The sequence below is a fragment of the Ambystoma mexicanum genome, chromosome 6p (genome assembly GCF_040938575.1).
Source record: "Ambystoma mexicanum isolate Mex_15411 chromosome 6p, UKY_AmexF1_1, whole genome shotgun sequence".
In the NCBI taxonomy this organism is placed as follows: Eukaryota; Metazoa; Chordata; class Amphibia; order Caudata; family Ambystomatidae; genus Ambystoma; species Ambystoma mexicanum.
In genome coordinates this window covers 1,085,854,997-1,085,999,175 of record NC_090935.1, presented here as the reverse complement: position 1 = coordinate 1,085,999,175, position 144,179 = coordinate 1,085,854,997, and the positions used below count along the sequence as shown (strand labels likewise).

The following is a 144,179-nucleotide window of genomic DNA, read 5'->3' as shown; positions in this document are numbered from 1 at the left end:
TAATCGAGGAGAAAGCCACTTGCAGCAAATGGCAGAACCGCTGCAGAAGGAAAACCACGAGGCTCGTGCTGTGGCTATTACCTGAAATATGCACATAAATAGTCACATTTAATTTAAAGGAACATACTTGGGGACTCCGACAAAGGCATTTGTCCAAGTCTAACAATTTCAGCAGAATTTATTTTATTAAAGAAGAGGAACGGATATTTTCACTGCAACAACATGTTGCCGTGAACGAGTGTTTCTGTTATTTCCGCATATAGGCCCACCAATATTATCCTCCAATGGGACAGCCGATGACTAGGACCAAGACGGCAGATGCTTTGCTGGGGACAGAGAGCACGCTGTATGACTAGGACCAAGACGGCAGATGCTTTGCTGGGGACAGAGAGCACGCTGTATGACTAGGACCAAGACGGCAGATGCTTTGCTGGGGACAGAGAGCACGCTGTATGACTAGGACCAAGACGGCAGATGCTTTGCTGGGGACAGAGAGCACGCTGTATGACTAGGACCAAGACGGCAGATGCTTTGCTGGGGACAGAGAGCACGCTGTATGACTGGGACCAAGACGGCAGATGCTTTGCTGGGGACAGAGAGCACGCTGTATGACTAGGACCAAGACGGCAGATGCTTTGCTGGGGACAGAGAGCACGCTGTATGACTGGGACCAAGACGGCAGATGCTTTGCTGGGGACAGAGAGCACGCTGTATGACTAGGACCAAGACGGCAGATGCTTTGCTGGGGTCAGAGAGCACACTGTGTACCATGTCCCCTAAATATGTTTACTAAAGGGATAGGAGTTTAATTACCGCGTTTCAATTTTAGAATCCTTCATTCCATCCAATAGGGCTGCCTGTAGTCTGGCCAATGCTTGTGAATCAAGTAAGTGGGGAAAGTGGTACTGTTAGCACTCTTCTGTCATAGGTTAGTCTTGATGGGCGTGGCTGTGTAAGAAAAGCAGGGTGGGGGGATGTCAGTGGGCTAGAAGGAGAGGCAGGGGTGAAAACCTGTGGTGTTGACGATGTGTGTCGGTCGGACGTACCCGGGTGACCTGTGCCAGTGTGTTTCGGAGTGTTTGGTGGACACTATGGGGACATGTTATCCAGAAGGCATAACCCAAGATTTAAGAGGCTATGCCCTGAGCAGTGTTACTGGTTGATGTGGGGCGAGTGTTTTAGTTGCAGCAATTGGCATTACCTTGGGTTGGAGACAGGTAATCTTTTTGTGGAGGTAAGGATTGTCCCCAGGCGCAGCCACAGCCATCTCTCACAACAGAGCGAGCCTGGGCTCCGCAAGGGGTCCAAACTCACAAGGGAAAACCTCTGAGGAGGGAAACCTGATGAGCAGTGTGAAAGACAGCAAATCCCTGGGGAACGGGTGCTGAGTCGTCCTGGAGAGAGGATCTGGCTGGAAGCATGCGATGGACTGGATATAGGATCTGGCTGGAAGGAAGCAGTAGACCGGGGCGAGGACAAGGCAGGTTTAGGCAGAAGACTGGGTAAAGGAAAAAGCAGGGTTTCGGGGGAAGACAGGAAAAAGTAACAGGAGTAGGCATAGAGGGCCTAGCAGGAGGAACTAGTGTTGTGGCAATGAGGGGAAGCGCGGCTCTTCCTTTTCTTCTTTCCCTGTTCCTGGTCGAGGCTCATTGCGCAACTGACGCATAGCTGATGTGTTACACGTCAGTGAGTATTACCGGCAGCCCGCTTGTGAAGGTCGTTTCAAGCATCTCCATGTCCAGTGTCGCCATAGCGACCAGTGTGGAGCACTGACGAGTAACTTCCTAACAGTTAGAACTAAAGTGATGAATGTAGCGCAAGATTAATAATGTTTGAGATAAGCTGGGCCTGTGGCGGCCATATGCAGGCAAGGGGTGAGTTTATTGTCTAGGGTGGTCAGAGTCGGTTAGCCAAAGGGAATAGACAGGCAGGGGGCACAAATAGTGGGGGGAAGAGAAGTAACATATTGAGAACCCTTCAAAAATTAGATAGTATAGCCCTTGCTTGTACTAAGTAAGGCAGGCTAATCTGTGGTCAGGCGTGGTGATCATATGATTTTGTTTTAAATGTTGTAGTGTCTGACCTAAGTGAATCTGTTTCCCAAACAGTTAATCAGTGGGATGCATACAAGTTCCTGGTAATTTCTCTAGTTAGGAGTGCACCCTCCGTTAGTGTATATAGTAGGGTGAAATTATGGTGCTGGTTCTGTGAAGTTAAAAGGCCAGGTTTCTTGCTGTTTTCTGAAGGTGTTAGTGGGCAAATGTTGTGTGCATGTGTAATGTATAATGGCCCTCATTACGACCCTGGCGGAAAGTGACTGACCGGACCGCCACAGCGTAAATAGCGTTTCCGCCATTGCACGATGGAGCAAAGTGCGGCCCATTCCGACCCATCGGGCACGAGCACCACGGCATGGCGGAAGTGCAAAGTCCGCGATGGCGGAAATGACCCCAAAACGGCCCACACCGCCGCCGTACGGCGCCCTAGGTGCAATACCGCCACCCATCTTAGCGGACACCGCAGTGAGCGCCAACCGGAAAGTACGGTGACCGGAAATATACGGAAACGGAAGTAAAAACATGGGCCCGGAACGGGAAACATCCCGCCGTACACCTATAAAACCACAAAATCCACACAACCACTAAAAACACTACCCTGAGACACACCCCAACCCGTCATCCACCCTAGCGAAACCAAGAAAAATGGGAAAAGTAGCGAAGAAAGCGTGCGACCGCAAGCGGCAGGTCCACTTCTCCCGTGAGGAACTCACCGTGCTAACAGAGACCCTCCAGGAGAATGCCGCCGCCGTCTTCTCCACGCAAATGACCAGGACGGCACTTGCGAACAAGAAGGCCATATGGGCTCTGGTGGCACAGCGGGTAAGTGCGGTGGGGACCGCACCCCGCAACCCACAGCAATGCAGAAAGCGATGGGACGACCTGCGGATACGCGTCCGTAGCATACTTTCTGCCAACCGCAACATTGCCACAGCCACCGGGGGAGGATCGGAATCACCCATCAAGTTGACCCCCTGGGAAGAAATCTGTGCCTCCACCATTGGAATGGAGAGTATAGAGGGAGTCGGAGGGATGGAGAAAGGAGTGCAGACATCCGAAGAATCAGGTAGGTGGCCCAAATAAAACAATGCCAAATCCACAATGTCCAATCATGTGAAGTACCATGTGTCCACATAGTGCAACAGAAACACATGGCCAGGAGAACGTCCACACACATTTGCCTGATAGCGCACTTTAAAACACACAATAAATACATAAATAATTAAAAACCCCAAAAACACCCACTACACGTGCAGCAGGCACACCCTAACTGCAGGCTGCCAAACAACTGCACCCTCACTCCACACACAAATAAAAGCACCTCCAAGGCCCCGACCCAAATCACCCTCAGGTACCACCCCAATGCATGTGATACAATGCCATTCCAATTCCCACAGACCCATTAATAACCCTCGCCCTCCTTTACTCCACCACAGGGTCCGATCCAAACGACGAGCTTCAGGACACCCCTACCAGCACACCTGCAAAGAGGGCCAAGACCAACGGCCAAAGACCCTCCACCTCAGCTGCACGCATCAAGACACGGCAGCAGCACAAATCAGGTGGCAGCACAGAGGAGGGAACATCAACAGGCACCCCAGCAGCCAGCATGCCCACAACAGCAGCACCACAGGTCCCCCCAATGGATGCCACAGAAGGCACTGCCTCTGGTGGCAGCAGCACCATAGGTGACACCCCATTAATGGCAGCATGCTCCGACACAGAAGACGGGGATGTCGAAGTCAGATCCATCCATGACCTGTCCCAATCCCCCTGTCTGTCCCATCCCGTACACCATGAGGATACCACGCAGGGGCACCCACAAGACGACGACTGGCCATCCCCCACAAGCCCTGTGGCAGGGCAACATGAGGCGAACAGCCACTCTGTGACACCACCGCAAATGGCCATGGCCCAGCAGAGGCAACAGTCCCTCGACCAGTTAATCGTGCAACAGCAGCAACTGGCCACGCTCCTCAAGGACCATGCCGATGAATGTGGGGGCACTAAGGCAGACATAGAAACATCAACTGAGACACTTAGGGCAGAAATGGAGAGAAGTACAGAGACACTAAGGGCACAAATGGAGAGTAGCACCGAGAGCCTGAGAGTCCAAATGGAGAGAAGCACCGAGAGCCTGAGAGTCCAAATGGAGAGAAGCACCGAGAGCCTGAGGGGGGAACTGCATGCGACGTCCAAAGACGTATGTGCCGAACTTGCCGCAGTGCGCCGTGTGCTCACTGAGCTCTCACAAACCCTTAGGGACATGCATGGACGTGAGCAGGCAGAGACATCATCTGTTGCAAGTTCCGTCCAGGGCAGCCCCCAACGTAGATCTGGGAGGAACCTGCGCTCCACAGGCAGGGGTGCCCCTGATACCCGCAGAGGGGGCTTGCAATAGCGACTGCCCACTGACAATGAGCATCTTTGGACACTGGTGTTCGGGGGGGAGGTAGGAGGGTGGAGGGGGTGTGTTGGGCTCACTTGGGTGGCGGGTCGATAGGGTGTTTAACATGATATCACATATGCCATAAACAATGCACGATCAACCAATGAGATGTGTGGACAATGATCTTTGTGTACTAGGCCATCATAGGCGTACAGTCCATATTGTGCATGTACCAGACACACACAGTGCCACGAGTCCCGTGTCCATGTATCAGCCACCAGGCGTGAGTGCTAGAAGCATGCATCAATGAGATGCTGACGAATGTCACGGCCCTCCTGTGCCTCGCAGACTCCTTGAGGTGCTGCCACATCCCCACCCTCATCATGACCATCTTCCGGTGCTTGCAGTTCTGCGTCAGGGGGCATGGGCACATTTCTACGTACGCACATGTTGTGTAGCATGACACATGCCATCACCATCTTTGCAACCTTCTCATGGCGGTACAGGAGTGCCCCGCCAGACCTGCTGAGGCACCGGAAACGAGTCTTCAGTAGGCCGAATGCCTGTTCAATGACTACACGGGTACGTGAGTGGGCATGGTTGTAGTCCTCCTCATGCTGGTCCCGTGGGTTCCGGACTGGTGTGAGGAGCCATCTCTTCAGTGGATATCCGGCATCACCTGTATGTGGACGATAAACGAATTATGTGGAATGCCATTGCTACGTACGCACCCCCCCCCTTCCTGCCAGGTCATTGCCGCATCACATACCCCACATCATCATGCATGAAATGAGACTCACCGAGTAGCCAGGATCTGTTCCCTGCGTGTCGCTCCATGTAGCGTGGTATTGTAGAGTTCCTCAAGACCACAGAATCATGGGTTGATCCAGGGAATCGGGCACAACAATGTGTAATGATCCTGTTGGAGTCACACACCATTTGTACATTCAGAGAATGAAATTGTTTTCGGTTGCGGTACTGGGCCTCCATGGCATGTGGGACGACCAATTCCACATGGGTGCAGTCGATGGCACCAAGGCAACCCGGTATGCCGGCAAGTGCATGGAATCCCACTTTTGTGTTGGTAATTTCCTGCTCCGAGCGTGGTAGAGAGATGTAGTCGTCTGCGTGCTGCAGGAGGGCATCGAGCACTTGCAATAGTGTCCGTGAGAACAGTGGCTGAGAAATGCCATGCAACTGTCCGACTGTGTGCTGGTAGGTGCCTGTGGCCAGGAAGTGGAGTACAGACACCACCTTCAGTAGGGGTGGGATGGCGGTTGGGCTATCTATCATGCTGACAAGGTCAGCCTGTGTCATGTCCACAATGGCGGCTATGGTGTCCCGGTCCAAACGGTAGAGGGCGTGGATCTGCTCATCAGTGAGGTTGAACGGATGTGCTCGGAGGCGTGGGATTGCGGGCTGCCTGCGTGGTGGTAGTGGCTGTGCTGGCGGCCCTTGCTGGCCCTGCCTTGCCCTCCTCCTCCTCCTGCGTCTCCTCCGTGCGGCCGGTTGTAGTTGGTGTTCGTCTTCTTCTTGGAGTTGGAGTACTTGCAGTGCTATCAGGTCCCCCAGGGCCAACATCGCGAGTCCTGCCGGTAGCATTTCGGAGTGGGTGTGGTTGTGGGAGGAGACTGGGTGTGCAATTTATGTGTTTTCAGGCTGTATGGCCTCCACCTGTGGTGATTCATTCCACCTGTGCAAGCTGCTCTCCCCTTTGGCCGAGCACGTCCCGCACACAACGCTGCAATTCGAGGAATGGCATCTTGCTATTGCAATCATGTATTTGTACCCGATGGCCGTGTGACATTGGTTGATATGTTCATTCGGCTATGGTCCCATTGTTTCACATACAATCTTTGCAGTCGCGAACAGACTTGTGAAGGGTCAGTGGAACGTAGTACTCGAGTAACGGTGGGCCCTCATGCATCACTGTACCGAGTTGCAACGACGGGCGGGGCGTTCCATTTGTGAGTGAAGGCAGTTGCCATTTTCACACACAGCCGCACTAGATGGATTAATTTGTGATTTCAAGCGGCCACAGATGCCTTTTCGACGTTATGTTGCAAATGAGGAATTCGAAGGGCGGCGCTTTCGGTTATCAGCTAGCGGCGAGGAGATGCCCACAGGTCTGACTGCAAATATAACGTTCTATTGTTCAATGTCCTTGAGACAGGGGCCATGGCGAGGATGCAATGATTGATATGAATAGTTTGGGATGCGCAATAGCGAAGTGGACGATGAGGCCGGACGTTCCCAAATACATGTTACTTCACAACACTGGAATTACGGGCTGGGGCACTGTGGATTTTGCAGGCTGCATAACGCACAGACTCAATGGATATTTCTAATGTTATGTGAGTAAATATTCAGGCGTTTTTATACCGGGATGAGGGAATGATGAATGGATGCATGGGCAGATGATTTGATACAGAGTTTGCCATGTACAGGGCTTCTTGGAATCTGTCCGCCTCCCCTGCGCTATGTGATGCAGGGCTGCCATAGTGGGACCATCGTCTATCTGGCCTTGTTGAGCCCTCCCTGTCTCGACGCGCCTTCAGACACTTGTGTCCATGCACGTTACCAATCCCATCTGATGGATTCTGTTTTCACAGACGCATGCACAGGTACACTCGTTTGTGATGGTGTTTACACCTCGATATAGATAGTTATGAGTCGCAAGTGGTTTTGGGGTGGTGATGATCCTTTGGAGTGGGCTAGCATGCATATGGCTGTGGATTTAGTGTGATCATTGAAGTGAGTTGTTCGAATGTAGTTCTGATGGCCATTCTGTTCTTTTTCTTTTCTTTTGGTTGACAGGTATCTCCTCCCCTTTTGCCACTGCCATCTGTATGCCACTCCTGCAGATGGCTTTTACTCCCGACACCTGCTGCTTCGTGTTAATCCGTGGAGCAGCATTACGATCTTATGGGACGATCGCCAATGGGCCACATGCCCTTACGCAGTACTAGTGGCTCGGAGCAACATTTCGGCCTTTCAGCTGGACTAGTGCCTCCCCATTGGGACAGCCCTGCGGTTCTGTGCGCTTCCATGTTGCCTTTTCGTACGTGAATGTGGCTCTGTGTACCATGATGGAACAGGGCGTCACACAAGAAGTAGCTGGTCATTTCTTGCGGATGCAGCCCACAATGGTGAAATGTGTTTTGGAGTTCATGGCCTAATGGCTGTATGGGCTTGGTGATTTTGTTGTGCATTACATTTCTATTCTGATATGGGCCGTGTAGCGTTCTTCTTTGCAAGTGATGTGGCATATTCCTATTTGGGGAGCGATGTATTGTGAGGAGATCTGCATTGGGTTCCAGCTTCGGAGTATAGTTGCGTGGTACTGTGCTGGGCGCGTTTGCCTACGCAGCCCAGTGAGGTCAGGGATGAGGGCTGCCAATATGACTGTTTGAATGATGTCATGCTCAGGGGCGGGGGATTAGGTTTTGTGTAACAGATGCCGGTCAGCCAGGTGGACTGGTGGAATGATGTGATTTTCGGAATATTGCTGGTCACAGGTGCCTGTGTTTGCGTGCGTTTCTTGGTGGGGGACTGTGGTCATGTCCATTGGAATGGCTTCTGTATTCGTGCCATCTGTGCCCTGCAGCTCCCATTGGCCCCTCTTGTGATTCTTTTGTTCGTTGGCATGCATGGGTGACTTGTACATTTCACTGGTTGCATTGTGACTTCATTGCACCTACGGGGAGTTGTACTATGTGGCCAGGGAGTGGTGTACAGGCACTCAGTAGGGCCGTTTACGGTTGATTCGCGATGCCGTACTTCTCACCATGGCGGAATGGTACTTTCCGCCGTGCTTGATGGCGTTAGGTACATGTCCGCTAGGGTCGGAATTCGCGTACCCTTGCGCCATGGTGGTATTTACGGTTTGGCATGGCGCGCGCGCGCGTACTTGGTGCAGTTAGCGTTGGCGTTCACTACGGTGTCGCTAATGGCATCGTACTTTGCGGTGACGGGTCATAGTCGCACCGAGCGCTATTCGATGGCGGTATTGCATTTCCGCCATCGTTTTTCGATTTCCGCCAGGGTCGTAATGAGGCCCAATGCAATTTAGTGATTTTGCATGTGTGTTGAGGTTGCATTGGGAGCATGCAACTGGAGGTATGTTTTGACATACATGTGTATGTTGGGAGCGTGTGAGAAGTAGCACGTTTGAAGTGAATGTGATTGCAATGGGTGTGTGCAATCGTACGTTAGGATGAGTAGGCGTGTGAGAGGAAGCACGCATGTAGTACAGGGTGAGGATTGCATGCTGGCCAGGTGTGATGCCTTATATAGACCCTAGGGAGACCGGTATTTGGAGGTAGAAGTATTTGGAGGTAGAATGGAACATAAGTGTTTTTATAAAAAATTTTGGAGATAGGAAAGAAGTTCCTATAGTAGGACACTATAGTAGGAGACTATGGGGCGTAAGAGGTACGCGTGAGGTTATGGGAGTAGGCTACACTAAACATATTTTTTTAGTGTTTTGGTTTTTGTCTCCTGTAGAATGTTATAGTGTCGGGGTTAGGAGTGAATTATTGGACTCCTAATGTCTGTGGTGTCAGGAAGTGCAGTTCATGAGAGATGTTTATTCTTTTTAATGCCTAGTTAGGTTGAAGTTACTGCGAGTTTAGCACACAGACAGTTGAGATAAGTTTTAATTGTCAATGGGAAAGTACATGAAAGTATGCCAGGGCCGGAATACGATGTGCACAGGCCTCAGGATCTGCTTTGGGCAACCTGGTGATGCGAACATTTGCTTTACAGTGGCAATATATTATTGGGCACGGGTGGCATGTAGCTGTTTATTACGGGGCAATGCTAGCGCATATTAATGGGCGCTGGCAGCATTGAAATATATTTAATAAGGTGGTGGTAGCATATATTATTGAAACTTGCTTCTTTGTTTTTTTTTGGGGACAACTAGCATGAGAATGTGTTGCAAAATGCTCCTGTGCACGGCTGGTGACCGGGCATATTAAAATACACATTTTCATGTGTTCCCCTACAGAGCCAATTGTAAGTTGTATGTTTTTTTGTATTTGCTTATTTTTTTGTTTTATTAAGTTTTCAAGAAAAACGCAGTTTACTTCACATACAAAGGGGCCGCTAAACACAGATACGCAACATTTCCCCAAAAGTTACACTAAATGCATCATTCTACCTACTCTCCTCCCCCAAACCTGCCACCCTAAAGGCTACACCCCCAGCTCTTGTAACAACATCTGTATGGCACTCACATCTTCATTCTCACTTGTCTACCTTTTTGTGGGTTCCTTATTCTCTAGAACAAGTTCCATCTTCAGCTTGATTATCATCTAATTTCATATAAAGTACGGAGTGCGTCATGGCTGCCCCCTCTATCAGAAGTCACATCGGGTTCTCTTCATCCCTGGTGAATATATTTACAGCAAAAGTCAGACCATTCCATTTCAACAGATCCGGGATCTCCGTGCATTGCTGCTGTTAAGCTTTCCATTATGTATATGTTTAGGGTTGTGTTAATCCATTCTTTCTTTCCGGGCGGCAGCTCTCTCTTCCAGCATGCCACCAGGCATGCCCTTCCCGCAAGGAGTAAGCCATGGACCATTTTTGGTAATGTAATGCATTCTCCCTGAAGTTCTTGTAAACCAAACAAAACCAACATCAAGGTTTTCCCTCTTGTGATCCCGTCCAGGTCTCTAATCAACTTAAGACCTCATCCCAGTAGGACTGAACCACAACACATCCCCACCACATGTGCAAATAGTCAGACCTTGATCCACACTCATGCCAGCACATCAGACTCACACTTTGATACATTCTGGAAAGCCTAACCGAACCGGGTCATATTGCCATCTCTGCAATAATGTAATGGCATGCATTTGTACCTACATGAAATTGACGTCTGGAAAGCACCCCTACATATTCTTTGCCACGTTTGAGGATCAAGCTCCATCCGCAGGTCTCCCTCCCAAAGCTGCCTCAGCCTGTCAGAGGAACCCCTTCTTGTCTCCACTAGAGCCCTGCATGATGCACCAATCAATCCCTTGGAATCAGATGCCTTATCTAAGATCCTCTCGAACGGTGTGAGTTCCTTTTCTCTCCAAGCCTCGCATATTAGTATTCCCAACAACTGTAAGTACAAAAACATGGAGAGTGTACCTATTCTCAATGCCTCTACTAGCTCTGTTATTATGATGAATCTACCATCCCTCCACATTTGTCCAACCCTTCCCACTCCTGCTTCAAACCAAGTTTGGAACCTATCTGGATTTGGAATAGCGTCCCTAACTCCCGGGACCCAGAGATGTCCCAATGTTGAAGGCCATGTTGTAATGCCATCCAGCCATGCTCCTTGTCGCCAGATACTCCAGATGGTTCTCAAGATGGGGTGTTCCCATATCCTACATGGTAACTTCTCTCTAGGAACCTACAACCACTCTCCTACCATAGCCGGTCGTAGATGATAGTTGTCCAATCCCACCCATTGTAGGTCTCCTTGCACTCTAAGGTGTGGAATCAAGATCCTAAGCTGAGAGGCCTTATAGTACAAGTGTACGTCAGGCAATCCAACTCCCCCACTTTCCTTGGGAAGATTCAGGACCTCACTAGAAACCCTGGGTTTCTTCTCCTGCCACAGAAATCGTAAGAGGGTTCCCTTTGTTACTTTGAAGTAGGGATCAGGAATCTGAATGGGCAGCATCTGGAACCGGTATAAAAATGTAAGGAGAACCACCATTTTAAGTGCATTCAAACGTCCCAGCCAAGAGATCGTCAGCTTGTTCCAGTTTTCTAGTTCTTTATCTAATTTGGACATCAAGGGGGGGGGATTTGCTTCATACAGTCCCCTACGTTCTCTTGTGACGTTAATACCCAAGTAACGTGTTGTTCCCAATAAAACTTTCATGCCTAGAGATGAAAAACGCCCCATATCATCGTCCCTATTTCTGTCCAAGGGAAAAAGTACTGATTTGCCCATTTTAATTTTAAACCCTGCCATGTGACCATATTGTTCAATCAAACGAATCGCAACCAGTACAGAAGTCAGCGGGTTTACGACATGCAGGAGCATGTTGTCCACATATAGTTACATTTTGTAAACCATCCCTCCCACCCCAAATCCATCCACTCGCAGATCCTCTCTCAACCTCTGGGCCAGGGGTTCCAGGGAGAGCACAAAGAGAGCCAGGGAAAGAGGGCAACCTTGCCTCGTCCCTCTGCCCAGTTCAAACCAATGTGAGTGTCTTCTGTTCACCACCATGCATGCCCTCAGGGAGGAATTGATCACCATTATACCACGTATAAGTCTCTTACCCATCACAAATTTAGTAAGCACTCACTGCCGCTAGAAGGTCCCACTCTACCCTATCAAAGGCCTTCTTGCCATAAACAGAGAGGAGTGTGGCATAGCCTGGGCAACCTTGAGCCTCATTTATCAAATGCAATGTCTTCCTCATAGTGTGTGCCCCCTGACGCCCTCTGACAAATCCCACCTGGTCAGAATGGACCAGTCTCAGTAAGTGTCCTTCCAACCTGGTCGCCAAGACCCTAGCATATATCTTAGCATCTATATTTAGGAGAGAAATTGGGTGGTAAGAACCGCATGATCGAGGGTCCCTGTACTCCTTTGGTATTACCGTAATGAGGGCCTGGAAAAATTAGTTTGGGACTCTTACTGTCTCCATAATATCGTTGAACAATATTGTCAGGAAAATCCTGAGGTGAAACTGTCTTCCGCTGTTGCTTTCCCCAGCTGGAGGCGGCCTATAGCATTCCTAATTTCATCTCCGGTGATTGGAGCATCCAAGATACCGGACTCCTCTTCAGTTAGCAATGGGAGGAACAACTACTCTATATAATTCTTAATCTCTTCCATATCAGCAATCTCTTCACTCTTATATAAAACCTCATAAAACTAGGCAAATGCCTCCTGGATCCCTTTGACTGAAACCTCCATAGTCTCCTCCCTTCCCTCTACCTCTCTCTGCACTTTGTCCCCTTAACCTTGTGGTAAGAAGAGCATCCGCCTTATCTCCCTTTTCATAAAATCTCTGTTTCAGAAACGGTAAGTGGTGAACTAGCTTCCCTTCTTCCAACAGTCTCAGTTCCTCTGTCGCGGTCCTAGCCTCCATAATGTGGTCCTCCCTGTTACTAGTGGACAACTATGCAAGCCTTTCTAAAGCTCCTATTTTATTTCCGAATTTCATTCTTGATAAGGGTATGTTCCCTCTTTTTACGGGCCTCCTCTCTGATCAACATGGCTCTCCATGTGGCCTTAGCATCATCCCATTCATTTCCTTTTCGTACCTCCACTGTGTCATTAATAACAAAAAACGATTTGATTGCATTCTCCATTTCTTCTTTAAACACAGGGTATTTCCACAGCGATTCATTGTACCTCCATTTAGAGTTCCTAGGGCGCAGACCAGTCCATCAAATGTCGACTGACACCATGTCTTGGTCCGACCATCTAACTGGGTAAATCCCCAATCCCAGTGCCAAGTCCCATAGGTCCATTGAAATATAAAGATAGTCTATTCTCATTGAGGTCCCATGTGGGGTGGAATAGAAGGTAGACCCCTTTTTATGTGGGTGGAAGTAACGCCATACGTCCTGCAACCCGTATAGTTCCATAGTTGTACAAAACACCATAAAACCCTGGTTCTGGGATTCCTGTCCCTAGTCTGCCTATCCAAACTAACATCCATCCACACATGAAGATCACCAGGCCCTCGTTCATTACTTTCTCTAGCATTCTCTGTAAGAATCTCCTTTGACCCTGATTCGGGGTGTAAATTGTGGCAAATGTGAACCTTATTTTCTTGCTCAAACTTGAGATCAACATGGCCCTTCCCTCCGATTCTGATAACACCGTAGTAACTTCCATTCTGAGTCCTCTACGGACCAAATTCCTGACTCCCGCTTTTCATGTTATCCCTGATCCCCAGTATTCACATCCAATCAGGCCACAGGGAATCTTACGTTCTTCACCCCTCAGATATTTGGTCTCCTGAAGGAATAGGACATTGATCTCGGACCTTCTAAATTCCCCTGCGACCAAAGACCTCTTAGTGGGGGAGTTGACACCCTTTACATTCAATGCACATACACACAACCTGTCTCCCTTGGTCTTCTCTCCCGAGTCAGCCATAACAAGATCTTTTATCCAAACCGTGTCTATGAATCAAAGTTAATCCCCACACAATATGTCGAGTAATTCCATGAGTGAACTTTGCAAGAGCCATACCATACGTTCTAATTCCCTGTTCCCCCCCATTCCTCCCTGCTCCTCCCATCCCCTCCTACCCAAGGTGCCCGGCCCATCCAGTTACCATCACTAGACGATTGCCGAACCACCAAACAACCCCCACATCCAGGCCTCAACCCTATCACCTCAATCGCCAAAGCCCCCAGCTCCCACAAATTCAACCAATACAATAACCACAGACCACTTTTGTACATCTCAAATCCCCCGAGAACCAACCCTACCAATCAATGCCACCCCCTCAACCACAGTGACATTCCGCCCCTTCCCTATGCATCCTGGTATAATTACCTGAACCATGAAGAAAACTTGCAGTGTCACCTTTAAGTCCTCTTCCGAGAGTGTGTTCAGGATGTGTTGGCCGGGGACATATTCAGCTTCCTAAATTTCCTTGAGCCTGGAATTCTTCTCCTATTCGGGCTCTTAATATCCCATTTTCTATCTCCTTCACTGTCCTCTTGTGGTCCCGATGTCGATTCTTCACCCCAAATATCTCTCATGCGACTCTGTTTATTTCTTCTTCTTTAACCAGCCTACACTTATGCACTTCAACCTCAAAGGAGATCGAGAAAGGGAATCCCCATCTATATTGAACTCCTTTCCCATTTAGCCATTTCATCAAAGGCAGACACAAACGCCTCTTTTTGAAGGTGAGGGAGGACAGGTCCTGGAAGACTGTAATTCTCACAGTACCCAGCTGCACAGGGCCCTTAGCCTTCGCCTTCTCCAAAATCTTGAGCATGTACGGGTAGTTGTGGAAATGAGCAATAACTGATCTCGGGCCCCTGGCTGAGCTTCCGGCCCTGTGAACACTATCATTTTTTGTTTCATCAAGCAAATCATTATCAAAGAGGAGTTTTGTGACTTCATGTATGTTTCTCCTGAGATCCCTTTCAGTCTCCCCATCCTTCTCTGGTATTCCAAAGAATCTGAGGTTGTTTGTCCTTTTTCGCGAGTTCCAATGTCGTCCATTTTCAGCACAATCTCTGTTTCCCTCCTCTCCATTTCACCCATCCTCACATTTATTTGAGTCTCCAAAGTGTCCAGGGAGGATTTATTATCTTCCACCTCCTGTAGTCTCTCCTCCATTTTGTCAAGTCTAGAATTGATCTTATCAACTTTACCACTAATATCAGCCCTCATGCTCTGGATTTCTTCAAGTATTCGATCGAGTCCTCCCCACCAGCCGCCAGTATCTTGCCTGCATTTTTGTCCATCGCTTCAGGCCTGCCCGGGTATGCAAATTCGGCCAGCCTAAATCTAGACTCGATATAAAACATGGCCAAAGTGGAACATCCCAGTGGGATAGTTAACATCAATCACCCCCTCCTCTCTGGGGAGAAGCCAGGTAATGACTCTCCTAGCTCGGCTTGGGTCACAGGTCCCCAGAGTTCTCCACAAGGTAGGTTCTTCTCCTCTAACACTCGTCTGGCAAAGACAACCTTCACGGTGTGTGCAGGGGGAGGGGATCAGCCCCAGCTTCACTCGATCCTGGACTCTCGGGGGCCCCTTCTGGTTTTCGGGGGTGAGCGATTCTCTCTCAGCTGTGTCTTCCTTTAGACACTCTTCAATTCTCCGTCCAAGCTGATTACTGCAGCGTTCAGGATACCCTTCTCACGAACATCACATCAATTTGTTTGGGTTATAGGTTAGGCGGGCACAGTCCCTGAGATCGGGAGCCCACACCTCCCCTACAGCCCCTTCTTAAGGTGGGCCTAGTTAGGAGTCAGCTGTCCTCCAAGTACTTACTAGTCTTCACTTTAATACTCCAGGGCCCTCTGTTTTTTTAAAAGTCTGCCAGTGTGGTATTTCAAAGGCCCAATTCTTCAGCTCCCTCTCCAACATGGATGCTTCAAGCCTCTCACAGCCACCTACGTCTCTTGAGCTCAGACAAAGCGGGGCGGGCACATGCCCCAGTTTTGGGGGCCCACACCTCCTGGGTAGTTCCTCCTTGTTGAATTCAAATCAGCCTTGCCACATGGCATGAGCCGTCGCCACCCTTCTCGACATGGGCTCCCAATTCAAGGAAATCGCTGTGCTTTGCAGCTCAAACCCCCACCGGCACCTTATCGCTTTTAGAGAGTCTGGCGTGCCTGTTTTTGAATTTCCTCAAGCAGGAACCGTGCCCAGACTGCATGATTCTTATGGGCGCCTCTTTACTGTAACCACTCCAGCAGGGGACAGGACTCACCAGTGCCGAATACGCCACGGGGGACAGGTCTCTGCTCCAATGTCCATATGTATGTGTAGAAAAGGGGCCTACCAGGCAGCCACTCCAAGCCTCATTCGGGAGGGGGGTCCGATCCATCGTGCGGCACAGTGTCACTCCAATACTTCCTTCATAGCCCTTTTGGCGAAGACTGCAGTCACCGCGCGGGCCTGTGCAACCAGGAAATTACTTTCATTTTCTCACAACATGTTAAGAGGGCTGGCTCTCATTTTATATGCTGCCAATTCTTTTCAGATATTTTAGCCGGATGCAGCCCATTGGGACCTCACTTGACCTGTCTCAACATTTCCAGTCCTGGGGGGCCACACTTACTTAAACGGGGTCTGGATTGAAGGAGATTGCTCAGAAGACTTCCATCTATGTGCCCCCTGGTGGACTCCCTTGTGTGTTATTTATACCTACCTTTTTATGTCTGCTGTATAATGCACCCTTTTAACCATGAAAGGTCATCTTTGGGGATGATCCACACAAAACCTCTTCAATGGTTTAGGCTTGTTCAGTGCGCTCATGCATGCATATGTGAAGACAATATTTATGCCACTTTAAACCTTTACCAGCTGCCTCTAACCAGTGATCTAAGAGAGCGGGACCGGCCGGGAGTGGAGTGCCAACACTTTTATATTTTTCACTGTTAACATTTCCATTACTTTGTACTACTCTATGCACCATTCCGGAACTGTACCTTTTGAAGGTAAAGCATACCTCTTCACTTTACCATATTATAGCAGTGGAGCTAAAAATTAAATCCGACTATACATTTAGAAGCCTAAGTGAAATAGCGTAGATGGATTTTAGTTGGCTTCATTTTAGCTATGTGAAGGTGGGAGAGATCCTGGTAACACTAACAAGTAATCTCTCCTTACACTCTATCTTGTCACATGTCACTATGCTCCTGCTGACAGCGCCCCCGATCAAGCCGACAGTTCCACTACTTTTTAGGTACACTTCTACCACTGCCTCTAACATTACCCATTGCAATCACTTGCACTGGGTAGGCTCCTTTCTTTGAGGGTGAATAGTAATCCTCAATAGAGAATCAGAATGCTTGTCAGTTAACGGCCAGTAATTGCAGTATGAGCACATTATAAGGTTCCTGTTTTTGTAGTGATTGCAATCTCAGGTTCAGGCCGCAGGCAGGCAGGGGTGGACTGGGAAACAAAAATGTCCCTGGATATTCTTTTCAAAAGGCCCCCAGATAACACAATGCAAGTGAATGTAGTGATTATGCCAAACCCCTTTAAAAGGGTAGTTCGGTCAAAATGTTATTGTCTGAATTGATCGGGCATGTATTTTAATAAAATGGCAAATGCAACTTACCCAAGTTTTTCTCACTTTTACACAAATGCGAAAACGACGGGTTGGGTACTGCCATCTTGTGCTAATCTTATCCGGCACTAATTCAGATCACCCACTCTTAACGCTGACATCCTAGTCGCTCACGCCCCATTTCACAACACCAATGTACGTCTCATGTCAACGTCCTCTGTGTGCAATCTATTGATGTGTCACCATGTAAATGCCAAGATGCCTCGTTCTTCGACAACTGTAGACAAACCCTTTCTGATCACACAGCATTGGAGTTTTTTTTGCTTCGTGTTAGTGTATTTCATTTCGAGCTTCCCTGACTTGTTCCTGCTCTGTTCAGCTATCTGCCAAGTACGACACACTGAGAACCGGTACTTATAGTGCCTAAAATGAATTAACTCTGTAGTTGTTTTTCATTTCTTACATTATGGACAAATGTCTTTACCAAACCATATTTAAATGTGTGTCTTTGGAAAGGGTTAAAGTTTTTGCCTGTTGATCTTGTCTTTTTCACTATGTGTTTTTGCAACATGGCTCTTTCTTCGCTTGTCTTTCCTTGACATCCAATGTTAATGGGAAACCTCTTTTCTTTACTGTATACAAACAAACACGTTTTTATTTACCTCGCTGTTGATTCTGTGCTTCTTCACTATTCAGGAACTATGGCAACAATTTAGCCCTCTCTATCTGTACAAGCACGAATATTCAGAAGAGGAAATCCTCGAGAAGATGTGGAATCAGATGAAAGTCATGAGGATCAATCACTGGAGCCTGAACCCAGTCGCATGGAACACATTTCCACCTGGTGTACCTGCCATCAGTGTGGGTTTATGCCTAATCTGGTGGAGAACTGCTGTTGCAGAGAAAACTCTGGCTGATTGGCCTACATTACCAAAGAAGACAAACCACTGCTATGCGTTACCGAGCTGCATGACTTCAGGGGCGCCTGCCTTGCAAGATGCGTGCTGCGAATGATGATGGTCCTTATGCACAAACTTTGAGCTGCCCTTGTAATCCAAGTAACAAGTAAAATTCACTCTATATATGTTGTGTGCATGACGACCGAGACGGCTAACATAATATATTGTTCCCCTACATCAATATAACTTTGATGCATCACTGACAAAATAATTGTTCTGTAAATTGAATAAATTACTAATTTTAATCAGAAATCAAAGTGTTCACCTTTAGATTTATCATCCGAACAATTACATTTCTTTCACTTGGAAGTATCTCGCAAACTGTTTTTGCTGGAATGTGAGTTCACATTTCTAATTAATCCCTACTTGAATTTACAAGTGGTGTCAGTTCTTCGCGCAGCATAACAATGCCTTATATTTTACAAGGTAGTGAAACAGAAAAAATTCAATTATTGGGTTCATTCAAATAAGCTATTTCTGTTTCTCTTACACAGGTGGTAGAGACTGGTGGCATATCATGCCTTTACATGATGGATTCATGGAAGATTGGGATTTCATGTTCGATGAGTAATACCTGCCTGTGTGTTTTGAGCCATTCATGATGAATTCCCCAGTGACCACGGACCATACTATAGATTTATACAGACAGTACCTCAACTGCAGTAGTATAATTTGTAGTGTCATTGCCATCCACTTTATCAAACTAAATAAAAAAATGAATAAATGAGTTAATCTGAACATTTAGTAGACATTTTTTGTACGTCCACAACACGTCCAAACATCTAAGAGTATCGTAAAACATTATTATGTTTTAACAAGTTTACTGGCCTATCGTGCTCCCTTCATCCGCATTCATCCCCCTCCGCTATCAATGGCTGTTCGCACGTCTAGGCAGAATGGGGTCGGGACTTTCAGTAGAGGCACTTGGCTCCTCCTCTACAGGTTCCATCGTCACTAATCCACATGGCAACCCCAGATACAGTGTCTCCAGACCCCTCTTTGAATACCCCGTCCCTGCAATCAATATGCATCTGTGCCCTTTGACTGTGGTCCGGCCCTATTGTGCTTGCCTCATCCACATCCATCCCCCTCCGCTATCAATGACAGTTCACACCTGTGGGCATGGGCTCACAAGGGTACTGCACTGGCGGGATTGAGGAGGTCAAACATTGTCAGAGGCCTGGTCGGTGGGAACAAACACGTCAGACATTCACATACACACCCAATTCTGTGTTCCTTTATAAACACTGTGGGAGTTAACAAGAAAATATCTGTGAGATCGACAACAGATATCGCAGCTCTCCACTTTTTACCTTGCTTGCAGAGTCGGCTCATCTGTTCTTCTAAGTAATGGTTGGTCAAATTTTACTATTGTTTTTCCGTAGTGTCAACATTCTCTGCTAGGTCAATTTTTACTGCTTTATACTCAATGTACACCATATTCTCATTTTATTTTATTCAAAAAGTCTACACCAGTATCAAACGCCTTATGTGTTCTTATCTCTGTAATTAGCACATAATATTACAGAGTATTGTTGCCAAATGTAATCTTTCGTAGTACATTAATTTTATTATCAAAGGAATATGATGTTTGATTTACTTAATGGGAGCATTTCCAAACACACACTCACATTACGTCCTTTAAAAATAGGTCATTTTTAAAAAATGACCATGTCTGTCTTTATGTAGACTGCACTGATGGAATTAGAGATCTTTACCATGGAGGCAACCACAGACACGTTCAACATCCTAATGGTGAAGCCAAGCGACTTGCACAAAAACTTTTTTATCGTTTTTGATACGGTCTAAATTATAATACTAATGTCCATTTTCTATTGAACAATAGTATGAATATATACATCAATTGAAGGACTGTGATGCTACATCAACCACTATTCCGGAGTCAACATCAACCTCACTCACCTTTCAAGTAATTTTTTTAGAATATTCCTTCAGATGTGACTATACAAAATATGTATTTGTTCGACTTAAAACATATTGATTATTGTATGTATAATATTAGTTTTTGATACAAACTGGCTTGTAGGCTTCTTTGTCAATATCGACCATCTTTCACATGGCATTATTTTTTTGATGCTACATCCTTATTATTACAATTACTGTTATATAGGCGTAGCCTGGAACTTCAACAACATACTATTCTTCTACTGCAACTTGTCTGGAGGATAAGGTATGAGAAGTGATGATGTATTTATTTATACTAATAGTTATTGATTAAAAATATATGTTTTACATTTAAGATAACTTATTTTTTTCCAGCAACAACCTTGAGGTATTTATCGCAGAAACACATGCAACAATGAAAGTAATCATTCAAAAAATGTACTTTGTCACTTAATAACATAGAACCTTTCAGTATATGAATGGTGTATGGTTTTGTTTATAAACTTTAGCTGCTATGTGAAAAATTGAATAGTTGAAACAAAATAACATTACAACTCATTAAAGGGCCACAATGTAATCACTATATTTTGCAGGATGATCTCACACCAACTCCCTGCAACATCTCTGAAGGTTATCAGGTACAGTTTTCAAATATGTCTTTTTAAAATGTTACATGTACACAGTGTTCGACATTATGCCAATAATAATTTTAAAACTTTAATCAGACCATTAACTGTGTCTTTTTACATAGTTTAACTTCTATTGTAAGGCTGGCAATCATTAAATCAATTTTCTCAATTTGTGAGATCAAAGATTTTAACATTAAATTGTTTAACAATTTAATCAATTAATTTGTTATGTACAAGGAATGTACTACTGAAGCAGTCAAAATTGAAGAGACACATGGACAAAAGGTATACATAAGATATTGTAAAATATCAGTTATCATCCATTTTCACTGTGATGTAATATGTAATAAGTTCTAATGGTCTCCATAGTGACATTTTATTATTTATGTATATATGCATTTTTTAGAGGCCTAGGAAAAAGAGGAGCATAAAGACAACTACACAAACTAATGATGTCGCTTGGCAAACCGTTGTCATTTGAGAGCAGCTACATTTTGAGGCTCAGCATGGTCCTCCCAAGATTCAGTGTTGTGATGCAGATGTCCAGTGGCCGGAATTTGAATTGAATGTCAGTTGTGACACATGGAAAGTAACCCTGGATCATTGTTACAGCACACAACGTCACCCAGAAGATACAAACAAAACAGAAGATGATTCAGAATTGCTTGCAGAACCACTCACACAATCCACACCCTCTTAAAAAATGTTATCTAAGAAACATAAAAGGTTTCCTGTTTCCTCAATACATGTGGACAGATCAGAAATATCACACACAGAAATAACCAAAGCATCTCCGCTACTGATTGACGATTGTGCTTGTGATGTAGAGTTCACGCTTCCTAGTGCTGAGGACTTATCCACCACCACAGAATCGCAAACCAGTATAATTCTGGATGATTGGCTATTAAAGGAACCAAAATACATTGTATTCGACTTCTGCCTGATCGAGATTATAAAAATGATTAAATGTGATCATACATTGCGTAGGAGGATTTGTGGGGAGCCATTGGTGAAGTTTACTTGTGTGGTCAAAGGTAGCACCCCCCCTTAAGATCAAGGGTAGCTGGGTACACCACCATAACTCATTCTCATGGTCTCCTCAACCTATACTTTGAAAAGTGCCTGCTGGAAATGTACTTTGGTCATCTGCTTTGGTATTTAGCAGATCAATGTACAGTACAATTTCAAGTTGTTCTAACTTTGTGGAACTCAATTTCCTTTCAAAAACCCACTACTACAAATATCAGAAGGATTTCTTGTTCCTCGCTATTAGCCAGACATGGACACTCAAACAGATGTCAATGTGCAATGCTCTCACTGGCAAAAGGCTCTGGCTTACTAATGATGGACAGTGTGACAGTCCAGTTTTTCTGCTAAATACTGCACTTACCACTTCCAAGACATGGAACCCAAAACATTGTGAGTTTAGTCATCGTGCAAGTATCTGAATCTACATGTTCTGTTGGCATGGAAAAATATTGTTTCATTAAATCCATTCAACTTCTGCAATCCAGAGGAATGAAAATAGACCTGATAGCCACTGACAGGCACGTTTCAATAGCCAAGGCGCCGCGTGAGCCGTTCCCAGACATAGAGCATCAATATGATGTATGGCACAACGCAAAATCAATTTTTTAAAAGAAATTTCGGCTGCTGGAAAAAAAGGCTAGAGAATGTTTTTTAAATTGTTTACAGTTTATCAGCAAACATTTTTGGTGCAGCTCAAAAACGTGTGATTGATCTGTAAATATTCTGCTTGAAAACTGTTGTTCATTGATACATCACTGTTCTAACATACACTCCTGGAAAGAAAACAAAACATTTCCACAAATTTACACATGGACCATTGAACAAGGAGCAAGAGCATAAGAAAGGGTGGTTGGTTCCAGGCTCCCCTCCTCACACAGCAATTGAGAAGATTGTGTATGACAAAATGCGTACAAGAGACAAGAGGGGACTCTCTGAGTTGTGCCATACAGGAGATTTGGAGGTGTTCCATAATATGTGCCTAAAGTACAGGCCTAAAAGATTACATTTTGCCACAGGCAGTATGGAGGCCAGAACAAGACTGGATGTACTTGCACATGAGAACGTTGGGAGGAAACAAGCAAAACTGTAGGAATTTTTGGGATACCTCATTCCAACAAGGAGGTTTCCAAAAGAAGCAAACAGTGGCTGGAAAAGCCAATCTTCAAGCAGATGGATTTTGAATTTGTGAAAGATCTGACATTGAATGTGTTGGCCATGCAAACACATGGAATTGATCCAGATTTTGTTCCCAGGGCCAAGTCTATGCCACGGAACATTGCAAAAGATGTTTGCCCTCCAAAACTTTAACTTGTTGAAAGGTTGACTTCAAGATTCAATTTATGTGTGTCTCTCTTCACAATGTTTAACAAAGCCAGTTTCAAGCTTTTGCACAGTGTTTGGAAACTGTTTTCATTGTACAATAAATGAATTGACAATATGTCACTTGAGATGTAATTGTTAAATCATGTATTTTTAATTAATGTGTTCAGTAATGTCACAAGATAGGCCTTAACATTTCTCTTTTTCTTTGATTTGTGTATGGATTACCATCAATATAATTGATTTGCAATAGAACAATACATGCCAGTCTGTAACTCAAATCAAATGTAGAAGAGACTGGTGAGCTTAAAACTAACAGTCACGAGGATGTACTTTTGGCTGTGTGGGATGTTTTCACCCACTCATCCAAGCCCTGCAACAGTCCTGTGCATTGGAAACATCAGAATGGCCATTGGAAAGCATGCTGCTCGCTCAAAACCATCCAATAATGCGCCGAAAGAAAATCTGAAAGATAGGCTGCCATCCACTTTTGCCAATCTTAGTGAGCACAGGAGGTCACTGCCTAAAACCACCATTGGGCTACACACAGTAGCCTGAAACCACTTGGAAATAGCGATACTGATTGCCAAAAGCAACCCAGAGCTGTTTGGGAATTTATTTTCTTGATTGACAAAATTGCTAAAATCATGGCTCACAAAACCACCAAAAGGATAAAACGTCTTGTTGGGTGTTCTACATTACTCTACTGCAAGAATCCACATCAGTACCACGTCAGCAAGAATCATATGTTATTAGGACAAAATCCCATGTTAAAGACATTTGATTTAAAGACAGCTGTCAAAAATGGGTGCAATACCGGTGCTTGCCACTGACAGGTGCTGGCGATTCCTAATCCTGACAGGAGACCTGTATTGCAGAAGCTAAACCTGCCAAAGCAGAGGATCCTATCAAAATGCCATATAGAGTGCCACACAGTGATTTCATGTTGAAAGAGACTTGATTTAAAGACATGTTGCTTATTTTAAAGTGATAAATGTATTTTTTTCCATAAGGAACTCTATTGCAATTGATTAGAACAGTAACCTGATGTAGCTAAGACTTAAAAAGGCTTGCTGTCCCTGGGAAGCCTTCGCACCTAGTCTTCTCAGCAACAGCACAGGAGATTGCATGGTCATGTTAATTAGATGGAGAGTGGCACCCTGGTATGCTGGCAGAACACAAGACAATAGACTCTTTCAATTGAATAGAATATGCTGATTTGGGGTGTGACAACAACTGCTCTGGGAGAAATAAGACATGTGACCTCTGAGTCAAGCCAAGCTTCTAGGGGTGGGGACAAACCAATGGGTGGACTGAAGTGAAGGCAAATATATGTTTTATAAGAATACTGATAACTAATTGTAACCTGCTGATAGAAATGTACAATTTTGAGATTCTTAAAATGAAAAATGCACTCACAGTTCAAGACTAAGTTGGACGCCGTGGGATGATCTGAGGCCAAGCGCTGTAATTAAATAATATTGTGGAGGCAGTGTTTATGCTAGAAACCTAAGAACTTCCAGTAATATGCTGAGAGAGGGTGTGTACCTCTGTGTAAGATTTGGTGCAAAACCAATATTGCGAAACCCACTATGTATTCTCAACAACTTGAGTATCTGGGAAACATGTTTGGTTATGAAAAATTGTTTCTCTAAGTAAAAGCAAAGGGGAGGGACTTCAGCCAAGCCATAAACATAGCATCACTCTGACTCATTCTGACTAACTACTCCTTTCCCCAGTCAGAGGACAGTAAATCCTTTCACCTATCAGGATCCTCAGAGGGTTGGGCACAGAATGTCAGCCTCCACACCCCCTTTGGAAACACATAAAAAGAACCACTGAGACTCAGATAGACACTCATTTTTCCACTACTCATTGATTCCTGCGCAGCACTTTGCCCGACCATATCCAGACAAAGACTCCAGACTCCTGAGACTCCAGACTCCTGAGGCTCCAGATTCCAGAGAGACTCCAGAACCAAAACTCTAGAACTAAAACTCTAGAACCTTGGAGAAGCAGAGGCCTAATCCACAAGCTGAACTCTTTTCAGCAGGCCTCAGAATCCAGCAACCTAACTAAACTATTCAACAGCCGGGCGAGCTGTTTGCGACCGGCTAGAACCCTGTGCCAGAACCAGGTCCAGACCCAGAGAGAGCAGTGCTGTATCCAGACCCGCCAGACCCAGACCAGAGGCCGTGCGGTGAGCAGAACCAGTGCCTGACTGTCCGGTGGTGAGTGAAGTCCAAACCTGACCAGATCGGTGACGAGGCCCATTTCCCTTCCAGTCTAAAACTAGGAGTGAGTATCCAGCCTAGAACTGTACAGAACCAATCTCTTAGTCTAAAGTGATCTTATCCCATCCATTTCAACCTATTTAGAACTGCATTTAGAATTTTGTGTCCATCCTGTGATTTCAAATCTGTAAAAGCGTCATCAGTCATTCTGAAAATCTACCTCCACGAAAACGTCCGTAACTTTTGAACCGCACGTCCTAGAAGCGAGATTTAACTGTCATTTTAAAGCTAAAAACCTTTGCTTTCCAACAAACCCAAAACGACAACTCCTTATAGTTTTTCCGTAATCGCGATATACGCACGCGGAAAAAGTGCAGCGAATTGAAAAATTAGCTCCATTTCACCACCTGTCAAAACTGCTGTCTTGTGCTTGCAACTGCTGAATTTCGTTTTCAAGTTGATAATCATTCATGAATCATTGCTAGTGTTGAACTGAAATAATCTGAAGTAACTATCACCTACCCTGAATCTCCTTTAGTGAATTAAAAAGCATTTAGCATATTTTCTCATCCATTGCAACCACATTTCAAAGCATTTAGCCTGTGTTTTAAAATCATCCCTGTTTCTCTAAGCTTGCTGGGGGGAACTGGAACTGAACTGCATTTGATTGTATTCTGGAAACCTGTGTGCTCTCCTTTCCATCTCTTCATATTGTATAAGGGGGAGTGAGTAGTCACAGGGGAAAAAGTGATCATATTATCTCTTGTTGAAACCATATCGAGTTTATTTCTGTGTTGCATTCTTTCGCATCTTGCATTTCCTTGAAACCATACAAAGTATTCTCTGCTACCTTATTCTTTCTATACCAACTCCATTGATTAAAAAGAGTGTGCTATTGTAATATTATCGATTTTTGATCACTATTATATTCATAAGTGTGCTATCAAATATTAATTTATTCATAAAAGTGTGATATATATATTGTTTTATTCCTCAAATAAATCTTTTAATTTGCAAATCAAACTTACTTCTTGGCTCAGTGAGGTCAGGGGGATTCAAAGAGAGGGGCGTTATATAAGGGGTTATCATCCAGATTCAAAGAATTTGACATAAAAATATATTAATAAGGGCTTCCATTGGGCATCCCAGACTAGGCATTGACTTAGTTGGATTGCTGGATTGAAGTCACTTACAGCTGCCCCAGGCCAACTACTGTAATGCTATAAACTAGCTCCTTGCTCTATAGTGGTAGCTCCCGGTGACCGGTTACTGCTGGATACCAAGGCACTGCTTGTAATTCCTGCCTATCTAATCCTAATTTAGAGCCCTGTTTGTAATGAACTGACAATTATTGAAGAATCGAAGAAGAAAATTGGTGCAGAAGACATACAGAAACTCAATGTCTCCAGAGCTCTGGTCCTCTCGAGGCTAGACTAGTGCAACAGCTCTTCCTCAGTTTGCCTAAATCCTCCATTCGCCCCCTTCACCTAATCCAGAATAGGACTGCAAGACTTATCCTTGGCCTGAAACCCAGGGACTGCCTCTTTAAAACCCCAAAATATCTCCACTGGCTCCCAGTGGCTGTGAGGATCAAGTTCCAGACCCTCTGCATCATCCACCAGGCATTCTAGGGGAATGGACCCCACTACATCTGACTCTTTCCATAATACCTCCCTCTTGGAGACATTCGGTCATCTAGCTGCAATTCTCTGCAGATCAGATGCTATTCCAACCAGAGAGTGTGGGGTAGACCTCTTTCCTCGGCAGGAGTATCCCTCTGTAATGGTCTCCCAGCCCCTCTCAGGCTTCAGCCTGATCTCCTTAGGTTCTAGAAGATTCTCAAGACTCAAGTTTTCTCTCTCTTCTTCATTCCCCCCACCCTCTGCTAATGCTTCCCTCTGTTGCATTGACTGGCTGCTTGGTCCCTCCAGAGCTCCACAGGGCACCAGGCCCTCCTCGCCCAGTGAAGCCAAGCACCCAGTCTTCCGCCTCCCGCCCAATCTGCACTTGCCCTTCCGGGCCCCTTTTCCCTGACAAGCCTGGTGGGGTGTGCATCCATACTGAGCCTAGTCCACTCCCGTCCTCGTGCTTCGCATGCGGTCCTCACTCCTTGCTTCCCCTGGCACTTGCCCACCTGGCCTCTCCTTAGCACCTGCCTAGCTGATTTGGCCCTCTTCTTCCCCTCCTCCTCATCCTCCACCCCTGCACTTGTATATTTCCGCTTGACCCGCACCTCCCTCTCACCCTAGCATTTCCCCTTCTGCCCAGACCTACACCTCTTCCACTCCCCACTCCCTCCCCCATGCACTTCGGATCATGCAAGAGCAGTAACATCAATGGCACAAGGCCTAGTAGGACCGTTATTGTTTTTTTCTTCCCTGCCCCCCCCCCTTTTTGTCTTGTGGCACCTTGAAAGACAAACCTTTTGTATAGGTGCTTTACAAATAACCATTAAATGAAATAAATGAAGTCTAACCTCGCTGAAAAGTAGGAATCATGATAAGTGGCTGCAGATAGCAATAGACCAAAGGTTTATGTGCAGCAGCGTTAGCCAACATTGAAATAATGAGTGAAGGAATATGTCTTGCCAATGTGCACTATGAATATGCTCCTGTGGCCTTTACACATTTACATCTTAAAAAGGAGGCCCACATGTGGAGGACAAACAGGCGTGCATGCAACAATGCAGAAATCAATATGTTTGCTGGAATAGATATACACAGAAGCCAGTAAGCCTTTCAAAACTGCACTCATTCAAGGAATGCTGGAATTTTAATGATGTAAACTTTGTTTTCTTTTTATTGTTGCTCACCGCAAGTGTTGCCCTGGCTGCAACAGTCCACACTGCCCGGTGGGAAATCACCCCCCCACCCCCACTGCTAGTCCGTTTGTGCTGTTGCTATATATTAACCCACTGCTTTTGTATTCAAATTCTGTTTATTTCAGAAAAGAAATGGCCCACTTTGGCCCAAAAAAACTACGCCACACTATTCATTTTTTTGGGGCATTTCACTATTGAAGAATAGGGAAATCCGAGCCTGGCTGCACCTTGCCTAGGGCCATTTTTGAAAAAATATGTGCATATTGTGGGACCAAGTGCATTCATACAATTCAAATGGAAGTAATTATTTTTATATGTGGGATACTTGAAATATTTTGTAGTTTTTCACTGCGGAGCTTGCATCAATATTGTTCAATTTTGTGGCATATGTTCCCAAAACGAAAATCCCCCTCACACACTGTGAATGCTGGATGAAGGGTTGCATTGTTATGTTTCCTTGAATCCACCGCACTAACAATTTGAAGGCCAAAATGCATTGAATATCCACAAAGAAGTGATAGGATTCACTATATTGAAAGCTTACGTAGGAATGTTATGTTTCTATTACTGAGATCTGTCTTTCGAGGCAGTTGCTTATCAGTCACATAGGGAGAATGGAAACACAAGAAACAATGTAAGCAAAGTTTTAAATAATATTTATGCAAGTGAGGTTGGCAAGTGTTTTGCATGCTACATGATTTACGTTGTGATGGATGAATGTTCAATTTGACACAAATAATAGACATTGTACATGTTAATTGTAATTTAAATTGATAGTTAACATAAATATGTACTGTGTGTATATACAATTATAAATTAGGTACTGAAATATATTTTTGCATTATCAATTGTACATAGTTATATTAGACTAATGTGTGCCTGTCATGGGTACAGTTTAACTGTTGATGGCTTATTTCACCACAATTGGACAATAATCATCAACAACGTATCTGTGATAACCATTATATGGGACGATTGCCAGATGCCAATTTGTCCTTTTGCAGTTGCAGTAATAAAGAGCAACAGGGCAGCCTATAGGTTCTGAAAACCTGCGGATGTAAAAGTGTTGCATTTGAGATTTATACCACTCATTTGTTCTCTGTAATGGAACGCCATGTGCCGCGATCAGAAATCAGTGATGGAAGATAAAAACTTTCTGTGAAGAATGCAAAGACTGGGATTAATCAACGGATGAACGGAATCAGTATTATAAGATCACCGTTCACAGATAAACAAAAAATGAGAACCATGCGAAGTTCGTTTGCTATAACCTCTATTGGAAAAAGTGACCCATGTTTTTGTGGACTTAAATACCTCTTTTCAGCGTTATGTCAAATATATAAATTCTCGTTATACTCCAGACTATTGCAGTTTTCTTCAAAACAAACAGTTTTTATCATTTTGCGTTTGTTGTGGATGTGTGTGTTTATGTTCATGGTTCTGCATTAGATAACGTATGACGTTGGTGATGACAGGGTATGTTTGGCTACGCTGCCCTCTAATTTCATTAAAGTAGGTGGAGCTCATCGTGAACGTCTAGTGATGACAGCTTTAGGGGCGGGTGATCTGAATTAGTGCCACTAGGGCATATTTTGATTATTACATTGTGGAGAAAGAGCATTAGCAGGCGTTGCCTGAAATTGTGAGTGGAAAGCAGATTAAGAGTGCTTCCTAGTCCTGACCTTCAAAGTAACCTCAGTGACGCCCTCTCTGTGGTCAACTCTGCCCAAAGTTGCAGTAGCGGACAATAGAGAACAAAGATAGCGGGCATGAAAAATCAGGACATCATTGTGAAATAGTCAGCCCCTGAGAGAAAGTGAACAGTGGCATTTAAGCAGTGTGTGTTTCAGGGCAAGCAGTAAATATCTGGCCTGCTGGCTTTTTGAACTTGAAGCTACGCCGTACCTTTCGAAGAGACAATTCTCCTTCGGTGTGAGAGTCAGGCGTATTCCCGCTGTAAACTACAGCCAATGCAGGAGCAGGATAACAGGTTTCAGGTCCTAAAACTATGAGCAGGGTATGTAGGGACTCCACTTTTGTTATTGCCGTTTTAGGGATTACTAGACCATTCGTGTGTATGGGCACATTGGTTGTTTAGGGCAAGTAGAACGATTTCCTCTGCATACAGGGGTTTCCCAACCTGGGCTTCTTTGTAAGAATACAGTTGCCCATGACCAGGGATCAGACAGTTTAGGCCAAGCCTTGCTTTTAGCATGTCACATTGAGCCCAAGGTAATCTACTGACCATTCATCCAGGCCTAGGAGTATTCCATCCCATCAGGAAGCCTCCGGCACTATGCAGTAGCATGACGTTCTCACTTCTGCGTCTGCGTATCTAAGCTCATGCATGCAGTGTTTGATGGCCTAGTGGGATCACAGTGGATTTTAGTGTTTCATTGTATGTTTATTTGCATTTGCCACTGCTACTGCCACACAGGCCCTCTAGTACAGGCACTTCGCACTCTCAGCAGCTCCCTGAAAGTCCCCCAAAACAAGGATTGACCCCTGTCACACTAACATTCTTTGTCCCCAGGCGCTGAGACTGAGCTAATGCTACCCTGCACTGCACTGTTCCAGCAAACAGGAACCGAAAGTCTCCCTAAACCAAGGAATCAAAAACCTCGGCATGCCACAAATTAGATAGTGATATTCTTGCTTTCTGAAATAAGCAAAGTTGAATTGAAGGGGGAGGGGAGGCACAGGGGTATCATACGCTAATACATTTGAACTGATAAACAAGTGTATTTTATGTATCTTTTATTTGCTGACAGGTATTATTGTGTCAAGACATTGCCCTATTCTCATGCAAAATTGATTCAATTTGCAAGGATGAACTACCTAAGCCATGGGTCTGCCAACTTTGGCTCTCTGGATGTTTGGACTACAATTCCAATGATACATTGCCATTGACGATGATGGGAGTCATAGTCGAAAACATCTGGAGAAGCAACTGTTTCAGACCCCTGCCCTAAGCAATGCCGCCATCATGGATTCCTGATTAGGGGATGGGTGTTGCATGTATACTTCCACAAAATAAACTAGCACTGTTCAAGTAACTCAAATAATCTAATACTTATGACTGCATTAGACCGTATGAATATTTTCCGTGGCTGGTTTTGCAATTCCCATTTCCTCTGAAAGATCTAGATAATATCTATCATTACACCTTGCTCTCCCACCTCACAGAAAAATGCTTCTGGGCACTTCACTGCCGTTCCTCAGCTGAAGTACAGATTGCCTACCTTGGCAAGGTCCGACACAGGAGACCTGCCTTCCTTGCATGGCTGCACGTATAGAGTTCCCACAGCCTCTGGTCCCACCTTCCGCCCACCTTACTCCAGCACCAGCACTACCACATTGGGGTGAAGCGTCAGCACTGCACAGCTCCAATTTTCCAGAAACCAACGGAGCACTGCTTATGCAAGCCGCTGCAGGTCACACAGAGTTCTGTTTCATCAGTGAGTGTGCAGAATTCAGTAGTGTCAAGAAATGAAGACTACGGCATAGGAGAGATGCCCACAATGCAGAGGCCCACCTGTCAATCTCCAGACATCCCGGTGAACCACCCTACCGCTGCGGGCAGGTCCATCAACACAAGCCAGCCATCAGCAAGGGTGTCCCGAGAATCCTGGTTGTCCTGCTGATTAGGTGTTTGGAACGCAGGCATCACTAGATTCACATAGAATAGGATTGTTGGATGTATAAATATTCGGACCGTGCAAACTTTATTTGAAGGCATTTTATTGCACTGGCTTTAAGAAAAACGTTATTTATTTTCTCATAACGACACATAGTGGGTGATTTCTAGTAGTTTAGTTTATTTATTTGTAAAGCGCAACCAACCCCTTGGGAAACTGGCTGCATTAAGCTTGGAGCAAAACATAGGTTACAAAGTAGAAGTGAGACATAGTAGTTTCATGGTCTTGGCAAACACGCAGTCTGAAAACATACTTTTTTCCGTACTCGTCTGCACCTGCCCATACCCCTATAATGCTTACATATTCTGTATATTTAAACTTTAACCATTTCAGCGCACTCACCCCATCCACTCTGTGCCCAGGGGTACATCCATCAATTAAAAGGAAACTTAACGGGGCTCTGACAACGATCAGCCCATATTCCACTTGCTGATCGGTTCACTTCGTCATCACGTACGATATATGTCACACAACATTGTCACGACATAAACCCGCTGATACCAAGTCCCAATGCGCTGCGCAGGTGCGCCTGCTGGATTCTTTCGTGGCTGACTTGCTGCTGAGGATCGAAGGTGCGGGGGGGGCTGACATGTGACCAAAAATGTGCAGTTGGAGCAGAACACTTCCGCCTTCTCCTCCTAATGGAGGGCCTCGAGCATCCGGATCCTGCTCTCCAGCCTCTGGCTCCATTCCTGCCTGAGCCTGCAAGGGAGGGACAAAGGTGCTGTCAGCAAAGGCAAGCTGCAAAGCAAGCTCGGCAGTGGGCTGTGCCATTCATTCGCACGCATGCCAGGGATGTCCACTGTCTGTCATCGCCCTGATGATTTGCCAGGCCACCTACCCGGCCCACAATAGCAGCACGCGGCTAAGTGCCCTGAAATAGCCGAACAAGAAGAGCGCAGAGACTGAGGTGCCATTGGAATAGGTTCAACACACCAGCTGTTCAAACAGTTAAGGCTTAAAACGTCACGGGTTCGAATCCTGTCTGGACTTTGGTCAGTCTGACGGCAATAGGACTGGGACCAATTCTGACTGGATATAATGGCCAGGCCTATTGGGAACTCGGAAAGTCTGAGGTGCCTCTGGCGAGCAGAAAGAACACAGCAGGGGTAAGGGAGGTGTTTTGTAATGTCTTTCTACTAATGGAGCTGTGTGTTTAGGGACATGACTGGAAACAGCTGGGTCACAGAGCCAGGTTTTGCTAACATAAAGTGATTTGCCCAGGGTCACTCAATTTGTTCAAGTGGGAAATACACTCTACTCTTCCATCCACTCATGCTTTCCAAAATCATAGGCTCTCCTGTACCCAATCCAAAATATGTTGTTCTCCTCTTCCTTTCCACCTCCTCCCTTTTTTCTCCTTCAATAATCCCCCACTGCTTTTACCTTCCATTTGTAATTTTAATCTTTTATCAGTTCCCTCGTCCCTTTCACCTTCCATCATTATTCTGTTCACCTTCCATCCAGGAAAAACAGCCTTTGCCACATCAGGCAAAAGGAAAACTATACATCTCAGATCTCTGAATAAGAGCCTGAGAGGTGAATCCCAATTAATTGTTCCGTAATAACACAAGTTATGTACCTTTTATTGAACATGAATGCATTAATTGCGCTTTAAAAACAGTGTAAACTCAGAGCAAAAAAGAAGCAAGATAAAGTGTGGAAACATCAATCTACCACGCTTGCCTTCCCATCTACTCTTCACTTTCTATTCCATCCACCCCCTTCAGCTTTCATCCCCCAATCACCTGACGTACACTCCCACTTACCAACATTCCCACTTACCACCACTCCCATCATGCCTCCCCACCATGTCTTCTTTGCCTTGCTGGGGCGCATCGAGGAGGATGCCTCCTCTCCTCTGTGAGGCCTGGGCAACGAGGCCATTAGTCCCTTTTCCATCTCAGCCTCAGTGCCCTAACAAAGCCCCCTGAACACTGTGGCTACTCCCAGCAGGCTGCAGAGGAGAGGCTTGAGCCCCAGGCATCTTGTGAAAGACAGATACACCCCAGGAATACTGATGGATGCAACAATACATTTTGGGTCTTGAGAAATCATATTTTGATGCCGAAAGGTGTATTTTTCACTGCATTTTTGCAGAGTATGCCTAAATGCGTTGAGGGTGCATGGGAGTTCTAGTATGCAGAACAGAGATCTGGGCTTTAACAGCAAATGGAAATGGAAATAATATTCTTAGGCTGTTTTTTCTTTGAATTCCAAAGGATTTTATTAAGTAACTTAACAGTAACATCCCTTTAACAATGTTTTTTCTTTGACTATACATATATCCAGCGAGATAACCACGGTTATGATAGAAAACCAGATCGGGAATGAAAGTGTGTCAGGCGTGAGCATGAGTGTTGGGGGGAATGGAAGAGGGCTAGGGAGGGAAAGAGGTCCTCAGGGGGGTAAGGGGAGCATACCAAGAGGAGGGGGCACTTGGTGAGGGCCTGAGAGGACAGGGAAGACATTTGGATTTTGCATGCTTTTTACAGATAACCACGGTTATTTGCGGGCGCCTACAGATAGCTGGGGTTATTTGTAGAACATTGCCACTATAACTATGGTCATGGGAAAAACGAGTTAAAAAAAATTGAATAATACAAAAAGAATTGAATTTTACAGCTACAGTGCGGTGGGGGGCCATACCTAGTGGCCCGGTAGTGTTTCAGCTCAGGCAAGTCGGCCACCCACTGGGTCCAGAAGAAACATGGACAGGGGGGAAGGTCGTGGCCACTGGCCATGGCTAAAGGCCATGGCTAGTGGCCTAGTACTGTTTTAAAATATACAGTGGGCATAGCCGTCAGCTTTGCTCACGGCCCTGGCTGGTGGGCTTGAAGGACATGTATAGTGGCCGAAGGCCGTGGCCACCTAGTGGGTCCAGAAGAAACATTGGGTAACATGTACAGTGGACATGCCGAGTAAAAATGTTCACTTCCCACATCCACAGAATTTCAAGGGTTTTGTGGCATTAAATCTGATAACCTTAACTGTCCCATAGCAAAACAATTCAATTCATTTCAAGGGTTTTGTTATACAATAGTTCATTCAAGGGAGGCTAGCCAGGGCCTTTGGCCGTGGCCACTGTACATGTTCCACCAATAGGTTTCCTTGGGGGCCACTAGCCATGGCTTTTGGCCCTGGCCAGTGAGCACAATACTCTAGGTTTATACACAATATATAGGTTTCTTTCAAGCCCACTCGTCATGGCCTTTGGCCATGGCCAGTGGCCACTGTCTTTGGCCATGGCTGCTGCACATGTTGCACCATTGGGTTTCATTAGGGCCCACTGACCAGGGCCACTGACACAAAGACCCATTTCCCCCTGCCTTGAAGATGTGATCACAACATATGTCCGCCCCATTTTTTTCTTTTCAGTTTCCATTCCCTCGATAACCCCAGATAATAACTGCTGTAATCTTGCGCTAATTATAGCAATAACGCTCGAAAATTAAAAAGTCCTCACAAGTGCTCCCCATATGCCTCCTTCCTTTTCCCGAGGTCCCCCCACCCACCTGAGTTGATTTTCAACTCCTTGGCCCCCTCACATTACTCCCTTTCTCTCTTTTCTCCATGTGATGCATTTTCGTTTCCCATCACGTCTTACTGTGGTAATTTTGTGAGATTCACTGCAATTCCTCCGATAATGTGAAAATGTCCAAACTGTAATTGGCTCACCCAGACAACCCCAACTTCCCATGATGTCCTCTTTCTCCATCCCCACCTCTATCTAGCATGATGCGATTTCAACCATTTTCCTCCTCCAAATAGCTTTTCTTGCACTTTTCGTTTTCGCATTCCCCCGATATTAAGAACAATTCAGGGATTTTCATTTCTGAAAAGCATCTCTGCTGAAAAGCACTATGGGTGATATACTGTAATTTTGGGAGAAAAGAGTCAAATATTTTTTAAACTACTGGATGGAATAACCTCAAATCTGTCCCGGAAAATTAGGGAACGCTTTGTTCCCAAGTTGTTCCTTATTTGATCTAATTCCCTCCAGTAGATTTTCCCCTTCGGCATAACATTTGGACTTATTCTCTATTGGAAAGCGAATGGGAATAGACCAAAAACAGTGGGTTTTTTTTTACTTTCTTAATAACTTTTTATTTCTTAACGAATATTTTTCAACATTTGTAGTCTGGATGGGCCCTTTACAAACATGTTGTTTGGAAAATATTAGTCAAATCTGTCATGCAAGTCAAAGGTTATTAGCAATAGACTTTTCAGATTTACTATATTAAATATTGTGTGGCGACCAGCCAACTATAACATACATTACAGTGTTGCCTATAAGAATGCTGTAATTATCGTTAAGTTGCACTCCCCATTGGAGGAACACTTTGTAGGCAGCTTATAACTGTGTCTCTGTTTCAATGAATCTTCGCGTAGCTTTACAAAAATATATAGACCAGCTCTGAATTTATTTGGAAAGTTTTGTGTGCTTTTGTCAAGGGAAGGCAAAGTTGTAGGAGGGATCCCAAAATGCTTGAAAAGCGATTCACTTATAGTACAGGAAATGTCTGTCATGCTTACAGTCTAAAACGCTGGACATATTTGTGCCATGGTTGGATACAAAGCAGTGCAGATGAGTCTTTTGGCACTGTCGTATAAATCCGTAGAGTATCCTTTTAAAAATGTGGCAGAGAACAGCGTGTCCCACAAATCCGTTATATAGCTCTGCTGGTGCATTGCAGTCAGTCAGACTTTTAGAAATGGAAGGCCACCATTTTTTTTTGCCAGTTGTGAGGCGTGTTCATGGTAATCCCACGAGAATGGAAAAAAAATGCGCTCAAAATGATATTTGGAGGGGGGAAGAGATGTCTGTCATCAGGCTGGATGTTGCAAGGGAAAAGAGGAGCAAGTGGTGAGATCGAGAGCTTGGGAGGGCTAGAGTGGGCTATTCAGTCTGATTGTTTTCCAAAAAAAGCTTTGCTAATGTGGACATTTGCAAAATTATTGAGGGAATTGAACTGTGCCACAGGATTAAACGTTGGAAAAAGATACTAGGAGAGGGGCCGGAAGGAGTTTGCCATAAGGGTAAATGTGGGGAGAACAAAAAAGATGGTGGTGTGGATTTGACGGTAGTGGGGACTGGGAAGATTTTTTGACTTTCGGGCATTTTAGTCTTATCACAAGAATCAAAACATGTTGCGTTCCCGGGGAATTATTCGAGAATTGAATCTCGCACTGGGTTCTTGTGAAAATATCTCACGGGAAAATCTCCCAAGAATGCAAGAGGGGAAAGGAAAAACAACTGAACGCTGGCCATGGCCGCAGTCTATTAAACAAGCTATAATGCAAATTAGTCACTGGGCATTGCTGCAGGCCATGTCCAGTGGCTCAGTGAGTGGCCATGGAGCGTGGGCCATGTCCTTTGTGGCCAATGGTACATGGCCATATACACTAATTGTGGCAAAGTGGCCACTGCACAGGGCTGCAGGCTATGGCCAGTAGCTTAACTGCCATGGTCCAATATAGGGGGGGCACCTTTTTTTTATTAACAGCATATGATTAATAGCATGCCAAAACCCTACAATTGCAGCGAAAAAATGATTGAGACCGTTAGATTGAAATAATTCAACTGAAAGAAATCTTTGAAATTCTGTGAACAATCTTCTGTTAAATTGAGGTTAAGGTGATAATTTAACAAAACAAAACATTTGCAATTTGGCAAGTGTCGAAAGCCATGCCACCTTAAGTCTTAAACCCCCTGTTCAGCAAACCATGACTACACTGATAACATAACATATGACATCACACATGACATTACGTATCTCATCACTTATGACATCATCAATGGCATCACGGCAAACTAGAGCACACTGATGAGATCACAGATGATATCATAACACATATCACACAAAAATACCCTTCAGAGGGAAACAATTATCATGGTGTATTTCAACACATATTTTATGATACTTTGTATTTCTACAGAGCCCACTGACATAGTTATGGCCTCAAAGCGCTGTGACTTCAATGACCCTTCAACAGACCGCATTCTAAACAAACATGAAACTAAAAGAGCATTACATTGTATGCGAATAGTAGTTCGAATGTAGGCGACTGTTCAATTACTAGCAGAGAGAATTAGTTTAAAGAAATTATACTAGCCATGCAATGCAGCGGGTTCAGTCACAGAGATGACTGCTAGGTCAGTGACTATTTGACAGCTGGACTAAATCTTTTGTGGGAATCAGCCATGTTTTGTGGCTTGCTGTCATCAGGGAACAATGGGCGGTAAGTAAGTAGTCTACAAGGCCCAAGGGCAACTGTCTACCGATGAGGACTATGCAACACTTTACATGCAGAACACATGCACACTGAATAACATACAGTCACACGCACACGACATGCACATTTGTCACTTATATCAAAGATACATTCAATGCATATCCACATGTCTTTAACATCAAGTTAATACAATAGAAATGTTTATGACAAACATTGTATAGGCATATGTTTAGTGCATGCTAAATGAAATGTTGTCTACCCACTAACCCATTATGGCAATGCATTTGCCATAGGGCATGGCCAGGCCCAGTGGCTTTTGGTGGCCGAAGGGCATTGGCAGTGTGGGTACTGGTCGTGGACTGGCAATGTGGGTAAAGTTGCCAATGGTTCTAGTTGGAGACTAGGAACCGTTGCAAATTTGGTTGGCTTGGGGCACCAAGCAGCCTTTCACAATGGATTCCCAGCTGACCTTAGAAGGAGGTCTTCTACTGCTAAAATGGTGGCTAGTGACAGGAACAAAGGGACAATCCCACATTTTACAGATCAGGGTGGATTCAACTAGACCAGACAGATGACAACCTTTCTATCCCGCCTTAACAGGTGGGAAGTGCCTTGGACTTGCAAAGGCTCCATTAATTGTGCACACGAGCATGACACAGGCTGCACCGATAAGCTGCAACACTGCCCATGAATAACAATAGTCACAGTCAAACTGAGGAACGACCTGCTTCATGCTGGACCAACTTCACTGCACCCTAGTCTTCCCTTGTCCTCGGGCATCCAACAAATATTCGGAGAGCACAAATATGATATGAACAGCATAGAGCGCGACTGCCATGGAATCCCACAAATCAGATGTCCCTTGACACTAAGTACAACTAATTCCTCACGTTCAAAATATCCATAAAATCACGCTTGTTTATAGCACTTAACGCAGACTTTCTCATGCTTCTAAGCGCTCTATTAACAGACGTCATTACCTAAATGATGAACCTCGGAAGGGTGAGGAGCCCAGTTACCCTTCTGGAATTTAAAGCTATGACTGAAAGCTGCACGTAAAAGTCTGAGGTAAGTACTGAACTACCTCACCAATGCTGAAGGATTCCAGGAACGCACTCCGCCAGGACCGAGGAGTACATCAACAAAGCACACAGATTACTGCACAAACAAAGCACCTAATATTACCCACGCTACCACATACTTGCACTGGCAGTTCACAGGAGCCAAGGGGCTTATAAGTGCTGTAGTTTATTCTCTTAACTACTTACTAGTGACAGGCTCAGAAATAAAGAGAATAACCCTGTTCACATGCAGAAAGAACATGAACCAAACAAAAAACACACACACAAAGTGACTTACTTGTCAAGGGCGCTTTTGGTTTTCCTTGAATCTTCTACTTGAAGTACTTTTGAATGTTTTTCAATCTTTTTTTCCCAGAAGCTTTTTAGTCCACATGAGTCATGGAACATGGCTTCGCGTCGCGAGCAGCCGTTGCTTTTGCTCATTTTTCTGAAAGGAAGATTTTAACAAATGATTCCCGACTGCAGTACAACAAAAACAGCACTTTCAGAGCGAGAACACCTGTGATGTCTTTAATAAAAACAAAAAAAACACCAAAAGTGACCAATGGCCTTTGATTGCTAGCCCTTTGAAAATTAGAGCTACTTCGTGTGACTTTCCTACTCTGTCCAATATAATTAAATGTTACAACATATTTTGTTTTCATTTGACTGCAAAATAGTAAGGCTATATGATGTCTAATGATATTGCAGAGGGTGGGGGGCTCGTGGTATACCGTTGTCATGGCGCAAGATCCCATGGCCTCTGCCCCAAGCACCAGCCAATAGCTGCTTTTCATCGTTTCCTCCTCTTTTGCCTGTATTGTTTGACTGTCCCTCCCTCCTAACTTGCCTTGTTGCCTTTTTAGTTTTGGTTATTAGGTGGCACTGTCACTTGTCAGCCGAAACTATTTGGATTACAGCCATTGGTCGAATTGTGCGCAAAGAAGTAGCGGACCTATGTTCCCTGCTGGCCTGATCCCGCTCATCACAAACCACATCGCCACGCCCCTCCAACGTGCATCTAAACCCAAAACAACACACCTGCTGTGTAAGGGAATGTTCAGTGCAGTGTACTAAAGTGCACGTTTCAACTTCTTCCTACACTTTTATTTTAAAAACCAACGCATTCCGCAATAGTTTAAACAAAACAAAAAAAAGTATAGGAACAGCAAAGCTTTAAAAACAAAAAAAGTAGAGGAGCAACGCTCCCAACCACTCGCACCCACTTCGACCACTGATTACAACTAGGTGGGAGATGGCATAAGCAGCATTTGCGTTCTCGCACTGAAGTTCTCTTAAAAAGAAGTATTGGCAAAGCCAACAGTTATGGCTTCCGTTTCGGTATTAGATAAGCATTTGCTAGGCACCGCTACCATATGCCCAGGTGTTCACACCATTTTGCAGCAGCTATTGCCGTCTTATGGCCAGCTGTACCATTATGTGCATACCCCATGCGCATGTAAAAGCCCAAACTCTTTTGTTGTTGCAGTTGTACAAACGGTACAGGTTGAACAAGGTGACTTTTGCCCTGCCAGCCCCCTAATCACTGCTTGTCTATATGTCTCCCTCCTTTATCGATTTATTTTGCCTGCACCACCACCTCACTTTTCTTAACTGTGAGCACCCAGGTCATCTTTCATCCCGGTTGAAAGCTAAATATTCACGAAGGTAAGGGTGATTACTGTTTGGTACTTTTAAAACTTAGAAAGGGCCAGGACCCTTGACCTCACACCTCCGGTCGGGTGTATACCATCTGTTTCACAACACTGACTAAACAGCCCTTTACCAAAGCCAACCAGAAAATGCAAACACTGCACACCACTGATGGGGACATGGACATCATACTTTAGCAATCTAATCCAATTCACCCTTGAATAGATCCATACCTCATCCCTTACAAGAACCCACACCTGTGCAGAAATCTCACAAACAGCTGGTATTAAACACATCATCAGCAGCCTTGGCTTGAACACAGTCTTCACCACTGAAACCTGACTTACAATCACGTATGCCGACATCCTGGACATCCTCACCCCTACAGCTAAAGCACCCATCTCAGAGGCAGGGCTCACAGGGCCGGCCGAGGGCTTGCACAAATCATCTTTGAGATGAAGCAGATTGCAAGTAGCCACCTCCAGCTCCTTCGAAGCATTTTCATCCCACCTTTCTCTCCCTCCCAAAGACACCAACCCCTTCAACCTCAGCTACAGATCATCGAAGCTCAACACAGCCTCCATCGAGGATTACACCAACGTGGCTAATACTCGGTCCCTCATGCAGGCCAACAACATCTTCCTCCGTGGCATCAACCTCACAGAAAAACTGCCACCAAGACTATGCAAAGGGCACTCATCGACCTACTCGGCACTCTGAACCTCATTCATCACATAAACTACTTATTTAACAACAAAGGCAACATCCTGAACCTGATCCAAACTTCAGAAAAACGTTGTTATGGACAAACCTTGGAATGCCCTTCCAGAAGACCTTCGCTGTACAAACAATCTATTGGCATTTAGGAAAATAACTCAAAGCAATCATTTTTCTTGCCTAACCCTGTCATATGCTTATTTTTTACTTGATCTTAGTATGAGCACTTAGTTACCAGTTTGGCTGTAGTGCCTCCTCCTCAAAAAACGTAACATCACAGCTTTACCAATGTAACACACCTTTACCTCTCGACAATTCCCTTCATCAACTACCACGTCATCCCCACCAATCGCACACAACCCAAGACTATCAAGTCGGCACTGAAGCCCTGATCAATCTCGCCACTACCATGTGAGGACCCCACGACAAGGACCACTACTAGAAGCACTCAACAACACCCCAAAGTCAAACATTAACATAGATGCTTGGAAAAACAACAAACAATCATACTTAAACAATCTAAGTTCTGATGCAGGCAAGAACTCAACATCAGCAAAAGAGTCACAAGGAAGCAAGAGAAACCCCTACTTAAAGAACTACAGACAAGTGATCACCACAGCAAAAGTATTGTCCAACCTAAACAACCTATCCAAAGCCAACAACGAAAGCAAGGTTGTCTTCCAAGCAAGCTATGAAGCAACTCCCCACACCCACCATCACTAACAATGTCTTCGTTGACAGGATAGGAAAGATCCAGCAAAACATTGTAGTAATGCCAAAGCAAACACAGCCCTACTCATGCCACCATGCAAAACGACAACACAGACTAATTTTAAAATATATTTCATGGAAGACCTGAAAAACACAATTTTTACCCTCAAAGCATCATCATACTCAGAAGACATTTTACCGGTCTTCATCTTCAAAACAATCTCTCAGGAAGCCCTCTACCTTATTCCGGCAACTTCAAGCACACATCGAGGACAATGGCCTCCTACAGACACACCTGTCAATCAGTCTTCTGACCTTATGCAACATGAAGATATCACAAGGAAGTGGTAGACAGTGCACTCAGCATCCTCAATAGGTGACACACCTGCCTCCAGATACCCCTCAAACTCTCTGCTGCCTTCAGTGCAGTAGACCACCTGTGTTTCCAGATGGATACCTCCAAATCAGCATCTTTAGCTCTCACCTGGGCAGGGAGTCCCATGTAGGGCCTGACCACCCATAATCACAAAGAGGAGCTGGGATCCCTTTTTACCAGCCACAACAATCACACCCAGCAACATAAGAAAAGATACACAATTCTACCTGAAAAAATAATCCATCAAAGGCATTTTCCAACTGAAGGTTTACCTCATGCTAATTGAGACTTAGATGCCAACTGCTTACTTCATACTGAACCACATCAAGATGGGCATCCTGCTCCTCACCAACAGCTAAATCAAACATGCCCACTCTCAGACCTGCTTCATAAACTTTTAAATTTTCCCTCCGGAAATGACACCATGCAACAAGTCTCTGGGATTCAATTAGACAACCACATATCCTTCAAAACACGCATAAGAAAGTAAACCCAGATATCATGGAACCAATTAACCCACCTTGAAAACTTAAGGCCTTCCTACCGCACACCAACTTCAGATCCACCGCAGCCCAACGGCCTACCCACCACCTCCCCAGCACCTACAAGATATGCTAATGCCTCACAAAAGTCCTCCACAAATACTATCAGATAATTCCAAGATGAATCAAACTGCATTGACCATTAGTACAAGTGTGCCTCATCCTCAGTGCCAGAAGTATCATTCACAAAGTGGTCACAATGGGTTGCTGTTGGTACTCTTGTTCAGAGAGGAATTGCCATAGCATTTCGGTGCTGGACTGCCCATGTGGGCGGGACAAAGATTGATATGCAAATGGATATTTCCCATCTGTGAAGGGTAAAGTGAGCTAAAGTGTGGCTGCGGACTCTCGAGTGGGTACCTTCCCAAAAAACAGGTCAATGGGCCATGTTCGTTCTCGCAAAGGGACGCCTATGGACTATTCTTTTATTTTTGGTCACAATGCAAGCTCCCTTAAAAGTCTCTGGGAGCCAGCACATCACCAAGTGGACCTGGGTGAATAAACCAACCAGGAAACAAGCATTCTCACTCCATGCCCTTAGTCTTTGGAACCTTCTACCGTCAACATAAGACTTGCTGCAATGCTCATGTAATTCAGAACATAAATCAAGCCCCTTCTCTTCAAACATCGCCCACTTCACAACCCATATGATCCTCCTAAATAGCCCAGTGTCTCTCTGGATGACCACCCTCTGGAGACCAGCCCTTGCAGGCCCTCTGTTAGCATTGTTACACGTCCCGCGCTAACTGTAAATATTAACTATTATATTAACAGGTTTTAGAGCTGGACATTGGTGCAAAATTGAACGGAGCGTTTTATCTTACCTGAATATTCATTTTTACTGGCAGCTAGCTTCCCCCTCCAGCAGCACTGCGAGTGTGTAGCTCTTGCTGCACTGAGGGAGGCGGAGCTGCAGAGGAGCACGTGACTCACATGACACGTCGGCAACTTGAAAAGCACCATACTATCACCCTTGCTGCGTAAACCCTGGTGGCAGAAGGGCTGGTGCTGTTTGGCTGTTTGCTGTGCAAGGAGCAGGGCTTTTTGCTCTGCAAGAAAGTTGAATTGGTAATATTAAACCGCATCAACAAGCAAAGGTGATCTGCTCACTTCACCATAGTTGGTTTAGGTGAAGATCCTAAAATTACTACAAGAGTTCTGCAGTGGGAGACTGTTGAGGCAAGTCCTCTTTGATCCCATTGTAATCTTTTATTCGTGACTTTGGTGTTTTAAACAACAGACATACTAGGAAAATAACAATAGTGTTTTCCTTAGTAGTTATAACGTTGACTGAGGTTGATTTTGTTCTCTTTATTCGGACATACCTTTAGAATTGGGGATTGTGGGGTGAGGCTGCTGTCTTTACCCTTTGACCCGATTTTTGTTTAGTAATTTCCTTGTTTATTTATTCTAACGATATCAGGACTACAAAGTGGTGTTGGCTTAAATACACCTTTACAAGAGGCCATGGTGGTACCCTGTGGAGACAGTGGAACCCAGCTGGGGGATGGTATATTATCTGTAAAGAATAGGCAAAACTTACATACTACGGCAAATATCCTATTACCACCAGAAACAGGGGTAACATTTACTACTGAGGATGAGGTACAGGCATGTGAAGTCCAGAAAACAACTGTAAAAACTTTCCATATGCCTAGTAATCCACTTCTGGTACTTGAACCAATAGTGTCTATTTGTAAAGGGATCGACAATAGAACAAAGGTTGTAGAGGCAACGTTGGAAAGTCTTCCTATTTCGACAACCACAACCTAAGGGCATCAGACGGGGTGTAAGGCAGTAATTTCAAATGTATCAGCCCCTCGGGCATCTAACTCAATGCAGTTTTTAAAGCCCATCTCAGGTCAAAGAGTTATGGACCACTATTTTGCTAAATCTGTTACCACAAGTACTGAGATTAAATCGCTACCAGTTCTAAAGGGAACAGCTATGCTGGACCATGGCTACGCAGCCCAATTTTGGGGGTCTAAGAGACCTGACAGACATTAGTATCATTGAATTGGCTGATCAAGCGGAAGGTGAATTGGAGGCCCTAAATATGGAGCAGTTTAATCTACAGTCTCAGAAGCCTTCTAATTCCGCCACTTTTGACTCACCAACCCCCCCTGGTTGATGTTATTAATGAGGATTTATCTGGCCACAACCAAGAAGACTGTCAAGTCCCTTTCCAAATGAGGGATGGCTTAGGAGCTCATGATGGCTCCTCAGAGTTACACCATACATTGAAGGAGGTGGACGAACACATTTGCCTGTCCCACCCCACTGTATCGGCTCTGAATATGGTGTTATGCTCTTTTGTTGCCCTATATTACAACATTTGGCCAGAAATGAAATCCACCAACACTATATTGACAAATGTTACTTCAAAACTTGAGGAATTAGAGTTTGAGATTCGGTTTGCTAATGTGCCCATGAGAGATTTGGATGAAATTAGAAATGTACCACAGCCTAAGGCAAACTTCGATAATGCCTTGGGGTCTGTTATTGAAATCTCTGATGATCTGGGTTCAAATGATCTGCCGACCCTCTTGGTAGTGAGGTCATCATCTAGTGGAATGGACCCTTTAATTAATTTGCCTACATAGGGAACTACTGGGATTAGGGCGGACATAATTGATATCACTAATGATATATCTCGGGTGGAGGATGTGGCTGATGTGCCCATGGAGGGTGAGGTTTCCCTAGCTAAAGGGCAAGAGAATCCCCTAGTCTCTAAAAAAAATACTACTGTGTTGAAAGGCAAAGCTTTGAAGAGGAGGGCTGGGGCCAAAAAAACCCAGAATACTATCCTTAAGAAAGGCCCACCGGACACTGTTTCAGGATAGATTATCCCCTGTCCCGGAACAGGTAATTTCAGTACATGAACCGGTGTTAGAAGCTCAGATCATACCTGAGAATAGTTCAACTATACCGGATAGGGTAGTCAGTGTTTCAGCACCCCTGAATCCCATCACAGAGTCTCTGGTAAAGAATTTGGACACTGCTAAGGTAGTGGGAGCTCCCGATATGAAACTTGGTGTGAGACTGAAAGACTCTCCCATAACTCCATTTCCATATCTAACTGGGTTTTGGGGTGAGTAGGGAGGAGGTCCTTGTAGATGTAATCCATTCTCTAGCCAATTGCCGTCTCCCTGGAGCCCATCAGAGGGGGCAACTACCTCTATGATGCTGGGGAACAGAGTGGGTGGAAAAACGATGCATGTAAGCTCGACAGTAAGTTCCCTTGTAGTCCCGAAAGAAGTGCTGGTGGTGAGTCGAGGTGTTACAAATGACATTACTAGACCTATGTTGGTTACAGAGAATATTCCTATTACACAACTGCCCCTCCCATGTCCTAATCCTACTTTACCTATAGACAGGGTGGTGGCAGGATCTGGTATGAGAAAATCAATATTCCTCAAAGAGGTGGCTGACCTCCCCCCGAAATCTAACTACCCTAGAGTTTCAGCCAGTATGAAGAATCTGCTGCGGCGCCTTCATTACCCTTCAGGTGCCACCGTTCGAGGGCTTACTGGTGCTCCTGTAGGGAATGTAGATTCGTGCTATGGTACATCAGGCACCTCTTAAATAAAACATTCTTATTCTGATGTACTCAAAGGGAAAATAGCTACACAACAGAGGGCGAAGGATGGAGGACACGAAATACATCAAGTTAAGATCCACTGTACCCTGGGTTCAGATTATCAGATTTGTTTGAATCGGCCAAATATTTTAGCTATTTTTGCATCCATCCCAAGTCTGGCTTTGGTGTCATCGGCTGATATCGGGAGAGTTTCCTTCCTAGCCAGAGAGGATATGAGTACTAGTATTATGGCTCTGTCCTCTCCGCTAGTAAGAGAACTAATTTTTACTCAAAAAGAAGAATTAGCAGATTTGGGTTTTGAAATCTCTCTGATGCAGGAATTAAAGAAGGGAATTGTTAAGAACGGCACGAGCCAATCTACTGCCAGCTTCCCCAAGGTTTCTGCTAGTACCAATAAATTGGCCCAGGGTGGAGTGTTGAATGATATGGATTGGGCTTCAGTTATCCCCTCTCAATGGCAAAAATTGGTCCCATGAAAAGAATCCATCTTTGGGTGATCATTGGAAGAGCATAACGCTGTGTTTGAATCTTGGAATGCTCGAGGCATTATCCATCTCTTTACAAATTCTGTATGTATGAAAACCCTGAGAAAGGCTAACTGTATTTGTCTACAAGAGGCATGGCTAACCTCAGCACCCATTCTGGATGGATATAATGTTTTTATCCAACCGGCTACAGATGGGACCAGGGGGAGACCCACCCTCGGGGGCCTTTTGATTGCAGTAGATATCTCCCTTGGCCTCAGTGGGGTGGCAATTGCGAACTTGCCCTTTGGTGTATTGGGGGCTGATTGTAGGTCTGTAGATGGTTCGCTTAATCTACTATTACTGAATATTTATTGGCATAAGGGTATTGGACTAGTTGGTCCATTTATAGATGACCTTTGCCGGGTGCTGGATGAGTGGTTGGAAAACCACCCAGATGGCAGGGTCATAGTTATGGGAGATCTAAATGCAAATTGTGTATATTCTCATAGATTGGGGGAACTGGAAGAGAGTGGTGGGGGTAATTCAGCGAAGTAAGTGGCTGGTCGGAAATGGATAAAAAACTTGGGAGGTAGGGGTCTCTTTCCACTTGTGGGGAAAATTACTGAATCAGCAAATTCTAGTAAATGGCATATTTGGTACAGAGGGGATAGTTCATCTCTGATTGATTACATTTGTGTAGACACTTCCCTTATGAACTCGTGCCTGTCATTTGAATTACTTAAAAATGATTGGAGCGGCCACTGCATTCTTACAGCACAATTTAATTGGGTTATAAATATTAGAAAACGTGGGCAAAAACTACACTTAGGCCCCGGGGTAGGGTGTAATGCTGTTAAGTGGACTGACCCAAAAATCCATGCCTTGAACTCCGAAATACACTATGAATTGAGCCTCTCAATTTATGATTGGAAGCTACAAAATTTTAATGCAGTGAAGTTCCAGTCGTTTGTGGGTCAAATGACTGATAAAATGGCTTTGGGAATGAGAACAAATGGTTTTGGTCATGTTAGGCATGCTCACTGTTATAATACCGATGCAGCATCTGCAAAAAAGATGTTAAGAAGAACAGTGAAGCAGATTCAGAATACTAATCAGGACGAAGCAGTGCGCAGAAAGCTTATTGGGAAGGTTAAACAATCATATAAGAATTACTGTAAGTTTATTAAAACTGTAATACTTCAGAATGATTCAGAAAAGATGCTTGGAGCCCTAATCTCTGCAGATGCAAGAGCGTTTTGGTACTTGGTCAATGGGCAGGACCCAAACTATACAACCTGCCAGTCAAACTCAATCTCTGAAAAAGATTGGGTCCAATTTTTGGAGAGTAGATTTGGTTAATACTCGATGGACCCACCATTGATTTTGGACCTAACTAGAGAGGACAGGTGGGACCCAAATGTTGAGGAAGAAATCATTTCAAAACTAATCACCAGATGTAAACGATCCAGGGCTCCAGGCCCAAATGGTCTAACAAATAATACTTTTAAGGATAATCCTAATTTGTGGGCCCAGTTGTTGTGCCTGGAGTTCAGGGACATTTTGTTTTCAGGGATGACCCCTATATCTTGGAACACAGCACACATTGTCCCACTCTTCAAGTGTGGCAGCAGGGCTGATCCTACAAATTATTGTCCGATTTCTTTAATCGATGCGGATTGTAAGATCTTCTCCTCTTTCCTGTTCTCACACTTGGAGTGGGCCCTTAGGAGCCACCCGCTGGATCAATTCCAGACTAGCTTCAGAAGGGGTCACCCGACAAATGTCAACGGGCTTGCCCTGAAGTGTGTGCAAGAGGCGGCATGGTCAATAGCTGGTGGTTGCACGTATATGGCTTCAATCAACCTGATGGCCGCGTTTGACCGGGGCAGGTTGTGGTTTAAACTGGCTGGTTGGGGCCTGCCTGTAGGGCTTTTGAGATTTATTAGTGGGGTCTATGAGAATTGTGGAGTCCGGGTATGTTTGAATCAAGAAGGAGATCTTTCAAGGAGAATTAGATCCTATCAAGGGGTCAGACAGGGTTGCACTTTGACACCCTGGCTGTTCAACCACTATTTTTCAGATGTAGCAATTTCACTTGCCAAAGAAGGACTCTTGGCTCCAAAGATCGGCAAGGATAAAATTATTTGGTTAGCATATGCTGATGATCTGTTGATCTTTGATAATACCAAAGTGGGGCTGCAACGGTCTTTAAGAAAGTTTGAAGCATATGCTAAAACCAATAATTTATCAATTAATCCCTCCAAAACTCGAATTCTGTCATTTAGAAAAGCGAGGGGCAAGACATCAGGTTATATCGGGAAGTTGGGGAAGACTCCTTTGAAATTGGTTGAGTCTGTGCGTTATTTGGGTTTTAACATCCCTGCCTATCCTGGCTCTAAGGCTTTAATCAAATCTATCTTAGATAAGGCAAAATTGTTAGAAACACAGGTGGTCAGGATCAATCGAAAGTTTGCTAAATTTTCTCTGAAGCCTGCCCTGATATTTATTGAGAGGAAAATTATACCTAAACTAATATATGGCCTGGAACTGGCCCCAGAGAGAGTGAGCAACTCACTGAATCGTATTAAGGGCCGTATTTGGACTGCTGGGTATGCCAAATGCAGTCCCAATCTCTGCAATTAGATTCAAATTGGGTGTTGTATCAATGTGGGCTCGGGTACAGTGGGCCTGTTTATCTCTGTACTCAAAAACTAAAACTGGAGTGCCAAACATACTGTATCACCTACTAGATAGAAACCTAGATCACGCGAGTACATTGATTTCCTTAAGGGACCGAATAGAGGCCATTTTACAAAAGATTGGAATGACAACTGAGATTTTGATCGGCAATCCTATGTCTGTAAAGCGTGCATTATTCAATTTTGATTGGTGTGAAACTGTAGATACATTTCATTCTTATCCTTCATTGGTGCATTTGAATCATGAACATAGAGCCCGTGGATCTCCGACGAAGGTTATTCTACAATTTCCAGATCGATTATATCGAGGTATTGTTCTTAAAGCTAGATGGAATGTCCTTCCCACTAGAGACATCTTGGTGAAAAGAGGGGTGATCCCTGCGGATCTTGCTAGATGCAGGTTTTGCCTGTTCAATGAGGATTCCTTAAAACACTTGGTTATGGAATGGGTGATCCTTCACCCTCTTAGGGTAAAATATCTGGAACCTCTAAAAATTAACTACATTATGTTCGAGGATGAGTGGGCATGGAAAAGATGTCTTAATATTCAAACGACTCACGAGGGCTTGGCCCTATCGGGATTCATTAAAAGCCTAAATTTATAATAATACAGAGTTAAGGTTGTTACCCTGTTAGGAATATGAAATTGTTTATGAAATTGTTTATGCAATGTTTGAGCACGCTGAATATTATATCTTATATCTTACTTTCTTTTTATATGATATTGGTTAACTCTATTCTGTTCATTTTGAGGGGTAGAAGCTGTCTGTGTATAATGTGAAAACATGTTTTTCTTTCTGTTTTTTGTTTTTTTTATGATTCTTTTGATGTTTGAATAAACCATGAACAAATAAATAAAAAATAAAATAAAACAAATATGAACTATTCCTGCCTACACGCGATACTGTGCTGCTGATAAATGCCATTTTACAGTGACTCTTCACCCCTGTAACCTTCAAATGTATACCTGCAACCCCTACTGATGTGCAGCGCTTGGCCTCCAAAGCACTTCAACAACCTGAGTTCTTCTGTGAAGTCCTCCACCAGGGTCCAGCCCCAGAAAAGTCAGAGTGCCTCACAGCACTCTCTTGGCCAGTCCTCTTCCATGCTGTGGTAGCTCCTGCTTCTGTCTCACCTCTTCCTGTTGTTGACAGCATATCCCTCTCTCCTGTATCTGTCTCAGGCTCATTCCACCATATTCTAAGTCAGTGTCCATGTTCACATGGCCTGAGAGGGGGAGGTTATGAAACCTTAGGCCTCCATCCTCATATTCATGTCCGCTTCTCTCTACTACTATGTGGTCAGAGGTCTGTCTGGTTGTGTTTTTGCTACTGCCAGGGTCATCATACTAAAGATAAGCAGCTTTTTTTTTATTTGTTGTTGATAACTATTTCCATTAACACTCCCGGAGGAGCTCTACTGACAAACACGCCAGCCTACCTACTCACTTCTTTTATTTCCGTTTAATGGAGACCCCATTTGTGAATGAGAGATGTGATGAGGACTGTCTCCATGGGCCAACCCCCATATATTCTTGCTTCATGACAATTAAACACCACACCTTGCATGAATAAGATCGTGCCTCCTAAACCAGAGCCACAGATATTGATTTGCTCACTTCAGACTGGCTTTATGATATGAAGGCCACTTGCTGGGTGCCACATGGCATAGCTCTGTCCCGCCTCCAGATGATATTCGGATCCATCACAACTGAAGGGTGGAGCTGGAGGTAAGTCTGAGATCACTAAGTGCATGGGGAATATATTTGTATTGATGAAAGAAAGTTTTGCTTGCAAGAAGCTGAGGCAATGTTCCTTAGGGCCAGTTCCATCAACACCCTGCCGAATGGATGGTCACACTGAGTGTGAGAAGCTACATCAACCTAAAGTCAATAGCCAAAGATCTGAGTATTTCATTTGAGTCAGTTATGTCATTTGGTCCCAGGAAAAGGCACCGAGAAAGGACCCAGCATTCAATTGTTCATGCAAAGGTTCTCCCACTGCTGCAGGCAACCTGCTGGATCAAGCTATCAACATTATTGATCCTATGCTGCCTTCCCTACTGCAAATTCTTCTGCATTGGTGTATCCAAGGTCCAAACCTAGAAGGTGCAAAGGATACAGAATCAAGCTGCCCAGTTGTGTATAAACATACAACGAAATTACCATACGAGTTGGGCACTGAAAGGCTTCCATTGACAGTGAAGCAAAGGATTCACGTTCATGACTTCCTCACTGGTGTGTGCTTAAGCAATGGAAGAGGGAGCATGGAGGCCGAGCTATAAGAGCACGGGGCACCCCACTGCAATATAAATCAGATCTTCAAAGAACACACCACCCTTCACAACCGTTCCAGAAGAACCTAACGCCTGACCAATTAAGATGTGCTGTTGGAAGATGCACACAATACAGGAGCATCTCCGTCTATCACAGGGATTGGGACCCACCTCCCAATGTCTCCCTGCCATTCAACCAAGATAATCCACCAGTTATTCTCAAGGAAATACAGCTGTTTTGTGAGGTCCATAAAGGTTCACAACAGCCTTTTTGAAGCTGTGAGAGGGCTTATCTGATACTGCCCACACCCCACTCAAGTTGACACAGGGCATACGTGGCTTCCCTACTGGTTCACCAGAATTTACCCACTTCAAGAACATTTAACCCCCCCGTCCTTGCCCTCAAAGATAGATCTTCCCAGCAATCCAACAACTGAAAAGAGCCATGCGCCTCCACCTGCATTGCTGGTGCAAAGAAGGCTCTAACTCTTTTCTTACTGCCTATAAAGACTCTATAATTGCCCTTGCTAATGCTCCAGCCATCCGCCCACTGCACTGCTCCTGTACCCTTTGTTTCCTCTATCTCTGCATTATCTCTCCCCCAACAATCACTGGCCACCCTCTCTCCACATTGATGATTTTGCTGCCTACTCTTCCTCCCAAATCACAAAAATATGGCACACCATGCCCCTGTATTACCTCTCCCTAACCCTCTGCTTTCCCCCCACACCCACCCTTTCCTGACTTACCCATTTCTCTCCCACCTTCCCAGCTGATCTTCCACACATCCTCCTCTCTGCCAACTCTTCCTGTGACCCCATTGACCAATTTGCACAACATTTTATTAAGCCGCTCACACCAGTCTCCTTCTCCTATCTGTCATCCCTCTTCAAACTCTACCTCTACAACGGCTACTTCCCCACCTGCTTCAAAATATCCACTATCACCAATATTCAAGCAAACCAAGGTCAACCCTAACAACCGATCTTTCTACAGACTGGTCTCTCTCCTCACCACACTAAACAATCCTACGGAGGACCATCTTCAACCGAATAGTTAATTACCCTGAGACTCACTCTCCGATCCCCTCCAATCAGGTTCCCTAAGTAAACTAAGTCAAACTCTCTGCTGCTTTGGACACTGTGGACAATCTATCCTTGCTATAAGATTGTTCCTTCCTTGTTTTAATGGATATTACACTACCCTGGGTTGCCTCCCATCACTCCTTCCCATCCCCAAGCACTCTACAACCTCTTCCCACATGACCCTACTAGTGGTAGACCCCCAAGACTCGGTCCTCAGCCCACTCCTCTTCACCCTATGCATCGACTCTCTGGGCAACTGCGTCTCAAACTTTGGCTTTCACTACTACCCATTTGTTGATGATAAACAAATAATTTCCCCCTTTTCATCCTTCACATCACCGGCTGCCTCACAGCCTAATGCTTAACTGTTCCATGAGGGATGTTTTTATCTGCCAGCCTCCAATATCAACTCCAACTCCCTAGCAAAATCTCCTTCCCCCCTCACTGCATCAGTCAAGGCTTGGAAGCTTTGGTTCCTCATTGACAATGAGTTAACTCTCCAACAATTCATTATGACTACTGTCACGGCGGCCAGGATTAACTTACTTATCAAGAAATTCTGATCCCACCTCACCCGCCACTAGCCAAATCCCCCATCTTTACCCTCATCCTCAGAAAACTGAACTATTGCCCAAGCCTGCTTCTTGGTCTTTCCTTTACTCCTACTCTTCTCTATACAAAGTTCTCAACTTTGCTGCCCATTCTCTCCATAAGCTACTGAGAACCTCCACCAGCTTGACATACAGTCAACCTGCAGGATGGTAAAACTTTTCTTCTAATTCCTACTTCTCGTTTACAAATCTCACTTTCACCAACTTGTTAAATACATTTCTCTACACTCTCTCTCGGTTTATATCAGCCTCCTCTCTATCCCAAGCTTTTTGTTCTGCAGGCTACTGAGCCTCCCCCCACTTTCATACATTCTCAATACCTGCCCCTCTCCACTGGAAAGCCCTCCCAACAAGTATACAGCTTGCTCAACAGTGGAAGTATGTAAGACCAGACTTAACCCATACCTGTCAGCTAGCAAAGTGTCACCCCAGACCTCTTGTACCGCAGATCACTAACGGATCTGCGCCCGTCCCTACAGACCAAGCCACACTTCCATGCTACTGTTGTGCATAAGTGTAGGAACTGCATACCCAAGCGTTGACCACATTGTATGCCGTATTAATGTGTATTCTTGTCCTTGTCCCTGGTATCCATCCCATTTACCCCACCACAACACCACCGGTTTTCTTAAATAATAACTCACCCGCCCCTAATGGAAAGGCCCCCTGTGCATGCACTGTCTCTGATTGCTTTCTGCATTCCTTCTAATGTGCGTCATTTGTGAGAGAAATCCTGATTGCTGAATAAATATACAAATACAGGCACATACAAATATGGAACAGTTCTTTGATTCAATTTATGTCTCAAATGACACGTATTGCCCGCAGCAAAACAAGTCCTTCATAAAGGAGTTAGCGTCACTTCTGTCTAGAATGCAAATATGTGTCCTGTATGTTCATAATCACTGCGATTGACTATTTCAAAGTGATATTACTGGGAACATGCAATAGATATAATGCCAGCAATGCAACGATTTTACAGTGGAAATTCCCTCTCAAATTCTCTGCTAAGGAGCAGTGGTTGCTAATGTGAAAAGTCATAGGGCCTCATTACACGGATGGCGGAGAACCATGGCGCTATTAGCGCCATGGTTAATGCCGGTAAAATTCCGCCTTGGCGGAAAGGGGAATTACCGCCCCATTCCAAGGTTGCCGGGGCGGTAATTCCCCCTTCCACCATTGCCCTTCCCCATTCCCATTTTTGGCCCATAGGGCTCAATGGGAATGGGGAAGGCGCTAATTACAGTACCGCAATTTGCAGTACCGTAATTAGCTCCCTGGGTCCCTTTGCCGGTTGGTTTTTAACGGCTGCAAAAAGCAGGCGTTAAATCCCCCAACCCGCAAAGGGACCTCGTAGTAAGGCGGTAAGGATTTACCGGTACCGGTATTTTACCGGTACCGGTAAATCCTTACCGCCATCCGTGTAATTAGGCCCATAGTATGTCTAGCCAGCTGAAACTGTTACTAGTAAGCTATCTTTTTTTGAAAGCATAAGAAAACATGAATATATGATTATATAAGTGATGCTGATCAGTTTGTGTGGTGTGTGTGCTACAACTATGGTCACACTGGACTATCCATTAGCTGTTTTTATTGTTCTCATAATCCAAAATACCTTCGAATCATTTTTCATTAAGCAAAGTATCAAAAAAGGTAACATAGAAATGACCAATGTTCATTGTCCTTGATCTATGTATGCATACTTATTGTCATGTCTTGAACTGAAGGCGCGCATGCGCGAGCCTTGCTGTGGCCCGCGCATGCGCGGTGTGAATAAAGACGGTCTGTGCGGCAGTTGCCGCAGGGACCCTATACGGCACAGACATGTTCCTCATTGCTTCAGTGAGTGTGTGCGTGTGGATGCGAGTACGGGGCGGCCCGAGGCACGGGGTTCGCCCATCACATTGGCGATGAGGACAGGTGTGGCAAGGGAGACATTCTGACACGCGCGGGCGTGTCAACGGCAGATTTCTTCCCCTAACAAACCACGGACTTGACACGAATGATGGCGGCCATTTGCAATTTAACGCGTGAAGTAGTAGCGGCTCGCAAGGGTACTCGTGCGCTGCCTACATGCTGAAGGAGATACAAATCTTCAATTTTTGGAACCCCTGTGGTTCTCCAACCCGGAGGACCGCGGAAAAGACTTGTGAGGAGAGGCTCTTCACGGTGGAGCGTTGGAGAGGCCTTTGAAGCCAGAGTTTTGGTGCCAGTGGCAGATGACAAGGCTGATGCACACCAGTGCAGTGCAGTACACACTACAAGGTACGTGCATGTCCGCCTGAAGTCAGGTTTGCGGCCTCCAGGATAGTGGGAGGTGCCTGTGCGACCTGTGAAAGAATGACGGACAGCGACAGAGAAGCAACCGCGCCGCCTAGAGTGATGCGTCGGCAACATGGCACATTGCTGCCAATGCAAGAATTTGACATGTCTTGCCCACCCTCAAAATTGGGCCTAAAATGGCTTCTGTGGATCAAGAAATTGGACATGTTTTTCACAGCCACCGGGGAGACCGATGATGATGCAAAAAGGGCCTCTCTGCTCTTCAGCGGGCACGGACGTTTTCCGCATATATGAGTCCCTAAACTTGCAGGTGGTGACGTATGCAGCGGTCAAAACGGCGCTCCAGAACTATTTAATTCCGTTATCCAATGTTGACTTCGAGAGGTTTCTGTTTTGTGGTGAGAAGCAGCATGAGGATGAATCTCTCGACAAGTTTTGCGCACGTCTGCGGCAAATGGCAAGCACCTGCAGGTGTGACAACAACGAAAACATGATCCGCAATCAAGTAATCCAAGGTTGCAGTTCTGGCAAACTGCGCAGACAGATTGTGCGGGAGCCAGGTAGACTCTAACCCAAATATTAGACAGTCGCAGGGTGTATGAGCTTGCCGAGACGAGGGGTGCACAGATGGACGCGGCAGTGCGCCCAGGCAAATGTGAGGAGCTGTTTGCGGTGGGGAGGCAGGCCCCGTCGAAAACTCGCTGGAGTCAGAAGCGGCAGGAGGCGGCTCCTGCGCAATGGAATACTGCCATATGCCAATACTGTGGGTATGATCTGCCCCACTCTGAGGACTGTCCGGCCAAAACGAGAGTCTGCGGAAGGTGCAACACTCCCGGTCACTATGCCAGGATGTGTCATGCAGCTGCCCCGGTAACCACGCATCGAGGGCCGGCCAGGGCGAGTTGAGGTGGCTTCAGGAGACAACGTATGCAATTCTTCTACCACCATTTTGAATGCTATTGTGCCAAATGCTATGCCACATGTGTCCACTACCTCTGAAAATGAGCCCCCCAGTGTCAAATCTGTGTTGTGTATCTCCCCTAACACCCAGAGCGCAACCCCCCCTCCACCTCACCCTCTTTCATCATGAACCCCCCCCCCCCAGCCACTACTGAACCCCACCTGAAATGCGCCTTGATTAACACTAGGTCCATCAATGCCCACGCTCTAGACATCCACGACCTCCTAACCTCCCAGGACTTAGATCTACTCATGATCTCAGAAACATGGCTACATGAGGCCTCCGGCCCCGCGCTCTCCCTCGCCCTACCCCCTGGCTATTCCATTACTAGACAAGATCGCCTCCCCAAAGGTGGAGGTGTAGCAATTATTGCCAATGACTGCCTCTCTATCAGAAAGGTAGAGAAATCCCTGACCAACAACAACAGAGACTACCTCCAAGTCAAAATAACCCTCTCTCCCCACTGCACCATTACTGTACACACTGTCTACCGCCCTCCAGGCCCAACAGGAGACTTTCAAGCCTCTCTCATCCACCTCCTCTCTGACAACCTCAAAAAACAGTCTAAAGCCATTCTCCTTGGGGATGTCAACCTAGGGCTCCAGGATAGCAAGGACGTAGCAGCCAAATCCCTTGACTCTGCCCTCAATGCTCTAGGCTTCAAGAACACCATCCTGAGCCCAACTCACACCCAGGGCAGAACACTCGACTGGATAGCACAGCACAACTGCCCACTCATCATCACAGGAAACAATCCCACCCCATGGTCTGACCACCACATCATCACCTTTAGCATCCTCACCACTAGCTCCCCTGCTGCCCCCTCACCTCAACCGCTCCCACCCTGCCTTGCCAGAAGCTCCCGAAGCTCACGAAGGAAAGGCTACTGCCCTTCCTACAAGGCCCAGCCTTCAGACCACCTTTTTCATCAGACCCAGAAACACTCGCAACAACCTATGATGTTGCCATTAAAGCAGAAATCAACTCCATTGCCCCTCTCAAACCTCGCAAATCCAAACCCACTACCCACTCCAACTCTTGGTTCACCCCTGACCTCCTCACACTCCGAAATGAGAAAAAAAGCCGCACTCACACAGTGGCAAACGTCCCACTCTGAAAAAGACAAGATGATCTTTAAAGCCCTATCCACCAAATACAAAAAGGCAATCACCCAAGCAAAGGCCAAATCCTTTGAATACAGAATCTCGGAAGCCCAATCTAGCACAAAAGAAATCTTCGCCATTTTCAGGGAGCTCGAGACACCCACTCCCGCCGCCCAGAATTTCACCAAAGACAAAGACTGGTGTGATGAAATACAAACGGCCATGCTAACCAAATTAAGCCTCCTCAAAAACAAAATACTAGCCACTAAAAAAGCCTTACCCAATAAGCATATCCCCATCCCACCACCTGCCCCGGATCCCCCCTACCCTTCTCCTTCAAACCCATTCAGGAAAAAGACATCATCAACATAATGAGGAACATCAAACCCTCTAACTGCAAAGGTGATGCATGCCCAGCCTCCATTATCAAAGACTGCACGGAAGCGCTAGCTCCCTTCCTAACAGCCTTTGTGAATGCCTCCTTTACCACAGGGAAAGTCCCCGCCTCCCTCAAGGAAGCTTGGGTACGCCCTCTTTTGAAAAAGCCAACTCTCGATCCCACCTCCCCCAACAACTACAGACCCATCACCACTGTCCCATTCCTCCTCAAAATATTGGACAAAGTAGCCTACCTGCAGGTCCAGCACTTCATTGAAGAGAACAAACTCCTTGGACTCCGCCAATCTGGCTTCCGCCCCAGACACGGGACCGAAACCGCCCTACTTGACCTGAAAAACCAGATGGACGATGCTAGAGACTTGGGTAAACTAGCACTTCTCCTACTCCTTGACCTATCCGCGGCCTTCGACCTCGTGGATCATAGTGTCTTATGCCACCACCTTTCCTCCACTGCCAAATTCTCCCCAGAGGCCACAGCCTGGATCACCTCTTTCTTACAAGACAGAACCATGCAAGTATTCTCTGACCTAGCCGCCGCATCACCAACCATTATACTTTGTGGTGTACCCCAAGGCTCCTGTCTCTCCCCCACCCTATACAACATCTTCACACGACCCCTCTTCCGCATCCTCGATGCTATGGGCATATCCTACACCAACTACGCCGATGACACGCAGATCCTCCTCACTCTCACAGGGAACTATGATACTGACTCCCTGACCCTCAACAACCTCTACAACACCATCCAAGCCTGGATGGCAGACAACGGTCTATGCCTCAACTCTGACAAGACGGAACCCCTCCTGGTAGGTTCCCCCGACACACTAAAAAATCTAGATGCCCAATTCAGCCACTTCACCATTGGCTCCATTAAAATTCCGGTCTCCTACTCTTTCACAACTCTGGGAGTTTACCTGGACTCCAGCCTATCCATGGATAGACAAGTCAGCGCAATAGCCTCAGCAGCTGCATATCATGCCAAACTTATCAACGCAGTCAGACCCTTTCTCTCCAAAGAGAACTGCACCAACATGGCCAGAGCCATCACCGGCTCTAGGCTAGACTACTGCAACGTACTCTTTCTAGGAACCTCCAACAAAAACTTAGAGAGACTACAAGTAATACAGAACAATGCTCTCCGGGCAGCCCAAGGCATTGCTAAAAGAGAACACATCTCTGAAGCCAGAAAACTAGCCCACTGGCTCCCAATAAAGGAAAGGATCGTATTCAAAGCCCTGACACTGACCCACAAGTGCATTCACCTCACTGCTCCAGTATACCTCTCTCAAAGGATCCACCCCGTCTCCACTACCAGGCCAACCAGATCACCGTACACCAACATGCTCTCGGTGCCACTAGTAAAAAGAGTAAAAGCGGGCGGATCCAGCTTCCCCTATCTCGCGCCCACTCACTGGAATGCCCTACCTCCCACTATCCGAGGGGAGGCCTCCCTCACCACCTTCCGCAAAACTCTGAAAACTACCCTCTTCACATAAGAGCCGACACACCAGCACGAATACTTATCATATATGTTGTAATATACGTCCCAATGCAATATCTGTAACAACAGTATGATATCTTGTAGTATTCATAATGTATTAACAATCGCTTTCATGCCTGTACCATGTAACTAAGTTATTGCAAGTAACAGCGCCTCAATGCCCCTGGGCTTCTTGCGCGCTATATAAATATAAATAAATAAATAAATAAATGAATAAACGTAGCATCGCTACACTGGAGCAGGACACTCTGAGGCTCAACACCGCTGAGGAGGAGGAAGATGAAGAGGACATTTTCTTTGTTTCAAACCTTGCGACAGGAGTGAAGAAGAGGCGACAGCCCACATGCGTCGTGGACATTCAAGGTGCCCCCACCCAGGTTCTGATTGACACTGGGGCCTCTGTCTGTGTACTGGCCACTGGTCACTACAAGGCCATCCCAGGCCCACCCCCGCTGGACGTGTCAAAGGCCAAGATATTCACCTTTGGTGGTGACACACCGCTGCCCATTTAGGGTGTGTTTGTGGCACCTGTGACTCGAGGGGACAGATCCATCAAAGCAAGATTTTTCGTCACTGACGTCAGCCTGCACTCACTCCTAAGCTGTGCTGCGTGGGAGGCGCTGGACATTGTGCATTTTGCCCTCGAAGTTTACCAGGTGGACACGGATCAGCTCCTAGAAAGGTTCTCCAGCATTTTTCAAGGGCTGGGCAAGTTTAAGGCTCCCCCAGTGCGTTTGCACATTGATGACACCATCCGGCCCACGGCCCTAAAGCATCGATGAGTTCCTTTCCACCTCCGGGCACAGGTAGAGAAGGAACTGCAGCTACTCGTAGAGATGGACATTATCGAGAGAGTCGAAGGGCCGACACCCTGGGTATCGCCCATTGTAGTGGCGCCCAAACCTAAACAGCCAGGTGCCGTCCGCATCTGCGTGGACATGCGTCTCCCGAACGCTGCCATCAAACGGGAAAGGCACATTACACCCACGCTGGACGACATTGTGGGAGAGCTGCAAGGAGCCAGGGTGTTCTCTAAGCTGGATCTGAGGTCGGGGTATCACCAGCTAGAGCTCCACTCAGACTCGAGGTACATTACGACCTTTACTACTCATGAAGGCCTCTTTCAGTTTGAACATCTAAGTTTTGGCATTTCCTCCGCGGCGGAAGTCTTCCAAAATGCCATCAGGGGAGCGCTAGCTGGTCTCAAAGGGGTACTCAATGAGTGATGACATTCTGGTTTTTGCTGAGTCCCGGGCCGAACATATGAAGAGATTGGAGTCCACGTTACAGAGGCTGAGAGAGCTGGGCCTTACTCTACATAGGGGGAAGTGCGCATTTTTCAAGGATCGTATTGGATTCTTTGGATTCATCTTCCACACCAATGGTGTTTCGCCAGACCCCGAGAAAATCAAGGACATCCACGAGGCAGCGGCGCCCCAATCCCCCACGGAGGTACGTAGTTTCCTGGGGATGGTTAACTACTGTGGGCGATTTATCAAAGGTCTGGCATCCATGTCTGAACCTCTCCGAGCCTTGACCAAAAACGACGCTACCTGGGTGTGGGATAAGAGGGAACAGGATGCCTTCCTGGACATTAAGCGTGCTCTCTCAGATCGGGACATGATGGCTTATTTTGACCCCACTGCCGAGTCGGAGATTGTCGTTGATGCCAGCCCGGTGGGACTGGGTGCTGTTCTTATGCAGTCAGACACCAGAGGGGACATCCGACCCATCGCCTACGCGAGCAAGGCCCTCACGGACACTGAAAGATGCTATTCGCAGATTGAGAGGGAGGCGTTGGCCATCCTATGGGGCTGCCGGCATTTTCGCCTGTATATACTTGGAAAACCTGTCACGGTCGTGACGGACCACAAACCGCTTCTGCCCATTCTGGCGGGTGTTTCATCAAAGCCTCCCCCGCGGATCGAGCGCTGGATGTTGGCACTCATTGAATATGGGGTCAAGCTCGTGTACAAGCCGGGGACGAACAATCTGGCAGATTATCTGCCCCGCCACCCGAAGTGCGATGCCGGTGGTGCTGTCTCGAGAGGTAGTGGCTGAAGAATCGTCATCCAATGAGGTGTTCCACATTATACAAGTGGCGATAAGAAGTGGGGAGTGGAAAGAGGTGCTCCAGAACAACGCCAGGTGAGAGATCAGGGCCCAGAGAGATCTCCAGGCGCTTTGGAGGGTAAGGGATGAACTCTCGTTATCGGATGATGGGCTGCTGCTGCGTGGACGGCAGATTGTCATTCCGCAGTCACTGAGGGCTCGAGTTCTGGAGCTGGCGCACATTGGTCACCAGGGGGTCGCGAAAGCTACGGGGCGCGGCTGTGACCCAAAATGTGGTTCCCGCATCTGGAAAACCTAGTGGAACTGCATGTGAAGAGGTGCCTGCCTTGCCAGGCAGCTAGTCCCATTAAGAAAGCTCCACCCATCAGCTCCATGGAAAGAAGTGAAAGCCCGTGGGGCACAGTCCATGCAGACTTTGGGTCGACCGGGAGGGGCATGTACTTTTTGGCCGTAGTCGACCAATGGTCGAGATATCCAGAGGTGGAGGTAGTGGAATCAACGACGAGCGAACACACCATCGTGGCCAGATGTTTGCGACCCATGGCTTGCCGGAAATCCTATGCTCGGACAATGGGCCGCCGTTCATGGGGAACCAGTTTGTGCAGTACCTGAAAGAAAAAGGAATACAACACTGCAAGTTATCGCCACTGTGGCCCAGGGCCAATGGAGAAGCTGAAAGACTCATGTGGACCCTGAACAAGGTGTTCAGAATATCGGCCAACGAAGGGGGTGACCTGAAAAAGAAACTGGTTGAATTTCTTCGAGAATATCGAACCACACCCCACCAGTCGACCGGAGTTGCTCCGGCAGAAGCGTTGTTTGGACGCTGCCTGAGAGGCCTCATCCCGGAAGTCGAAGGCCGCGAGCCCGGGGTCATCGATAATGACAAAGTCTGAGAGGAGAGAGCGGTGCGCAACGAGAAAGAGAGTGTGCGGAGAGGTCTGCAGGAAAAGGAGGTTGCAGTGGGAGACTCAGTACTTGTGCGGAACCGTCGACCAGAAGGGAAGCTATCGCTCCCGCATGAGCCCCAACCATGGACAGTTACCCATGTCAAGGGTACCATGGTCACCGCGTCCAACGAGAGAGGGACCGTCACACGCAACCGGTCCTTTTTCAAGAAGGTGGATGTGCACCGTCATGAGGAGGAGCCCGAAGAGGTTTCCCCGCCCGAAATCGGGGCTGAGACCCCAGAGGTAGACTTGCCAGCGGATATACCGCCACCGATGGATAACCCGGTGCCGACCTCCAGGAGCAGAAGCCGGTATCCTGTGCGACATGGTTGCAGGCTGCCTGTTCGTCTCAAGGACTACGTCCTGGACTCGGGAGACTGAGCCGACGTTGCAGTCAGGTCAGCGACCCCCGTTGGGTTATTGTTATCATGTTACATGGTTGTTATCAATTGTGTTTCTGTTTAAAGAAAAGGAGGGATGTGACGTCTTGAACTGAAGGCGCGCATGCGCGTGCCTCGCTGTGGCCCGCGCATGCGCAGTGTGAATAAAGACGGTCTGTGCGGCAGTTGCCGCCGGGACCCTGTACGGCACAGACGTGTTCCTCATTGCTTCAGTGAGTGTGTGCGTGTGGATGCGAGTACGGGGCAGCCCGAGGCACGGGTTCGCCCATCACACTTATGTATTGTCCCCAGTGACTGATTCCTTTACTCCCCTCCTTGACCTGGTCAGAATGTCCCTCAAACGCACCCCATTGTAAGAAGCTCACTGGTTGCCATAAAATCTGATTTCTTGTCTATTGTATGTTCTTTCGTGATCAAAAGACCATTGGTCCTCCAGTATACAAATGCATAAACTGGCATAGAGTTTGGAGCACAGCAAATGCATTTATCCCAGAGAGGTTGATGTTCACCTCTATGGCATGAAACCCGTGCTTCAGCATTAAAGGTCGCCCTGTTGAATATAAACATTGGGCGATGTATGAACTACCACCGCAGGCGCGCCGGGGATGACCTTCTTTGACTAGCGGGTCTCCTTGCTCTGCACGGGCGAGGCGTGCAGTGGCAGCGTGGCGCCATCGCTTTAACAATGCCTGTTCTGCTTCAGAGCAGTGGTGCCAAGTCCCAGCAGACCCAGCCAGCCATAATGATCTCCAGCCCAATAGACGAGGGGCACGTGCAGGCTGGGAGCGAGGAGCTCTGGGGGCCCCATGGAGCCAGCTCTCCAGTCCATCACCATAAACGACGCCACGCCTGACCTTGACGTTGAGTACACTGTAAACACGAAGGTCCCTGCAGATGGGAGGTCACGTTACCGGCAGCTGGGATTTCTACTCAGACGCAGTCGCTAAATACCGCCATGTAAATAAACGTTATGGCTTGTGACAGTTGCCAGTAATTCCACTCGCAATTTATTGGGCACTTTTGTAGTTCCGAATCCGAGGGCTGCAATTATCGCCTAACTGTATATTAGCGTTTAATGTGATTGTTTCCTTGCAGCAAATTGTGAGCTTAGCTCTGGCGATGTTTCCAATCGCAAACTCTCTTCGATATTTGTATGGTGCACCAGCGGTGAATTTTGGACGAAAAACGCATTTTGTGACCTTGCAGCAAAATGTTTTACTTTTCTTTGCCAAATTATAGCTTCTTAAACAGATTGTGGACATTACCCATACGTTTTGAAAGGGAGCCCTCTTGCGTGTTATGTCAATGCTCGTTGTTCAACTATGACCGACAGATCACACATATAATCAACAATAAGTGGAACGTGTTTCCCATTGAAAAATAACTAATCTTTTCACAGAAAAAAAACCTACTTCATACAAAAAGGACCATTAATTAGGGAACGCATTATAAGCGCAACCAATAAGAGACGCACAGACCTTCTGGCCGGCGCCCAGGAAAAAACCTTTCGGTCCTTAACGAGGAATTCATGCAGCAATGTTTAGAAGGCGGAATGCATTTCACATCTGGCGAGTGGCAAAAGTAACCAAGCAAAGGATTTCACACACGTTAATGTTATGGGGTCTTGTACCGCGGGCGGCTGCCATGTAAATCGTATTATGTAGCCGACTACACAATACAATGCACTCAACGCAGAATGCACGTGGGGGAAATGACGAGAGCTGTTGGAAGTGGATTAATGGTGCACAAGAAAAGCATTCGCCCAAGAACAAAGTCGCTCCATTGCATAACATTTCGAACAAAGGACGTCAGATATCATGTGACAGGGAAGATCTCACGTCACTGATTCGGTACCATTAGCCGCAAGAGCTGGGAACAGAGAACAGAGCCTTCTGCAAAGGCAAGCATATTGGATGTATTGTTTGGAAAAGTTAAGCCCCAAAAGACTGCACGAATCTATACGTTGGTCGTGCAATTACTAAGAAAATAAATGTATAATCTTATTTAATTTTTTATTTGAGTCGATTGATTGCTTTTACTTCAGGTTTTGTGTAAAGAACATTCACTTCAATGCAGTTGCTTCTAGTCCATTCACTTCGGAGGCGAATGGAATAATCCTTTCAGGAGAGGAGTGGAAGAATTTTGATAGCAGGTCTAAAGTCCATGTGGTCCGAGATAATATGAATCTCCAAAGGTAGGGTGTTCGGATTTTGGTGGAATTCGGCTAGTGCACTGCGTGACCACAGTCCAACATTTCATCCTTCCTTGGCACAGTAGATCTGCAGATATATTCCGGTGTCTTGTTGAATATATATGAAGACAAGTACCAAAATAGAGAGGAGCAATAACACATTCCCTCCAACAAAAAATACAAGCTGCGATGTGAAACACGCCCGAACAGCTGCGCGGCTGGCAGCACGTCTACTGTTGGTGTCATCCAATTTACCACTCAATGATTTTGAAACGTATTGATGGGTGAGTGATACCTGATGCAGACGTAGCATAAATCAGATGAATGAAATAATGCGTATTGTTCTTATGATATTTTTTAATGGGTACCAATGAGTGCATGTAGTTTTCTTATTTTTAGGGGAAATTAAGCATCCATCTGAGGGAAGAAAGAAGTTCAGAAACGCATAATGTTGTGCCTATTAAGATATTGATAAAAGGATTAATGTTACAAAATGGAATATGCAAACTTCAAAAAGTCAAAAACTGACAAGCGAAGTTCATTCACACAAATAACCACAGGATGATGTGTAATTGAAAAGATGCAGGTGAAAGGTCAACATAATAGCACAGCAAACTAGAACATGTACCCAAACTTCAAATCACACCTGAAACATTAGTATGTACCATCACCATATGGATCTTGCAGTATTTACTACAATGAAACATTCTTGGTCAGCACGCGCACATGAACTGGGAAAGAGACGCCACTGCCGTACACCTTTGCATCCTACTATAGGCAACCAATCACTGGCGTCGTTATCAAACGGCAAGGCCTTGTTTAGTTAAGGCCTTGCTCAGCAGGTCATTTCAGTAACTGACAGTCCCGTCCCACAGAGGGGAGTTAACCAGGTGGCAGGGGAAAAAGGGGAAGTCCCCTCCTCCCCAGGCACGACAGCTGAACACACAGGGCTGGTTTATAGTGACATTTTCGAACGTCACATTTTCGAAATGCCATTTAGTCGACACAAAAATCCCGGGTAAAAAATAGGGATTTTTAAAAAACTATTTTTTTTAAATGGGGGGTCCACCCAAAACCCCCCCGTTTTTTTAATTGACACTTTTTTTTACTAACAAAACAAAAATAAAACATATAAAATAAAAAAGAATACATTCAGAATTTTTGTTTTCAGCATTTTTTTTTCCGACAAAATGGCATTTCGAAAATGTGTTTTCGAAAATTTAACTGGATACCCACAGGGTTATATTTTCTATTTGACGAGTATTTACTTGGCAGAAATGCTCGACCCAGGTTACATCTTGCCACTACACAGATTACTGAATTGGAGGAAAGAATATCCTGGTCTTGAAGATTATTTGGACAGAATGAAACAGAAACCAATGAAAGCACTGTATATGAAACTGCGCACAGGGACTCTTCCCTTAGCTGAAGTCAAGCACCACTGGAATAGCAGTATACCAGAAGCTTGCCCTTCCTGCCCACATGAGGTTGAAAGCGTAGTGCATTTTATTTTGTTCAAAGTACTCTCACATTAGGAAAAGATTTCTAATACCGCTATTTAATCTGTTTTTCTTTTGAAGAATTGATGCAGCACTCGACCTTTGCTTGACCTTTACTTGATGGGGGATTGCAAGCTGACAACCAATTGTTTGGTGAATTACTTCCTCCAAGCTTGGAGGGTGAGATGTAAACATGCGGCCTGTGATCCTGGAACAACAGTGCTGCATTTTACAGTGTTTTTTTAATGTCTTAATTATTTATTGCAATGTATCGTGTGATTCGTTTTGCTATAAAATCTGTGTTTGACTTTTATGATCTATTTATAATAACGTATTTGAATTGAAGACAATGCTAGTTTAGTCATTCCTGAAGGAGATGTCAGGGCACAGATGGCATTAATACTTCCAAGCAGTTCTGTAACCTAGCCCAAAGTTGAGGCACCACCACAATAAAGATTCTTCTGCTAATACAAGCTTCCTAGAGTTGGGATGGGAGCATTACAAGCTGACAGCTTGACGAGGAACACAAAGTTATGGGCCATAGTGTAGCGGGGAATCTTTAAATAGGAAAAGTAGAGCTAACACCGTAATATGCTCTATGGACCATACAAAAACATAACGTTTTACATGGGACGTGACAGGGAGACGATGGAGAAGACACAGGGCTGGAGAGAAGTGTCCTCACTGTCTAAGCCCAAGTAGAAGTGGACTGCCTAAGTATGTGCTGACCACCTAAGTACATGTAGCTGCTTGGATTGTAGCTTGAAAGTCAGTGAGAACAGCATGCTGTTCCAGGAAGGCTAAGCCGTACATGGTGACTGTATGCTCTGACAGCTTTCTACAGAAAGGGAGAAGCGGAGAAGGTCAGACATTTGTAGGATCTTGTGCATGTGATCCTGACTCTTGAGGAGTGGAATGACATCCACCGATTTTCGAGCCAATGATACTAATCTAGAGGGCAGCACATCACTAATAAAAGATAAATGGTCAGAGTTAAAAGGCGACAGTGTTCCTACAGCAACCAAGCTGTGCATGCTTATGGGGTGAGCTGGAATAGCAGCCGGTCCAAATCAGAGAGTCAAGCTCTTCCAGAGGGAGCAGTGAAAATGTGGGACACATGGCAAAAGGTTCTTGATGAGAAGCAAAGGAAAGCATATAAGCTAGTCCTGATTTGTGGGTTGTAAGAATGGTGATCTGGATAGCCTTTGAAATGTGCCTATGAGTGGTCCTGGTGCATGAGAAGGGGGGAATCCAGCCTGCACTGCAGCTGTGAACATTTACTTCTCCAAAATTACAAAAATACCAGACATCTTGTCCTCCTGGTTATCTCAACCACCTCCCCTCCTTCTCACCAAGCACTGCAGCACTCACTCTTTCCTCACACTCCCTCTTCTCTCTCATTTCACCCACCAAACACCTAGCAGGGCCACCCCAGCCTCTGCCCTGCTAACTGTTCTTGCTCTCCCATCGACCCCTTTGCACCCCAAACCATCAAAGGCCTTGGACTTTTCAGCTCTTTCCACGTCTCCTCCCTCTTCAACTTCTCTCAAGGCTTCTTACCTGATGATTACAAAAATTGCCACGGTCATCCACATAATCAAGACCACCACAGCTGATCCAAACAACTCATTCTTCTACAGATTAATCTCTCGTCGTCCCTACAACTCCAACATCATTGAACAAGTTGTCTTCAATTCGAGGCTAACTCAGTCTGTGATCCGTTTCAATCAGGCTTCTAGAGAAAACATTCCACAAAACTGCTCTCACCCACATATCCACATCTGCAACAGCACATCACTCTCACCACATGTCCATCCTCATGCAACTTGACCTCTCCATAGCCTTTGATACAGTGGACCCCCCACTCCTCCTTTTCACCCTATCCTTCCTTTCCTTGAAGCAGGCCGCACTTGAGGCTACTTAACTCCCTGACCACTCCTCAATTGCCTGGTACTTTAACAACCCTTTACCAGATTCCTTCCCGCAGGAGTCCCCCAAAATCTGTTCTCAGCCCACTCCTCTTTACCTTTTACACCTCCGCCCATGGCAAACTCATCTAATACTTTGGACTCTGCGACCACCTCTTCACTGATTACATAAAAATATTCTTCTCCTTTCCCTCCTTCAGTCTTGCCTTTTCTGAATGTATTTCCAGCTGCCTCTTAGCAGCCAATTAATATTGAATTCGTCCAAGAGGAAAGCATCTTGCCCCATGCCCCAATGCTAACCCCACTCTCTCATCTCCTATATACTTCTCCCCTGTACTCCTCGCTCCATCACCCTAGGCTTGCAACCATGGGGTCCTTTTTGATGTGACCTACGAATCCTGCAATTCATGATGGCCACTGGCACTGAGGCCAGGATTAACCTAAAAGAAACATCTACCCACCTCACCTATCATTCAACCAAATCCCTGATCTCCACCCTTCTCCTTAGTAAATTGGACTAGTGTTCGAGGTTACTCCTTGTTCTCCCCCATTATTCCTGCCCTCTTAATAACGTTCTCATCTTTGCTACCCACATTATCTACAACCTACCAAGATCTACCACACAGTCTATATTTCTTTCTCCTTTTTCTTCCAAACTAGTGCCTCTGTTTTATGGAGTCCCCCAAGGCTCCACCTTGTCAATGACTCTGTTCAACATCTACATCCAGCCACTTCTTAAGTTTCATCTATTCCCACGGTTTCCTTTCCTATTCCTATGCCGATGATACGCATATATTACTGTTTGACTTGATCTGTCTCGGCCTGATATGGCTGGCTGGTTTACGGACTGCTTTGAGGCCGTGGGTTGATGGATGACCGAGAACTGGCTGGAGTTGAATGGTGAAAAAACAGAGGTACTGGTTGTAGGTTCTGCTCACCCTTTATCTTTCTGGACTACTGACTTCTGGCCTTCTAGTCTCAGACCGTTCCCGTTACCTGCTATAATAGTTAAGGACTTGGGTATTAAAATGTCGGCCTCACTGTCAATGTCAGAAGAGGTGGCCTCTGTCTGCCAGGCTGGCCTTTTCCAGCTAAGGACCCTTTGTAAGGTCCTACCTTATATTCCCTCTTATTTTCATGCCGCTCTCGTGTCCTCTCTGGTGTTGAGCGGAATTGACTATTGCAATGTGCTCTATCTTGCTCAACGGGCTAGTCTAATGTATCGACTCCAGCTCTTGCAGAATATGGCTGCAAGAGAGGTGCTTCATCCTGCATTTGGCTCAAATATGACCTATTCTACGCCAGCTGCATTGGCTGCCTGTTGAAAAGCGTGTGTTGTATAAATTCATGTCCATTGTCCATAGAGCCTTCTACAAGCTGGGGGCAGAATATCTTCAGATTACATTTCTCCCCTATGCCCCTTCTAGAGCACTTCATTCTCAATTTTCCTTGATCATTGAAGTTCCTCTGGTAAAATATTCCCGTATAGGTGGACGTGCGTTCTGCGTTGCTGCAGCGAAAGCCTGGAATTCTCTTCCATTTGCTCTTCATGCAACTGATAACCATTTGTCTTTTCGTCACACCCTGAAGACTTTTCTGTTCTAAATTAGTTGTATGACTTTGCTCTATATCCGCTACCTATGGTTTTTCTAGCGTCATGATGCCTTCTGGTGGCTGTTGCGCTATATAAGTTTTATTAACATAACATAACCTCTACACATTGATACAACGCTGAACGGCTCGCCATGCAAAATCGTGCTCCACGATTCTACTCCTCATTTACAAATCAATGCATAGCCTTGCCCACCTCTACCTCACAGACTGTACCACAATTTACGCTCCCTTTTTTAGCCCTACGTTCCTCCTGTCTTCACATCCTTTCAGTCCCCTGGTCCATCCCCCTGCGGCGCGTCTCCCTTAAGTTCCTGCTCTTTACTTGCTCATCTCCACTGGAATGTTTTCCTCCTGACAATAAACCTAGCCTATCAGTGAAACTATTTAAGATCACGCTCAAACTCGACGTGTTACCGCTGCCCACATACTCACCCCAGCCCACCCCTCAAAACTATGCCCCACTCCTTGCTCTGATATAGCATATATGTGTATTATTTGCTGGTGAATGCTGTAGGCCCTAAATGTAATTCTTGTATATGGCAGCACCTTCTCTTTGTCCCTGGTCAATGGCTCACTACCCCACTACACCATCACCTGGTTCCCCCTGACCTCCAATCAGGCATCCATCTTCTTTTATAAAGGCCCTCTGCTCGGGTACTGCCTCTGCGATTTGTATTGCCTCTTATGTGGATCATTTCTGTGAGAAGTGACATCCCGAACTTTCAATAAATGAATCCATAATTAAAAAAAAAAATAACAAAAATACAACCACACATTATTAGACTTTGAAACTTAGCACTAGCGCTGTTCACATTTGAAGCCATGTCTGCAAACATTGACATGGAAACTGCCTAACATAATAAAATACCACAATTAGATTAAAGGACACAACCCATCAAAGTCAATGGAAATGTAGAATATCACACAACAACCCAAAAATGCACACAAACCTGCACTATAACTAAAAACACACACTGATAAAAAAAATGTTTTGGATGCAAATGACACATTTTTACACTATCAGACCGACAATGACAAACAGCTGCCCTGTCAATCATTCAATGTAGTTTGTCAGTGCAGCATCATTATAGCTTCTGCAGTGCTTTGCCTCTGCTGTAGAATCAGGGACTGGCACAGATGTTCTGTCGCTGCTGTAGATGGGAGCAAGGCAGCTTGTATTTAACACATTGCTCGGGCTTCTCACTTTACTAGCCTTGAGGCAGCTGCAGCACACTGCCATTCTAAAACCTGGTGTCAATGATCCTTGCCTGCCTGGCATGCTCAACATACCCCTCCCACCTACTGCCTTGGCTCGGAGAGTGAACCCACAATTGGCATGGTTTATCCACTCCCCGTTTCTGCCCCCATTGTTGAGGCCACATTCTTGCTCTAGGTCAATCTGTAAGCTTCCCTTCTGCCCAAAGAGCGCTCTGCCAGGGTCAGTGTCATATTCTCTGGCACGGGCTGCTGCTGTGTAGGCAGTCTTTTTAAAACAATTATTTAAAACCTCAAAAGAACTTCTATGTTGGGGCAGAAAGCCACTAATTTCATAGGAACTGTCCTTGGTCAGCAAAGCAATATCTTTGGGATCAATCCAGCATGAAGACATTAAGAGTTCCCGAAAAGTAAATAGCTGCAGGACTTCCTATACCTCTTCTCCGACGTCGAAACCAGAGCTGTACTGGTGGAGTCATTACATTCTGACCATTTTTAGAACCCAGTGAGATAGGGAGCACCTACAAATCGGAGGGAGGGACCCCGCCCTAGAAACTCAGGGAGGCGATGGCAGGCAACACCGGTGACCTATGAGCAAACCTATTAACTTACCCTTCTTGACCCAAGAGGGGTGTGGTGAGGGGCCTTCAGCACCTTCCTACCCACAAACCAACAAACAGTTAGAGATACAACACCACTATGCACAGGACACTCAAGGACTCGGCAAGTGACGGATGTCCAAAAGCAACAAGGTAAAAAAAGCCCCACTAACCCAATTGCTAAGCCTCAACTCTGCCCACTGCATATGCCTCTCACTTGCTAAACAAGCACAACCACATCAATGCGCAGCAATCTGCACGCACTTCACTACACTGCAACAACAAATCAAACCACACATAGTCTCGCATAACAACACAGTCTACTGGTCAATAAACTGCACCCACACTCAGTGAGCGGTGCTAACTGAACTGAAGCTGCCAACAGTACATCAAAAACTTCTCACTCTAATATTGGGGCTGGGTGGGTGGAGGCAGTTTGTCTTGTCTATTGTTCTGTTTTATTGTATTCTTATTGTAGATGTAATGTGGGGGTGTTTTTTTTGTAGAGATTTGAAAAGATGCTTCAAAATGAAATATGTTATGTATTGCTTGACTTTATAAACTTCTTGTGAATTCACTCTTTACATGTAAGTTTTAATGTTTATGTTCTCATGTAAAAATAATAAATAAAGTTGGGGAAAAAAAATCTTCTCGCTCTACCTTTTGTCCCGCTATGCCCTAGTAACCCACCCTACTCTTTTACCTTCCAGAGCACCAGGGAACCCTCCAGTTGGGATAGTGCGCGGTATACATATCATTCAATGTTAACATTGTCTGAAGCCTTTGTGCAGATGAGCTTCCACATACTGCACACAGGAAGCTATTCCAAGTATTAGATACTTGGAGTCTTAGAATTCTTTCAACATATCTGAGGGATATTTATTTTCGAGTTCTTTAAAACAACCTCGTGTTGGTATCTAGCATCTTAAATAAGTTTCTTCTTACTTCCAGCATCTAGTTTCCTAGTACAGTTCCACCAATTTCGACTTGGTTCTGGACAGTGTTTTTATTGTATACTTAAACACTGGAACCCTCTAGGTTCTCTCTCTCTCTCTCTCCAATTCGGTTCATGATATTTCGGGGCTCTTGGACTTACCAAAAGTCCTGTCTTTCTGACATGCTCACTTTATCTAGCTCTCAGTCGGGCGTCTACCCGTTTGGGTTTTCTCGGTTATCGTCACCCATGTGGCTTTCCCAACCTTGACTGTTAACGTTTCTCGTTTTCTCAGGGCTCTCCAAAGCTCTCTGTCCTTCTAATATGCATGCTTGATATTGACTCAGGTATGGTGTCTGCCCGCTCGGGTTTATCAGGATCCTGTAACCTCTGTGGCTTTCCCAGCCTCAAATGTCTCTGTTCACTCCTTTTAACAGTGTTACCTCCTTGGGAATGTTCGCTTCCCTTCTGCTGCTTGGCTCAGCAGCTAATACGTGCAGAGCTTGGGTTTCTGGGCTCTCTCCTGCAGTCTGGTCTCGATGTTGGTTCAAGGTCCCAAGGCTGACCATGGCTTCTGTGTGGTCCCGCCACTAGGCGAGATGGTTGCTTTACTGTGTCTGTCTCTCTTGGCTTCTTGGTTGGCCCAGGCACCAGTCTTCCTGCGTCTGCTAAGGCTCACCTCTGCGCAGGATTCTTCTTCTCTGATTCCAAGTTCCTTGTGATTTTATGCACATCATCAGAAAGAAAGGGGGAAAAGGGGAGTCGTTCCTCTTTGACTGTGGAGTTGAGGCGAGATCCAGCATTACCAGAAGCCAGAGTTTGAAGAAATGTCACTGTTTGTTGAATTAAAAACAGAAGGTCTTCCCAATTCCCATGTAGGTCGAAAATATGTTTGGACCGGGTGTTCTGCACAGGAATGGGAATCCTTGTCCCCAAGAAGGGAGTCACTCCCAGTGAGATTCCACTTGCTCAGACCCTAGGGAGGGTCTTGCTAAGCGAGCTCACCTCCCAAGCCTCAAAGGGGGTGGCTCCCCTCTGTGGTGAAGGGATGAATTGTCCAGATTCGTCACAACTCCCGTTGACTACCTGTCACAATCCTACCCACCTGCCACCCATCACTGCTATATGCGCACATTCAGAGACTCTGTTTATGGCATAATTGCGAAGTGAAAACCTACAAACTGCCCCTGCATTCATTTACTTGTTTATCGCTGCAGTTCTGGATCAATCTGATTTAATGTCCCATTTTGGGGTTTGGGTTAAACCAGCAGATTAATTCTGGTACATGTATGCTGTCCAAGAGGCAGATGGCTGGAGGAGGCATATGAAGTACCCTTGCTTGCAGCAAGCTACTAAGAGCTGAAGAGACCCTTATTGCATTCACCTGCTCTGAGATACTGCAGGCTAGGCTGCGTAGAGCTAGAGAGACCTTAATTACAATCCACTGTTGCAGGCTACTGAAGCCAGGACTGGACTTGATTGAACACAGCTGCCCGAGACTGCAATCAGCTTCACCATGTTGGACTGTGGGCTCGGAGGGCCTTTATATGCTCACTTTGAACAGAAGAAGTTCTTCAGTCAGCTGCTTCCTCTAGGAGTTCGGGCTTCTGTGCTCCTGTGGTCATTTTCTTTTAACCTTTTCTGAATATCCCGATTTTAGCTTGTGAATCCTGTTTTTTGATGCTGCCTTGCAGTGCCATTTCCATTCTGCTGTTGCAGCCTGCCTGTTATTGATCCTTTCTTTGAAGTCCTGCTTTTGACTTCTGAACCCTGCCTGCCTTAGTCTGTGTTAACGACCCCTGTCCTGTTATGATATTAAGGACATCCAGTTGTATACCAGTAACTTTGCTGCCTTTCTGACTTTCCGCAAACACTGTGTTTTCTGTAAGCATTCCTGCATCACTGACTTTGCCTGTTTCTGCCCAAGTTGTTTTCTCTCTTTCTCTCTTGCTTTTCTGTCCTTTGTTCCTGTTATTTAATGCCACAAATTTGCTGAGTTAGTATCTTCCTCCAGTATTCAGCCTTCCTATTTGTTCCTTGCTTGACTAATTACTAGACTCCAGTACATAGTTCTAGTGCCTGTTCTTAATGCTGTGAGTTTCCTGAACCCCTCATATTTGCTGTGTTGGAAGCAACCTGTTTTGTCTGAACCCATTGCTTTGTGTGTCCTGATATTCCAGTTTCTGCTTTGTACTTTTTCTTTCTACCTGTCCTGTACCTGGGTATTTCTATCAATGCTGCTTTCTGACCTGTATTACATTTTGGTCCACTGTTGTGACTCTGCTCTGTATCCATTAACAGTATGACCATGGGTTGGTCTCCGCTCAGATCAGACAAGGGAAAGACTTCTGTTGCCTTCGTCTAGTCTGTTGGAGTCTTACCTGTCTTAGTATATGAAAACAGGGTTAAGGGTGGGTTCTAGAAAGTGAACACCCCAGTGCTGAGCTCTGTAATTGTGTGTTGCATACAGTTTTAACTCTGCAAGGTCACAGGTAAGAAGAGGTAAACCCAATACCTCTTGTAGACAAAGTGCAGAAAAAGTCCTTGTTACCTTGCAATGAGAAAATAATTAATTGACCCTTTGACCCTATCAGTGCAGTCTTTGTAATTTTCACAAGCATCAGGCTGCAGCCTTTTGGACTTTTACTGATTCCTGCAGACAATCATGTCATCCGGCAACAAAACTAACAAGATATTATCTTCCTTTAGTTTCTTACCCGCCTTGAGAAAGACCCTTAGGGGTTGAAACACGTGTCGGCTGACCACCCTCTCTAGACAAAACGTATACACTATTGGAGTGGATGGAACGAATTGGAGTGGATGGAACGAATTAGAGTAGATGGAACGAATCGGAACGGATAGTATGGATCTAGCGGATGTAACTGATGAAGCGAGTAAACCACATGGAACAGTTCGAACAAATAAAAAAAGAATAGAACAGATGGAACACGCTAAACAGATGGGATGGATGAAATTAATCAACAGATTGGATGGAGTAGTTTATATAGATGAAGGATCGAATGATGGAATGGATGGAAAGTCTAGTAAACTAAATGATGAACCAGACCAAATGCATGAACAAAACTGAGTGAACGGACAGAGTGAATAAAACCAACAGAATAGATGATACAGATGAGCGGTCGATCCCAAGCCATACCAACACCATATCACACTACCACGCTTACTCTCTCCTATACATCCCCACTCAATTAGAACATAGCGATATTATGACACATTCGGTATAGCTGTTCCCATACTAACACCTGCCACATACTGCACATCATCCTAATTAAACACAGCTAGCTGAGCACACACTACTACGCAGCCAGAAATCAGTCTGGTTATCAACCCACCAGATTGAACACATATTCCTGACCTCCCAACCACCACACCTACCGCTAGAAGCAGCTATCATGCAATTGCCACACCAGCTGCACACATATCCAATGCACCCACGCACCTTATGACTCTCTCTCCCTCTCGCTCTACTGACTTGAACTACGGTTCCCGAGGGTGTTCAACCTAACAGCGCCTTGAGATCATAGCAATGATACATAAGGCGCTATATAAATGCAAAGTAACATAACAAATAAAAATACACTCTTTAAATGCAGCAACAAGCGTCAGATCCTTTTTTTCAAAGGGTCAATCAATTATTTTCTCATTGCAAGGTAACCAGGACTTTTTCTGCTCTTTGCCTTAGTATATGGTCTCCAGTTTCACCCTTATACTGAGTACAAGAGTCTTTTCAGCATGCCTAACTCATGACGCTACTGTATGACAGTTAAGAGTAATCTGCTGGTACCGATCCCAAGGGCTTTCCCTAATCCCTGGAGACGCCTTATCATATTTCAGTACACCCTTTATTCTGATAAATACGTGTTGCCCAGTATATTTGCTTGCCTTTGCTTTTTCTGTGTATCTTTGCTTAAAGCCAGATCCTGCCCCTTTTGTTCCTGTGAATGCATGTTACAACTCAGATCAGCTTGGTATGTACCCTGTTTACGTTATATGTTAGCATTACCTTGTGCAGCTCCCTTAATCTACAGTGCATGCTCTGAGGTATAGCTTTTGCCCTGTGCCTGTCGCCCAGATTCCTGACACTACCAAGCACAGCACCTGAGCAAGTAAGAGTGAGGTTTGAGGTGGTTCTCTGCCCGCCAACCAACATAATAAGGGAACAGCCCTTTTTCTGAACCAAATGTTCTTGCCTCTCCCATAACCTTCACCATTCAGCTTATGGTAAAGTGTGGAATATTGAGACTACCCCCTTACCTCTTCTCCCAATTCACAGATCTGTGTTGCACATGGGTTACAATGCATTTGAGAGAGAGAGAGAGAGACAGAGAGAGATAGAGAGACCAAGAGAAATGGAGAGAGAGAAAGGGAGACATTGAAAGAGAGAGAGAGTGGGGAGAGAAAGTGTGTGTGTGTGTGAGAGAGAGAGACAGCGAGATAAAGGTAGAGCAAATTGACAGTGGCAATATGAAAAAATGAAATGGGAGCTGTCTGCAAGAGGCCACTGATAGGGGTGCAGGGAAGACACCAAGTTGTCCCGCCCTGTAAGGTCTTCTCCCCTTGCGACCCCTGAATAACCAACTCCCCTGTAAGATTTCCTACCACCTTACACTACACACAGACATATCTCCCACAGATGGTCATCAACATCTATGAGTGCATCTCTCAATTTTACAGGCTCAGATGACATCCATACTCATAGCCAGTACAGGACTGGTCTGACAACTATACAATGTTTTATAATATGGCAATTCATTTCCATTTTCATGGGGAAATTAGGTGTCCCTTTCGGCAGACACAACAACTTTCTAAAAAAGCATTTTCAATTATTCCTAATTTCGCTCATTTCTCGGCCTTCACATGTCCCCATATCTCCAAGCCATCCATAGAAGCTAGCTTTGCTTTGCAATTGTAGCCCTCAAGTGAAGGTTTTATGGCTCTCTTGCCATGTGACTTTGCAAAGCCCACTGCTGCTTAGCTAACACTATCTAGAGCTCGTTCAGATTTGGCACTTTGTTCAAACCACCCGCACTTGCTTTCAAACCTCACTCCATGGTAATCACCTGCTCGAGTGTTGTATCCTCAACTGGTATCAATATTTTGCAGCCCATAGCTCTTGGAAAATGAAAAACAAGGAATTTTGTTTTTTGTTTGTTAATTTCCAAATCATTTTCACTTCAATATTCTTAGAAAAGTGCACACTGCTTCCTCAGGCCCATTGGGGTCTGGGAAATTAAAATTGCAACATCAGCAACTGAAAGGAATGGAATTGTATAATTTCCTATAGTGGGAGCGCCTTTGCCACCATGCCGATAGTATTACATGAATTGAATTAGTGAAAAGACAGAAGAGGGTTGGGGCCAGGACACAACCCTGCAACTCCCCCTTCCGTACCTGGAAAGTAAGAGGTCAGGTCTTCCGCCAAACTCCCTCTAACACATGCTTTGTTTTCGATGTACAGTGCAATTATAGTTTTCAGCAAGGACAATGGCACCCTTCCTGTCATCAGTTTCTCCCACAATTTGATCCTATGCACACCATAAAAAGAACACTTTAAATCTACAAATAAAACATATAATTTCATCTTCCTCAAATTGACATACTTATTTATGGGCAATAAGAGTCTAAAATTATAGGATATGATAGGTTATTTATAACGCGCTTAATACCCAGAGGTTTATAAGCTTGGACCCGGGGATCGAACCTGTGGTACTCTCTGTTGTCTTGCTTCCAAGGCGAGCACGTTGCCCCCGAGCTATCCTCCTGAGACTGCTCTATGCTGCCTACCCCATGCTGGAACCCTGCCTGGTGGTAATCCATTGCCTTTGCAATGCTATCTAATACGACTATGGCATAGATTTTGCCAATAGAGTCCAGCAGTGAAATGGGTCAATAAATGGTAGGATGATCTCTTTCCCCCCATTTTGTAAATCAGTATGATTTCTGCCTGCACCCAGGATTTGGGGACTATTGAAAGAGTGTTGATAGCATTAAATAATTTATGGACGAAAGGGACCCAGATTTCACTTTCCCTTTTGTACAAATCCACTGCAATGTTGTCCACTCCTGGCACCCTGTTCCCTTTTTGGGCACCAAGGGCCAGTCTAATCTCCTTTTGGGTTAAGTTAAGTGGATCACCTGCTTCAATGCCATCTAACAAAGAGACAACGTTGTTAGGTGAGAATACCAAACAGGTCTCCTCATACATAATCCTAAAGTGGTCCAACCATCTGTCCTCGCATATGCTTGCAATGATAGAATTATTGGTTTCAACTACCCCTGCCTTCATCAATTTTCAGAACTTGGTATTATTTCCCACATGAATAGCCTCCAACGATCTTGTCTTGGCAGGCCAATTAACAAATGGCTCAGTACCAGTGTCAGGTTCAAAAGGTTTACGTTGCAGCATCAGAAACCTAAGGGATCAGGGTTTACTGACAGCACTGAATGAGAGTTCTAAAAAACAAAAACAATGATGCTTCTCTTTAGGACTGTGACCCATTCCTTCCCTCACCCTTTTATGTCCCGCCTCCTGGTGGGAAACAAAATGTAACTCAGAGTCCTTAGGGTTTTAAGTGCCCCCGACTTGTTTCTTGGCTATTGCTGGTCTCGTGTCAGGGTGTTGTGCTGCACCTGCAAGAAATACCGGCACCACCACCACTGATGCTTTAGGTCATCTAGTCAGGAGCCAAGCATCAGACACTGTGAGATCCTTTGCAGGATCTCAGTGGGCCCTGTGGTTGATAGGCTGTATCCCTTGAAAGGCTGTCAGGTATCTATTTGGGTGCTAGTTCCACACCAAGCTAGTGCCTCCCTACAGACGTGGGTCACAACCACCCTCTCTTGCCTTGCCTCTCTATTTGGTCTCCTCCACCTCCTTATTACGCACTATGTTCTCCTCTTTGGCTTTCACCACCTACCGCTCTGTGTCACTTTAATTTCCTCCTTAATGTTGTGCAACATGTTATCCTATTCTTTCTTTCTTTCTTTCTTTCTTTCTTTCTTTCTTTCTTTCTTTCTTTCTTTCTTTCTTTCTTTCTTTCTTTCTTTCTTTCTTTCTTTCTTTCTCTGGTCTCCCCCACCCCCAATAATAGCTGCAGCACCTCCTTTCTCCCTTCCTGGCTGCTCCTCAACTTCCACCTTTGCCTCCTCCACTCTTGCTGTTTAGCATTCTTTTCACCTGCTTCATGAGCAGGTGCTTCGATTGACCTTTGCTTTCAGGAACTACAAACTGTACATGCGTTACCACTCTGTACCAGCAGTGGTACATTCGTCAAGGTTACATCACGTCCAAGTTCCATCCAAGCCTTACTCTGGCAGCAAGCACGTTGTTATTCCATGTTTCTTCCTCGTCTGGTAAGCTTCTCTGTCTTTGGTGTGCACAAGGCTCAGTGAACTTCCATGGATTGTGTTGGCGAAGAGGAGTGCAAATGACATTTGTTGATTTCTGATGATATGCAAACCATGCTTCCACACCTCTCCGGCATGGACCATACGAAACCTCACTCCTCACTCCTCGTGTTCCCTTTTTTATGGTTCCATGTCACTCTTAGTTCATCAGGGAATGACAAAGTATGCTTAGCTGCAACTCTAGGTCCATAGACCCTCCTCCAGGTCCAAGGACGGCACAGACACAATTCTGACCTTTTTCTCCGGAAAATTGCATATTCCATTGCTCACTCCGCCCAGTCAGGAAATGCCTCAGGGGGCTGCTGTATATGCATTTCAAATGCCATTTGAGTGCACATTATGAATTCAAGCTTGCAGCCACATTCACATTTTTCAGCTTGGTTTCAGACTTCTATTTTTACCCATTTTTACCAATTTGATTTTTTATACAAGATGCTGAATGGACTTTCAGCAGACCAAATGAGGACCATGAGTTGTCCCAGACACAAGCTTCCCGTACAGGTTGGGTGCAAAACTATCCACGTTTTTTTGCTAAGGGTGAGAGCAAATGTTTCCTGTGGGAGTTTGAAGGGGAAATGCAACTTTCGAGATCTCCAAGAACTTCTCACTCCTGGAGCAAACATCATGAAACTTACAGAATAAATTCAGGCTTGGATGCATATCGTATTTGGAATGTTCCGTGCAGTTTTGTCCCGCAGCAGCATAGTTATGTGCATCTTAAAACGTGCTCTTCTTATAACCAACCTATAGCTACAGAGTCGCTACATCTGACTTTGTAATATATAGTCCTAGGCATTCTCTTATAATTCTTCCTGTATACATTTGGAAGAACAGAAATAGTGCTGTCCTACTTTATTTTATGTAAATTTGGACGCTCGACCTGTGACCTTCAAGGTGTCTGAAGTTGGTAGCAACAAATAGCAGGTGAAGCTAGGAGGGCATTCATGGAAAAACAACATTGCAAGAGATTTAGGGATGGGTAAAAGTAAGACTATTCTAAAGTTGCGGGACCCCGACAGAGAATGCTCTGCTTCTTGTGGGTGTCCTGTGACTTTGGAAGGATCTAGGAGTCAGGCCACAGGCGCAGCGATGGATTATAAGAAGCCTGGAGATTAGGAAGGCAGACCAATCCTGTGAAAGGTCAGATGGGCAAGGAATCACTCCTTAAGTGACTCTGTCAAGACCATGGTATCCAGTGAAGAGAGCAAAGAATGGGTGCAGCATGAGAGAAAATGGTGGCATTGAAGACATATCTACTGGGCAGATGATGTGGGGAGCAGTTCCGAAGGGGATGTGGAAGCCCCATAAGGGGGCATGCACATAATCAAGCCAAGATGACATTATGGTTGCTACAGCTGAGATGCAGAAGTCCTACGCAAGGAAGGGGGTGCTTTTCCTCAGGACCTGGAGATGAAAAATGCAGGCAGTGGCCACTACAAAGACAGCGAATGCCCTTGGTCGACATTAATGCCCATAGTTTTGACTTCATTAATAGGAAGAGGGCAGGGGCCACTGCTGGGGGCCATCAATTCCTCCTGACATCATCATCTCTGTTTTAAATTAGTTTTGCTCCAGCATGTGGAAATTCACCCACCTCCCAAATGGCCGACATAAAGTAGCTGCTGACATCCAGATGATTGGACTCAAGAAAGAGGAACATCTGGCCTTCCTAGGTTTAAAATGTATGTACATAGGTGTAATAAGTAGTCATAAAAGGGGGAAACTGACATGCATAATGCCTCTACGCCTCCCTCCCTGCCATTGCTTCTTCTCTGATCTCCTCTGCGATCTACCCTTTTTTCCTTCTTAATCTACCCCTTTCTTCTTCCACTTCCACTTCTCTCCATCCTTTACTGATTCTCCTCTCCCTGCTGTTGTGGGACTCTTCTCTCTCTGACCATACATAGAATGTGCATAGGGGTGCACCCCTACTTCTTCTGAACATAAATAATTGATGCACAGATCTCACTCTCAATGTAAAAGAGAGGTACAAAAGCCTCTCTCGCAACGAGAGGGAGAGAACGAAACGTCCCATCTCCATACATGCCAATATGCCCCATGTTATTAGGCTGATGCTGATCGATTCCTGTTTTCTTCTTTGAATTCTGTGACATTTAGTTTTGCTTTTCCAATTAGAAATCCAGCACTACAAGTCCCAGAAGAGAAAATAGACCATCTCCAGAATGCAATGAGCCAAATTGGCATGTAAAGCAACACCGTCCTTTGAACAACAAAAAAGCAAGTCTTCTCTATGATCAGCACAAGAAAGCAAAAGCCCAGAGAAATACGCTGCGTCTAGGAACAGTGTGCCTGTTTAGAGTTGCCACCTAGCTCGTTTTAGACCGCACTTCATGTTTTTCTAAAGTTCTGTCTATCCGGATTTCCAGATATTTGCTCTGCAGTCCAGTTTCTATCTCCCTTTTCAGTCTGTAGACAGAGATTTATGAACCCTGGACTCTACAGGAGCTGCTAATGGAATTATGTCTTCGTTGTTCAAACTCCAAGTTGATGGTTTCACTTTTAATTGGTCCCCTCTTGGAAGCAAGTGTTCCCCCAGCACTCACAGCAGTGAGACACGGTTGTAAAGTAACTACTCCAGATGCTTAGGTCAATTTCTTTAATTGTTCTCTTCTTAGGTTACATCTAAGATACAATAGATATTGACCCACCGGTGGCCACCAACTAGGCTACATCCTTCCAACTGCCTTGGGTAGAAAACCTGGGTCAGAATATTCACATTCTTTTCCAATCCACTGATGACATCACACTCCACACTGACATGACTAAGACAGCAGATACTACACACCACCTCTCCTTGCTGAAAGTTTGAACGTTTTTATTGAACACACTTTGGCATAATTTGGCAGAATTACAAGCATCAGAGCTTAAAACCAAAAAACAAACACAAGAGAGTCATGTGACACATAGACAGAATCACCAGGAATAGGTGCAATGGGCACTATGTCCCTTCATTATTTACACTCTGTGATGAATCCTGTGATGTCATCCCTTCTCCATGGGGGAGAGACCCGTTCCATGAGGGCAGGGAGGTGAGGCCACTACCCGATAGTCCCCCTGGGAGTGGTGCTCAGTGGGAGGATATCATGGGGAGGGATTCCCCCTCTGGGATACAGGGAGGACATCATGGCCAACACTGTATAAACAACCCTCAACCACCTTTCTCCCCTCGCCTTTCTTACCCTCCTCTTACCCCATAAGTTCTCCCATGTACTTATGCCACACCAACAGTACTACTAGTACTGGGATGAGGAAGAATAGGGTTGAATCCACTAAACTATCATCTTGTAATACTGGTACGCGCAAGGAGCTTGGAGGCATTAAGAACTCTCAAGACAATCTCACTGAACAGTCTAGTTCTCATATGAGATGGGACTTAAAAATGGAAGAGGGACTAACCATGGTGTCAGTCCCTCCCATGAGGCACCAGGAGCGAAAGAACCGTACTGCAGATGGAGAAGCTGATACTGCAGTTGGTGACTGGGAGGTGGCAATGCACAAACATGAAGCAACTTCAAAGAACCATCAAAAGACAAGTAGAAGCCAGAGACCGAGGTGAGCGACCGGGAGCCGATATGGAAAGTGTGGGACCTGAGAGTGAGAAGCCGTTGTAACAGGGTTAAGGACCCTCAAGTGGAGAAACAGTACACCTAACAGAGGATTATATCAGGGATACTGGAAGAAAGGATTATACCAGGGATACTGGAAGAAAACTAGTTGAAAAAATACAGGGTCAAGGACCCGGCTGTGACTGAAGAGGAGTTCCTCAGATGTACATCTTCTTCGTGGCAGTACCAGGTAGGGTAGTATACAAGGTCTGTCCAACTGAGCCACTGCAGAAGCTCATAAAGGGCCTGAGAAAGGTCAGGGGAAGGGAGATATCCCCCTACTTTGTGGAACTGTGAAAACCAAGCTGAGAAAGGTCAGGGGAAGGGAGACATCCCCCCTACTTTGTGGAACTGTGCAAACAGCTTGAGAAAGGCCAGGGGAAGGGAGACACCCCTACTTTGTAGAACTGCGAAAACCAGCATCACAAAGGCCATGGGAAGGGAGACATTCCCCCTACTTTGTGAACTATGCCCGTCCAGAAGAAGGAAGTCAGTCTTTTGGGCCCAGAAGAGCCAAATCCAGTGTAGTTCTGTTAAAGGAGTAAGGGATAGAAGTAGGGTTTTTGACACAGGTTGGTGGACTTTTTAGTTACGGACATTCTGATGTTTCGTTAGTATTTTGTTGAGGCAGGGAAACCCCTTTTGAGAGTTTGGGACAGGTAGGGGTTCTTTTCTTCTTTTTTGATAAAAATAAAAGCCTTTGCCCAAAAGCATGCCACCTGTGTGTCAGTCTGCTTCTTCCACACCCTTACATTTGGTGTCAGAAGCGGGATCTGACCCAGTTGACACAAACTGGGGGACCCTGACATCTACAAAACGCACTGAAAGAGCCTGAAACCCTTTGATCGCCACTTAAAAATGTATTTGTTTCAATCTCTCGCCTAGCAAACATGTAACTATTGAAGCCGGGGAAAGACAACTGATCTCCATGGGTCTAGTTCTGATTCCCCCTAAAGGGACATACATTAGGCTAGTATCTAAGTCAGGGCTGGCCCGGAAACATGGCCTAGATGTAATGGCTGGGGTAATAGATCCGGACTACCGGGGGGATATCAAGGTGCTGATACAGAATGACAGCAAGCAGGCTTACCAAGTAAAGATTGGGGAGAAAATGACTCAAGGGGTCCTAGAAAAAGCTGTATTCACCAGGTTCCTAGAAATCCCCAACACTGATATCACTGGTAGGGGATCAAAGGTTTTGGTGAAGCTGGTATAAACCCTGAATCTGACATGAATATTCCAAGACCCCATTGGGACGAAGAAGAACCAGAAATAATACCAGACCTAGCATTTTCCCACCGTAATGACCCGGTGTTAGCAGAAGACTTCCTGAAAGCCATTCCAAAGGAAGAGGGTAGGAAGGGGGTCTTCTTTTTTATGTAGGGGGGACATAACTAGTGAGGGAAACCTTTATACACAAATAGTAGTTCCCCATAGTCACTGAAGGGTAGTTTTGGAAATTGCACATGCCCATCTTAGTGCTGGTCATTTAGGGGCCACAAAAACCCACTAGCAAGTGGTAAATGGGTTCTATTGGCCCGGAGTGTATGCAGGTGTTACAAAATCCTGTAGCCTCTCGCTCCCTGTGCCAGAAGACTACTTTACATCATCCTCCACTTGCACTTCTAGAGCCCATACCGGTTATAGAAGTTCCTTTTTCCTAAATAGGAATGGATATTGTGGGGCCATTGGAGCCTTCTATGATTGGGAATAGGTACATCCTGGTCATCTTGCATTACGCTACCCATTATCCTGAAGACTTCTGTATGCAAACAAACACCTCGCAACAGATTCTGAAACACTTGATCCCCTTTTTATCCAGATTAGGCTTTCCCAAGGGAACAACTTTCATTAATAAAATAATGGCAGAGGTAAAAGATATTCTACAGATAAAAACCTTACAAACCTCTGTTCATCACCAGACAGATGGTCTCGTCAAACATCTCAATAAGACCATGAAAAATATACTTTAAAAGTTAGTGGAAGCTGACGGAAAGAGCTGGGTTGTAATGAGTCCTTGGGCCCTGTTCACCATCCAGAAGCATCCCAGGCATCGCTAAGGTTTTCACCTTTTGAATTATTGCATGGACGAGATCCCAGAGATGTGTTAGACATGATACGGGAGACCTGCGAGGAAAGGGAAGAAGCTATCCAGCACTTGTCCCAAACCGCACAGCAGATTAAAGAACACATGCATGCATTGCGGGAAATAGTCTACTCCCAGTTAACAAGACTCAAGAACATCACTTATGACAGTATTATCTCAAAGCTGTGGCCAGGTCTTTCTCTATTGGGCAAAAGCTCCTAGTACTATTACCAACCTCTGGGCATAAGATGCTATTAAGGTGGCACAGACCATAAGAGGTTATAGAACAAACTGGCACATATAAATACAAAGTTGACCAACCTGATAGGCAAATTAAAACACAGAATTACCATATCATTCTTTAAAAAGAGTGGAAAGAGGACCCAGTTGAGTCATCCTCAGTAGTAATGGCTAGTCTCCTAGCAACAGGAACAGATACATTCAAATTAGTTCCAACTGACCTTCCATAAAATCATAAACAGGACATCCAAGACCTTTTAGAACAATTCCCTGATGCCTTTAGTTGTGAACCTGGTCAAGTGAAAGGGATGTATAATTTCATAAGTACACCTCCCGCCCCCAGGAACTACAATTAACCCTAAACTAACCTTAAACCCCATTGAATACCTAAGACCAGAAAATAAGTAGTAATGCATGAGGTGTTAGAGGTAGACATTATGGAGCCATCCCAGAGTCCTTGGTACTCGCCAATAGAGTAAGTGGCAAAACCGGATCAATTGTGGAGGTTTTGTATAGAGTTCAGGAAATTTCCCTGTTAGATAACAACCCAGTGCCCCGGATCGATGATCGTCTTGACCAACTGGGCACCACAATATGCCTTTCCATGATTGATTTCATGAAGGGCTATTGGTGTCATGGTACAAACTCCCAAACCTCTGGAGTTTATGGGCCTACCCCAGTCACTGGCACCCTTATGAGCTTATCAAGCCCCAAAAGTGTGTGCTAGGATTTCCTGGACTCAGTCCTGGCGCCGTTGGCGCCAGGCTCCTAACGTGTGCTAATTGCATGGGACTACATTCACAGCTTAATAGGGCTGAGCCTGTCTGTATACCCTGGGTGTGGCTGAGGGACTACTTTACCTGAGATTGCAGGGTGTGGCTGAGGGACTATTTTACCTGCAACTACTTACAAGGCTATTTAAGCCACACCCTACAGGCAGAACACGCTTCGCGTTATTCTGCACTCCTGCAGCGTAACGCTCACCGTGTCTGCTCAGTACTCGAACTTCTACAGCCACGCCCATCCTGAGATCCCAATCCAGCGGCACCTGAGAGAAGGAAAAGAAGAGAACAGGAGTTAGTACAGCAACAAAGGCCTCACCCGCAGTATTCCATCCAATCGCCCGCGCCTTCAGCTGCTCTCCGGGCCGCTGCACCAGCCGAGAAGAAAGACACCCAATACTCACCCGGGGTCTGCATTCTTCAGGAATTTTGTTGAAGTGGTTCTTCCCATCGCCGTCCTGGAGCCGCGCCGTGGCTGCAGAAAAGGAAAAGAAACAGCAGGTTAGTCGCGCACGGAAAAGAAACCGCTATACAGACATTCAGCGCCACTCACCCACGCTAATACTCACCTGCAGGAAATCTGCTCAGCATTTTAGGAAGAATCTAATCTTCATCCGAAAACCGCTCAAGACCGTGCCTGAAAGAAAAGAGAAACACAGGTTAAAATTTGGGCAATAAGGACATTAAGCACCTATACCAAGCATCCATTGGCATAGAGACTTACCTGCTTAATCCAGCTATTCAAAAACTCTGCAACAGCCCCGCAGGATCAGTGAAGTAACTTGGTCCTGGGAAAGACTGTGCATACCGCGCCCCTGCTAGAGATTGCAGGACGGAGAGCCTACCATTAAGAACTCCAAGGTGAGACAGAAGAGGAGAAGGGGCATCAGAAGGTTAAAGGAGGTGGAACCAATCCGGCTCCACTCAGTTAGCTAATATCTTGTTTCGACATTGCAGGCAAATGCCTCCTGGGGTGATATCGAGGGAGAAGACGTGGGCAGGCATCATCACTCAAGCTGTGCAACGCCAGTGCAGACATCATTCGTGCGGCTACGTGCGACGCCCCCGTGGAGACCAGGTGAGCGTGACAATTGGCAGGTCCCCTTAAATCCAAAGGACAAGGACAAAACAGCCTTCTCTACCTCCAGCGAACTATTTCAATGTAAGGTTCTACTATTTGAGCTTCATGGTGCCCCCACAACCTTCCTACGTCTGATGGATCAGATTCTCTGCCGATGCTCTAGTTTTAGCAGAGTGAATCTAGATGATATCCTCACATGAAGTACGACCTGGGAGGATAACATGTTCCATTTATAACAAATCACCAAAGCTCTGAGACAAGCCGGTCTGACTGCCAACCCCAAGAAGTTATCTAGCTCAGTCAGTGGTAAAATGCTTGGGTTTCTTTGTGGGTAATGGATTGGTCCAACCACAAACAGAGAAAGACTGTGATAGTTCAAGAAACCCCAATACCCGGAATAAAATGCTATTTGAGGGCTTTTCGGGACTTGTTGGATATCATAAGAGGTGTATTTCTAATTATTCTACCAGCACCTCCTGCCTAACTGACAAATTGAAAAATGCAGAACCTCCAAAATGACAGTGGCTAAAAGAAGATCAAGCCTGTTTTGATACCCTAAAAACAATCCTATGTAATGAGCTGTATTTAAAGTACCTAACTTTAATAGAGAACTCATACTCCAAACCGATGCTTCTAAAGTAGGCTTAGGTGCCATACTATTGTAGATTTATGACAGAAAAGAACACCCCATGCTTTAAATTAGCAGGAAATGATTTCCCAGGGAGCCTAACTACACAACCATCGAGTTATAAGCATTGTCTATGAAATGGGCAATAGGGTATCTCAGATACTATATGTCAGGAAGGAAGTTTCAGTTAGTAACCAATCTTTCACCACTCACATGGTTAAGCCTCCAGAAGGACACTAACCTTAGAATAATGCACTGGTTCCCTGGTCTTCAACCATTTTTATTTTTATTTTTTAATTTATTTTGTATATTAATCAAATTTGATTTTTACAAAAGAAATTACAAATCACCTTATCAGTCTCTAAAGTCTTTCCATATCTTGAGAGCAAAGTCTTACGAAAAGTGCGAAGAGTTCAAAGGAGGTTCTAAAGAAAATCAAAGTTCAGGCACTCAAGTGTGTTGTCTGTGCCCCATGAGCATCTGTCGACTGGTGTATTAGGAGGAGAAACTTTTCTATATGTTGCAAGAGTTTGTAGGTGGCTACCAACCACGAAGGTTTGTCTCCCATCATCATGCGCGACCAACATAGGTCTTCGTCACTCAATACAAAGTCTGAGAATAGGTGTTTCATGTAGTGAGCTCTCATAGTTGAGGTGCCTGAACAAGAAAGGAGATGACGGATCGACTCCACCAATTCTGGTGAGTCGCAAAATCTGCATCCTATGAAGGTCGCTTGCCCTCGAATGGTCATAATTTCAATTGTGTGTAGTAAGTTGAACTTTGCTCTCAATAGAAGATTCCTTGCCTGTTTTGATGGAAACTGCTTTAAGAACAGTTGAGTCTCATTCAGTTTCCTCGGATTTTTAGGTAGGTGGCGCATTAGTTTGTTTGCAGCAGCTAGTTCTCCTGTCACGATCCAGTCAAGCTCTTTGATCTTATTCAGAACTTTAACCGGATTTGTTTTTAGGGTTTCTTCGTCCATCCCCACCTCTTGTAAAGTTTCCAGGTTTTGTTTTGTCCACTGGTTCAGCATCCTACCTCTTGCTCCCAAACTTTCTTGTAGGATAAGGTTGTAAATTGAGGGTTCTTCTGAGAGATGACATTTTCGGAATTGCATCAGGGTGTTGCATTTAACAGAGGCCGTGAGTGATAAGAGGCTTAGTTCTTTCCTGATGCAGGCTATCGCAGTGCTGTTTGGCAGGCCCAACACCTTTCTCCAGAATTTGGCCTCCAGGCTAGGCCACAGCGTCTTGGGGATGTTTGGCATCGCCTCGGCCCCGTAGGTCAATGATGGCACTACTTTCATCTTATAGAAGTTTAAGACCGGTATCAATGAAATACATTGACGCTAGTTTTCCAGTTTTTTCATTCAAAAACCTTTGCATGGCTTGCTCGCTTTTGGTGTTGTCGAGTGTAACTCCAAGGTATTTAAACTCACATACTTTTTCAATTGATTTCCTGTCGAGGCTCAATGTGATGTTTTCCTTTCTTTTCGTTTTGTCTTTATTGATCTCCAAGTTGTTTGCTGAGATGTAACTCTGAAGGCTGCTGAGCTGGTGTTGCAAACCTATTGATGTATAGTCGAGGAGAATCAAGTCGTCGGTGTATAAGAGTCTGTTAATGGGAGTTCTGCCCATCTTGGGAGGAAACAACGTACCTCTGTCTCTGTGTCTTTGATATCTCCTATAAATGCCAAAAACAGTGCCGGCGCCAACGGGCACCCCTGCTTGACTCCTCTGTAGGTGAAGATTTCTGTTGACAGTGAGCCATGTTGATCCAGTCGCACCCTATAAGGCTTTGATTGGTGCCAGTATTGAGGGGGGACAATTACAACTCTCTAGTTTGTTCCAGAGCAGTGACCTGTCTACATGGTCAAATGCTTGTGTAAGGTCCACAAAGACGATTAGTATTCGCGGACCCTTTAAGGACTTTGTTTTTTTAGGATGTTTAACGTCAAGACGTTGGCTGCTGTTCCTGTATTTTTCTTAAACCCTGTTTGTAGGAAGTCCTCGCACGGCGCCCCTTTTGCCCAGACCTTAAAGTTGTTTAGAAGCATAGTTCTGAAAACCTTACTGATGCAGTCCAATAAGGCGATTGGCCTGTAGTTGGCTGGGTCGCTCTTATTTCCTTTTAGTAAATCGGAACTACAGTGGCTGCTTTCCATGATGGTGGGATCGATTTTAGCTCCGCACATCTTTTAAATATTTTGCTTAGAAGGTCGCCCCATTCTTCCGGATGTGCCTTTAGGTCCATGTTTGTAATTCCATCGGGCCCAGAGGCCCTGGAGTTCTTAAGGGACTTAATTGTCCGGGTGATCTCGGCTATGTTGACAATGCAAGCCCACTCGACCACAGTTGGGTGTTGTTTCAAATGTAAAGTGGTGTATGGGCACTGAAACAGCGCACTGAAGAGGTTTAGCCAGGTGGTTTCACCTATATTGTTTAGGATCGAAACTTCTTCTGATGGAGTAGCTGAGTTCAAGAGGGACCAACATTCTCTGCTTTTATTCCCACTTATGGCTCTTTGGATAGTTTCTGTGTCATTCTGATATAACGCTATGCAATGGTTTCTGAGCCATGATTTGTACCTCTGCAGGGCTTCTTTGACAAGCGGGTTTGTCTTCACAGGACCTGAGTTTTTTGCTTCTCTTTTTATTTTCCTTAGTTCTTTTCTTTTTTCCACCAAGGCTTTGTCATATGCATGTTTTCGAGTACCTCCTCGGTTGAGTTTGGTCTGCTTCTTTTTGTATATCGAGAGGAGCGGTAAGTAATCGATCTGTCTTGCACTTTCCGAATGGTTTTGGGCCAGATATTTAGACTTCAGGTCACTTGTTGCTTCCACTGACATTTTCAATCTAGATCCCTGGTTGATTGGCTCCAGGTGCGCTATGGATTTTGTTGGTGTACCGAGCTTTGTTGGCCAGGAAACACATAGTAAGTTGTGGTCACTGGCAGCCGAACGTGTCACCTCAAATGTGGTTATTGTTTGTGCCAGTTTACGTGTTGCAAAGATGTAGGCGATCGTTGCTACTGATGACTTTCGCTTCCACGTCGACAGGGTCTTTGCGTTTGGTAGTACCTCGTCCATGTTAAGGAGCTCTCGTGATGACATTAAATTAGAACAAGCTGTTCCTCTTATGTCTACCGCTGAAACCTTATTAGCTGGCAACAGAGTTTCGGCTTTCTTTTTGCAAATTGAGTTTAGGTCACTCAATACGAGCACATGTGGAACTAGATGTACAACTGTTGCTTCGTCAATGGCGTTTTTGACCATGTCCAGAAATTTGTTAGTTTCACTTGTTGCTGGGTTCCAATAAATGTCTATAACAACAATCGCTGTCTTTATGTCTTTGTCGTTGACTTTTTCTGGATGTGACCAGTCTGCCTTAATCATCAGTAAAGCTTGATTGCAGATTAAGACTTTCGCTGATGAAAGTCCAGAGCAATGACATATAGTGGTCATGATTCCGGATGAGAGACGACCCATAGGGCCCTTTTTTGCTGGCGATAAAAAGAATTCGTAGCCTTCTAGCGTCAGAGCTTCCGTCAACCAAGTCTCTTGGAGACAAAGGACGTCATAGTTCCCGAGATTTATGTCGCTAGTAGCTGTCAGGTGACTGTGACCCCTTGTGTTCCACGAACATAGCTTTATTTGTTTCATTGTTTCCTCAGGGGTAATGTTTGCTAGCTTGCTTTGCTCGGGAGTCAGGGATTGCTATTTTTTCTGCTGTGTTGATAAGACTTTCGTAAACCAGGACGACAGACTTTGTATTGAGGATTTCTTGCCACTGAGGTCTCCGGTGGGGAGTTTCGTCCTAGTAGCTTGGGGCATTATTTTGGTGTTTATTTGCTGGCTCGTGAGGGCTACCCCATTGGCGTGTATTTCCGTGGCCTGCCTGTTATTGTCGCAAGCTGGTTTAGGCCAACTGCGCCTTCCGTTTGATCGGGATCTTGTGTCTTTAGTTTTACGGCGTTCTGTTGTAAATTCTGGGACTCTACTTGTGTAACACTCACCTGATTCCCGCAGAGGCGCCGGTCTTGACTGGGTGAATGCCGTATCTTCAAAGGTGATGTGTAACACACGGTTGGCTCTTTGGGCTGGACCTCTGTGCACTCTATGTCTGACTCGAAGAGTAAGATGTCTGCAGATAGAAAATATGGGATTAATGAACTGGGGTTATTGGGTGCCTCTCTCCTCTTCCCTTTCTCTTCTCCTGTAGAACCCCAAAGGTTAACACCCTCACCTTAGGTAAGTGAACTCCGAGCTCTCCATCTGCCTCGGGGCAGGGTGCCGTAACCAGTTTCTTCACTGGATAAGGGTGCAGGCCTCTTGACCTCAGAGGACTGCTGTCCGTCGTTAACTGCACGAACGGTAAGTTCTGGGCACTTCAAATGTCTTAAAAGTCTTTTGTAATGATATCTCTTGTTTTGCAGGGTTCCGGCGATGGCGGATGGCGGGCTGATGAGAGTTGAGGATCGAACCCGCGTGAGGAATAGAAGCGCCTGAAAGCACGTAAGTAAGCGCTTGTAGCCTGCTTCACGATGCGCACTAACTGTCCCTTTTATCTTGCAGGTACAAGTTCGGAGCTTTAGAGAAGCTGAAGGGTGCTGGAATACCCACTGGATTCGGCGTGGGAAGGAGTAATGGCACGTGAGTAATAAAGTTGCCCAATGTCTTTAAACGCACCTTCTTTTGTCTTTCAGATGCGGGATGCAGCGCCGAAGGCCTCCGGAGCGTGCGAAGAGCTGGTAAGCTTTTGTCTTTCAGATGCCGGAATGCAGTGCGAAGACCTCCGGAGCATGCGAAGAGTAGGTAAGCCTTTGTCTTTCAGATGCCGGAATGCAGCGCGAGGCGTTGGTGACAGCCGATGGACCAGGTAAGAGATGCGCTGCCACTGAAGACCGTAGTGCTAACCTGTTCTTTCTTTGTCTTTACAGGTGCTGCTGAAGACTGGATTCCAGGATGGTAAGCCTTTGTTCCCTTAGGCCCAGGATCAGAAGCAGAAGACACGATGAGCGTTCTGCTGCAGAGAATGCAGAATAACGCAAAGCAAGATTCATCCATCGGGTGTGGTTTAAATAGCCTCCTGTAGTGCTTAGGTGTCTCCTTCCACAGCCACGCCTAAGAAAAGAGTTCCTGCTTTCCAGAAGAGTTCCAGTGTTCTGAACCTAGGGAGTGGCTCCTGCCCCACCCAACAGGAAAAGTAGTCCCAAACAGAAGAGGATCAGGGGTTCAACTGGCAGGTAAGTAAGCAGCATGGTCTGCTGCAGGTAAGTCCACCCAAGCATTATGAGCCCGGCGCTTCCAGCGCTGGGACTGGGCATCTTTATGAGCCTGGTGCCACTGGCGCCAGGACAGGGTCCAAAAGGTCCCAATTGGGACTGGCTGGCACTCGGAACCGGGGTTATGGGTCTGCTTCCAAGGGAGTCGGGCAAGTCCTGATCTCTTGGAAGCAGAGATCATGACAGCACCCCCCCTCAAGGCCCCTCCCAAACCGGGCTTCTCCGGGGGTTTGGGCTTGTTAGGAAATGTTCGATGAAATCTTTTGATTAGACGAGGCGCGTGGACATATTCTGCAGGTTCCCAGGATCTTTCTTGGGGACCGTAGCCTTTCCAGTCAATCAGGTAAAATAGTTTAGATTTGGAGATCTTGGAATCCAGTATGCTTTTGACTTCAAACTCGAGTTCTCCATCAACTAGAATAGGTTTTGGAGATGTAGTTAGTCGGGTTTGAGGTTGCACGGGTTTTAATAGAGAGACGTGGAAGACCGGATGTATCTTCATGTGAGGGTGCAAGTCCAACTTGACCGCTACTGGATTTACTATGGTAGTGATGGAATAGGGACCAAGGTATCTTGGGTTGAATGTGCGTGGTCCTTTTAGAGGTAGATATTTGGTGGATAACCAGACTTGATCTCCTACTTGATATTGGGGGGCTTCCTTCCGATGTTGGTCTGCTCCTTTCTTGTATTGTTCTTTAGCCCTTTGAAGGTGAGAAACGGCTTCCTTAAAGGCTTGGGTGATTGTAGAATGCAGGTGGTCTACTGCTGGTGTTCCAAGATCTTGGAGTGGATCCAACTCCGAGGTTCGAGGGTGACTACCGTATAAAAGAAAGAACGGGGTCTTCCCAGTTCCCGAGTGGACAGAGTTATTGTAGGCATATTCGGCTATCCAAAGGATATCTTTCCAAGTTTTTTCAGTTTGTTGTAGCATGCAGCGCAAATACTGTTCCAGAGTTTGATTGGTCCTCTCGGTTTGTCCGTCGGTTTGAGGGTGGTGGCTGGTCGAAAGTCTCACATCAATTTGAGCCGACCGACAGCAACTTCGCCAAAAATGAGAAATAAATTGACTACCTCGATCCGAAATTAGAACTGAAGGAAAACCGTGCAGTCGGACGATGTTTTCGAGAAATTCTCGGGCCAGAGTTGCTGATGTTGGTAAGCCTTTGAGTGGAATGAAATGCGCCATCTTGGAGAATAGGTCCACGATTACTAGGATCGTATTGTATCCGGAGCATGGAGGTAGATCGGTGATGAAGTCCATAGAAAGCGTATGCCAAGGGCGAGGCGGGATGTCAATAGGGCGTAAGAGGCCGGCTGGTTTTTCCTTTTTACTCTTGTTTTGGGCGCATACTCCACAGGACATTATAAAGTCTCTGATATCTTTTTTCCAAGACGGCCACCAGAAGTAGCGCTTGATCTTTTCCGAGGTCTTGGTCATACCGGGATGTCCTTCCATTAAAGAATCGTGATAACAAGAGATTACCTTTTTCTGTAAATCTGTGCTGGGCAGGTATAACCGTTCTTGGAAAAATAATAGGTTGTCCTTCACCGTAAAGTCCTTTCCCTGCAGATGCCAATTCTGTAAGTCTGCTGGAGTTACCAGTAGCCTGGCTTTATCCTTAACTTCCTCTATGGATTGTGTGGCGATTACACCTAGAATTCTTTGTTCGGGAATGATAGGTACAGGTTTAGGATTGATCAAATGTTCTTCCACTCCCATCCGAGAAAGGGCATCAGCTTTACCGTTTTTTGTACCAGGTCGATAGGTAATTATGAAGTCAAACTCGGCAAAGAATAGTGCCCAACGGAGTTGCCTAGAGGATTGAGCTTTTGCGGTTTTCAAATATTGCAGGTTTCGGTGATCTGTAATCACAGTAACGGTGTGTCGGGCCCCCAGAAGATAATGCCGCCAAGCCTTAAAGGCGGACTTGATAGCTAGAAGTTCCTTATCAGTAATAGTGTAATTGATTTCAGGAGGCGAGAATTTGCGGGACCAAAATGCCACGGGATGCAACTGATTGGTTACTGGGTCCTTTTGTGATAGAACTGCCCCCATGGCAAGGCTCGAAGCATAATAGTGTAATTGATTTCAGGAGGCGAGAATTTGCGGGACCAAAATGCCACGGGATGCAACTGATTGGTTACTGGGTCCTTTTGTGATAGAACTGCCCCCATGGCAAGGCTCGAAGCATCAGTTTCAACGATGTAGGGGAGTTCTGGGCGAGGATGTTTTAAGATCGGTGCAGAGATAAATCTAGTCTTCAAATTCTGGAAAGCTTGTTCCGCCTCGGTAGACCATTCAAAGCGTTTGTTTTTCTTTAACAAGGCGGTGATGGGCTGGACTATTCGAGAGAATTCGGGGATAAACCTGCGGTAAAAGTTAGCGAAGCCTAACATGCTTTGAACACCTTTTACGGAGGATGGCGATGGCCATTTGAGAATTGCATCGACCTTCTTTGAATCCATACGCACTCCGCTAGGTGATAATATGAATCCCAAGAATTCAACTTCAGTCACGTTGAAAACACATTTTTCCAACTTAGCAAAAAGTTTGTGTTGACGCAATCTCTCGAGGACCATTTTCACGTGTTTCCGATGTTCAGTTTCCGATGAAGAATAAACAAGGATGTCGTCAATGTAAACAACAACACACACATCTATGAGCTCTCTGAGGACATCGTTCATAAAATATTGAAAGGCGGCCGGGGCATTGCAAAGTCCGAAGGGCATGACCTGATATTCAAATAGCCCATACTTGGTGCGGAAGGCCGTCTTCCATTCATCGCCCTCTTTTACTCGTACCAAGTGGTAGGCTCCTCTAAGATCCAGCTTTGTATATATGCATGCTTTTCTGACTTGGTCCAGGAGTTCAGGGATCAAAGGTAACGGATATCTATTCTTAACGGTGATCTGGTTCAGGGCGCGATAATCTATACAAGTTCTAAGGTCCCCTTCTTTTTTTGGAACGAAGAACAAAGCTGAGGAAGCCGGGGACTTCGAAGGGCGAATAAACCCATTCGCTAGGTATTGATCCAGGTATTGTCAGAGGTGAAGATTCTCAGGCTCGGTGAGGGCATAAATTCTACTACAAGGAGGAGTAGATCCAGGTATCAGGTCTATCTGGCAGTCATAAGACCTATGAGGAGGTAGAGAGTTAGCCTGATCCTTCCGGAAAACATCTTGGAATTCTAGGTATTCAGGAGGTAACTGAGGAGCCTCCGAGGAAATTGCTGCCAGTGCAACACCAGGTCGAGGGTGACAAGTAGAGACACATTCTGGAAACTGAACCGTTCTTGCTCGCCAATCGATCTGAGGATTGTGCTTCTCTAACCAAGGAATTCCTAGAATAATCTGGAACTGGGGGGCCTTGATCACATCGAACACGATCTTCTCATGGTGTCCATCTTGACTTACTAGCGTCACTTCTTGGGTGGTATGCGTTACTGGTCCGGAGGCTATCTCCGTACCTTCCACCGTAGTAATGACATCCTTTACAGCCTTTGGACAAAGAGTCAGATTCATCCTCAAAACCATTTCATGATCCACATAATTGCTGATGGCACCGCTGTCGACGTAAGCTTCAATCGCATGTAATCGATCCGGATGTTCAGGGCTAATGAGGACCATAGGTATCACAAAATGCGAGGTCACGGAACTGGTTTTAACGCTCGGCAAGAGGACCTCTATTCTTGTCGGGCGAGGTTGTTTCCCTGCTCAGAGTTTGTGAACCTGGTAACTGCAGCTCCTACTGCCTTCTTGGCTGGTTTCACCGGACAGTCTCGAAGAAAGTGCCCCGAGTTTCCGCAATAGAGGCATAATTGCAGCTGTTTTCTCCTTTCCCGCTCCTTTTGTGTTAGTGGTCCTTTCAGGCCCCCTATTTGCATGGGTTCCCCGGAGTCTACTCCTTTGGTAGGAGTTGGTGGTTTGGAAAATACTCGAGCATCAAACTTGGAACGATCGGCCTTCCTGTTCTGCAGTCTGTGGTCAATTTGAACGACTAAGTCAATATAGTCCGAACAGTCTCGCGGGGGATTCACTACTTGGGCTAACACATCTTTGAGCTCTCCACGTAGACCTCTATAAAACAGCGTAATCCTTTTGTCCTCAGGCCATCGAGTTTCCACTATCAGTCTGTTGAAAGACGCAATATAAGCCAAAAGGTCTTGATTACCCTGTCGCAATGAAAGGAGCTCATTGTCCAAGGCCTGCCCCTGTGAATGTCTTGCAAACAGTTTTTCCATACTGAGCTGAAAAGCTCGAAAATCATGGAGAACCGGATCATCTTGATTAACTAGAGGGATCGACCAGTCTGCCGCATTGCCACTAAGGTACGAAAGCACGAAAGCTACCTTACCTTGATCAGTTGGAAAGGCTGCTGGCCGGCATAAGAAGTGCAACCGGCACTGATTAATAAATACTGCAAACCTCTTTGGGTCACCAGAATATCGTTCGGGCGGAGCCAGAGGTACATTCCCAGGTAGGTTGATCTGCACTGGGCTCGTAGAGGATGTTGAAGGAAGATTTGCCCCTGATGCGGGTAACAGAGTTTGTCCGGCTTGTGACTGTAGCAATTGTCTAGCGAGATCGTCTGTTCGCTCCTTGGAAATAATCAGTTCCCTTCTTAGAGCATTCGTTTCCTGACGGGCTGCATGCACTTCTGCTCTTAGTTCCCCAAGTAACTGGGCTAGCTGGTCGGTATCCGAGGTTTCCATAGCGCCTGGGTGGGAGTTTTGCGATAGGCTTTGCGTTCTGTAACACTCACCTGATTCCCGCAGAGGCGCCGGTCTTGACTGGGTGAATGCCGTATCTTCAAAGGTGATGTGTAACACACGGTTGGCTCTTTGGGCTGGACCTCTGTGCACTGTATGTCTGACTCGAAGATTAAGATGTCTGCAGATAGAAAATATGGGATTAATGAACTGGGGTTATTGGGTGCCTCTCTCCTCTTCCCTTTCTCTTCTCCTGTAGAACCCCAAAGGTTAACACCCTCACCTTAGGTAAGTGAACGCCGAGCTCTCCATCTGCCTCGGGGCAGGGTGCCGTAACCAGTTTCTTCACTGGATAAGGGTGCAGGCCTCTTGACCTCAGAGGACTGCTGTCCGTCGTTAACTGCACGAACGGTAAGTTCTGGGCACTTCAAATGTCTTAAAAGTCTTTTGTAATGATATCTCTTGTTTTGCAGGGTTCCGGCGATGGCGGATGGCGGGCTGATGAGAGTTGAGGATCGAACCCGCGTGAGGAATAGAAGCGCCTGGAAGCACGTAAGTAAGCGCTTGTAGCCTGCTTCACGATGCGCACTAACTGTCCCTTTTATCTTGCAGGTACAAGTTCGGAGCTTTAGAGAAGCTGAAGGGTGCTGGAATACCCACTGGATTCGGCGTGGGAAGGAGTAATGGCACGTGAGTAATAAAGTTGCCCAATGTCTTTAAACGCACCTTCTTTTGTCTTTCAGATGCGGGATGCAGCGCCGAAGGCCTCCGAAGCGTGCGAAGAGCTGGTAAGCTTTTGTCTTTCAGATGCCGGAAGGCAGTGCGAAGACCTCCGGAGCATGCGAAGAGTAGGTAAGCCTTTGTCTTTCAGATGCCGGAATGCAGCGCGAGGCGTTGGTGACAGCCGATGGACCAGGTAAGAGATGCGCTGCCACTGAAGACCGTAGTGCTAACCTGTTCTTTCTTTGTCTTTACAGGTGCTGCTGAAGACTGGATTCCAGGATGGTAAGCCTTTGTTCCCTTAGGCCCAGGATCAGAAGCAGAAGACACGATGAGCGTTCTGCTGCAGAGAATGCAGAATAACGCAAAGCAAGATTCATCCATCGGGTGTGGTTTAAATAGCCTCCTGTAGTGCTTAGGTCCCTCCTTCCACAGCCACGCCTAGGAAAAGAGTTCCTGCTTTCCAGAAGAGTTCCAGTGTTCTGAACCTAGGGAGTGGCTCCTGCCCCACCCAACAGGAAAAGTAGTCCCAAACAGAAGAGGATCAGGGGTTCAACTGGCAGGTAAGTAAGCAGCATGGTCTGCTGCAGGTAAGTCCACCCAAGCATTATGAGCCCGGCGCTTCCAGCGCTGGGACTGGGCATCTTTATGAGCCTGGTGCCACTGGCGCCAGGACAGGGTCCAAAAGGTCCCAATTGGGACTGCCTGGCACTCGGAACAGGGGTTATGGGTCTGCTTCCAAGGGAGTCGGGCAAGTCCTGATCTCTTGGAAGCAGAGATCATGACAACTTGTCTTGGTTTGTTTGCAATGGTCCCTTTGTCTCGTCTCTCCTCTGTCATTACCATGCCAATTGTCAGTGGAAGTGTAGGGTTGGGGTGTTTGCGCTGTGCCGCTCACTGAGGTCGGTCCATTCATTTTTCTAGTTGATTCGATCAGGTCGTAGCTCATTTTCAACAAGCTTCTAATTTCGTTTCTTAGCTGTCGCTGTACTCGTTTCCCTCAATTTGCTCCAACTTTAGAATCCATCTAGCTAGATATTTTTTCCTTTGTTACTTTGTTATAGGTTGCTGTTTTTGTGATGTAGTGAGTTTTGGTTGAGCTATTATGTGCGTTCTGGTCGTTGAGTACCTGAGAGGTTTTCTTCCTTTGTTGTGGTCAGGGTACTGCAGAGAAGATTTGTCAGAGCTCTCAGGCGATTTTCTTGAGTTTTCCCTCCGGTGTTGTCCCGGGTCAGGTTCTCTTGGATCCTTCCGTAGCCTAGGGCTTCCACACGGTTGCTTGAAGACCGACTCTCCTCTAGTTCACACTCCTCAAGATCCTGTGAGTCATTTCTATTTACTTGTTTCTTCTGGTTATTTCTGGTCGGGTTATTGATCTGACTTACTTGGTCATTCGATGACCTTTTCTTATTTGCTGCCCTTTGTTCAGAGGAGTACAAAGCTTTTCTAAGTTCGTAATCTCTCGTCCCCTTTGAGTCCTATGCCGTTCCATGCCCCGTCCTGGCGAGGTTTTACTTGGCCTCCTCCTTTTTGGTTCATTTGTCGTTGTTTCGCATGGCTTGTTTCTTTCGTTAGCCCGAGGTGGGCTGTCGGTCAACCTTACTTGTGCTTTCCGTGGACGTTGGTCATTTATTGCCCTCTGTACTGGGGACTGAGGTTTGTCAGGGTGCACACTTATATTCATCAACTTGTCCCTCTCCGAGAAGTCTTCAATTGTTTTCGGTGAGTGAGAATCTGCTGAAGTTAACTGCACTGAGATTGTTTCTTCTCGTGCACCTTTTTGTTGTTTTGGCTTTGAGAGCCATTTGTCGCTTCTCTTGGACCTTTAGATGGGACCTTTCGGGGACGATTTAGAATGAAGATTGGTTTAAGTGTCTTCGAGTTGGTAGGCTTGTCTATTGTCACCGAAGGGAACTTCTCGTGCCTTGAGGGTAGTTTCTCTTTAGAAGTCTGTGTTAAGTCGATCATGATCGACGTTTGACTCTCAGTTTCTTTTGTAGCCACCAAGTTAGGCCGATGGTTCTGTGCTGTCAACGTTAGTTGAGATGGTTGTTCTTGTGCCTTTGGCTGAGTATTTTCCTTGTTGTCTAGGGCCATAATGTAGGCTTCCAGAAAGGTTATCTTGCCAGACATTGTAGCCTGAATCGATGTGTGATCCTTTAGGGCGTCACTAATCCCTTTGTACAATTTCATGAAGGGAGCTAGTGCTATTGTTACAGCCGACATTATAGATAACATGTCCGGTTTCTTTGATGGCGTAGCCCCTTGGTGTTGATCTAGGCTGTGACGGTGTCTCCCTTTTGGGGGAGAGTCCACCCAGAGAGAGCACGATGCTGGGCGTTGGAGACTAGTTCTTTGTGGTTCCACTGAGTTTCTTCGACTGGCTGCCACGTTTAAAGGGTCCCAGAGAGCTGGTTGGTTGTGGTCCCTCTGGGGGATTATTTTTCTAGGAAGAGAGTTGTCACTTCTACGAGGTCTGGTGTTCTGCAAAGGCTCGCTGGCAGCAGCTCGTCCTGTCTCTCCCTGGTCAGTTGGTGTGCCTGACCTTTCCGGTTGGACGTCTGCTGGTGTGCCGTGGCCTCCCAAAGACTGGGGATGAATAGGCTTGTCTTGCCTCGGTGCGCATTCAGACAGAACGTTGTCCTGAGAACTGCCGATGGTCTGTGCTTGTGATGGCGTGTTTATGATTGTTGTGCCCTTTAGGATAGGACTTATACTCACCTGCGCTTCTTCCAACACTTTCGGCTCTACTTGGGGTGAGTGCAGCTCCGTTGGACCTGCTGTTCCTGTGGGAGGACCAGTGCTGTCTCTTGAGGGCTCCAGTATGTTAGAGCTCTGAATGTTTTTTTTCCGTATCCCTCAGTATAGGCACTACAACATTTGAGATGAGCTCAGCCGAGTTTGGGGGAAGGCCATCTAGTCGACGCTGCTTGGACACTGGCAAGCAGTCGTTCAGGGCCTCCAAAATGTCTATGTCTGTTAGTTCCTCTCTATTTCTGTTTTCCGGCTGGGGTCTGAGGTTGAAGAAGTTCCTTAGGTTGCTGTGCCCGTCAGGAACTCTATTGCCCCCGTTTTCCCCTTGTGGTTTTGTTTTTTTATTTCCAGTCGCTGTTTGAATTCTTATTTTATGGCTCTGGTTACAGGGCTTGGTATTCTTTTTGGCCCCTTTGCGAATTTTATGCAAGCTGTTGTTATTGGGGGCATCTGGCCTTACTGAGTCTGCATTTATTTGTCTTTTTTTGTGGTTCAATATGGTATTTTCAATGCATGAGGACAAATCGTCCTGTTTTTTGTCCAAGTTCAGCGAACCTTGGGCAGAGTCCGGACTCTGCTGTGCAGCTTGTAGCTCAGGCACCGTATGGATCAGTGCCTCAACAGTTAATGTTTTGCTCGGGGGCGGGGCCTCATTTTCCCCCAAACAAGTCGCTGCGGACTGGGCGAGTTGCACGCCATCCTGCCCGGCCTCAGCCACGGCATTAATCTGGGCCCTAGTTCCCAATGCCCCCCCTCTACCTCAGGCCACAGAAGACCGAAGGCGCTCCCACCAGGCCCCCGGGCCGCTCCCCTGTGGGGGCCGCCGGCGCCTTCACAAGCCCACTCAGCGAGCCACGGGTCCACCTGAAGCCGCTCCCGCCAGGGCCTCCACCAATGCTCCAGACGGCGACCCCCCTCTGGAGATCGACGCAGGAGAGCTCGAGGGCGGAGGACCCCGATCGGGCACGGCCGGGAAGACACAGACTGAGGAGCCAGTCGGCACTTCTGCCAAATCCTCCCAAAACTCTCTCCAACACGAGGGAAAGACTCCACAGGTTAGAGGTCGACGAACAGTTAAAGTCATTGGCAGTTGGTGGGGGAATGATGTTACCTTTAGAAGAAGACGTGGGGGCCAGATGCACACCTTTCTTTAATAATGCAGTTGTGTCGGGCCGTTTTTTCTCCGTTGTTGGCTTTTAGCGGGCACTTCGCAGCCGACGGCCTTCCTCCTTGTCCGGTGTCTGAGCAGTGGGAGAAGCGTCCATTGTGACCCCGTGCAGACCGGCCAGCCCTGCCTGCCAGGACTGCAGGACTGTCACTCTCCGTCACTCTGCGGCTGCTCTGCGGTTGCAGGCGGTATTAGTACTGTGGGTCCACCCACCAGTACTGAGCTGGAAGACAGACTCCAGCAAGGGCAGCAGGGAATAGAGTAGCAGGAAACAAACTGTGCAGCACGACAGCAGGACTGTCATTCTCTGTCACTCCGCATTTGATCATAAATTTTGATTTAGTGTAGAACAGTGGAAAGGCAAATAACATAGATTTCTCTATCCCGTTTCCCTGTGGAAGACAAGGAAACCAGCGACATTAGGGGAAAGGTATGTGATGAATCCTGTGATGTTGTGGCATCTCCCCGGGGGAGAGACCCTTTCAATGAGATCCAGGGAGGCGAGGCCACTATCTGATAGTCCCCCTGGAAGTTTTGCTCAGTGGGAGGATTTCGTGGGGATGGATTCCACCTCTGTGAAACAGGGAGGACATCATGGGCCGATGTGGTATACTCAACCCCCACCCACCTTTCACCCCTCTACTTTCTTACCTTCATCTTACCCTATAAGTTCCCCCATGTACTTATGCCACACCAATAGTACTGGGACTAGGAATAAGATTGACTCCACTGAACGATCATCTCGACATACTGGGACGAGGAAGAAGCTTGAAGGCATGAAGAACCCCCAAGACAATCTCACTGAACAGTCTAGTTCTCGTATGTGATGGGACTTTAAAATGGAAGAGGGACTAACCATGGGGTCTGGCCCTCCCCCGAGGCAGCACGAGCAAAGGAACCGTACCGCAGATGGAGAAACCGATCCTGCAGCTGCTGAACCGGACGTGGCTAGGGTAGTTACGGCATCCCTACCTGAGAGAAGGAGTAACTTCAGGTGATTCGGCTGAAGTCTGAGAGGGGCAGGGAGGCTATTCCAGAGGGAGGCACCTGCAGTGGAGAGAGATGTACCCCCCCTCTCTGTTTGGAGAAGCATCTGACCCGCAGAGAGTTGGAGGTAGCTGGGTAGAGGGCTTTAGAAGGAAGGTATTCTTGGTGCCAAAACACTTGTGACATACCACCCAGCCATTAATTTAAAGAGTGAACAGTTTCATCAGCACTGTACCATTCGGGATGGAGAACCTTCAGTAAATCATCCTGATGGTCTTGACTGTGGATTACTATTCACCAGTGTATTTGTAATACACCTGTTGTCATGTTGTTATGCTCTGGGGTCACCAGAACTGACATCGATGATAGTATAAATAGCACACACCGCGTCATAGTTGCTAGTTTTTCCCCTCTATCTTTTCTAGATAACCTGCATTGGCATTGAAAGAGAGAAGTGATAAAAAAAATCACCCACAGTCAGAGGGGTAGGCTATGATGGTGATGAGGAATCTGTCAGAGGAAAATCCACCAGAAAGAACATTATCAGGGGTAAGTAAATTGTTCTTCTAATGGATTGTGTCCACCCACAGATTCCTCATTTTAGATAGACTCCCATAGCAGTTTTGCAGATGGAGGTGGGAGAAGTGGATTTTTGTACAATTGTGATTAGCACATAATATTGTGCAGAACCACTCTTTCAAAAAGAACGTACTGGCCCAGGAAAGTCTTCGCCTGTATGGGCGGCAAAAAGGCCATCAGCATCAATCTGATCACCCTGGGTTCTAGTCTTCATTCTGATGGGGACCAAAGTCTGCTGATCACCAGATTGCTCATCTGCGCTCCCCATCCCATGAGTGAGGCATCCGTGACTGCAGTTTTCTCCGACCATGGTTTCCAAAAATGTTCCCCTATCACATTGTCCTTGCAGGCCCACCACGGGAGATCCTGTCCGACCTTGCTCGGGACCTGAAGAAGGGCCATCATCCTGCCTAAGAATTGTGACCATTGGGATGTGAGGGCCCACTGGAGGGATGTCATGAGACCCAGCAACCTCAAAAAATGGATTGCTGGTAGATATTGGGCGTTCTGAAATCTCATTACCACATGCAAGATTTGTTGAGCCCTCAACTCGGGAGGCAAAGCCTTTCCCTAGGAAGAGTCCAGGAGTGCTCCATTTAATTGCAGCTTTTGAGAAGGTGTCCCCACGGACGTTTTGAAGTTGAGGGAGAAGCCCAGTTTGTGGAGAGAGTGGCAGGTGCTGTTGAGATGTTCCAGACCCTGTAAGGGAGAATGAGTTCTGATCAGCCAATCGTCTAGGTAGGGAAAGAGATGAATCCGTCCCCTCCTTAGATTCGCTGCAACCACCATCATAAACTTGGTGAAGGAGGTGAGGCCGAAAAGCACAACTCAAAATTGATAGTGAGAACTGCCAATGGCGAACCCCAGGTACTTTCTGTGCTTGGGATGTAAGTAGCATCCTGAAGATCGAGTGACACCATCTAGTCCTGGAGCTGAAGGGCCTGGGGCATCTGTGAATAGTGACCATCCTGAATGTGTCTTTTCTGAGGAACTTGTTGAAACGCCTCAGGTCCAAGTGGGGTTGCAGTCCTTTGTCTTTCTTAGGAACCAGGAAATAGGTGGAGCACCAATCCTGGTATTGTTCTGCTACAGGTACCTTCTCTACAAAACTTTTCTCCAACAAGGAAAGAATCTCCTGTCGAAGGGGCAAATCTGAGATTGCTCACGCGGGGGGAAATCTGGGGGTCTTTGCAGAAAAGGTAGACAGTACCCTTTGGCCATTGTCTGTAGTGGCCATGCATGTGAAGTAATGAGATGCCATTCTTGCAGATGCTGGGTCAACCTGCCTCCCACCGAGGTTCTGTGAGCAAAGTCCTCAGAGAGGTTTTCGGACTCTGGCTGTTTCAGAGGGCAATGAGGAGGTTGTTGCCTGAGCAGGTTTTCCTCCATGGCTTCTGGAGGCAAGTGTGAACCTCCTTTGTCTTTTTTTCTGGGTAGCTTGACCTCTTCCCCTTTGCCCTAAAGAGGAGTAATACCAAAAGGAACTCCCCTCTCTAAGCTTGCAAAGGTGTGTGTTATTGCTGCTGACAAATGGCTGCCCCCGGGATTTCACTGCAGTCTTTGAAGCTTGTAGCTTTTCAAGACTGTCGCCCACCTTTGGCCCAAATAGGTTGGGCCCATCAAATGGCATATCCAGAACTCTTGATGTCAATGTATGCAACCCCTATGGGCATGTAGGTCTGAATTGGAGATAGTCATTTTCAATGGATTGTGTCCTCCCACGGATATCTGCAGTGTTGTTTGTTGGGCTGGGGCCAGCTCCTTTGGCTATGGTCACTTGGTGCCTGTAATACTTGTGATTTGCAGGGCACTTCAGTGGTGGCGGCAATTTGAATGCATGCTGGTGAGGTTGTCCCTGAAACCCCCCTTTCCTGTGATCCTAAGCAGAGGCATCAGAGCAAAGGGGTAGAATGTAAATCTACAGCACATGACCGTTCAGGGTCTGGGGCTGACTGAGAGCAATGTCCGGTCATCAAATTGGAAAGAGCTCTATGCTGTCCTTCTTGCTGCCCTGGAATTTGCCTGATTATTAAGTGCAGAAGTTGCTCTGGTCCCATGGACAACCTGGTTTCCAGGGCATACATCAGCTCACAGAGGGGTACGAGTTTGATGCCCTTGAAAGGAATTGGCCAAGCCCTCCTGTCATGCAGAGAATGACATTTGATCTTGCTTCAACCGGCCTTCAAATCAGGAGTAGAGCAAGTTCACACGAATACCTTGAGCAGAATTTTCCCATCCTCATGCCTTGGAGCTGGGGCTGTTGAGAGATGTTTGTTCTAGGTTCATAACTCTTAGTCACCCAAGTCTGCCAAACACCCTGAGTGGGTTCTTCCACTACGCCCTCTTTCTCTTTCAGGTGGTGTCATATCTCGTTACTGGCAATGTTGGACCATTGTCAGATAGCTTGGAGACTGAAAGGATGGCAGTGTATCAATGATGAGATGCCAACTTGCTCCCAGTAGGGCGCTCAATGAACCATTCGGCTTGAAAGAGGACATTTTGCTTCCCATGGGTGTTCTTTTTGGGGAGGTAGATCTAAAAGAAGTTCATTCCTTGGATGGTGGGCTTGTCTATTTTAGTGCAGTTCCCCTGGGGTCCTACTCTCAGCAGGCTGAGTAGGATCGTGATCTCTCGAGCTGAGGAAATTGCTCAGTATCCATCCCTGCAGGCAGTCAGTGTATGTCCACTAAAGGGGGATTTACGCTTCATGGGCTGCGTTTAGGGGAATTTCACTTTTAGGGTGGCGAGTGTGGAATGCATTAACCACTCAATGATGTTCCCTAGAATATAGCACTTGATGTGCTGCAGTTCTGTTGCATGTGGTTTCTGTTGTCAATATCTGTGACACTACTTCGTGTTTCCTGTTTTTTTGTTCTGAGATGAATAAGAGGGGTGAGGGTGTAGTTCTCTGATTACTTACCGCGAGTCTTCCATACTCAAGTGCTAGTTTTCTTCATCCCAGCACTACTACCAAACCTTGAAAGCCAGGGAGATATTGAAGTGGGTGGAAAACATCTGGCTAGTGTCCAGGAGGATACCCTGAGGGGGATAAATTGTATACCCTTCCCAGAAGAGAGTTGCAAACAATATTATATTTGTTACTGAGTATTGGGATATCCGTCTACGGGTGCAGGGGGCCCTAATTTCTTAGGATTGGGATGAGGAAGAGTGGGACTCAGGGAATTGAAGTAAACTGGTAAGTAACCAGTTTACTTCAAGCTATCTCCACCCCTGGCTTTTGTTTTCACATTGCACTTCAGATCTCACCCCTTCATTTATGTCCCATTTTAACTTTTGCTTCTTTGCTGTTTCATATTGAGCACTTGCTGTCTATTGCTGATGTAGAGCACTGCAAATGGACCTTTGATACATCACCTGCCCCCTGCAAACCCCTGTAGGCTCAAACTGTCCTGTAGGGCAAGTGGGGAATGTCCTAGGGGTGGACTCAACAGGTGGAACAGTTCTTTGGGCCAAAGGGGGCCGATTTGCTCATTATTACACTGCGCAGCGGGTAGTTTTGACCAACGTTACGGATAAAATGGGTTAAAATGCCCTAAATGTAACATATTTCTACCGAAAAATCCCCTCCGTTGTTATTCAAGTAGTTTCTCATGAAAAGTTACAAATTGCCATTTATAATAGTCAGGTTCTTTTTCATTGGTGCCTGTCTATGTGCCAGTCCAACCCCTCCCCACCACCTCAGGAGGGGTGGGGGGGGAATAGCACTATGAAGAAACCACTGGTGAATATCACTGAACATCTGCATACTAAGGATTCTATTTGGTTGCAATGGCCTTTAACACTGCAAATCTTGACGGTAAGTGTCCGGACCAGGGTGTGCAAAAAAAGATGAAGAGACTGCAATGACCAGTGGGCCTTACGTTCTAATGAATATGCTGGTTAGAATGACATAAACCCAGTTCTACCGAGGGACATTTTTTCTAATGTACAGCCTTGCAAGCATTCACTCAAGACTCTCCAATGCTTAGCTGATAATAATTGGTCGTGTTGCCCATAACTTAGAAATGCCTTTGCACATCACCAAACAATAGTTCCGTTGTCATCATCACCGTTTGCCCACCCATGACCCTCCTTGACAGATGCATTTCCCTTCTCATCATCACTGTTAGCCCACCCATGACCCTCCTTGACAGATGCATTTCCCTTCTCATCATCACTGTTAGCCCACCCATGTACGTGCTTCACAGACGTTTTCCATTTGCTTTTTTTTTTTAAAACTATTATTAAGGTGATATCTGAATAGTCCACCTTAAAAGGGGAGATTATCCCTGATTAAATACCTATATCCAATTCTTTGCAAGATGGCGGCTGTTTGTGTTACACAAACGAAATTACAAGAGACTTAATTTGCATCGTGGCAAGTGCCTCATGCAGCATAAACTGGATAAATGTGTCAATAAGAGTGTTGAGTTACACGTGCATGTCAGTTCTCGTGTAATTCAGATTTAACTCATGTGTCTGTCGAAGGTATACAGTGTCATCTAGAACGTTCCTTCCGTGCCATTTGTAGTGTAGGTTTCATGTGAGTTCCTTGGCAGGAAATGGTCGGGTGCATAAACAGCAGCCACCACACCACAAACCTTTGCCTAACGCTGGCTGTGGCTTGTGGGTAGTGGAACATATCTGTAGAGGGCAATAGTTTTAATGTTGCTGTAATTTAAAATTGTAATGAATGCACTGAAAGGGCTCTGATATCTCTCACCAATTCCGTGCCCACAATCTCAACAATGCCACTCTCTCCTTTCCACATACCAAATTCCAAATTCCACATTCTCATTCCACCTCACCCGCACAGACAACTCCCTTCTTCATCCCAGAAAAGTTTGGGATCAGACAGTCTCCTTCTTGCCCTTCTCATCCTCATTCTTGCTGAAACCCACCCCCATGCTTTCCCTTTCCTGAGCGGCATCGCCCATTGCAACCACCGTCTTCTGAGGGCTTTGGAATAGTCTGGCGTGCTTCCAGAGTTACCCCGCTATCGTTTTGACAGACGTTTGGCAACTCTCTAGCACTTGCATGAGGTCAGACTTTCACTTTGCCATTTTTATTTTAATGTACCTTTATTTGGCTTTTTTCTAGCACCATTTTAGGACAGGGTTTCTCTTGTTCAATAGATCTGTATTGTACATTTTGCGCCTGAGAATGTGATTCGCAGTGTCTTTCTTGTCAATGCCCACTCTCTCGGTCTGCCGTAGTATTATTATTATTGAAGCTGCACATGGCTCCATGAGCAACGGCTCTCAATTCCTCATTAGTTATAGTTCTATTTTAGTTGTCAAGCCATTTACTACCTTAAACTCCTCGCCTTCTGCATCCACCTGCTTGTACTCATCCTCCTTAATAGCACTTTTTTGAACAATAGGGACTTGTTCCAATTCCCTCTACTCATGCACTGTCACCATTCCCCTCTCTCCAGACAACTGTGATGAACAGTCTGCTGGTATGTTTTTCACACTTGGCATATACCCCACCTCCAATATGTGCTCTTGACATGCATTGGCTTATAGCCTAATGAAGGATGATATCATTTCCAACGCCTTATTCCTTACAATCTCCCTCAGCTGCTAATGATCTGCTTTTACTTCAAACTGTGTCCCCACCTCAAAGGTCCTACATTTCTGATCACTCATCTCACAGCTAAAATCTCCCTTTCCATCACTGCATATGCTTGCTCTGCCCCTCTCAATAACTTTGAGTCAAATGCCATAGTCCCTGCCCCATCGACTGTGGCATGTTTGTTGACTGCCAATTAGACCGCACAATGGCATTATGGGCAATTTGGGCGGGTCTTCCCCAATAGAAGGTACACTGTGTTGGGCATTGTCCAAGAGCAACTTTGTTTTATAAAATTGTTCAGAGCACTGATGACCTCGTGTGACTCTTTCCCTCTCTTTGCAAGGCTGTGCAAATGTGTGCGCTACTGAAAACATTCCTTATTCACTTAGAAATATTTTCGTCCATCCCTAAAAACAGTACAAAATACTCCTGGGTGTAGACGTTGATGTATTTGTGATCTCTTCCACTGAGAACCCTCCATGGTCTTAAGCCGCTGAATGAAAAACACTGCCGGCATTATACCAATTGTTGTGTCTTACCTGATATTGTCTTATGCTAGTTTGCACCTAACTACTATTGCTGCTGCCACAATCACCACTAGACCTTACCTGACGTTAGTTGCCGCTCCCTTCTACTACCGCTACAGCCAGAATAGCCCCGCTATACAATAGTCGATCCACACTACTGTCACTGATCCCGGATCCAAATCACACAATGTACCTTAGTAAGAACCAAACAGCCACCCTACCATACCTCCTCATACCCTTAGTACACCTTGCCATCTCTACCGCTGCCATAACTATGTACCCTGCAGAAAATGCACCTTTTCCAACCTCAGAAAGAAACACCAGACTATGAGCCAGACTACCCTGCCTCTACGAGCCTATCTACCATAACAAGAGACCCACCTCGCAACACACTAAAACCCGCCCGAACCAAACCACACCCTGCTACAACTCCACCCAACCCAAACTCATCCCTATAACAATCCAGGACACACCCAACTCTACCACTATATCCAGAGCCTTGATCAACGCGAGATCACTAGTGGCCCACGACACAGAAATAGCAGACACCTTATCCTCAAACAATCTCGACCTCCTAGCAATCACAGAATCATGGCTGCACGAAGCAGCAGGCCCAGCACTTTCAATAGCCATTCCAGAAAATTACCAAATAATCAGAATGGACAGGCCCAACAAGAGAGGAGGTGGCCTAGCCATCATAGCCAAAACAAACCTCGAGCTAAGACCACTGCCTCAAGCGCCTCTCAAATCCTGCGAGCTCCTAGTAGCCAAACTGCCTATCTCCAACTGTCGCACCTTAACCATTTATCTAATATATAGGCCACCTGGCCCCATTGGCTCATTCGAAGCAGACCTATCCAGCCTCCTAGCTAACAATATAAAAGACACCTCCCAAATATTATTGCTAGGCGACCTGAACCCTTTGGTTAAATGACCCTGATGACCAACCAGCACAAGCCATAGCCAACATGCTAGATGAACACGGCCTAATCCAAAGAGTGCAAAATCTCTTCAATTAAAGAATCGAAACATCTAGCTCCAACACCAGAGAACTATTCGCTATACTAAGGGAACTAGAATCTCCATACCCCCACCAGACAATATAATCAAGGACAAAGCATGGTGCACCAGCGTCCAAAACGCCCTAACTAATAAAATCAAAACTCTCCAAACTAAAATTGCACTAAAAAAAGACTCCCTCACCACCAATGAAGTATCTCCCAGCAACCACGCCAAAACAACCAACCCTCCAGGCCAGAATCTCTTCAGGTTCACCAAAATATCTATCCCAGAAACAGAAAGAGTTATAGCCTTACTTAAACCATCCAACTGCAAAGGCAACAACTGCCCTCCCCAGATAATCAAGGATGCTGCCAGGGACCTAGCCCCCTTTATAACCAAGCTGATCAACGCATCCTTCTCTTCCAACACCATACCAAGCAACCTCAAAGAATCTTGGGTCTTGCCTCTCCTCAAGAAGCAAACCCTAGACCCTGCTATTCCCACCAATTACAGGCCCATCACCACGGTGCCATTCCTGTTAAAGATAATAGACAGAGTAGCATACCTACAAATTCAGCAATATCTTGAAACTCACAAACTATTAGGCACCCGCCAATCGGGCTTCAGACCGCAGCACGGTACTGAGACAGCCCTAATTGATCTTAAAACCCAGATCAATGAGATCAACGACAAAAGGAACACGGCCATGCTACTCCTCCTCGACCTGCCGGCAGCATTCGACCTGGTGGATCACGCAGTCCTATGCGAACACCTGGCCTCAGCTGCCCACTTCTCGAAAGAGGCCATAGCCTGGATCCAATCATTCTTGGACAATCGAACCATGAGGGTCTTCTCTACCCTAGCCTCAGCAGACCCCATCAAAATAACTTGCGGGGTACCCCAGGGTTCCTGCGTCTCTCCCACCCTCTACAACATTTTTACCAAGCCCCTATTTGACAAGTTGGACAGACTAGGTGTCTCATATACTAATTATGCAGATGACACCCAGATCCTCATACCCCTTTCGGGTCTTTCGGGCAACTTCGACTCAGATATGGCCTTGGTAAACAAAATATATCTCATCATTCAGGCATGGATGGCCACACACGGCCTATGCCTGAATGATGAGAAAACCGAAATCCTGCTCCTCGGATCCAACACTAATCTAAAAAAACTCAGCTCCAATTATAAGGCCTTCAACATTGATGGCAACACCATCCCAGTGGCCAAAACAGTGAAAACACTAGGCTTTCACCTTGATGCAACCATGTCACTAAAAAAACAAGTCAACTCACTAGCATCCTCTACCGCCTACACATGCAAGCTAATCAGGGCAAGTAGAGCCTTCCTCACCCAGGCTAGCTGCATCATCATTGCCAATGCCCTAATACTATCCAGACTTGACTATTGTAATGCCATGTACCTAGGAGCCAACAAATACATAACCAACAAACTACAAACACTACAAAATAACGCTCTCAGAACAGCCCTTAACCTACCCTCCAAGGAACACATTTCCAACAAAAGGAGAGAACACAAATGGCTCAAAATCTCTGACCGCATCTCTCTCAAAACGGCATCACTCACTTTCAAATGCTTAAACAATGCAGCCCCCCCCCTATCTCGCATCCAGAATAAAGAAAAAAACCTCCACCCGCCCCACTAGATCAATTAGCTCCTACTGCCTGCAGGTACCCAATTTCAGACAAAATAAAACCGGCGGCAGTAGCTTCCCTGTCTCGGCAGCCCAACATTGGAACGCCCTCCCACTCAACGTTAGGACAGACCAATCCTACTATAGCTTCAGGCGAAACATCCTCACCTGGCTGCGGTCCAAAGATCCCCATGACTAACCCTGCCACCTCACCTGCCCATGCCTTGCTCAAACCGGACTGTTATGCACAGCATGAAATATGTAAATATGTAAGTTCAACCGTACTGTCTCTATGCACAGCACTAAAAATGTAAATATGTAAGCAATTTATTAACTATATGTATATATGCACATTCCTCGCATTGTAATGCTATGCATCTTTCTCATGTGTGCCCTATCCTGCAACTAGGTTTTTATGTAATCCTACCTTCCTGATCTCAGTTGCACCCTGTTACCTCTGGGTTTTGCGCGCCATACTAAATAAATAAACAAACAAACAAACAAATAAACAAACAAACAAATACTCCTTCCACCACCGTGTTCTTCGGTTGCTTGCACTCTGGCATAATTTCATTGCTGATCTTTGCCTGTGACACATAGGGCATTGTACACATTTTCACCAGCCTCATTTGTTTCCTCTCTTAGAACATTGGCACACTTGAGGGGACTCTCTACCCTTTTCACTACTATCAGTACCTTATACAAATTCCGGCCTGCTTGTACGACAATTCTTCTCTACGCTGCTTTCAAAGCAGTGAATCATGCACGTATCCCTCCCCGAGGCATTCGCCTGTTTGGTCTCAGAAGGTACCCGTACAAGTCTAGTGGTTGTGCCCCCTTCCACGCCTTCCCCTCCTTCCTGTCTGTGAATGCCAAAGTGGCATCTCTCTAAAAATACACCCATTTTAGGATCGTGGTGTTTATCTAGCTTCCTAATAGAGACTACATACACGTGTTTGCCATCCTTCTTTTCCCTCGACTCAGGTAACTACTCAAATACACTCTGTCTTTCCTTGCCTGATCAATGCATGTGAAGTGATTTCCTTATGTCCGCAATCATTCTGGGCCCACATAGTGCACATATGAATGTCGGAAGCCTGCTTGCAAGGAACGGCTTGTTCTTCCAGTGCTTCTGCTGCATGGCTTGTCTGTTAATGGTAGGATAGCCACAAGAGGTGGGACACTTTTGACTGTATATGTTTCTAAAGTTCCATACTCACCGTACCGTACTTCTATCATTGTCTATTCTGCCTGAACATTTCACACTTCGGTTTTCTTTCCACACCAGTATCGAACTAGACACCCAACACGTAACTTCAGTGGCAGTAGAAATGGATGCGTAAATTCATCCAAGGCCACTGGCAACCAACTTGGTGTACAGAATGATCCCTATGCCAGTACCCAAGTGGACGCCCCTGCACCTTCAAATTCTCATGCTAGACCTGGTGCGGTGCCGTGTTTGATGGGTGATGTGGTTTGGGCTTGCTCAGTGGTCAGCTCAGCCTTTTGACCTATGATGTTTTCTGTCCAGTCTGTTAGATTGCACATCTCTCGTGGTAAGTCACAAGTGCTTGAATACTGATCTGCTTTTGTCCACTGTCTTGGCAGGTTTTTATTCTTAAATGCTCATAGCTTTAGGGTACCCTTCCCCTTGGCACCCTGGCTTTCCTGTGTGATCCATGTACTACGAGGCACTGAGCACCACCCATGTTGCTGGGTGCCCTGTGGCATGGATCCACAAGCTGTGGTCTCTGCATCATTTGCTGCATATCAACTGCACAGTGTGGCTGAGTGAGGTCACTTATGGCACCTTAAATATGGACCGCTTTACCTCGTGTGTGGCCTGTGCGGTGTGCACGCCCCTTTGCCCCTAATTGGGCCTCAATGTTCCACATGCGTCCCATACCAGGCATTTCTCCCCATTCACCATCTGTGGAGAAGAGGTACCTGGACTATTGCACTGGTCTGTTGTTCCTGAGGACCACAACCACCTCTTCCACGGGTGCCGACAGTGCAAAAGGAGTTCCTCTTTTCTTATTGGTCACCTGCACCAGGCGCTTGTCACCAATCTAATGACTGTACTGACACCAATGGTCATTTTATTTCCTTCATTTAAACTAAGGTTATGAGTGCTATAAGTGTGTGGAAGTAGGATACTGTTATGACACCATCTCAGGTAGTATGCTCAAAGGATACACTGTCAAGCTGCCATGCAGATCAGGTTACTTTATTCAGTTAATTCAGTCCATCAGGTCTCATCAGGTACAGACATAGGAACCCACTGGCTCCCACCACCCAGGCTCACATCTTTTAGCTGCCTAGGGTGGAACTCCATTCTCACACAAACATTCCAATCCTTCAGCTAAGATTCCACACATGACATCACTCCTTACATACACCTCATACAAGTAGGATACATGCACAGGGAGGAATGCCAGTCACAACAGATACTAACACAGAGGTTTCATGTTTGGTGTCATAATCTTTTATTCAAATGAAAATAAGGGAAAAACCTACCTGGCCCTATTACTAGGAGGGGTTTCCCTGCCTCAAACTGAATACTGACGACTCTGTCAGGATGTCCGTCTAATTCACAATAGTCCACCATCCTGTGTCAAAGTGCTTATTTGCATCCCTCACACAAGGGGTAAAGGGACTTCTTGGTGCAGAGAAATGGCTCCCTCCCTCTGGACAATGTCCAATTGCAGGTGGGAACTTTGCTTGCGAGAAGGGCCCCCTTCTCCAGGTTTCACTTCCTCTCCAGGATGCAAACAAAAAATTCCCAAATTCAAATAAAGCAAAGATCAAAGTTCACAGTTGAAAGAAAGCAAGGTTCCACTGGAATATCAAGATTCCTTATTTCCCCAAAGTTATTCCCTGGAGAATGCCTGCCTTCTCAAGGTATCGTTGGCCTTGATGATTTTACAACGTCCAGGGAGTGACTCCCTTCCCTGTACCTTTCTTGGCTCATCTTCACACGGTATATACGATCAGAGAGTATGGCTTTCTTCCCTGATCTCTCTTAGTTTGCTCCAAGTGTCACAATGTCAGGAGGGGGAATTGGTTCTCTTCCCCTGATCTCCCTTCCAACTGTTCTTAAACTTTACAAGATCCTCAGGGGAATGACTCCTTTGCCCGGGTCTGATTTATCTTCCACAGTGTCCATGAAATGACTCCCTTCCTTGGAACTTCATTCGAATCTTCAGGATGCGGGTCCGAGACCTGTGTGGTTCTTTTCTTTATATGCAGTCGATCTGGTTCATCATCTTACCAGGTACTACGACTATGAAGATGCCATAGGTTACTCTTCATTAAAGGGTCCGGGACCAAGACCCGCAGATTTCTCCTTTCTTGACTCTGCAGACCTGGTTCACTATCCTGCCAGGTACTGTGACTATGAAGATGGCTTACATTGCATTTCATACAAAGGTGCGGGACCCCGACCCATGAGTTTCTCTCTTCTTGACTCTGCAGACCTGTTTCACTATCCTGCCAGTTACTGTGACTACTGTTGTGTAGTGACCAAATGGTGCATAGGCACAAAGCCTGCTGAGTTATGATAGGGTTAATGGCTTTTCGAAGTGCATACTGAATACTTACCGCTTTTAGTACATTTTGCTTTCACATAGTACAGTCAGTAGGCCTGAAAAGTTTGCTTGTTAAGGCCGTACCCAAGGTCTGCAGATTTTGGCTTTAGCTTTTCCCTGCTTTGCTGTGCGTAAACAGGTATGAGGTTGCGCCGACGGAGCTTTGACGCAGCTTTGACCTCGGTAACTGATAAGGATGCATACCAGATGCGCTTCCCAGCAGGTAGCTCAGCCTGTCTCTGAGGAGGGAGGGGTAGGAGGGTGTTGGCATCAGGATGCAAGACAGTACATTTCCAGCGCAAACAAGTTGCTGAGGTTTCTAGAAGGGGTTGCATCACAGTGATTGACAGGCACACTTAATAAGTGTGCCTGTCAATCACTTAATAACCTACACAGGGCAGCGAACTTGCATGGTGCTTACAAAGTCCTGTGCAGTCTGCAGAGCTTAGTGGCTATGTTATCCACTTATTGCTAAAAGAAATGCAAAATATAAAGCATTTCCTTTCTTCCTGAGTGAGTTTATTGTTTCAGCAAAATAGCAAACCTGTTAAGAGCAGTGTTGGTTTTGGGCTGGATCCCAGTGCACACACACACAGACATAGAACTATGAAGATGATTTTGGCAGCAGTTTGTTATGGATTGTGGGTTACAGACCCGCTCTCCATGTCTGTTCTGCCCTTTGGGACTCCCATCAACCTTCCCGGATCCCCGGATCTCCTCAGGGTGCTTTCCGGTTGAGAATTGGCTGTTCATGTGCTCTTTCTCCCTGCTCAGGACTTACCCGGCTTTTCCTGTGACTGTGTTGGTTCTGCGGCATTCCATATCTTCCAGGCTGCCCATTCTCTGCGCCCTGTATTCTGCCTCCGTCTCAGCTTCCATGATGATGAAGGGGTTGTGGCTGTTCGAGTTTCCAGATTCCTTAAGGGAGTGTCAGACAGACTGAACTGTCCTTCTTTCCTTTTTATTGTCAGTAGCTGTGTATCTTGCTTGAGGCAACTAGACCATTCTGTCTGGTTCCGCAGGGCCATCAGTATGGGTCTGTGCCTCTTCTTCGTAAAACTACTTAAAGGATCCATGTCCCTTAAGGAGTCTCCATTCTTCCTCGTCCCAGTATTCCCTTTACTATCATTTTACACGAACATATAGGAACACTAGGGAGTGTGCTGAGGAAGGTATATTAGGGTTAGATGGGCTGTGGGGATAACACGTTCTCCTCAGGGCATCACTAATCCCAGTGGCTGTTTGCATAGTCAATTCTTGATAATATCAGGGATATGATTGTAAGGGTTCTATGCAGAAAAGAGAGGTACAGGAGCGTCCTACAGGGAGTCTCGGAAGATAGAAGCACATCTTTGTGATAGCATTGAATTGCAGTCCTAGGGATAGTCCGTTGTCCATGAGCATTCCTGGGTTATTTATCACACTTGAGGTTTTCGGTTGGGTTCCCATGCCTGGCAGTCAGTCTAGTTGTGGGTTGGTTCTGTTGCCCTCTGGGGGTGAAACCATTATGTCTGTTTTGGCCGGCTTTAATTTTAGGTTGTTCGTCGTCATCCAGCAGTAGATGTCTGTAACTGTTGAGGGTATTGTTTGGTTCTTGGGTCGTGGTTATCTCCACGATCAGTTGTGTGTCATCTGCGTAGTTGTAGGCAGGCAGTCCGTGGGTTCGAAGGAACGGAAGTGGCAGACCTCGGGCTCATCCTCAGACAAACTGGCCTGCCGCCTACTACAAAGGCAATAGCGTCTCTCTATCCGCTCCAAGAAGAGGGCTCACATCCAAACTCGCATCTCTTGAGACTCTAACAACATGGCTGAACTCTTCAAAATCTGCGCAAGGAATTATCGAATCCATCTGCAGTCTACAGCTCACCTCTTCCTGTACTGCACTGGCCACCCAGTTCACCTTTAAAACTCAGGGCATTCTGACCATTCTCTCTCTTCTTCCCCCTTCTCCATTCCTCCCCTTGTCGCCCTGCCTCCCTCAGCTTCTCTTCCACCTCTGTTATGTTGTTTTTATGTTATTAAATTTCTAAAGCGCACGTTCGCTGGAGGCATCTTGGTGCTAAATATCTGATTAGAGAAGGGACACAGGAGAGCACTAAAATAAAAAGAGTTTTTAACAGACACCTGATTGCAAAATGGTTTTTCAGAACTCTAACCTCTCATGGCAGAGAGTTCCATAGCTTGGCGGCTGCTACTGAGAAAGCGTGGCTGCCAGTTCTGCTGACTTTAAAGCGCGGAACAACAAGAATAAAACTATCTTGCGAGCAAAGTGCCCGGGTGGCAACATACACCTGAAATTTGGCTCAGAAATTCTGCTCCTTGACCATATAAAGCCTGATAAACCACATAAAGAGACTTAAACTCAATACATTTTCTCACAGGGAGCCAATGAATGGTCCATAGGATGGCCGTAATATGTGTGCCATGGGAGATGCAGTGACAACTCTAGCTGCCAACTTTAGAAGTCGCTAAAGGCGTTGAATTAGATACAAAGGCTGAGCCAGATACGAGTTGCATTAGTTGATGCGATTAACAACCAGCGGGGCAACCACTGGGGCATGAAAATGCTTAGGAAGAAAAGGAAGAACCTTCCGCAAAATGTTCAACTGAAAAGAGCCTGCCTGGCAGGAGGCCCCAACCTGAGCCGCCATTGAGAGAGAGGAGCACAGCTTCACTCCTAAGTCTGACAGGTGTAGGAAAAGGTCCAATTGTAGATGGCCAGAAAGAAGGGGTTCACAGGGTGGTGGCCAATGGTGGGCCAGCCTCACAGATCTCCATCTTGTCCCCATTTAGTCTGAGGCAATTCAAAGCTATCCAACTCCCCATGGCCTCCAGACAACTCGGGAATTGAGATGACATATGACATATCAGTATGCAACAGATTCAGCCGAACGAGGATCTGCGGGTCTTCCGCATATGCATAGCATCACAAGCGTGGGAGTGGATGAGGTCCACTAATGGTTGCATATTTACATTAAAGAGAGTAGAGACAGAGCCAGGCCCTGTGGAACCCCACAAGAAAGAGGGACAGAGACTGAGCAGAAAGGGAAGAGAGAGTATTTGTGTCCTACCCCCTCCCACTCTCTCTACCTTCTCACCTATTACAATGGATGAGATATCTTGAGTAGTCCGCTCTATGAAGGTCTCATCCAAACAGGTGTCTCCCTGTTCTTCCAGAACCATTAAGGACAGCAACTCCTCCCTCGCTTCAGCTCTTGACGACCTTTGCAACCACTCCTTAGCATTTGGCTCTTTCCCCTCTTCTCTCAAGCAGTCCCTTGTGCACCTCCTCCTAAAAAAGCCTTCAGCAACCCCTCAAGTCCGGCCAACCACTGTCCTAGCTCTACTACACCCTTCCTTTGGAAACTCCTGGAGAAGTTGGTCATCCCCCAACTGACCCAACACACTGAGCTCGTTGGTTGTTTACATGACCATCATTAAGGATTCCAAGCATCCAGAGACATGCAAACTGCTCTGCTGAACACCCGTGAATAACTGCTCGCAAATATTGACTAACTCTCCTGCTGCTCTCATTCTCCTTGACTTCTCTTCCGCCTTTGACACAGTCAACTATTTTATCCTCATAAAGTGGCTCCAATATGCTTTTAGTATCTTAAACCGGGCACTGGATTGGTTGACCTCCTTCCTCACTGACCGCCCTTCCCATGCGCTCCTGGGCTCCTTGTCCTCCTCCACCACTCTCTCTACATGTGTTGTTCCTCGGGTCTCTATCCTCTCACCTTGGTTTTTCAACATCTACCTTGCAACTCTTGCTCACCTGATCTCCGCCTTCTATACTCATTTTCAGTTTTACGCAGATGATACACAACTCTTCTTCAAGCTCCCCTCTTCCACCTCTTCTTCCTCCTCTATCATCCCTGACTGTGTGTCTGCTATTCAGTCTTGGTGTGCCTCAAATGATCTCTGTCTTAATGCCAATGATATTGAGATCCTTCCTATCTGGACAACTGCTTCCTGTTTCCGTCCTGCACTCTGGCCATCCTCTAAGGGCTCACCTCCCTCTCCTTCCACGAAGGCCAGAAACCTTGTGGTCATCTTCGAATCCTCCCTCTCCTTAACTCCTCACATCTTGGACCTCACCAAGAAGGCCCATTTTTTAACTTCAATGTCTCTAGAGTTATGGTCCTCTCCAGGCTAGACTACTGGAAAATCCTTTTACTCAATCTGCCTCTTTCTTCGCTCCTCTTCAACTAATCCAGAATAGGGCTGCAAGACTTATGATTAGCCTCAAGCCATGGGATCGTTTAATCTCCAGCTCTAAAATCTCTCCACTGGCTCCCGATTGCTGCAACTATGAAATTCAAGACCCTCTGCATCATCCACAAGGCTCTCTGGGTCCTGAGACCATGCTACCTGCAACTCTCTCTCACTAAATACTCTCCTTCCAGATCCCTTCGATCTTCTGGCTCCAACTCTCTGCTGATCAAACGCTTCTCCAAGTAGAGAGCAGGGGGCAGATCTCTCTCCTCAGCTGGCTCCCTCCAATGAACAGCCTCCCTCTCTCTCCATCTTGAACCAGACCACCTCAAGTTCTGCAAACAACTCAAGACCTTTCTCTTCTCCTCCTCCTTCCCTCTCCACCTCCCATGCTAACCATCCCCTCTGTCATTGAGATTGGCGTCCTGGTCCCTCAAGAGTCCAATAGGGTCCTGACATTCGGCCCAATCGCCCCCAGCACCTCCCCTGCACTGTCCTCTGGGCCCACACCCGCCTGTCGAGTGGTTTGCCTCTGCTCTGCACTTACAGGTTAAGCTGTAGACCTCCCTCTTCGCCTGGGATGTCTCCGTCCATGCACTTACCTGTTGCCTCCCAATGGGTACCACTGGCACTTGCTTCCCTAGGAGACCCTAATAGCCCTTACCCTCACCCCACTTCCCCCTTTTTTCCTCTTTCTTTCACTGCACTTGCACGTTTCGAATGTCACAAGGCCTCGTAGGACCGCCATCCATTTCTATTTATTCTTAGTCAATTTCATTGTGTATTTGCTCCCTTGTTTCACTCCCCTCTGACTTGTGGTGCTTTAAAACCCTGTCTTGTTGTATGCACGCCTTATAAATATCCAATAAATAAATCAAGGGGGACAAGTAGATGTTTAGGAGTATAGGGGTCATCCCATATGGATAGGAGTGCAGATTGCGTTCCTCTCATTGGTCTGAAGCCAACTTGTGAGTGGTCGAGTATTCCATTTGTTTCAACCTAGTTAAGTTGGATTTTGTATACATGGTTCTCCAGTATCTTTGCCGGGTAGGGCAGGTTGGATAGAGGTCTGTAGTTGCTGGGATCTTCTGCACTTTCAGTTTCATTTTTTTTATCAGTGGTTTGATCTATGCAGGAGGAAGTATTGAAGGAGTTTGGTCCCAACCCCAGGGGCACTATTGGGTAGCGGCCTCACCTCCCTGGCCTCCTGGGGAGGATCTCCCCTTAGGTAAGAATCAATGACATCTGGGTATTTGTCACAGTGTCGTTAAAGTACTTTGGTACAGCTTAACAACTCTGTGTACACAGTCTCAGCATGTAATACCACTCTTCCCATTCCACATACCACATTCTCATTTCACCACACCTGTATATAGCTCAAGCAACCGCTGTCTCATATGTTTTGACATTTTGGTGCTCTACTTCCTTGCAATGGGGCCAGAGTAGATAGTTGCTGGTACAATATGCCTCCACTTGTACAGTTAGTAAATCCAGTTGACCAGACACAATACGTGTGCATCAGGTGGTTGCCTAGTATTACCTTTTTGGAGGTCAGCCATGTTTCTATGGGTCATACATTTCATGGAGTGCTTATGTTTTTAAATGTTTGCACATATTTGTGTGTATTTAGTCATGTTTGGTTTTGGGTCATTTAAGTTGTGCAGCGTGCCACTTATGTGTGAACAAAACACGTTGGTATAGACAAATAGAGAGGGTTGGCATGTTAGAAGCGGATTTAAATCCTTGGTGTTTTTGGCAGTAATGATGTGCATATCATCAAGCAGCCATTTTAATGTCAGGCACATCTCTATTATAAGCATTGGCCTGGTCATGCTAGTGTCAGTATGGAGACTGATTACATATGGACAGACACCAGAGCACAAGGATTGGAGTTCAGCACGAGGAGGAGAGTTCAGCACCAGAACATCCAAGAATGATTTCTTTCATTTTCCCTATTGTGTTCTATTCCTCCCCCTACCATGCTCATATGACCCTTTCATCTCTTGCACTGCCTACGCAACGCAGCAGCACACCCAACCAACCTCACTCCAGCACCTTACCACCTCACATCACCAACCCAACCTCACCCCGGCACATCACCCACTCAACCTCATCCTAACACCTCATCTAAAACTTCACCTCACCCACCCAAAATCACTACAGCACCCAATCGCATACCAGCACCTCACCAACCCAAAGTCACCCCAGCATCTCACCTCATCCCACTGCCCAACATATCCAGCAACATCTCAGTACTTCATCTCACACCACCATCCAACATATCCAACTGTATCCTAGCATCTTACCTCACTCCACCCACCCAAGTTCACCCCAGCAACTCCCCTCCCCATCACCTCACTCACACACCAAACCTCAGCCCAACAATACAGCCAGCCTTACCGAAGCACATATTCTCACCACCCCCAGACATCCACACAGTCATGCCCAAGCACTTCACCATATCCCACACCCCATTTTACCCCAGAACGTCAATCTACTTAACGCTGACCCGCCTTTACCCAAGAACATTACCTCGTCCTAATCACACTCTCTGACTCTTGAACCTCACACCACCACCACACAACCTACACTGCCCACCAAAACCGACCCGACAACCACACTATATCCACCAAACCAACATCACCACCTCAGCAACTTGCACCCACCTGCCCTAGTTCACCTGTGGACCCCATTAACTATGCCAAGTGCAACCCAGCATACATCACCCACCTCAACCTATCCCAGCCCTTCTCACTTCAGAAACTATAAGCCCTTGTTTTTGGAAGGTTCTGTGCATTTCCAACAACGGGGCACGGTTATGGCACGAGGCAAAACATGCCCCACCGCCTCACCTCTCCAGACCACCTCATCTCACTCCTGCACCTTGATCATCACTTCACCATGCAACCTCACCCGACTTCCTCTCCTCATGTACCACATCACCTTGCTCCATCCACCCCATCCACCACTCATCCCAACATCACCCTACAACATCACCACAAACACCTTGCTTACCCACCCAACAACGGCCACAACTTCATCTCTCCCAACACAGCCAACCTAATCCGACCACATCACCTCACATAAACCTCCTGAATCACTGAGAAAGCCTGACCCCACATGTGCACCCAACCTCATCCCACCAACTTACCTCAGCCCACTCACCCTATTGACCCATCCTTTCCACTTTACATCGCCCCATCAATCCCACAAAGCCACACAAAATCACACCAGCATGTCATAAGCTCAATTAACCCTACACACTTCACCCCAACAGCTTATTTTAAACCACCCCAAGGACACCTAGAGCCAACCTCAGCACACTCACCCCTCAAACCTTGCAGTAACACCTCATCCGATCATCTCCACTCACCCCAACTGAATCACCCACCCATCCATCCGAACCCCTCCACCTCAGTCTACCAACCACACCCACACAAAATCACCCCACATCACCTCAACCCTAGCTCAGTCTATCCACACACTATCACCCACCACAATACCCCCTAAAACTCACCCAAGCACTCCATCCAACTTAGCTCACCCCAAGCCCCCAACCAAATCTCGCTCACCCCAGCACCAGTGTAACCAGACCTCATTGCAGCACTCACACACCCACCCTACCTCACCCCAGCCCCCCTATAGCTCTTACTCGCCCACCTTAATTCAACTCAACACTGCCCCATAACCATCTTTCACTCCAGGAGTCAACTGAACCTAGCTCACTCCTGTGCCAATCTCAGCACAGAAAAGGGCCCCTTGCTCACCAAGGGACTCTAGCTCATACATTCACCCCAATAATCTAGCCCCCACACCCCAACAAGCAACCATGAATCCTTAGCACCATCCACATCTCATGCCACTGCCCACTCGCCAACCCTAGTTCACCCTCACTCCCTTATCCTAGCTCCCTTCAGTTAAATATCCCCACCCTCCATAGCAAGTATCCACACCCTCCCTAGCACACCCCAACACACACTACCTATAACTCATCCAAGCATGCTCAAGCTCACCACATCACGATAGCTCAACACATCCCTCCTACCCACCCACCCTAACTTACCCCAGAACCTCCAAGCTTGCACCAGCACCCCAGATCCACTTACCACAGAATTGAAGTTCACCCCAACAAGCCCCACACATCCAATTTGACTCCCACCTTCGAACACACCTACCCACCCTACCTCACCCCAGCACCACTCAAAATCTCACCCAGCACTCTCGACATAGACAACACATGCATCCAACGCACCCTAGCTCAATCCTGTACCCTCTCCCAAACCACCCTAGCTCACGCCAACATTGCCCAACCACCTCAGCACCGTAGCTCATTCCAGCAATTCTTAGCCTCACATCCACGCTTGCTCAAACAAGCAATCGCCTTCCACTCTTCCAATCTTACCACAGCAGCCCCCATTTACCCACAATAGCTCACCCCAGAACCAGCCCAAGTTCATCCCAGCAATCCACACCTATGTTTGTGTGCCTTAGCATACCGTTCACCCATCCCAGGTCACACTACCACACCCCACCCACCCAACTTCACCCACCACAGAAATCAGCAACCCCCACTCAACAACCCTGGCTCACTCCAGCAACAACCCTAGCTCATCGCAACAACTGCCACCTACCAACCAAGCTTACCCATGTACCCTATTCAGTGACCGAAGCTTACCCCAGCATACCCCATCCAACAAAAGTTCCCCCCACACCCCAGAAATCATACTCTTGTTTTGGAAGGTTTTGTGAGTTTTTGTGAAGAGGCAACGTTATAGGATGAGGAAAAGTGTGGGATTCTCCTGTAACTTCTCATAGGGCAAACTTTGTACTAACCTACAGCCCAACCCACTGGCAGGATTTATGTTGAACGTTTGTGAGGAGTGGGTGTGCGGTCCCTCAAGCATGCAGTCAAAGGTTTGGAGGAAATCTGTCCAGCAGTTTCTTTTATATCTGGGCAAAAGTTGTAAAAATGGTTTACCCAGTAATATCCACGGACTGACATATCTATTTTCGGGTAGTTGATTGGCTAACATCTAGCCACAAACTTGTGTTTGTGGAAATGCCATGGGGCACCTGTGTAGGCTAGGGTAAAGACCGGCAATCTGATTGGCTGGACAGCGGCTGAAATGTCCTGAAGGGCTGCTATTTCAGGCCGTTAATTTTGTCTAACAATCCTCGGGCCCCACCACGAGAATTTGCCCAAAAAGTGCTTATTCCTGGCTGCACGCTGGGGTTAAACACCACCTTAGGGAGGGGCGTGGGGGTACAATATGCTACCAGTTGTTTTATTTTAGCTAATGTTACGCAAGGGGGATCCACAGGCCATTAGCGCTCCAAAGTCCACCTCTGCTAACGTAAAGCATGGATCGCAAAGTTGTTTTGTTTGAACTACTTAGCATTATTCGTTTCTGAGTTGTGTAATTTCCGGTGTAACCTTAATTATGACATCCCTATCGCAACCAGTGCAGGAACTCTGAAGCCCAGCGGCTAGTCCAAGAAACTCGAAGATCTGTAGATAAGCTGAGTTCATGCATGCTTGGGACATGAATAGAGAAACTGACAACGCTTCACAGCCTGATCCAAATGGTATATATGCCTTGCAATTTAAAGACTTGTTTGTCAGGGTGAAAATAATTACTAATAAAAAGAGAACAGTCCAACGTGCATTAATCGTTAAAAAGCGTTTCTTGCAGGCTCAATATTAAAGGGATGTTTGGCATTTTAAATTGTGGGAATTCTTTTGTTCCCAAAATGTTTTTTTCTTTTATGCAAATCGCCAGTCTTGTGGCGAGATACTGAGTTGCGTGAACTGCCATGGGATCAGTATCTCGAAGTATTTAATATTTAATTTCAGATTATAGGAGGCAACCATTACAAATTGTGTTTCTCAGTTATTTAGCAGCCTCCAGTAAAACACTGCTAATGCGAATCGCCCTTTCCGCTGCATAGCGGCCAGAAGGACCAGTATCTAAAAAAGGCGCAAGAAGTTGTCGGATTTCTGTCATGAAAGCGTAAGAGTGGGGATACTTCTATTGGACGAACAGAAACTATGCTGACATGGAAAAAGCCTGATCTTCCAAGGTCATTTTTCGATCTCGCTTAATAGTTTCAGTTATTAACGTCCAATGACAGGTATCCCACCTCAGGCGTGTGTGGCTATTTGCTATGCAGTGAAGTTCCGGCGCAGGCGCTTTGCTTACCTGGCAAGGATGCTCCTCGCAGCGCGGGCGGGCACTTGCTTCCCGGTCGGATCGGCGGCCTCTCTCGCGCACGGTCTCTCTGCTTCTCCCGCGCTGCTGCAGCAGGGCTGGAGGGTGTGATCAAGTGGGAGGGGGCGGCCGCATCGCTGCACCTGCCTCTCTCCTTTATTAGGGATAGAGTGACATGGGCGGTTCAGAGGGGATACATTTAAAGCAGCCTCAGTTCTTCTTGTCTGATCCGGAGCATTCGGTGCCCTGCCACCCAGTGCCGCAGGGAGAGGCTCCGGGGCCGTGTTAATGGCCCCATACACGGCATCTGCCCTAGCAGGGGCAGTAGCGAGCCCTGCACCCGCCCCGCCTGGTTACCCCATGTGCCCATGCTTCCCCTTTGCACAATGCTACACTGCGGCATAGAAGGCCCAGATGATTCCATGAACGCCTCCAGATGGCACGGGCCCGGAGTCTGCCCCACTGGCACGAGAGGGCGCATCGCTGGAATCCCTTTTGGCTTATAGAGGGATAGAGCACAGTCCGGAACAATGCTGCGCACGCAGCCCGCACCTGTTTCAAGATCCAAGCATTTCATAACACGGAACAGTATAATGCGTGCGCGAGACACCCCCTGCAAAACGTGCACGCCGCTATGGGGGATGAAAAGTCTGCTAGAATACATTTGACAATCTAGAGTGCATTTGATTTTGAAATATTTGTAACGTGCACTTGATGAACTACATCCCAATTAAACTAAACCACGCTGAGAAAAACTTAAATCCCTTTATTCATCAATACTATTGCCCACCTAGCCAACTATTTAAATGGGAGGGCTTTCAATGCCCTGTTGAACTGATATAAAGATTTATGGCCCGAATTTCCAGTGGTAGGCTAGTCCATAATTTAGGGCCATAGACAGCAAATCTGCAGTCACCACGGAACACATTATTTGACCTAGGAATTTCCAATAGCAGCTTGTCATCAGAGCGCAGTAGCCGAGTCAGATGGCACCGCCGAATTTTCTTAGATAATTAAGAAAGAGCCAGATTGCTTACACACTCAAACACCAGGCAGAGAATATTACAATCTGTCTGGTCTTTCACCGTGAGCCAGTGCAAGGACCGGCGAAACTCCGAAATTGGGGAAGCCTTGCTCACAAAATCATCCTCACTGCAGCCATTTGGGCTTTTTGCAAACGATCCAGTTGAGTGAGTGGTATGCCTTCCAGCAGTCCATTACACTAATCTAAGCGGGAGTTCACCATAGCCCCCACCACCAGTGGGTTGACCTCCTGCTGGTTAAAAACGAAGGACCTATCGTAGTAAGCGCAGAGTGCCAAAAACAGATTGCACCTTTGCACTTAGCTGGGCTGATTATCCTAGATCCTCTTGCCATATACAGCCGAGGTTTTTAATTTTAGGTGCGAACAGTAGGTCTGCATCCAGAAGGCATGTAGGATCAGGGCACCTGGCATGAGTCAGAAGATGTTTGGGACCAAACAGAGCAATTTTATCGGCATTCAACAGAAGGGCGATTGGCAGACATCCATGCTCTCACCTTCACCAAACAGTTTTTGACTGTCCGAAAAGTCTATTTCACATTCCCTAGTTTTACAACCACTTGCTTGGGTGTCATGCGCGTAGGAATGAAAGTTGAACTTGTGAGTTTTAAGCAGATCCACCAAAGGACGCAGTTATACATTAAATAACAGGGGGGAAAGAAATGACCCCTGAGGGACTCCACATCCCTGTTGGAGCGGGGATGAGGTGAAACCACCCATCTTGACCAGTTGCAATCTCCTTGAAAGGAAGGAAGCAAACCATTTGCTGGCTTCGGTCGAGGTGATTCCGATCTCTCTGAGCCTTCTAAGTAAAATGTTGTGACCCACCGTACCGAAGGGTGCAGAGAGATCTAGTAAGACCAGGAGGGATAGATCCCCCTGATCTGCCACTTCAAGAAGATCATCCACACAGCCGTCAGTGCGGTCTCTGTTCGGGAACCGGTACGAAACCTGGTTTGTAGAGGGTCCAATATTGATTAATCGTCAATGAGCCCTCTACTGTTCCACCTCCAACTCTCTGAGGATCAGACGCTTCTCCAGGCACAGAGTGGGGGGCAGTTCTCTATCCTCGGCTGGGGCCTCCCTCTGGAACAGCCTCCATGCCTCTCTCAAACTTGAGCAGAACTACCTAAGGTTCTGGAAGCAACTCGAGACCTTCCTTTTTGCTTCTGCTTTCTCTATCCCTCTTCCTTGCTGATGTCCCTGTCTGCTGCGCATACTGGTTACCTGGCCACCCACTGAAGTTGCGGGACCAGGTTCCTGCATTGCATGACCAGTTGCCCTTGCACTGCCTCTAGGCCTCCCACCCACCTAAGGGACTGTATCTGCAACTCTACAGTCCCCAGACTCTCTGCTCTTACGAGCCACCTCCATGCTGCACTTACTGGTTACTTACACTCTCCCCTCCCTCATCCCCCCTGGCACTTCTACCCCCGTGCCCCACACTGAATGACACAAGGCCTTATAAAATCGTTCTTTTGTCCTCCTTTTGTCCTCCGTTGTCTTGTTGCGCCTAGAAACACTTGTTTACAGGCGCGCTATAAATTATTTATCATATCATATCCTATCAATGTATTTTTGATATTGAGAAGTTGCAATCCTTTCCAAAATGTTGGCAGGCCGGTGGAGGCCTGCTACTGGGCGGTAGTTTTTCAAGTCCCCAGGGTCCAAGTTGGACTTTTTCAAGAGAGGTGATACCAAAGCCTTTTTCAGTGCTAAGTATACAATCCCTGTTTATAGGGACTTGTTAACAAATCGTCTCACAAAATTGGGGCGATATCTGGCGCTAACCGTTTCGCCACCCTTGCAGGGATTGAGCATAGTAGATAATTTGTTGGTTTAACATTTTTTAGGAGGCCGTGATGTAATCTTCCGTGACTGCCGAGAAGGAGAAAGGTTCACCTTTAGAGGTAACCAAGGCTGCCATGGGGGGGTTGTTAAGAACAAATTCTCCCTCTGCCGGCAGAAGACTGCCGGCGGCAATATATATTTGATCTGTTCCATTTTTTCATAGAAGAAGTTGTTGAACTCATTGATCTGTTCCGCGAAAGCTTCCGTGGATGAAAAAATGCATTTAGGTTGCACAAAATTATTGATAATAGAGAACATTTCTCTGGGTTGATTTATTTAGCCCTTAAATATTTTTCTCAGAAATTCAGACTTTGCTAAAAATAGAGCATTTCTACACTCTTTGGACACCTTCTTTACTCTAGCTAGATTAGAAGTAGATCTGTGTTTCCTTCACTTGTGTTCAATACCTCTTAGCGCCTTTCCTTACGCAGATGGGAGAGATCTGGAGTGAACCAGGGTTTAGAAGTTCTTTTAGTCTTCCCCTGCCTCAGCTGGGCCACCTTGGAGCAGATGTTACCCATGATCGCTATACCTGAATCAAAGAAATGTTCAAACTCTTGAGCAGGATCCACCTGTTCCAATGCATTTTTAACCTCTAAGTCAATGATTTGATCTAGATCCTCTGGTCTACAAAACCACGCCTGTCTGATATTTGTAGTAGGAGCCGCTCCTGTATCCGGTAGACACAAGTGTATACAATCCAACGCAATGGCCCGACCAGGAGACAGATAAAATATTCATAACTCTAGTGCTTGCTACTCTAGATAAAACCACATCAAGACAATGACCACCTATATCAGAGACGGACGTTTCCAACAAAGTTAGGTCATGATTGCTTGTCAGCACCCAGAACACCTCTGGTCCGGAGTGTAACGAACGTCCATCCAAATATTGAAATCTCGAGACACAACAATTCTCTGTACTTTGCTCCTGAATCAATCAAAAACTAATCTAGATATTCGAGAAAGGTTTTGGCTGAACCTATAAACCCTATACCCCAGCACGATCTTAATGGAGCTAGTGCCCGATACCCATACAATGCAATTACCAATCTGGATAGATACATCCCAACTAAAGGCCTCTAAATGAGACATTTTAAGGTAGGTTCTTGAAATCACTGCCACCCTCTCCTTTTTCCTTTGTTCTATTAATAAATGGAGTGATCTAATTAACAGGCATCAACCAATGGAAAATTGCAGGTGACGAGTCTGTAAACCATGTCTTTGTAAAGAATAAATGTCTAGGTCCTGAGACGCAATAAGATCATGAATCTGATGAGAATGCCTAACTGCAGCCCTGCATTAAGCAGGGCCTCTTTAAGAGGAACTCTATTAGTTTCCCCCAAGGTGGAACCAGAGTCCCAGGACTCTTAGCTTATTAAGGGCACGGAGAGTGATATGTCCCATACCATTATCCAAAGCCAACAGGAGATTCCTTGTAAACACCAACGGAGCTGTTTCCCCTCTTCCCAATCCGCTCGCCTATCTATATTCCAGAAGTCCCTGCTGGATTAATCGGGCTGGAGGGGGGCAGCACTTCTTCCCGACCGCCGCACCAGGCCACAAACAGGTCTAAACAGGCTTCATGTCAGCGCTTTGTGCTGGCGCAATCCAATTAAAGCCTACGTCGCCACTCTATGACGCGGCAAGGAAGAATGCCAAAAAGCCATAGCGGGAAAGAAGTTCAGAGTCTTCTCGGTTATCGGAGCACTCCGTTCTCGCTATAAGTATTGATTACATAGTGCCCAATTCAAGGTGATTCAACACTAAAATATGGTTCCAATCAATTGTAGCAGCACAAACACACAATAAAAAATAATTTCCATGCAGCGACTAAAAGTAATATTAAAAGCGTATCTAAGGTTGCAATTTAAAATGTAACTGGGTTAGGTCAAAGTTTCAACATTAGTCCTAGCAAGCACTCTGTGCAGCCCAAGAGCAGCACTGAAGGCAAAGACGATTGCGATGCATGCCTGGGCACCTTCTGTGTTGTCTGAGCCCCCGAAGTCGCTTTTCGGATCCACCTGTTTGAATATACTTTCTGCACTCATAAAGTTTAATCAGAAAGGACCTGGCTGATATCAAGGCACTGTGTGAGCCCCATGCCCTTAAGTACCCTGGCAAGTACTTCCGACTCAACTGGTCTCTGTGGATTGTTCACTTATACAGTTCACGTTTATTCCTCTTCATGGCTAATACTTTACTTAACATTAATCTTCATTGTGCTATGCTCCCTTTTTCGTTGACACATGTTATGTTATGTTGATTTACACCACATACCGTTACCATTTGCATGGTCTCCAGCCACTCACGTGGCTCTGTCAGAGAGAGGACAGGGGAGGTTAGTGAGGGAAGAGGGCTAGGATAGAGGTTGTGCTCTTCTGATGATGCTTGCAGAACCAGGAGAAAGTGTGCTTTGATTGATTGCACATGCCTGTTGTGTCCGGTGAATGGTCCTGCGAATACGGCTGAATGCCATTGACACAAGAGCCATGTTGTGGCTTCGTCACTCCAAAGAAGTAACTGATGATATATGCCGATTTTGCTTGAAGGAGCTTGAAGGAGCCCGAATCCCTAGAACATTTAATAACTTAATGCACGACAATTACGGCAAAACGTATCCTACATCTTGGGAACTTCACTCCTGCGAGCCACGACTCTCGAGATTGGTGGTCTCATGCAATGGCAGGCAATTCCGTGAAACTATGCTGTGCGATAGTTGATTTCATCGCCTCTCTCAAATTGAAGGCTGTGGGTCAATTAACACAGATTGTGCCGCCCTAATCATGAAGCTAGATGGTACTTGAACGGTGGCTTTGGTCGTTCCTGTGTTTTTTTGCACTTATCTTTCTTACATTTTCTCTTGGTTTGGTCTTGTGTTAGCGTTTTTAGAGGAATACGTGACAAAAAATGTTTGTAATAAAAGTCTGATGTCACAGTGTTATGCTGAGACATATTAGACTGATGTTGCAATAAAAAAAAAAATTAAAAAAAAAGTTGTGGATGTGTGGTTTGTGTGTTTTTGTGTGTAGTGTGGCAGGCCCTATGGGTGTGTGTGGTACTTGGGAGGGAAGCATGAGAGGAGCAAAGAGCAGGGGTGGTTAGTACAGTGGCAAACTTCAGATTTCAGTTAGCTTTCACACAGTTGCAGAATTCAAAGGGCAGCAGTACGCTATTCAACCTAGTGGCTATGTTCAAAAATGCACCTAGATTTAATACAGTGGCAATGTTAAAAATGCACCTAGATTCAATACAGCGGCTATGTTCACAGTATAAAATTGAACGCATGTGCAGGACATTGACAACACAGTTATAGCACTATACATTCTGCACATCATATTGCCCCTCACCCCATTACCTTAAGGCCATAACGACTTGAAAATGCAATCAGAAGTCCTGTTTGCAATACCCAGGCGGTCCTACATTGCACAAAGGCATAAGCTGCATGGGAAAATGGGAGAAACCCCAGCAATATGCAGAGAAGGAGTCAGTGTTCTAAAGGTGGCTGGTATGTATTCCTTACATTCCGTACGTCATTGTTTAGTCCTTCTTCTTTGTCACATACGTTCACACATTAGCCCACATTGATCCAGTCCTGGATGTCCAGTGGTTATGTGAAGCTCAATCCCATCAATAATACATTTCTACTTCTGACCAACAACACCAAAGACACTGACATCCAAACTGGGCTCTCTGCTATGAACCTCGGGGGCTTCATATCCCAGCTGACCACCTACACTAAGTTTCTTGGGCTCAACATCCACAGACACCTCTCTTTCAAACGGCACATAGCAAGGAAGACAGCACAAAGTTTGGTACCAGCTCTCTCTGCTGTGGAAAATCAAGCCCTTTGTCCCAAAAACAAATCCAGATCTTCTGTCTAAGCCTTGGTCCTCTCCCACCAGGATGGTGGCAATGCCCTTTATGAAGGCCTTCCGGCAACTATCCCGGGAACCACAGAGATGTATCCTACATTCTGCAGTACGATTTATCAAAAGACTGTAAATTCACCCACATCGCTCTGACCCTCATTGAACTTCCCTGTTTCCTGCTCCAAGTATGTATCACCTTTAAATCCTGCTGCATCATCTCTAAGGCTGTCACCTTGAGGTCCCCAAGCAAACTCACTGAGAAACACAGCATCTCCAGAGGCCTGCGATCCACCAAAAGGAAGGAGATGTGCAGTCTTGAACGCCACCGGTGCAGGAAGGAAAGAACTAGAAGACAGGCCTTCTCTGTCTATGCCCCAAGACTCTGGAACCTCCTCCCGTCAACATCCGACTCACCTCCTTGCTTCTACATTTCAGGAAGGAGTTCAAGATCCACCTCGTCAAGGAATGGCTTCTCCCTAAAACCTGGGTCTACACCCTCAACTCCCCACCCTACCTGAGACTGGGTGATCTGATCCCCACTGTTTCCTCCTTTGATTGCTTGTAGATCCCTTTGTGCAAAATTGCCCCCCCTTCCCCACTCTCTTGTATCTCTGCTTCCCTCAGCGTGTACTTCCCTCTATGATTTGTAAAGCGCTCCATTGCTTCCAGAAGCTAGGTCCGCGCTCAATAAATACCCCAATAATAATAATAAAATACCTAAAAGTGTAAGGATATATCAAACTGTGCTGAGTGTTCAACCCGAAATGGGGTAGGTGGGGTAACCACAATTCCAATAATATTCCATAAATATAAGAACCACAAATTTAACTCTTCAAAAGAGAAACTTCCAGGGTGAGCCCCTGTCATGGAGGAACATGATAGAAAAATAGATAGTAAGAAAACTATCAGAAGAACAAATTCAAACAAACACCATCACATCACATGCACCAGTAATGCGATAGTCAAACAACCTATAAGGGCAAAAACGAGAAAGCCACATCCAAATACCAAGCTTGATACCTCACAAATAGGCAGCTATATGTCTTGAAGGAGTAGGCTACCGATAAGTGAATTCTTCCCTGACAAACCCAAAGGCCCAATAAATAGGATAAGAAGAAGAGCTTCAAGAAAACAAATAAGTCAGAGAAAACAAGGACATAGTGCACTCACTGGAAGGAGTGCACTATGACAGGTCGAGGAATCCAGTCAATAAAATATGCTACAGAACACTTGCAAGAAAAGACAAACCAGGAGCTAAAATGAAAGATGCAGGCCCCACCTCAAAACCTTGCGATAAAGAGTATCCATAAGCGAAGTATCCAAGGTGAAAATGATACTGGGAGAACATGTGGCCAGCCAAGTCACACGCACCCCTAAATACCACTCAGAGATTTATAAATGACAAGGAACAATCTTCGTAGCCTGTTTTCCAAGTCTTATCTATGCAGGATCACTGTAACACCATGTTCCGTGATCAGTTATGTAATATATTTGTATATGTTTTGTGAATAAAACCGAGGGGCCAAGATACAGCTACAGCTTTGGTGGAGCTTCAGACATACTGGAAATGTCAGGCCACGAGATATCCAAACATGTACCATCAGATAGCACCAAAGACTAAATCAGGAAGAGCTGAGAAAAATATATGCCTGCCAGGTCCAAATCCTGACATCATGCAATCCATTAAGAGCAGGCACTGAGAGAGAGGAATCAATATCCCTTGGGAGAAGCTTCCAGAAAACACCCCTGTGACAAACACAGTCAAACCATCTCCAAAATGTATGCACAGAAACGCAGAGTCCCTAGTTTCATATTGCCTATATGAGAAACCTTGAGGCGAGACTAGAACAGCAGACAAGCCAGCACAGGCATAGACAGGCATCATGACAATGAGAGCGAAAGGTAATGGGCGTAGAGAGGGAGAGACCACAGAAAAGGAATCGGTAATCATTCCGAGATTAATTTATCTGCTCATCTCCCTCCTCAACCGGGCAGCAGGCAGCAGCATTGCGTACCACTAAACAGCCCCAAAAGCACCCTTTCGATGCTATATCTCACATTCTGAAATCCTGATATATTGAGCCTACCACTTATCACCCTAAACCGTGCCCTGTCCATTTGGAAAATGATACTGGACTTGTCTCCGCTGAAAGCCTTATGTTTGGCTGAGTGCATCAGATGACGTTAAATGCCCAGTTCCTCCATTTTTTTTTCTTATTGTCAACAAATCCTATCTTAATCGGTTGGATCTCACAGCAGAGATCTGAAAATAGTAAGAACTATTTCCCTCTATTCTGATTTCTATCCTCCTTGCAGCCTTCGGCAGGACCTATTCCCTCATGTCTGTATCTGTAAGAGCCACTAGAAAGGCACTAACAGACGGATTACCGCCCTGCGCTCTTTCAGTGGGATTCGAAAGGCATTCTTCATGAGCACTGTGAGAGGGGATCATCCATCAAAATCTGTGTTTTAAATGGTTACTTCATTTACCTCCAGCCCATCCACCTTTGGAGATTTCAGAACTCTCATATTCGCTACTTTTGCTCTAACCTCTAGTTTCTACACGGTTGCTTACAATGTGTATATCACCAAAGTTGCACAGTCCTGACATCCTCAGAAGGTCATTTGGACTTTGCAGCAATCCCCTGGGGTCTTTATAGGCTGTGACAGTTTCTCCACCACTCTAACCATGGTGGCTTAACTTCTAGTAACACCTTCACTGTCTCCTCAATAGAAGTTATTCTCTATTGAATCAAGCCACTAGAGAATGGCATGGCCATTGCTGATGCCGTCTTCCTTCGTTTGGACAATGATATGATATGGCATTTATAACGTGCCTATACACAAGTGTTTCAATGCGCGAATAGGCAAGGAAGGGGAAACAGAGGGAAGACAGAGACAACGATCCTACTAGGCCCGGTGACATTAAGACTGCGCAAGTGCAGGGGAGGGGGAAGGGGAAGAGTGTGGGGGGAAGGCGAAGGGGCAGTGCAGTACACAGGATAACAGTAAAATAAATAAAGACAATAAATAAAAGTGCAGCCAGCAGGTGGTAGGGCAAAGATACGTGCAGACATTAGGTGTGAAGTGCTAGTAGGGGCAATAGGGGTACAGAAACAGTCCCCGAGTGCAAGGGCTACCAGGGGGGCAGTGTGGGTGTGCAACTGGCAGGGCGGGGACCTGGGCCCGAGATCAGAGTGTAGCCAGGTAACCAGTGCAGTTTTGGATTCAGCCAGGAGATCAGCAGGGGAGGGGGGGAGAGAAAGCAGAGGCAAAGAGGACGGTCTTGAGGTGCTTCTGTAACAGGAGATGGTTCTCCTCAAGTTTCAGAGAGGCAGGGAGGCTGTTCCAGAGGGAGGCCCCAGCAGAAGAAAGAGATCTACCACCAACTTGCTGCTTGGAGAAGCGACTAACTCTGAGGGAGTTGGAGGCGGATGAGCAAAGAGCTCGAGAAGGAAGATATTTAGGAAGAGAGAGTTGGAGGTATTGCGGTCCCAGGCCCCAGAATGCCTTGTGGACAATGCAGAGGGTTTTGAACTTAATCCGTGCCGCCACTGGGAGCCAGTGAAGAGATTTCAGTCCTGAGAGATACGATCCCTGGGTTTGAGGCCAAGGACAAATCTCGCAGTCCTGTTTTGGATGAGTTGCAGAGGGCGGAGAGCAGAAGCAGGCAGATTTAGAAAGAGGCTGCTGCAGTAGTCAAGCCTGGAGAGAACCAGAGCTCTCGAAACAGTGAGCTTCTGGGGGAAGAAGAGGAAAGTAAGAATACCACTGAGGAGGTGCAGCTGGTAATGTGACTTCTTAGAGATGTCAGAGATGTGAGGAGAGAAGGAAAGTGTGGAGGTGAAGATGACCCCGAGGTTTTTAGCCTCACAGCTGGGATCAGGGAGAGGCCCAAGAGAAGCCGGCCAGAGAGTGACAGGAAAGGAAGGGGCAGGTGTACCGATGAGGAGAATCTCGGTCTTACTGGCATTAAGGCAGAAATCATTGGCGGCACACCACTTCTGGATGGCAGAAAGACAGTCAGAGATGAGAGAAGGAAAAGAGGTGGCAGAGTGGAGTTTGAAAATGAGTTGAGTGTCATCCGCATAGCACTGAAAGTTGGGGCAGAGAGCGGCAATGCGGTGGCCAAGAAGTGCCAGGTATTGGTTGAACAGCCAGGGAGAGAGGTTAGACCACTGGGGAACACCACGGGTAGAGAGAGAGATAGAGGAGAGGAAGGACCTAAGTTGGACCTGGGAGTGTCGATCGGAGAGGAAGGAGGTCAGCCAAGCCAGGGCCTGATCGGTTATACCCAGGATACTGTTGAGCAGGATGGCGTGGTTGACCATATCAAAGGCAGAAGAGAGATCAAGTAAGATGAGGACACACAGGATGTTGGAATCGAGGTTGCAGAGCAGGTCTTCATGGATGTTCAGGAGAGCAGCTTCCTTGCTTATTGCAGCCCTCGAAGCCAGACTGATGGTCATGGAGACAACCAACAGATTCGGAGTGAAGATTAAGTTGGGAGATGGCCAGCTTTTTCAGGAGTTTGCCCAGGAAAGGAGTGATGGACATTGGACGATAGTTAGCAGGGCAGGAAGGATCGGCAGAGGGTTTCTTAAGAAGAGGATGCACAAGGGAGTGCTTCAGGGGGCAGGGGGAGACTCCAGAGGCAAAGGAGTGGTTGCAGAAGTCAGCCAGAGCAGGAGCCAGGGTGTCAATGTGGCCCTTGATGGTTTTGGGGGAACAGGGGTGAACCTGTTTTGACGAGACTTTCATAGATTGGACTTGTCTAGAAACCTTGTCTGAGGAGACCAGGGGAAAGGCAGAGAAGGAGGAGGGAGAGGTGGCCGCAGAAGGGCCAGAGGAAGAGCAGAGAGTAGAGAGTAAGGAGGAGATCTGACCAGGTGGCCGATAGATGGTAGCCACAGTAAGGGAATGGCCAGGAGAGAGAGAGGCTGCAGACGAGGCATTTAAAAGAGGAGTAGGCCTGCGTAGGAATGTCAGAGGCAGGAAACCACTCAGGGAAGATCAGGGCTACACACACAATGACCTACAATGACAGCGAGTGTACATGTCAAAAGGCAGAGTGATCCCCTTTCTGTATTTGACACCTCCGAGACCTAGCATCAACTTCCCGATAAACATACACTCGTTGGACCTCTCCTTGGTCCCAGCAGTATAACTCTTTAAAGTCCTGGAATCCACCACCTTTACAGGCAACTTGATGCTCAGGGCCTGCAAGAAATGTCACCAGTGTTGGGTGTTCACAGACTAGTCTTACCAGCATGACCTACTGCTGAGCCCTCCTCTATCCCCTCTTTCTTTCCTTTTTGCCACACCATAACTCATCAGTAATACCCCAGAAAACGAGGACGAAAATAGCTAATTGCTTTGGACGAAGGTTCGATTTCTTTGTACCTTATTAAACAATAAATAGATGGGGGTTGGGTTAGGGTTTAAAAAATGGCGGGGAGATGTTGGAGGGTGGGGTGCTGAGGGTCTACCACTGCATTAAAAAAAAAGAAAACATGTGCAAAAAACGCGAAAAAGTTTGACCAAAAAATAAATCATTCTTTTGGTCCTCGTTCTTTTTCTGGCATTTCAACGTAGAACCAACTTGTCATCGGCATTCAGGCTCAGGTCTTACAGTTGTATCCATATATTGTGTGCAGGTCGGGACTCCACTCTGATGCTTCCTGTACTTTGTTGCGGTTGTTCTCCCACCAGGTCGCTAACCCACTAATCCCCGGAAGGGAGCGAGGGGAGCCTGTGCCTCAACCGGTTGCCCAGTGGAGCGACAGGTGCCACCACAGCACTTTTCCAGGTGTCACCCATCGTGCTGCACCATGCTGATATGTAATCCGCCACGCCTTAGACCACCTCATGGGGCACTCTCCCCCTGTGCACCTCGGAGTACCCAGATGTGAACGTGCACCAGAGCTCGAGTAGATCACTGATGCTTCATTGCGCGGTTAGCCCTAGAGAGATATTTAAAACAGAAAGGTAAACAAATGATGTAGCCGTTTATACAGATAGAAGACTCCTCCCCTTTATAAAACAAAACATACAACAATGTACACGAGGTGAGAAAAGAATAACTCAAATTCTACTCAAAGTCTGAAATGCAGACTAAAAAGGATATACAACCTGTAGAGTGAATTATTACATTTAATGACTTGCACAATGAAATCAGACTAATTGGGTCTACGCATTGTTACTTCTGAAGAGTGACCGTTTCTTGTTGGAACAATCAGTAATCATGCAGAAAACACATTTCACAAGGCTGTCATAATGAAAGTTATAATTAGTACAAGCATTTTGCAAATACCAAGAGAACATGGATTAATAAAGACCTAAATTGTTTCTTTAACTGTGAGACGCCTTAAACGTGACAATTTTGCAATCACCAAAGTGAATGCTTTTCATAGTATAGCTATTAAAACACTTTAATTACCAAGCCGGTTATTCCTTATCTTACAACCTAGACCTTTAAGAATACTTTTTTTTAAAATATGGCATTGGTGCATTTAGGAGTTGTACAGTTCATTCTTAACAAAAAAGACTTTCTAATAAGATGCTTGTTGCATTAAAATGTTAACCTGAAATGCCGGATTGCCACTCGTCTTCAACAATATTATTACTTTGATAAACAAAGCATTAGGTACTTTGTGATACATATTTACAGCACCCCCACCCTCTTCTGGTTTCCTTTACAAATTCATAAGCTTACCAAGCACCATGTTCCCCAAAAATGTTTTGGGAGTTGATAAAATCGCTCTATGTATTAGGGATGGTAATAAAGAACTCTGACCTGGACTCGAGAAGTCAAGTGCATTTGAAAATGAAGCCACGACATAACAAGAATATCAGGGATTGCTCACATGGGTAATACTTATGAAACGTTGGCATATTTACTGATGCTAGTTCAACACATATATCTATTCTCTAACTTTCTCCAGAAGACAATCCATTGAAGAAGGAGTGACACACATCCATTCTTACACAAAGCACGTCCCTTTGCCCAATTTCCCAAATACCCTTCGTCGCTTCCCATTCTCTCCTCTTGCATTCCTCAGTTTGGCTCACTATTCCCCGAGCAGACAAAGGTCGGAGCACCCCGGGTGGGGGCATAATATGTTACGGACAAGGATCAGGCACTCTAAAACTACTAGGGGGGTGATTTGGTGCTGTATGAAAGCAGAGTAGCATAACATAGCATATGAGGATGATGTGTGTTTGCTGTTGTTGAACCATGAGACCACTTTGGACTCAAGAATCCATAAAGGGAGATGTCTGGTTTTAAGCTTAATATCGGCAAGTGCAAGGGACTTCCAGTTTAAGCATCCTGCTTCCAAGGACATATTGGCAAATGGCATACACGGTCTAGTGGACATATCAAAAGTTAGAATCATTTGTCATGTTCTCAATGTTATGGCTGTAACCTATAAGAAAGAGTTAAGCAAGATGAAGGAGCTGCACAACAGGTGTTCAGGGATGGGTTCAGGTATTTGAGGTTAGGTTAAAATTGTTGAATTGCCCTTGTTACATTGACTCCCTTGCTTGTTCTGTAATATTCCATTTAGCATCACCGGAGGACTTTGAATTGGCTTGCATGATTGAGATTTTATTTGTTGCTGAGGTATCAAGCATTTGTATGGTAAAACGTATTGAAAAGTGTGGTAAATAGGGGAGATTTTAGCTTTCAAGAGCTGACCCATTGTTTAAACTTTCCTGCACCATCCAGCAGGAGGTGGCGCTAGTGCTGGTCGGATGTCACGATTCCAGGAATCCCAAGGGCCCAGAGAAGCACCTGGACCAAGAAACTGGCTGTTTGGTGCAGCTATAGGCTTATGTATGCCTATGTCCCCTTCCAAGATGGCCCCCAGGCTGAGCCCAACAGTGATATTCAACATGGCCCCTAGAGGGCCACCGGGTTGGCTTCCATGGTGGTCTAGTGGTTCTGGGCGGGCCCAGGGCTATATAAACCCCGCCCTGGGCCACACCCGGTGCTTAGCGTTTTCTTCGGCTGCCAGCGTGATGCTTGCCTGTCACGGTCCAGTTTTATTCTGCACGTCGGATCAAGATCCGAACCTGCGATCTGCACTACATGTCAAGGCATCACATTACAGACTCTTCACTACGCGGGTCAAGATCTTACCTGATTTCGGATCGCCGGACTCTTCCGACTTCTTCAGCAATGCCCGCTCTGCAGCTCTTGCTGGATTCCACACGCGCGACGGAGTTCTGCATCCCGCTCTGCAGCACCCGCGGTTTCCACCCGCACAACGGAGTTCTGCATCCTTTACACCTGAATAAAGAAAGACAGAAAGACATATGGTAAGTGGCGGTCTGTCAATAACCCCACCCGCCACCCTCGTAATACTTTACCTGAATCAGCAACAGTGCCAGTACTCATCTGCACCAACCTCTTCCATCAGCATACCAACCCTAGCAAGAAAGCAGGGTATTGAACTAGCAGTGCAGTAGCAGGCACTAGGACCTAGCCTTTAATTAACAAACAACAATACTACAGGCGGCTAATAAGGGGGTCACAGCAGGCCTCGGTGCCCATTTCACCAGTGGAGTAACTGGAATCGCCACTCCCCAGTGAAGGAACTGGAGGGGAGTGTACCGGGAAAACTACAAAGCTCAGTGAAAGGAACTGAGAAGGACTAACACCAGCCAGTGAAGAAACCAGGCTGTAAAAGAAACTAAGAGACTTGGTAAAGCACGCCAGGGAGGGGAGGGAGCATTCTGGGCATCTACAGGAGGCATCCACAGACCGGACCAGAGTTCTCCGACAGACCGGACCAGGCACTCCTGCAGGGCCCCAGAGGTAAGCGTTACAGAGGACGAGGCTCAATGTGGATGCTTTCTCTTCTCTTACTTTGTATGGGGAAGAAATTAACCGCTGTTTCTTCTGTGATATCTCAGGATTATTTGTGACTTGGGCAACGTTCATTGCGTTGCTTCAGCGAGAACAAGGATTTGATTTCTGAATACTCTGTATGTTGTAATCCTAATCTTTGCTTCTTTAATAATAGTGCTTATTGGCACTTTTAGCTGGTATAAGTCACTGAGGTCGGGTTTGGCATTGGCTTTAAATGTTTGAGCTTG

The 144,179-nt window shown here is 46.1% G+C and overlaps 2 long non-coding RNA genes across 2 annotated transcripts; both read right to left on the bottom strand.

Annotated features, from left to right (window-relative positions):
- Positions 1 to 31,884: 31,884 nt before the first annotated feature.
- Positions 31,885 to 128,439, bottom strand: LOC138510191 (uncharacterized). Its single transcript, XR_011280340.1, has 3 exons — positions 128,305 to 128,439; positions 39,381 to 39,530; positions 31,885 to 32,486 (listed from the first exon to the last, which is right to left on the bottom strand). It is a non-coding gene; the product is annotated as an uncharacterized lncRNA (long non-coding RNA).
- LOC138511017 (uncharacterized) lies at positions 87,834 to 88,271 on the bottom strand. Its single transcript, XR_011280539.1, has 3 exons — positions 88,201 to 88,271; positions 88,036 to 88,106; positions 87,834 to 87,897 (listed from the first exon to the last, which is right to left on the bottom strand). It is a non-coding gene; the product is annotated as an uncharacterized lncRNA (long non-coding RNA).
- Positions 128,440 to 144,179: the final 15,740 nt, after the last annotated feature.